The 121,896-nt window shown below is 37.8% G+C and overlaps 4 protein-coding genes across 8 annotated transcripts; 2 read left to right on the top strand and 2 right to left on the bottom strand.

The window, feature by feature from the left end:
* Positions 1–443: 443 nt before the first annotated feature.
* MAPK14 (mitogen-activated protein kinase 14) lies at positions 444–32,637 on the bottom strand. 5 transcript variants are annotated; one of them, XM_070941457.1, is made up of 12 exons: positions 32,221–32,637; positions 25,470–25,599; positions 23,475–23,533; positions 20,626–20,737; positions 18,980–19,009; positions 18,523–18,570; positions 18,016–18,130; positions 16,922–16,993; positions 11,656–11,735; positions 7,642–7,720; positions 4,700–4,873; positions 444–2,548 (listed from the first exon to the last, which is right to left on the bottom strand). In XM_070941457.1, exons 1-12 carry the CDS (start codon positions 32,334–32,336, stop codon positions 2,481–2,483), a joined length of 1,083 nt encoding a protein of 360 aa, XP_070797558.1. In that variant the 5' UTR covers positions 32,337–32,637; the 3' UTR covers positions 444–2,480. The 5 variants fall into 5 exon arrangements, with proteins under 5 accessions (XP_070797558.1, XP_070797557.1, XP_070797560.1 ...); XM_070941456.1 differs by lacking the exon at positions 11,656–11,735 and adding an exon at positions 8,736–8,815 and having other exon boundaries at positions 32,221–32,430; XM_070941459.1 differs by lacking the exons at positions 444–2,548; positions 4,700–4,873; positions 7,642–7,720 and adding an exon at positions 8,736–9,144 and having other exon boundaries at positions 32,221–32,430.
* A 1,521-nt stretch (positions 32,638–34,158) lies between these two features.
* On the top strand, positions 34,159–63,688 carry SRPK1 (SRSF protein kinase 1). The gene is made up of 16 exons (XM_070941455.1): positions 34,159–34,471; positions 34,928–34,988; positions 45,234–45,352; positions 47,020–47,128; positions 48,200–48,287; positions 48,882–48,969; positions 49,358–49,464; positions 51,118–51,283; positions 51,861–51,886; positions 53,018–53,231; positions 53,689–54,096; positions 54,834–54,934; positions 56,843–56,950; positions 57,443–57,512; positions 58,380–58,472; positions 61,146–63,688. Exons 1-16 carry the CDS (start codon positions 34,159–34,161, stop codon positions 61,328–61,330), a joined length of 2,256 nt encoding a protein of 751 aa, XP_070797556.1. The 3' UTR covers positions 61,331–63,688.
* LHFPL5 (LHFPL tetraspan subfamily member 5) lies at positions 63,517–73,225 on the bottom strand. Its single transcript, XM_070941098.1, has 3 exons — positions 72,814–73,225; positions 68,467–68,703; positions 63,517–63,659 (listed from the first exon to the last, which is right to left on the bottom strand). The coding sequence occupies exons 1-3, from the start codon at positions 73,223–73,225 to the stop codon at positions 63,517–63,519; spliced, it is 792 nt and encodes a 263-aa protein (XP_070797199.1).
* A 4,725-nt stretch (positions 73,226–77,950) lies between these two features.
* On the top strand, positions 77,951–79,183 carry CLPS (colipase). Its single transcript, XM_070939691.1, has 3 exons — positions 77,951–78,034; positions 78,465–78,587; positions 79,019–79,183. The coding sequence occupies exons 1-3, from the start codon at positions 77,951–77,953 to the stop codon at positions 79,181–79,183; spliced, it is 372 nt and encodes a 123-aa protein (XP_070795792.1).
* Positions 79,184–121,896: the final 42,713 nt, after the last annotated feature.

Below are 121,896 nucleotides of genomic sequence, written 5' to 3'. Positions count from 1 at the left end.
ATACACTTTCTTAAACTAAGTGGGTCATGGGTACAAATGTTAATATCTTCAGGTTTGTATAAAAAAACCCACTTGCAGAATTGACATTTAACTGGATACAGAAATCTTTTTAAAAAATCACTTATGTTTTGTGCTTACAGAGGTGTGACTACCAGTATCTATTTACAGTACCTTTATCACCATGCACCACATGGACCCATGGCATTTTTAAAAAATTCTAATCATTTTTACAATTAGATTAAACTTCAAATAGTCTTAGCTTGGATTTTTATTCCACAGCTTACTCTCAGGGATGAAGCAAAGCAAGTGCAGCATTTAAAAGCAAATTAAAATATATGTGGCTAGTTAGGAAAATTGTTATGTGTAATATTGGGATCCAACTGTATGCATCATTATGAAACTTTATCACAATTAAACAGCAATTTATAAACACCATCAGTCCGTTTAGTCTGAAAAATAACTTTATTTTAAAACCAGTTGCATTGAGCGATGTCCTATTTGGCAAAACCAGTTAGAGCAGAATTCCTCTTTAAAGTGTGTATTTTCTATCATTCTAACAAGGAGTGCACTCCACAGGGGCCCCTCCATCTAAAATCTCAGCTTTGAGAGTTTCACTCACATATAAACTTACATGTTTTTTTTAATTCCCTTTGTAGTATTTATGCATGAAAGTCACAGCTACAATAAAATGACAGATAAAAATAAACTTCCTGTATATTTGACAGAATATATCTACATTTCCATCTGAATTCCCAGACCGCAGGTTCAACAGACAGGTGATTTTGTTTAGTTTACAGAAGGCCTCTGGACAAGAAGCATGAAGGAGCATTGTTCTCTGGACCCCAAGCTAAGGTTTCTTTGCAGAGGGGTCTGAACTGAAGAGAAAGGAAGGATCTGATGGCTTCATTATCCACATACCCCTTTCTTTCTTTCTTTCTTCCTTCCCTCCTTCCTTTTCCTTTTAAAAAAACAGCTTCTCTGTACAAAAGGGATAAATACACAAAATCCCAAATCCATCAGAAAAAACAAAAATATTGCAGAGCTTTCAAATAGGCATACAATTCATGCATGATGCCTGCATTATATAAATCTCAAGAAATATTTTAAAAATAGGTTCTTGGATATTCAGAATACCTGATGAACACAAAATACTTGAACTGAGGCCTCCCACTCATCCTTGTGCAGAGAAATGTTTCTTGAATTCATGAATACAATGAACTGAGTTCTTCTTCAGGCACATACCAGTTGATAAATGAACTGATTTTTAAAGTCACAGATAAAAAGTTAAAGAAAGATGCATATTTATCAGTTCCTTTCCTGTTAAAAGTGCCCAAAATAAACCATAAATTGGACAAAGTTAGATGGATGCTAAATTGTATGGCTCTAACTCTGATAACTGAATACATTAATTTATTGGGCGAGTTGCCTCTTCCAAAATAATATAAGCAAGCCTACATGCTTATACAGCTACAACATGCAAAAACCCACATTTCATCTGAAGATGGTATAGAAAACAGTAGCATAGCAGAGGTGAGACATCTCAGAGTTGGGGAGAGAAATAAGAGAAATGACCAAATTGCTTCATGAGGAATGGCTGGAATATCTGTGTCTTGATTACAGTAGTCAGGCGGGGATACCTAGGTATATTGAAGCCTGCACTTCAAAAAGATGCAACCTCCAAATTCCATTGTTGAGACCATGAACTTAGACTTAGTTTTACTCTCAGTCATTTAAGGCAGTGCTTCTCAACCTCGGAAACTTTGAAATGTGTAGACTTCAACTCCCAGAATCCCTCAGCCAGAATGTAGATTGGAGAAATCTGAGAGTTGAAGGCATATTCCTTAAAGCTGCCAAAGTTGAGAAACACTGATTTAAGGCACGAACTTTTTTTAAAAAAAGCAACAACACTTGTTTCATATTAAAGACAGCCAGACATTCAGGAGTCAACTTTTCTGCTATTAGAAAATAGTGGGGAGACTTTGTGGGAATAAGTAACTGAAATAAATCTGCTACCCCCTCACCTTGGAAAGCAGGGAGCACAGTTCAAGTAATAGTTCAGTTTCCATTTTCTAAGTCTTTTCTTGGTAGAAGAGCCATTTAATGGCAACAATTTCTACTGAGCATCTGAAATCTCAGCTTCCCTGCATACTATCTGCCTAGACCTAGAGCAATGAAAGCTGATTATCAGCAGTAAAGGCGAAAAAGCAATCAAACAGGTCTGTAGAAACATGTCCCAAACTGTGTACAAAAATACAAGAGAACATGCAATTTTATACAGGTTCTGTATAAATATTCCCCTCTGAATCTTTCTTTTCCTTCCTTTTCATTCAGCACATTCACACGTACTCACACATACACACGTGCACACATCCTCCCCCAAGGAGAATCTTCATGGCAAGAGGCACTTGAACAATATGTGGAGAATTCCTATGAAAAAGATGTTCCCCTCACAGTGATATGGGACAAAGAGAAACAGGTTCTCAGGATTCCATTTCCTCCTGGTCAAGTGGTGGTGGCACAAAGCTAACCACTTCATCATAGGTCAGGCCTGGAGAAAGAAAGAAAGATGGGTAAAGGCTTTCAATAGCTCAGAGATAACTACTTCCCATCTTCTACCCCAGATGATGAAAAGAAATGACTCTAAAGTTATTTCAATCTGTCAAGATAGCCATAGTTTTCTTTAGAAAAGGATGCTGATAAAGGCCACATCCAACATTGCCTGAAAAGACTTTCCCTCCTTCTTGGCCTCTCCCTAATCTCTGGAACAGCTGTATTTCTAAAACACATTGGAAAATGGATTAAAGAGTCCTTTCTCCTGACAGAATGTTACTAGATTTTTAAAAACCTTGTAGACTTGTAGAATTATAAGTCAGACCCAAATGTTTTTTAGAGGAAAATGGCAAACTAGATAACAGCAAATACAGTCCAATTTTCATGATATTAGATGTCTCCCAAGTTCTAATTCAAATATTCAGTGTGGACATGTGAGTAGGGAAATACACACAGGGATCTGGATATACAGTATACTTCAGCCACATCCCAACTACCTTTGTGCAAACTATCTTAAACCTTTCTGAATTACAAGTATTGTATTTGTCCCAAAGGAAAATTAGAAATGAACAACTTAACCTCCCTATCTTCTCAACAACATTGTCAACTCCCACTGAAAACACTAACATGGGGGGAAAAAAATCTCCTAACAAATATGTGGCTCTAACCCATTTGTATAGATATACAAATTTTGTATACATTAAGTTCTTGACTTATGACTACAATTGAGCCCCACATTTCTGTTGCCAAGCAAGACAGTTATTGTGAGCTTTGCCCATTTTACAACCTTTCTTGTGACAATTGTTAAGTGAATCACTGCAGTTGTTACGTTAGTAACTGCCAAAAAAAGATGCCAGTTGCCAAGCATCTGAATTTTGATCACATATGACCATGGGGATGCTGCAGCAGTGCTAAGTGTGAAAAACAATCGTAAGTCACTTTTTTCAGTGCTGTTGTAACTTCGAATGGTCACTAAATAAATGGTTGTAAATTGAAGGCTACCTGTATATATAGTGGGCAATTATAAAATTGTAACTTTGTTTTACAAAATTGTAAACTAAAAATCTCTACTCAGCAAGTATAAAGCAAAATGCACACTTACTTTGCAGTAAGTCCTATTGAACAATAGCTCTTATTCCAGATAAATGTACATAGACTATTGTTTTGTGTGTGTGTGTGTGCGTGCGTACACGTGCAATTTAGCTTATTCCAGCAACCTAGATAGAAATTGGGGAAAAGTTTCTTGAGATACCCTTTTTCTCCCTTCTGTTTGCTAAAGAAAACTGGCTGACAGAAGCCCTTAAATTGGATTGCAAGCACACTTGTGCAAACACACACGAAGTATACTTGCTCTGTATTACATCCCATTGATTCAATGGCTCTTACTTTCAGTCAGTGTGCTCAGGATCCCACAAGTATGCAGCAAGTGTCTACAACAACTGAGGCTCCCTTTCTATCCATTTAAAACTCTCCATTCATGGAAGGTTCGGATTCTCCTGGATCCTGTTTGCATGGAGCCTCCATAATTAGTGAGACCCTCCACTACACTCACTCAGTCTCGACAGTGGAAGTTCCTAACTGATAGAAGCAACTCCTCCCTCTCTCCTGCCTCAGCTTCAGCTTCCTGCCCGTTTGCTTCCTTTCCACAGCTTGTTTCTCTCATCATATTCTCAGCCAGAGGAGAAAGACAAAGCTAGTGTGCTTGTTCCCATCTGCCTTGAACTATTTCCCTTTCTTCTGTCTCTGTTTCAGCCATTTCTTTTCTTTATTTACAACTGTCCCCCTCCCCCATAACTTTCCTTTACCTGCCTCTTCCCATTACAGAATTCTTAGTGAATGCAAAATAAAAAACCTATTTTTTTTTCGTTTAGGTAGAATGCAAAAACTATAGTGAAGAGAAGGATTTTGTGAAATGTTCTTTCGCTGAGCATCATCAAGAGTGTTTTAATATTGATGGTAAGTCATAGAAGCCTTGACTCATTTTATGCAACTATGTTAACTTTTCTGAGTTTCTCTATTCATAAGGTATGTTTCTGCACAACCTTCCTATTTTGCAAACCAGATTTCATTACTTCCTGAAATCTTTATCTTTTCACATGAACTACAACAATAATGTTGGTGAATGGCATCAGTCTACCAGAAAACTTACTTTTCCACTCCTCAATATCAAGTTCTCTGCTTTCAAAGGACTGATCATAAGGATCTGCCACTGGCTCATCATCTGGGTCATGATACTGAGAAAAATAGCCGTGGGCCAAAGCTTCAGCAGCAGTGATCCGTTTATCTGTGTCCAGCACCAGCATCTTCTCCAGCAAATCTACAGCTTCAGAAGCCAAGGGAAGAAAAGAAAAAGAGGGATTAATGTGCAATTCCTCGTAAAGTCCCAACTCAACTTAAAGAAAATCAGTATTTCCCAATGCCAATATGCTGCCATTCAGTTTATATGCAAGAAGAAGAATATGAGTTTAATATCTATAAAACAACATTCTAAGAAAAAGGTACTTCTAAGGAAAGTGTTGAAAATTTGAATTCAGCAGGAACCCTTGGTTGTCTTTCTGAGCATAAAGGTGAATGGTAAAAGTATTGAGGATTCTGTGTGTGTGTGTGTGGGGGGGCATACATGGCCAAGGAAATCTGCAATGCTTTTTACCGCAAAGTAGTTCTGGCAGTTTAAGACTACCGGGAGTTCATGGATGCAAACTATTCCACAGTGCACCAAGGGGGCAAACTAGCTTTGCACCAACTGGCAAGCAGAGTTTGGGGTATGTCGGGTCATCAGGCTTTCTTCTGCCGACTTTGCCTCACATCCAGAAAATATTGAGTAATTAGGAGGCAGAGCATCACATTTAAAAGGAAGAATGTTCATAATATTTATTTAAAAGATCTGTATGGCCACCTATCTTAGAACACAACTATGGGCTTAGTTATCTTGAATGCTTAACCTAACTATCAGTGAAAACTAAGTGACATTAATTATATATGAAACAAAACATAAGAAATAAATGAAGATAGGGAAAAAAAATCACTTTTATCTAAAACATTTCTTTGAGAGAAGGAAGTGTGCGGAGTTCTCTTTTGTCTCTTAAACAAAAATATTCATTTAATTAACAAAAGGCCAGATGAAAATCCTAGAGGGACAGCTGTTCCCCATATTTATCACTCACCTAGTAGTTAAAGCAGCTCATAGATGCAAAGAGATGAAGCAATCTCCAACAAAACATAAACATATATACATAGACAGACAGACATAACAAATGATTCTGGATGATATAAAAAATTAAAAACAAAACAATACCAGACAACAGAAAAGGAAACGGTCATCCTAGTAGAATAGATATAAAACTCTCTCCTGGATGGGGTCTACATCCCCTCCTAACCCAACGCCTAGGAAAAGACCTAAGTCTTCAGTGTTTGCATAAAGTACAGTAGAATACAGGATTACAGGATGTGCACATACAAAGGAAGACAGGTGGTTCCTCAAACAACTAGACCCTATGGTGTATAGAATTTTGAAGGATAGCTAGGACCTTGAATTGGAACCTAATGGTAACCAATAACCAGTACAGCTTGCAAAGCAGAGGTGTTACATGGGTATCCCATAGCATGTCTTTAATTGTTCATAATGGTGCATTCTGAACCAACCTAACCTTCTGAATTGCCTTCAAGGGCAACCTCATATAGAGTGCACTCTGGTAGTCCAAATATGATGTAATCATGGCTTAATAGCTATTAAAAAAGCCTTCCAGTTTCAGGAACATGTGCAATTGCTGCACAATATGAATCTGTACAAATTTCTTCCTGGTAACAGCTGCTGACAACTTTTTGATCAGGAACTATAGGAAGAATTCAAGAAGACCTTCAAATTGCGCCTAAGTTTCATCAGGGAAACTCCAGCCTCATTTAGAAGTACATATAAAAAATCCCCGGAACCAGACAATCTTTACGTAGCTAGCCTCTTGGTTTTGCTAGGGCAGCAACTCCAGGACCTGAGATCAAATGCTGACAGCATCACTGAGGTAGCCATGAAGTTCATGAACTACTAGGCTGCGCCAGACTCTACATCAGATGTGGGCAGAAAGGACTTTAAGTCTTTGAGACTCCACTATTAACTGGCAACAAAGCCAAGCAGGTTATGTAGGGATCTCATTGAGTAGCGGGTAAGCAACAATTCAACTACTCCCTAAAGCCTAACTTCAGACACAGGATCTTCCATCTGGTTATCTGTGGTTCAAAACCTTGAAACCCATTAGAACTTTGCAGATGAAAACTGCCCCCCTCCCCAGGCCATACCAAATTAAAAACTTAAGTGGGCTTATTACAGACAGAGCGACGCTGCCCTCTGGGTCCTTCAGATTGGTTGTCTCAGCCATAATAAAATTATCAACTTAGCATTTGTTTGTAAGAAAAATAAATATATCTGAGAAAGTATAGGTTGGGTTTAGGACTTTCAGTTAATATATTGGTCTCATTCTAATTTCCTCCAAATTATTTAGTGCTACAATTGGAATTGTCTCTATCTATGGATTCTATCCATAGAAGGTCCTAATACTCCTGAGTTCTCATTTGAACGGACAATTGTGTTTTGATGAATAAACAATTTGTTGCACGGTGCAGAATCTATTTTTAAATTATTAAAACAGGTCAATGACACTAGACAGCAAATTCAAAAATAAATGGAACAAAACGCACTAGCAATTTTCAAAATTCTATTCAGAAAGGAATTTTATCCAGAAATTCTCTGGTATCATCATTTGAAAGACAAGCATTTACATTAAAGTTCTGAGTATCAGTATGAAATGAATAAAATAAACCAAAAATTCTTGGTTCATATTTGATGCTAAAGGAACCACAAAATGAATATCTGGGTTGCTTATCCTTATCTTCTGGCAGAAGAAATGAAGTGGGAGAGATTTAGTGTTATGAATAAGCCTGAATGACTGCATACAAATGAAACCAAAGTCATCTTCACTATGTATGTGAAGAACTGCTTCAAGGCCTTTATCTTTATCACCATTATAAAACAGTGTTCACGAACTTGGTGTACATGCATTTTATATTCTCCACTGTGGTGGAACTACTGTTAAGTCTTACCTAGAGGATTTGCACCAATAAATACATTTTCAAAATTCATCTTCGGCATGTAAGACAAGGACTGTATGTAATTTCTTGCCTGGAGGAAAATAAAACATATTATTAAACTACCAGTATGCTTCTTAACCACTGCAAGTTTTTATGTAGGCCTGTTTTTTTTTACTTTGATTTCATCTGATTTTAGTTTTTTAATTACTATCTATCTTTATCTTCTCATTTATATACTCAGCATGATAGTGATGCTATTAAAAAAGGGTAGAATTTGGGTCCTATACACTGCATAAGCAATACCTGTGATATGATAGAGGATAGCAATGGCACTTGAATGATCTTAGATGGTTGGAACATTGATTCATTGCAACATATTACAGCAGAGTAACATCTGCATGGGACAAGTGTACCAATTAAATGAGAGATGTACAATTGTACTAAGAAGAATAGACAAAAATGTGTGATTTTCATCAATTTAGATTTGCTTCTGGTTACGTCTTCACTGAACTACAGTAACTTGCCTACATGTAAAGCTTCTTGTGTAGACAGTTTGAAAACCTCAGTTGGTATAAAATGCAGCTTTTGAAAGTTCTTGGGAAATACATGTTCACAGCACCTTTCTCTAATATTTTACAATTTGTATAGATTTGTTATTGGTTTTCTAGTACTAAACCTTTAATGAAGTGGGACAAGATTTCACCTGAAGCACTAGCTATACTAATATAAGCTTCCTCAAAACTGCCTTAATGATCCTCACACTAGTGGGTATCAAAAACATCTTTCCCATTATCCATACCTAATGAATTGTTTCCTTTAAAAATATACACAGTTCCGTATGTATTATCCTTTAAATACATTGTAAATATTTTTTTTTTCAATTGTACCTACTACTAGAACACGAAATGCTGGAATTACATGGAGAGAAGTGGAGGAACCAGATTCTCAGGCCAGTAAGTACTTTTAGATTGGAAGTAGATTGTTATAAATGCCTTTATGATTGTTTAAATTTGGGTGCCCTTGGAAAGTTAAAAAATATTAAAGTGAATAAAATAATCAAATGTTTTAAATTGCAGACCAATGTGCACATCCTCCTAAGATCTCACCTCATGGCTGGGCATCCTGTTAATGAGATATGCAGGGGGTGTCCCCGTCAGACGCATGATTTGCTGAAGCTGGTTAATATCTTAAAATGCCTTGTCAAGGGCTTTGTTACTATTTCAACAACAGTGTCAATGCTCAAATTAGCTTTCACTCTTTTGCTACATAATAGAATGCCTTGAGGGTACAGCATGTAAGAATAGTTCCTATAGATACAAACTTTCAAAGCAAACATGCAATATTAGAAAGCACAAAAATACTAGTTTGTCAGTGAATAAAAGAAAATAGATTTAGTATCAACTAAAGCCAAGTGTGCACAAGTGACTAGCAAAAAACAAACAAAAGAAAAACAACCACACACACATTAGTCTATTTAATTCCATGTATGACATTTCATTCTAAATCACAACTTGCCTGTATAGGAAAGGAAGAAAAGAGATTTTAACCAAGTCATGATATTGTAAATACCAAACTAAACTAAGGGATTTCAAATTTTTCAACTTCAAAATGGTACTACAATGTACAGTCCTTTTGAAAATCTATTATTACTTTCTCTAAGAAAATATGCGATTATCATATTTTTGTTTAAAGAACATCATTACTTTAGACAGCCAATAAATATTTTGCCTTTAGGTAGAAGCTCAATTCCTTAACTTTTATGGCAGATGTATATCTTTATCTGCAAGGAGAAATCAGATTAATTACTCTCTCATTGCTGAATTTTTGTTATCAAACTAAAAGTCACATGGGAAAAGATGGGCAACTTGTTTTCTCCCAGATAAGACAAGTAGAAACAAGAGGCTGTATATGATGAGATTAATTAGAAAGGGAATTGACACATATCTTGGAAAGTGTAGGGACTCTATTTTATCCTTCTTTGGACAACTAGTATAACTGAACAATTCTGGGGAAAAATTCAATCAAAGAATAAGGCCTTGGTATTGCCAATTTCCATACTAACAAATAATGCAAGTTAAGGCAACTGGTAATTAACAATCAAGATCTCATATTGTTAGCCATATAAAAAGTGAGCATGAAAAGAGGAAAATCTATCCTTTGTCCTAACCAGACTTAGGAAAATACCATATTATTGTAAGATATTACTAATACTGACAAGAGCAGCAAGACTTATCTATTCTCAAGGATCAGCTGAGCTACAGGGAAAAAAAACTGGCTTCCCTATCTCTGAAACACAGATTCCAGGTTAGAGAGCTAGAATTTTTAATTGTTCTGTGAACACCTTGATCTTCAATACTGTCTTTTATTTATTCTCAGAAAAATCAATCCCTAATAAGTCTTCTACTTTGTGTATGTTAATGTTATGTTTATCAGATCTGTATGTCACATTACTTATTCAAACCAATGACTAAGCTAACCAAAATCTTTATCTCAATTATTTGTTTGAAAGCTTTTTCAGATAACAAGATGCTGTTTATTGACGTGCTATACTCTTTAACAACATTTTGCACTATTCAGCATGCTCTTTCCTGAGATCTTGAGTTGGCAACTAGCAGCGCAAAACCCAGCATGCATAAAGGAGTTGATGTGACAGTTGCAATCAATGAAGCTGTAAGGGGAAAAAAACCCTGTTACCTGAAAAGTAGACCCTGATTTCCAAGCTGTCAAGCACAAAGACAAGTATTTTTTAATTACACAACATACAGGGAAAATTAGTTTTCATGCTTTTACCAAACTGAAGCACATGCTTTTCAGAGGACAGCTATTTTCCCTTTTCTCAATAAGCTGGTTCTTCTAAATCTCTCCAGAATTAGAATTTTGACTACATAGTTTTCTTCAAACTGTCATGTTTTCACCTGTTTAAATAGTAAGTTTATTTACTTACTTATATTTCATATTTCTTAACCGCTCATTTCCCTGGAAGTTCTTGAGCATTATTCTTTTTACAATCTGCAGTATTTCCTTTATGTTCATTCAGATTTTTTTTTAAAAAAAGAGTTTTATACATCCACTTTATATATACATTTCTCTTTTATCAAATCTTCCTGGACCACATGAATTAAGCATTTTTCAACCATTCCTACCATAGTTATATTGAAATTATATTAAAAATCTACTCATATAGAAAGGCAAAATGTGTTAGCTACTACGCTCAAATGTATTTTTAACTCTGCTTACCAAAAGGACTAAAATCATTAGACAGCAATTTTATGACACCATGCTTTGAACTCTTAAATGGATTATGCAATCTGAAGCATCGTTACATGAGGTAAAATTCAGATTTCTCAGAATTCCCTGGTAAGGAATTCTTGCATGCATGAAGAACACTCAAGTTTGGTGTGTGAAGGTTGGTCTGAAACAAGTAATAATTGCAATTCAAATACTTCATTTCATGGATTGTTAAGTCTGTGATAATAGAAATTCAAGTTACAAAGACCAACCTCTAAGAAATGCACAATCCATTTAATAGAGAGGACACACTGTGTTATCTATTCCATGGCTTATTGATACAAATTTTGGTTGATAGAACAAAAAATAGATTCTTCCTAGGTGGAGAGCTAGATTTTCCTGAACAAATGTAGGACATGCATGGAAATAGGAGAAATAAAGGAAAAGGAAACCCATTTCAGAGTTTGCACGTGCACTATTGCATGTAGTTTCTCAATAGCATGTGTGAAAATGTCTATACTAATGGCATTAGTATACTAATGGCATAATAAAGTATATTTAATGTTTAGCTAAGCCTAATATAGCCTACAGAGAAACAAAATAAATGAATAATATGAGGAACTAGTTAACTGAAAAACAATATAGAGGAAGAACAGTGAAACATCAAAATGCCTATAGAAATAAAGAAGAAAAAAAGCCAAACATAAAAAAATATAGAGACAATCTTCATGACAGCAGAGCAAATAAAATAAAAGAAATCCACATAAGGGAGTCATTACAATCAAATTTTAAACTCACAGACTCTGAAGAGATTTTCTTCAAAAGCTCAGGGCCTGGGGTTCCAACGAGTCTCAAAATGAGCTTCAACTGATCAATATCTAACAACGGACCATAAAGGAAAATTCTGGGACAAATAAAATGAAAAAGCAGCAGCCCAATAAAATAAAAGGGGAAAAATTCAACCAAATAATTATAAGCAAAATTAGCATACCTCTTATGTATAAATAAATATCCCAAATACCTCCTGGAAATTCTTTGGTCAAATATATCTAAGTAATATGGAACACTGGAAGTAATTAACTTCTGGAGGTGGCCACTCATCAGAGCAACACAATTTCATGAAATCATTCTCAATATTGTGACTTTTCTTCCGTAAGCTGTTATTTTCCTGTTCATGAAAGTAACACATAGTTCTAAATACAATAGCAGTAATGTAGAATACAGACCTTCTTCCAAATTTTGAGAATCATGTCTTATAGACAGTATAAAATTGTACAGCTGACATAATTAGGTTTTTGTCTAAAGGATTAAAAATATGACAAGATATAGTTGAAGTTCTAAGATCAACCTATCACTAACAGAGGTCTATAAAGCATTTTTATTAGCTATCAAAGTATTTCCAAGTTAATTTAGGTTTCCTCCACCTCATTCAAAGCATTTCCTAATGCAATGCACTTCTGCAATAGAATACCTAATTTATATACTGAAGACTGAAATGGTTTTAAGTTAAATGTACTTAGCTCAAAGTCATTAGCAAGATGAAGGTTCAGCATCAAATACAAAAACTGGCATGCACAGGTGCTACTCATTGTAATAATTACTATTATTTACTTCTAAAGCCTACGTTAAGTAGCGTTGAGACTAGTTTTAATACAGAACAAATTTTTTTGCTTATAGCCCACTAATTCAATTATCTCCCTCAGTTTATCCCAAACTAGTGAATTATTTGTATTACAAATATATTATCCAAAACTAATAAGAAAAATGTCAAAACAATACATAATTATTTGAAACAGGAAGAATTTCAGCTTCTTCAATTTGAAGCAACCTATCTTATAAAAGTTGTGATGTACATTACTAAATAAAAGTATTCTTATTTATTAAATCCATATAAATTTAATAAATAAAATTATTCTGACCATAGAGATACAAAGCTTTAATTTGTATCAGTAAAATGCTGTATGTGTAATACCAAACGAACAAAACTAATTGTTCTAAATATCTTGCTTCCTCTAGGATAAATCTAAATGGTTTACATTATTTGAAAAAGAATTTGAAAAATGAACTAAGTTAGGTATTATATGTTCTTGAAACTATTTTATTTACTGCATTCAAATTATTTTTCTCCATTACCTATACAGTATTTTCTAAGAGAATTGAAGATATGTTACAACTGATGAACATTTTGTATAAGCAGTAAAAAATACCGAAATTGTATTATTTGAAACCAATCCAAAGAATCATTTGCGATCAGCTACAGAAGAAAATTCTTATACAGAATTATAACTTTGACAGGATTAGATGATTTAATTACATTTTGGAAATGATGCCGCCATTCCTGATTGCAGTCAGATTAAAAGTGAAGCTAAGAATAATCTACAATTATTATGAGGACAACTTGGATTCTGAAGTATGGAAGAAGTTGACCACTTAGAAGAAGGCAATGACAAAACATTTCTGTACTGTTGACATAAAAACTACATGGATATAGATGAAAAATTTAGACAGACCAGGGTGCCAAATAATTGGTGAGCTACTCCACTTTTCCATTTCTTAGAAGGCATCCCTCTAAATTATTGGCAAAGAATGTCAAACTTTCATAAGGACGTAGTCAGATCAATGGTGGAAGAAAGCTAAATCACAGTTGGTACCAGAACTGAAAGAGAAGGTTTTTTTTTTAATTTTACAAGGGTGTATAGTAGTATTGAAGCTTGAAATATGAGAAGCATGAACTAGGCAAAAATTAGACTGTCAAAATAAACATAAAGTGCAATCAAAATGTTACTTCATTTTTTATAGTTATACATGGATAAAAATATCAAATGAATAATCAGATTTCACAAAAAGCAGAGAGATGAATGAACAGGCAGGTGTCATAAGATGGTCAACAAAAACAGTGGACAGATATTTATCTCTCTCTATTGATAACAGTAAAACTCTTTTTTACGCAGAATGTGGAATATAATATAGATAACCAGTTTCAAAATACCTGATTCTTCTTCTTTGGAGCAGCTACAATGAACAAGAATGTATTGTTAAAAATCAAGTTAGAAGAAACAGATTTGTTTGGGTAACAAATGGAGAGAGACAAAGTGTGTTTAATTTTTACTATCAATCTGTTTAATTTACACAATCAATCTTTTATAATAATGAACGACATGATAGATAGAATAAAATCTGAATCTTAAAACATGGACAATCTGAGATACGCAAATAGTATCATTTTGTTACTCAAAGTAAAGAATGCTCAGAAGAGGTGATTGCGAATTAAAAATGGAAAGCAAAAATCTGGGTTAAATATAACAAAAATTAGCATGCTTAGCAAACTACCAAATGATGTAAAGAAATAAGGGGACAGATATTTTTATTTTCTTAGAGTTGCTGAAGAAGGAAAGAGGATTAATTCTGGAGAAGGCAATGAGCATCTTAGACAAGGTAACAATAGATAAGGGAAAACTTATGACAAAGATTTTTCATTTAATTACTATACAGTTAATGACCAGAAAGTTAAAACAACAATAGCCAAAGAAAACAGAATAAGTGAATCAGTTTTATATGACTCAAAAAGTGTGACTTAATGGAACATAAAATATAAAATAGAACTGACAAAACTTCATAATGTCCGTTTCAGAATTAAGATATATCAAAGCAATGAGGAATAGTTAAAGCAATGATTTTATGCTGGTAAATACCACAACTGTGAAAATAGGATACTGGGGAAAGAGAAAGACAGACTGCAAGAAAAACAATCAATTAGTCCTGGAGAAAATAAAACTCCTTTCTTGAGACAATAACCAAGAAGCATAAACTCACTATGAATGGATAATGTACTAGGAAAGCTACTAGCCTAAGTAGGGTTGAGAAGAGTAGAAAACAATGGATAAAGTAGATGAAGGGATCTAAGTGGTCACTGAAATGTCATTGAAAGAGTTACCAATTACGGTCAGGCAGAGGTGGGTGGCATTTGTCCATATAATCATCAAAGTCCCAATTTAAGGACACCTAAGTAATTAGCAGAAGTAAAACTAAAATAAGAAGAATTTATCCAAAACAAATTTTATTAAAAGACATGCAAGTAGCAGTAAGACTCATCTTTAAGGACCGGGAAGTCCCAAAACTGAAGCTTGCCAAAATCATCAGCAATGAATTGTGTAAAAGCCAAATCTTATTCAGATAAAGTAAACTGTTGATCTATAATCAAAGTGAGTAATCTATAAGCAAATACCAAGACAACATAATATTTTGAAATTATCTTTTCAAAAGTTTTAATAACTTAAAGAGTATTTTCATAATATAAATTGTGTGCCAGTGTAGACAATTTACTTATAATACTTTATGCTGAGAGAAGAATTTAAATTCAGGTCTAGTTCACACATCACACTTAGACATGTTTGAGTGTACATAATTTGGGCTTAATGTGTGACATTTGAAACCACCGTAATAATTTGTAAATCCCAGTTTACGGTCACCTTAACTATGCTCAATAAAATATATGTTAGAACGGTTTACTACACTGTACAAACACAGCCTAAAAGTTCACCTCAACTAAATTAATCACACACTTCCCAGAACACAACTTCACAATTGAAATATTACATTGAACGGGGTCAGGGTAGAAGAAGGAATATTTAAAATTTATCCATCAGTTTTAGTCTTAGATTTTACTCAACACAAACTTGACTGAACATATTAATATGCTTAAATTTAAGTACCCAATTTTCTTCTAAATTTTTGAAACATGTAATCCAGATTTGTATAACAAATATTAACAAACTGCATCTACACAACTTAATTTCCTTTTATTAAAAAATTATAATAGTAAAATCTAATATAAATGAAATAGTAAAATCTAATATTAAAGAAAAAAAGCCATAGAGAACAGATTCGATGATCATAAAAATTTAAAACAGCCACATCTACTAAATAGACGTCAAAAGGCTGCAGAGGTTCAACTGTACCTGGAAATCAGGCTTTAAATGCTGGCAATAAAAGTTTCTTGAAAATTATTGATTCTCAATGCATTTATTTGTGGTGATAGCCATAGCATACGGTAAGAATGCTATGGCTATCACCACAAATAAATGCATTGAGATTCAATAATTTTCAAGAAACTTTTATTGCAAGGAGGCAAATTGCTGGGAGGCAGAGGCAGATTTTTTTTTGTTTTCCTCCCCAAAAGCTAGGTGTGTCTTATACTTCTATAGTCTGAAAAATATAGTATATAAAAAATATAACTTAGTTACTGTGATGTTTTTAGTGTAAGTCTTCAAAATAAAAATAAATGCTTTGTATTGTTTTATTGTTTTAATATTTTAAGGGCATTAACACAGAAGAAATGAAAGAGAGATTGACTACCAAGTAATAGATAAACCCATTTTATCACTAAACTAACGGGATAAACTTAACATTTGAGAAGCCTAGTATTCTCTTTAGGAAGACATTATTTTTGAAACATTAAGACTAAAGAGACTTTAAGACACTTTAATTTAGTTAGAAATAAAAATGTATTATTTTACTATTTGGAGAATAGTCAAAGAACAATATAAGCATTAAACTATAATTCTCATAAATATTCCCATGAAGGTAAAGGTTTCCCCTGTCCAGTCATGTCTGATTCTAGGGGATTGGTGCTCATCTCCATTTCTTAGCTGATGGAGCCAGTGTTGTTCAAAGATATTTCCGAAGGTCATGTAGCCAGCATGACTATACACCAAGGCACACGGAATGCTGTTACCTTCCCACTGAATATTCCCCATACATATGTATTTTTCTTAATAGAACATTACTGGATGTTCTTAATGATGTAATTTCTATGGCAACAATGCATTTTCTCTTCTCAACCACCGTTAAATACCAGGCCACGACAATTCATTTCGAATACATACCAAAAAAAGAGCTTTCTTTAAGAGAGGATGAATTAATTTTCCTAAACCAAGATTGACAAAATAGCCCTGCAATAATTTGCACAAGAAGGAGTTCAATATCATAGCTTCATATTAATTAATATATCCTTTCTAGTTCAACCTGTTGTTTTATTTTACTTTTAGATGCTTCTGAAGGATACGGTCTGTACCAGGGAACAGTGTTCTTCCAGTCAAAAGTTCAGCCATAATGCATCCAACTGACCAAATATCAACTGAGGATAATAAAATAAAAGTAAATTAATACTTACAAAGCTCAACTAAAATATTCTACTGGTAAAAAATTCTATACAATGTGCATGTAGTTATTAAGAATTAATGAAAAAAACAGATTATGTTGTAAAACTAAGGGAAAGAGGTAGGATTAATTAATTAATACACACACACTGGGGGGCGGGGGGAGAGGCGTGCACACAGAAACACAAGTATAGAGAGAAGTATCTGTGTAAGTTAAATTATGAATGAAACTGATGGTATCAGAAACCATGAACTGGTACCATTTAGATTATTTATTTTATTTTATTTTATTTTATTTTATTTTATTTTATTTTATTTTATTTTATTTTATTTTATTTTATTTTATTTTATTTTATTTTATTTTATTTTATTTTTATTTTATTTTATTTTATTATTTTATTTTATTTTATTTTATTTCTATACCGCCTTTCTCCCGTAGGACTCAAGGCGGTGTACAGTCAAGAAAAATATAGATACACAAACATCATAAAATTGCTAATTAAATTATTATTATAACATAGTTTGACCCAATTAAATAGAACCTAAAATTAGATAACATTTTAAAAACATTCACATGTTCATATGTTTAGCCCCGCCTGTTGGAACATCAGGGTTTTGAGGGCACGGCGGAAAGCACAGAGATCAGGGATATTTCGTATCTCAGATTATACTATGTGTGTACAAAAATATAATCAAAACGATTAATTATGCTTAATGTAACATTATGACTAGATTCCAGCACGCTGGCCAGCTGGTCTTCACGTGCACGGAAGCACCAGAAACTGGAAGAGCAGCCGTCGCGCCAGGAAGATGAGCTTTTGGTTTCCGGTGCATTGGAAGACCAGGTGGCTTTGTGCGCATGCGTGCACCAGAAACTGGAAGATCATCCTCCCGGGGCGAGGGCTGCCTTCTGGTTTCTGGCATGCATGTGCACTCCCGTTTCGGCACTCGGTGCTGAAAAGGTTTGCCAACACTGGTTTAGGCTAATGAAACATCATACCTGTTTGATTGTAATGCATCCAGTTCAGCATGATCTCAGGAGCTCTGTACCACCTGGTTGCTACATATCCTGTCATTTCATCATCTGTATGCCGTGCCAACCCAAAATCCAAAATCTGAAAAATAAGAAAAACAGACTTATATTGACACAATTAAAAAAGAATGTGAGCAAGAGAAGACAAAAAAAAAAGGAGGGTGAGACAGAAGGAGCACACTTTTCTAGCAAGCTACACTAGGAAGAAGTCTGAGATTAAGCAGGCAGACAGAAATGAAAATTTTAAAATACAACAATATCAAGGATTTATAATACATCTGAGACAGTGTATGCACAAGAACAGTAACACTATATCACATTAATGAATCACACACAAGAATGATTAAGTTATACCCAGAAGAACATTATGGACATATATACACAGGTACTTATACTTCACTATCAAGGTCTTGACCTATAAGATTAAAAATGCTTATTTTCCATAAACAATGTGGCATACTAATTCCAAGTTACCTTCAACTCACAGTCTTCATTCACAGCTAGGTTACTAGGTTTTAAATCCTAAAATAAAAAAGAGAAAAAGAGAATCAGCCCGCCATATTAAAATAGCTGTTCAAAACCAAGCTATTAAATACAGTCACATCTTATTCGTAATAATTTTTATAACCTGTACTGTAGGTTGCCTGTATAACAGCAACAAATGTTATACAAAAATGTATAAGATTATCCATAAAAATACAATATTGCATTTACTATAAAAATTTACCAAAGACATACTGCATTTTAACAGAGAAAATGAGCGAGAAAGGTAAGTGGAATCAACACTGTAACTAAGTTGGATGTATAATGTCTTCCTTTATATGGATATGTTTAATTATTTTCATTTATAAAATTTCAATATTTTGTCTTCCAGAAAAACTATAAAATATACTATAAATATTGTATGTTTTAATAATTCAATAATACTTACTCTGTGTATGATATCAGCAGAATGGATATACTGAAAGATAAAAATTTAAATATTAGATTTAGGGCAATATTTTCAATTTACTTATGAAAAAAAATATATTTTTCCTACCCCATTTAGTACAGCATTCATGATATAGTAATTGTACTTTTTTTTTTTGCCCTGCTCTCAGCTTTTTTCTATAGGAAAGCAAATATCTGCAACTAGAAATTTTTTAAAATGCCTATATGAAAAACAACAATGTAATGTAAGATTTTCATTCTTTAGATATAATCCTTTTTTGTTACATTTTGATTCAAAATATCTAAGTGCAAAGTGTCTTGGAATCTGAGCAATTAGATAATCTCATCACAAATTACACCATAAAATTTTAAGGGAATGTCTGGCAGTTTGGACAGATTTCAATAAAATGAAAGTTGATGGTAATTAAAACTGCCTGTATAGGAGAGTCAAATTCTTGTAATCCAATTCCACCTTAATGCAGTTGTTACTGTTTGTGTTTTGGAGTTATCATAACTAGTACTAAACCAAACTAGAAACTGGTAAGACTGTGAGTTCTGGTCCTATCTTAGACACAAAAGTGATTGGGCCTGTCACTCTCTTTAAGCCTAGAAATTCTTCTGAAAAGATGCCCAGAAACAAAACAAAACAAAAACCCTGCAGGAACTTGTCCAGGCAGTCACCAGGAATCAATCAAAAATAAAAAGTTGCTGAGATGAGCAAATTAGTTATGGTTTATTTGGCTGATTTCTTTTGTTGTCACTCCATATTTTTTCATTAGTTTATAGTTTCCAAAAAAATAAATGGGCAAATCAAGATTTATCCAGATACAAAGACATGTTTAAAATATGCCTCAATTTGTAAACCAAAATCAAAACATATTTTCAATTTCCCCCCCACTATGAAAACATATTTTCTTCTAGGACTGCCCATTTTGTTAACCAAAACAAAGAGCTGAATTTTGGCTTTGCATAATGTAGTTCAACTAGGCCACTTTTTATCTGCGCCAATATAGGACATTTCCCAACTCTGTGTTTCCTTCCTGGATTGAGTGCAGTCAAACAGGAATCACATGATGGGCAGTGTCAATAAAAAAAATGTAGAATATTTCCTGAACTCATTTTATGGGATGTTAGGGGGGAGGAAAACTATGTTTCTGAATTTAATAAAATGGTTGAGAAAATATTACTACTGGCTACATTATAAAATTATGTTTTTCATGCCTGTTGGAGATCTTTCCTGTCTTTGTCTAGATGACGGGGTGGGGGGGTGGGGGGGTGCGACAGTCTCCTCTTCATCATATCTAATAAAAATACAGCATATGCAGTACAAGCAAATGAAAAAATGCCATGCGCTAAGAACATTAATGCCTCTGAATATAATGTAGAGCCAAAGCTGGGCCATTTCAAATTCAATTGTGCAAGAAGCAGAGCCAATTCAATAGTTGTGCAACCGCATTTTTGCTTCCATCCCAAATTTCAGAAAGGACAAATGTTCAAATCTATTTAAAGGAAATTACTTTACATAATTCAGAAGAGCAAAAATGCAATAACTGCCTTTGCCTGAATACATTATTTGCCTCTATAGTTCTCTTTAAAAGAGAAAGTAAGTGTACAGAGGAGTTACTATGCTTATAAAACTGGAAATACCTTCAAACCCCTAAGAATTTGATAGATGAGAAACTGTACATGGTCATCTGTGAGTTTCTGACATTTTACAATATTGTTCAAATCTGCTCCCATAAGATGGGTTACAAGGTATCTGGAAAACAGAAGTCAAACCAAAATGTTACTTCTTTGTAAGACACCTGAACGAATATGAAAACTCTCTGCAAAAATATCCAGAAGTATGCGCCATAGAAATCAATGACTTGAGTGAACTATCTTTCTTTGAAGTATTAAAACAGTCATGTCTTTCTTGAAAGACTGTCTCCAGTTCTTTGCATTTACATGCGCAAGCAATACTTTCCATGGAACTGTACGCAAAGAAAAGCAGTTGCATGTGCACACGTAAGCACAGACAACCAAAAACAACCTTCAAAGCAGACTTGAAGCCTTCCAGAAAACATGGTTGCTTTAATATTTGAGAAGGAAAGTTTTGCCTATGTAACTTTCTTTGCAAAACATCCCTTTCTAATGCTTTGCAGAACTCAATCCAGCATTTCTGAGATTAAAGAAACGTAAGCAGAGCCACTTAAAATCATTAATTATAAACAGTATGTGTGGTGTAATCCAAGATATGTATGTAACTATGTTTTACATATCTACTAATCCCCATCTTACAGTAAAGTGTACCCTTCATTAGTTGAACTACAAATCCTCTGACATCAATGGCAAAAGTTGATGTACACAAAATTAGTTTTGTCAAACTCCAACTCAGTATACTCAGAAAATGGCTATGGAGATTTTCAGTCATCAAAATCATGGTTATCCCAAATATGCTTTTTCAAGAGGCAACTGGACTTTCTGGTTTTTCTTTGAAGATGTTTCACTTCTCATCCAAGAAGCTTCTTTAGCTCTGAAAAGTTAACTTTATCTCAATTTTTTCACAGAGAGAACTTTATTTTACAGAAATATAACTTTTGATGTATTTTGTAAGTACATAATCAGCACCATTATCCACTTAATCCAAAAATATGAGATTTGTGCATCTATAAAATTGTATTTATAAAATTTTGTGTATTTTTATTATTTGGGAGATATATCTAAAATATTCTAGATTGTTCCTTTCAAATGGAAACAGGATAATAAAAACAAAGGCTGTTTCATATAGGTTCTGGCTTGTATGTTATAAATGTGAGAAGACATCTCATGACATTCTCCGTGTTCACATAACTTTTATTATTAACCAACCCATCCACTCACTGCAGCCATAATAAACCACTGCCCAGAGAAATTATAATAAGAGAATAAGATTTTTCAGAAGTTAGTTGTTCTTCCTAACAATGAATTAAGGAGATCTTTACAATGATTCAGTTTCTCGATTTCTCTGAAGAAATGTAAAAAGGTTGTATGAAACATTTAGTCATACTAGTATCTATTAACAAAATCCATCTAAATGAACTTATTAAAACAGGAAGCTTGTCTCAACATGCTTATGAAAACTGTTACATACAAGTTTTACAAGTTTAAAACACAGCTCTTTAAAATGTTTGCCACTTCAATCTACTATCTCTCATCATACAGCTACAAGTACATGAGTTCTTTAATGCAAAATAATGATGGAACAGACAAGCCTGAAAATTCAACAATAAAACCAAGGAACTTTATTCCTCCCTGTTATCAGACATTCAAAATATTTTGCTCAGCTTTTCTTTTTCTAAATCCTCCCCGCCCCCACCTTTTCCCAGAAAGAAAAGTAGTCAGTTCTGCCTCAGAAAGTAAATATTTTTGCCAACACCTGTTATTCGAATGATAAAACCTCAACTTCAAAATGGTATACAACATAAACAAGGAGATACAAAGCTCAATAAGTTGACGAGTTGGGGGTGGGGAGAGGGAGGGAGGGAGGGAGGGAGGGAGGGAGGGAGAGAGAGAGAGAGAGAGAGAGAGAGAGAGAGAGAGAGAGAGAGAGAGAAGATGGCTTAGAAACTATTGTTAACACATGTACAGCAGTTTCTAGTATTTTATCTTCCCTTTGACATGAATATATTTAGCAAATTATATATTCTATGATCCTGATAAATACTGACTGGGTGCGACACATCATATTAAGTTATGACTTTGGAAAAAGAAGCCACAAATTCTAGGGAGTTTGAACATGTAGGCTAAAGTTGCTGCCTGAACCTCTCTTCCTCTGCTTGGTCAAAGACAGGTGCTTGTCCAGTAGAGTAGGAATGTTGTCTATCAGGGCATTAGCATTGTCCTGCAGGACTCCAGCCAAGGTAAACACACTGTGGGCATGTGGGGTTGGACCATTTTTTACAACTTGGTTAAAGAACCTGGAGTGTGATCTTGCAGGCTTCAATTCTGGGCCTCATGCTCCAGGATATATCTCTGTGTAAGGTAGGCATGTAGGTAGGTTTGGAAGAGCCAGCATGAGCTTATTTATCTTTTGGGGGGGAGGGGGGAGGACACAATACCATCAGGTTTGAGAACATCTGCACGAAATTATAAACTATAATTCACAAACTACAATAGCTGAGTTTGAACAACACATAAAACAAAATCAAACAAAGTATATCAGTGACTCAGGCCACTTAATCTATGATTTTACTGTTATAGTGTGAAGCAGTCCTTGTGTTATTTTTCATTCCAAATGCAAGAATTTTCAATGCTCACAAACTTCTACAGTAACAAAACTAAAGCAGGTATAGAACTTAAACTATTCATGTCCTTAGATGCATACTCTCACTCACATTTGCCCCATTAATCCTCCTCACGTGCAAGGAAGTTTTCACCAAGACTACAAATTTAATTCAATATAAAGGCTATACATTTTGGATTAGTGTTTTTAAAAATATAAAGTATATGTTGCAAAGTTTTGAATTGTTGCTTACACATCATTGAACTCTTCGAATGACTTCGCAGGTGAGAATACATCTAGAAGTCCAATAACCTGTAAATGGGGAAAAGATATTCCTAAGTAAGCATATACATTAAACCATTTTTTTCCAATCCATTTTCCCAACTGAAGTATATTTATTATCCTTTATTATTATGCCTGCTACGTAAATACATGATTTAAAGCATCAAATCCTGTTTTATTTTCACTGTTCTATTGTTGCCATGTTTTTAATACACCAATTTGTACTTTAAAAAATGGCTACTCTGTAGTAAAACAACTAAAGAGGAATTTTATATTTGGGTAGAACTTCTACTGGCATCCAACGTGCATTTCAAAATGATGATGATGATGATGATGATGATGTACGGAGATGTATTGACAAACTCCGGTGAAGGACAGTTCACTACATCTTACACAATATGGTGACTTTGCGGTGATCTATCCAACTTGCATTAGATATGTCTGCATTAGCCCTAAGGGACCAAAATCAGTGCATTGGGATGTTCCTAAATATTCAATGTCAGCAATAGGTAGGCCTGTCCTTAATGAGCAATCAAAAATAAATATATGGGCAAATATAGCTTTTTAAGCTTAATGTTTTGCCAGTCACAACAATATATTTCAGTAATAATTTCTTCACACACAATTGCAGTTACAAACTACCAGTCTTTACTACATTCAGTGCTCTGACATTATCTGCAGAAGAATGAAACCTGATAGTCTTTGAATAATAGCAATAGCATTTAAGACTTTACAGCACTCTCTAAGTGGGTTACAGTCAGCATATTGACCCCAACAATCTGGGTTCTCATACTGACCTTGGAAGGAGGGAAGTCTGAGTCAACTTTGAGCCTAGCAATGGGCAAAGTCAGCCTGCAATACTGCATACTAACCACTGGGCCACTATGGCTCAGTATAAAAAATGTATTATTTTAGAAACAAGGCACAATGCAACAGGAACTATAGTTTGAACTGTTATGCTCAAAGAGTTGACAATGTGATCATACAGGCTCATCTGCATAATTTTGTTGTAAATGCTCTTCCTAGCATTTAAAGGGAAATTAGGAGGTGCTTTTATAGAACAACTTTTCAACACTTTCATTATTTACTAATATAACTGAAGAAGTATTTTGATTAAAAGCAGATTAGCTGTAGTGTATTTCAAAAATCTCCATTAGTTTAATCCTCAATACTGCAGGCTTTACTCGAATTAAATTTGTGTACGATAGATCTATTTATTAAATATTGTGAACTTTGCATAAAATGACAGGCATAATCATTTGATTTATGCAGCTGCTTATTTTATATCAGTGGCTCTAGAAATGAACAAGGAATTAAAACCAAAAAAAATTTGCAAAAAAACAAAAAATAAATACCTCCAAACAATACAATGAAATGTGCCTAGAGGTTTTTTAAAAAAATCAACCAAATTCTAATCAAACAAGATAAGAACTAACAACTCATCTGACAGGGTTGCTTAAGCTGGAAAACAACTGCACTAGAGGAAGAAATGTTTTTGCAATATTGCGTTCCAGAAATACAGAGAAGCTATGAGGCATTTCACAACAGGCTCCAGAGTTGCAGATTGCAGAATTAACAGTTATATTATTTCCTCAAATTTGACTATGCTCCTAGTTAAAAGGAGAATAAATACTGCACTACTATATCCCTCCATTGTCATACTTTGCTTGAAGACTGACGTCATTTTCATTTCATTATGGCTGACATGTAAACTGCCAAATGCAAACTCATGGATTGCAGTGTTCAGTTCCAATGTGTGAAAGGTGCTTTGGATTCAGCACGATCATATTCACTGTACCTGTGAGTGGCTCTGTAAAGAAATCTTTCAGACAGTAGTTCTGCATGAGCACGACCAACCCCTTTCCTGCTCAGAGACTTCACTCGTAAAGTGAACCAGAGTTAAGAAACAGTTCATACCCAACTTCGCTCTGAAACCAAATACAATTATGATTTGTGTCAAACTCACGTTTTCATGTTTCATATGTTTAAGCAGTCGCAGTTCGCGGTAGGTCCTTTTGGCATGTATGATAGACTGAAATGGTCTGGACAATTTCTTCACTGCCACACGGAGGCCAGTTTTAGCATCAAAGGCAGAGCTATAAAATCATTTTTAAAAAGCATTAATGGTGTAATCAGTGTTAGCATTTTATTATGAAAAGATTATCATTTATCTTATTCTTTTGAGAGAATGTAACTAACTTTTGTAACTTAAAATATGAGCTCCAAAAGAAGTTGAAATTTTTTCTCGGAGTAAACTTGGAAAAAGATTATATGATATTCATTTTAATATACTATATTAAATGAATAAGTTTGGGAATTATTTTGGCTTTATAAAGAAAGAATGAAAAATCTTGCAATCATATGACTAATAACACAGAGATATGACAACGACTTCCTGTAAACTCCTTGAAAGTTTCAACCTCAAAATTCACATATTGTGACATTTCCTAAACAAAAGCTCCTTATATCTTGAAGCACGGTGTATGCCTCACAGCAAGCCAGTTGTGGAAAAGAAATCCAAACTAATCCTCAGATCTTTAGATTGAATAACTTAACTCAGAAATATCTAGACACTGTTTTTTTCAGACACTTGGAAGCGGTAAAATGTTGAAATTTTATTGCCATGGTTTCTGATCTAATCAGATTGACAGACAACACTAAAGAGATACTGTATTCTCATTTCCACATATTAAAAAAATCCAAAGCAATTGTAATTGTTATTAACTAGCAAACAAGTGCAAAATGTACAAAGAACCACCCATCAGATCTGAAAATGAAATAGATATTGTATATCTGACTACACCAACAGTTCAGTAAGAAACAATTTTACTGTATTTGAATAGAAAAAGCATTTGTCAGAATAAAATTATTTCAGTACATAATTTCATTATAGCAAGCCAATGTAGGCAACAAGTAGCTCGAATTTCTGTCTGTTTTCTGTAAAAATGTATCCTAAAACTAATGTACCCATATTATTTTAGCTTGAAATTGAATGGAAAATCTTTTTTCACCCTTCCCCAGAGTCAGCCATGCCTGCGCTAAATTTTAAAATAATTGCTTATGTGTTATTAACTGCAACATAAAAAGAGACATTCCCACAATGGATATCCAATTATTTAAAGCTGGCAGGTGTTCTTGCAAAATGTCTGCAATGTCTGTATTGGCACAGGAAGAACTGATGTCATGCACCACTAATTGACCTGATTCCTCATCATGCCAAACTAGTCCCAAGGAAAGGTCCATATCTAATCATCTTCTCTTCCCTTATATAAGCAGGTGGGCAGTTCCAGTAAGCAGGCAGTCTAGTGGGCATCAAAGTGCAATATTCACACAGAAGTATGTGTGTGGGTGTCCTTTATGCAATATCCAGAAGATCTATGCAAGGTATTTTTATTTATTAAATTTGTTTACCATCCATCTCGCTGCAAAGTGACTTGCAGGTATATGGACTGCATTTATATGACCTGGTTATAGTGAAATTGGATTTACTGCAAATAAATCCAATAATTTCTTCCTCTGGCTATTGTTTCAGATTCTTACAACAATCTTACATGAAGAGAGACCTTGGATGCTTACTTGGATGCTAGCCTGGATTCTTCAACCTATCCCATAGTGTTTAATTATCCTTAACTGATCAAATCATATACTGAATGTAGTGGATAAATCCTTAATCTTGATGCTAAAATATTTGCAAAGCCACTGTTTTACATCAGGCAAAAGGAAATATAGTACACCAGATGCCTCTGAATGCTTAGCACCCTTATAGTATTTGTTCAAGTATAATACTGGCAAACTAAAACAAAGAGGAATTTAGTCTACAATCAGGAATTCTCTTAACTTGTGCAACAAATCACTGTAAAATATTTTAGATGACTTAGAAGCAGTGGTGGGTTCCTCCCGGTTCTCCCGAGCCGGTAGCAGTGACTATATGACGTCACCGAACCGGTTCTGCCCCCCCATCCCCCGTCCCCCCGCGTTATTCTTACCTTTTATTTGGCCCCACCCCCAATCTATTGCTGCCTCCTGAGTCCCAGCTGATGGCTAGAGGGAAAAAAAACTGTTTAAACTCTTGCCGTGGGGCTTCAAAGGGCCGCCCTACAGCTGATCAGTGTTAAAAGAAAACAAATGAGTAGACTGGTGCCTGTAAAAATACATGAGTAGACCATGTAGGCCTGCAAAAAATAAATGGGTACATCGGTTCAGCTCTGCATGCAGTTAAAAGCCTGGTAGACCAGTACCTCTGCTAAAGCCTAAATAATTGTCACATGCCCATCAAGCCACTCCCACAAAATAAGCCACGCCCACAGAACCGGTAGTAAAAAATTTTAGAACCAACTCCTGCTTAGAAGTGCTCATCACCATATGCTCCAAAATTACCAACTGCAAGAATCCTTGGGTGCTCTGCACTATAAAGACAATGGGGTGACCCCATGGATATATCCATGCAACTTTCATGGCACTAGAAAAATAGTGTTTTTAAAATTCCAGATATGTTCATCAGTCCACTAAGACTGAAAGTCTGAATTATGGCTACTAGAAAAGTACCCATAGGACTCGACTCCAAACTTTAGTTTGAATTATTTCAAGATATGAAGATAAAAGCCCTTTGAAGAATGAAAAGAATCAGAGAAAGAAAGTATTTCCTTTAACAGTAATGCCCCACCCTCTTGTCAAGAATCATACGTTGGATAGGTGAGGAATTGATTAAGTTAATACCATCTCACAAGGTCCCTTTTTGCTGCCTTGAAACACAAACCACCAAATTGTTAGAAGAATCCACAAAAATATTCTGTTTTATCCTGAGCCTGAATGTCTATGAAGATTCTCAGTCACCCATGTCTTGGTTGTCCCAAAAGTGCTTTTTCAAGAAGCAACTGGGCTTTGTTTTTCTTTGAAGATGTTTCGCTTCTCATCCAAGAAGTTTCTTCAGCTCTGACTGGATTCCCCACCATCCAGTCAGAGCTGAAGAAGCTTCTTGGATTAGAAGTGAAACGTTTTCAAAGAAAAACAAGAAAGTCCAGTTGCCTCTTGAAAAAGCAACTTTGAGTTAATCCTGAGCCCTTAAAATGAATGTTCTTGTCAGCTTAAAGCAGGAACTTGTAGAACAATTTATATCTGGAGGTATATAGAGAATGAGACTTTTTCTTTCTAATTCAATTGAGACCACATAACACACCGCAATGTCTAATGCTAGAAGCATTAGCTGAAATAGTTGTTATCCTGAAATATGATTCTCAAGACAGAACAAGCACAGGTAGTTCTCAACTTACAATCATTCATTTAGTGACTGAAGTTATAACAGCATTGAAAAAAGTGACTTAGAACCATTTTTCACACTTATGACCATCACAGGATCTCCAAGATCATGTGATGAAAATTAGGGCTCTTGGCAACTGCATTTATCTACCATGGTTGTAAGATCCTGAGGCCATGTGATCATCATTTGTGACCTTCCCAGCCAGTCAATCAAAGTCAATGGGGGAAGCCAGATTTGCTTAATAACCATATGATTCACTTAACAATCATGGCAAAAAGGTTGTCAAATTAGCCATGACTCACTTAAAGCAGCCCTGCTTAATTTCTGGTCTCAATTACAGTCATAAGTCTAGGACAACCTTAAATGTATAGTAAAAGAATAATGAGAATCTTTAGATTAAGTGAATATCCAGTCATAGTTAATTATTTCCCTGTCTTAAGCTGTTTGGAGGAAAGGGAAAGAATATAACTATTTAAAACTTTGGAGCTCACCACACTATAACAAAACTACATTGGTTTCTCAAGGAACTCACACTATATCCTATTCATATTTATTTACTAACTGAAACGGAATCCCATTGAATGCCTTCTTTTTGAATAAGGAGTAGGAACTAAAATCTAAGTCTAATTTAAATCTTTGAGGCTACACCATAAAATACAATGCTAAATTAGGACATTTAATAATCATTTGTATGAATTTAAAATATACTGTTTTTCTCATGTGATGAAATTTTGGTATATAACAATGTCTCAGATTCTCAAAACTAGGAGTATATTTTCTAGAGGTATAAACATTAGAAAGAAAACTTGGGTGCTAAACCTTTAAAAACTGAATTACATTTTTACAGATATAAAAGTAAGCTGACTCTCTGTACATCTTTCCATGACTATAACATACGTAGTGCTTTTAGATTGGCTGAAATAAATCATTAAAAACTTACATAAACAAACTCTTAAAAATGTACTAAACAAAAAAACATGTCCAAACTGAATTTGAAATGGCTATATAAACATTTGTATCAAGAAACTAATAACTTTATGTGCCTTTATTTGAGATATTTGAAACAATGGATATTCATAGACCCAAGTAGAGTCAGTAGGCATGTACATTTATTTTTAAAAACTTAATGAAATGCATTTTAATATTATTCCAATGTCCTTTCTGTAGAATAAAGGTAATCCTCGACTTGCAACAGTTGACCGTTAGAATTTACAACAGCATTGAAAAAAAAAATGATTTATAAACATTTCTCACACTTAAGACTATTGCAGCATCTCCATGGTCATGTAATCAAAATTCAGACCCTTGGCAACTGATTCGTATTTATGACAGTTGCAGTGTTCAGGGTCATGTGATCACCTTTTGCAACCTTCTGAGAAGCAGAGTCAATGGGGAAGCCATTTCACTTAACAAATGTGTTACTTGCTTAACAACTGTAGTGAGTCACTTAACAACTGTAGTAAAATAGGTCATAAAATGGGGCAAAATTCACTTAACTGTCTCTCACTTAGCAACAGAAATTTTGGGCTCAATTGTGGTCGCAAGTCAAGGACTACCTGTATATGATGCATTTTGAATAATGGTATACTATTTCAATGTTTGACTCCTGGCACAATGTTATCTGGGAGGTTCAGTGCTGAATTTCAGTAACCTATAGCATTTAGAGAAGCCATAAGAGACCAATAGAGTATGAACTAAAAGCACTGATATGTCTATTGACTAATCCTACTGCATTTGTTAAGCAATGTATTTGTCAAGAGTACTTTACTTCCTTCTGATTTTTTTTATCAGAAAAAAAGGAAAGATTTACCAGCATAACTGACTTTTAATGTATTTTTTAGATTCTAACATAAGAATATTCAGGCATGCTGTACAAAGCAATACCTACAATATTTACTTAAGCTCTACAAACATTCATGGAAAATAAAAATACTGTCTCATTTGGAATGTATCCTCCTACTCATTACAAAAAGTTGGAGTGGCAGAGTGAATCTATAGAATCTATAAGCTATTGCAATAAAATGTTATGACTAGAGAAAGTAATCATTATAACCATTTTTCAGATGCCTACAATGTTAGCAAAATCTACGTTATTTCCACAAAAGCAAAAATGTAGGCTGCCTCTGCTTTATTTACTGTCTAATTTAACATAACATAGGTGTTTATAGTGATTTGTCATTGAATCTGGCTTCCTTGAACCTTCTTTCTCCATGAGGCATAACTACTGTATATTTTTGTTATAATAATGCACATCAGAAAATACAGTGCAAAACGTCCTTAGGAGAAACATTGCAACTTCCTCTTCTAATTTACATTACTCCTTTTCAACTATTTTATAATGTCTTTATGCTCAGCCTATACAACCCACAGCTTCTTCTATTTGCAAAAGTATGCTGAAATATGCTAACTTTATTTTAAAAAGTGCATACTCTCAGAAAATTCAGTTTGGTAATGTTGAAATTCAAATCCAGGTCAGTCCTGATCTGCCTAACATACCCAGAAAAACAATGGGAGAACAGAAAGGATATATGCTGCCCCAAGCTTCTTTCAGGATAGAGGAGATGAAAGCAATATATTTGGCTGGCTAACATCATGCAGGGCTGAAGTCACTGCTTTATTGATGTAGGCCCAACAGAAAGCAACATCACCCTAACAAGAAACATTTTTTGCCTGGAAAGATCCTGAAGTCATCAAGGCACTCATGCTTTTTCCTCAAAGCCAGATCTCTGTCTAAGACAACCTGCCCAGCAATTCCAAACTGAAACTGGGACAAGAATAATTAAGGAATTCCTCTCTCCCAAAGCCTATCATTTAGGCACCAGAAAAGCAAGATAGCTGATGCATATTTGTTAAATTTTTATCTGGCCTTTTCTCCAGCTCAAGGCAGAGTACAAAACGCTCAATTTGTCATCCCCCCCCCTTACCCACGGGAGGTATACTGGGCCAAAAGAGCAACCTGAGGAAGGAAAAGTCCAAAACTGGCTAGTGGGTGAGTTCGGCTTGCACTTGGTTTCCCTGGGTCCTAGCCCAAGAGGGTAACCCACCTACCAGATGATTGCTCAGAACAAAATAAGTGGAAAGCGTCCACAAGGGAAAACGAGACTGACAGCACAATGTGATTGTAGAATAAAGCAATAGGAAGACAGCATAAATCTACACGCCCGGACTTTAGAGAGCATAACAGAACAGCCCAAACCAGTTCCTTCTGATACCGCAACTTGAAGAAACCTTCTTTTTGGGGTGTGGGGGGTGAAAGCATGCTAAGACCAACCATCCCGAGAGGCTCCCCCCCCCTTTTTTTTTATAAAGAACACACTGCCAAGGTATAGGATCCCCACCGGGGTGACAGGCCTCGCTGAGAATGCGGACAACTGCATGCAAAAAGATGCGCGTTCCGCCCTTTGGATGCAGCGCAGACGGCGACGTTTCCTCCTTTTCCCTTGCAACGATTGCAACTCACCAGACGGAGCCGTAAGCTCCAGAACCCACCGGCGAGAGGTTCTGGTAACGCTCGGGCACCTCCCAGATCGTCTTGTTCAGCTCTTGCCGGTAGAACTTGGGCCGCTCCTGGGTCATCTCGACCCCCAAGTCCGCCCCACCCAGTGGGGCCGGGAGGGACGAGACCCTCGAACCGGGGACCTCGGCTCCTCCCCCTGCAGCGAAAGGGAGTTTCCCGCGCGGTGGGAAGGAGGTGGGAAAGTCGCCCGCGTCTAGCTGCAACTTCGGTCGCTTGGCCGCGGCTCGCCCCGAGCGCCTTGCACCGCTGCAGCCCTTCCTCGGGAGGAAAAGAGAAGGACCGCTGCAGGAACAGTGGCCGGAGCGGTGGGGGGGGGGACACCGCAAACGCTCACTTCTCCAGGCTGCCCAATCCCTGACGGGAAAGGCCACCTAGGGAGCACGCAAGGTCTCTAAGGAGACCGGAGCTGGGTTTAAGAGTCGAGCGGAGACCCGAGCAATGACGAAGTCACGCCAGTCTGACTTCTCCGAACCTCTTCCTAGATCCTCGACCAATCGATCGCAGAGGTATCGCGAGATCTACGGCTCGGAATCGCTAGAGGCAATGCCCCAATATGGAACCCGATTCTTGCGGCCTATACGAGCGCAGCCCTCTAGGATGGTCTCGCGAGATCTAGAAGGAGAGAGAGAGGGACGGAGAGAAACGGAGGAAGGCGGAGTTTGAGGCAATCGTAGGTGTTGCCTTCCTTGGGCGGGGGTTAGTTTGACAGCGCGAGCCCGCTTTTGTATCTTCTTGCTTTTCCTCCCCGTTGCTATGGGAAAGGCTGCGGCTCGGAGCTTTAGGCGAAGAAGCGCCGTAATCTTCATGGCGGCATTTCTAAGGCAGCCTCTTTGATTTAGCAGCGATTAACGTGAATTCCTGTAATGAAAAGTGCTTTTTTTTCCCCCAGCTCGTTTTTGCTTAACCACCAGCCTAAATGTCTATCCAGGTCAGGGTTGTCCCAAAGGTGCTTTTTCAAGAGGCAACTGGTTTTCTTTGAAGACATTTCGCTTCTCATCCAAGAAGCTTCCTCAGTTTACCCAGCCTAAGTTACTGAAACTGCTGGATTTCCGTTTATTTTAAATCCAATTTGCTTTACTCCACAACAGTGTTGTCCAGCCTTACTCAAGAAATCAAAAGCGCCCACTGTGCTTCTTTTCCTAGTACTGACCCGGTCTTGATGCCATATATTCACCCGTATGCAGAATCGAGTTGGTGTTTTGCCCATTTCCTCCTATTCTTGGCAAATGGGCAACTTACTAACAGGCAATGATCGTTTCCGTCTCCCCCACCCCTAGGAACAGGATCTGTAAGGGGAAATCACGCTTTATACATTATATCACCTTCAACTTATTTGTTAAATTTACATAGCCACCCATCTCACACTGACTGAGGGCGACCTACAAGAAAAAAAAAAGTACCAAAAATCCTTTTGCAATGTAGAGCGCCACATATCAGATATGAGACGCCGCTCTGCGGAAAGATACTTCTTGAAGAATGCTAAAATAACACAGCCCTAAATCTCACGTTAAAAGTCGATCCCCAAACACATCAGGAACGCATCTTAACAACCGTCTCAAAACGGCTCGCAATTCTGCAGGACGCTGCGACCTGCCACGCCACCTGCTGATGGATGGGGACCCATCAGAAACCAGTTGGGACCCCGAAAGGCGTTCTTGCCCTTTTGAATCTCATGTCGGCTGTGCCTAGGATTTGAAACTTCGCCCGCAAGCAGAATTGACGGCGGATACGTCACAATTCTCTATCTAGCGACGGCACCTCGCTACCGCACGCCAGGCGGAGTTTTTAACCCTTGCCCCGCTCTCTGACCCCGCCAAATCCGGCGAAAACCGAAAGGGAAAACAGCGGGCTGCGGAGGGGGGAAGCGCATGCGCTCCGCACATGGGACAGGGGGAGGCGGCCGAGGAGCCTAACGCGCGGCTTCGCCCTCCCATGCAGAGGAGGAGGGGGCGGTGCCGTACGCGCTTGGAAGAGCCGGGGGGCGTGGCTTTCCTTAGTAGTCCCAGCTCGGAAGGAAGTGACAGCAGCGGCGCCGAAGAAATTTGGTGGCGCGCACAACGGCGCGCGAAGATACCGGCCGTACGCACGCGCCGGCCGGCCCGCCCACGCCAGGCGCAGGCGCAAGGAACATCTTTAGAGCGCACGCGCGGGAGCTCAGCGGGGCTGCCGTCGCTGGCCGCCATGGAACGGAAAGGTGAGCGCGTTGGGCTTTTTTTTTGCTCCGGTTTTTCCCTCCCCCCCTCCCCCCCTTGCTTAATTCGCCTCAGGAAGAGGTTGCTCTTCTTGGTCCTCCTTTAATTTGAATTCAACCTGCTGCTCTGATCTAAATGGTCTGGCTTCTGGGTTCTTTTCAGTATACTTAATAATAGATGCCTGTTGCATTTTTCAGGTATGTTGACAGTGATGTACTTAAGCGTCTGCTTAGCTCTCCCCTTTGTGCGTATGAGGTGGAGAGTATGATGCTTTGTCTCCACTTAGGTTACGTTCTTAAGGAAGAAAAAATAATCTGAAGGGGGCATATTATATCATTGAAATCGAACATAAATGGTGCCTCTATTAAAGGATTTGTAAACCAGAGAGGATGCTAAAAATTAAACTTTTTGTACCCGATTTTGATTCAGCTTTCTTCTGCTCCCCCATCTCTTTTCAGTTTTAGCATTGCAAGCCCGAAAGAAACGGACCAAAGCCAAGAAAGAAAAGGCCCAGAGAAAGTAAGTGTTCCCCCATTGGGTTTCAAATGAAGGTAATTGTTGAAAGTTGTATATTCTGAACTGAAATAAAGGGAGAAAGGTCTAGTAAACATTTCTGTGTAACCCAGTATTACCCCTGTTCTTACCAGCCTGTCCTTATGGCACCATGTGTATTAAAAGTATGTGTTTAATCTCTATTAATACATTTATCAATTTTTCTAAAATTAATCATAGCAATAGGATATTTGAATCACATATAAAACATAGAGCCAGACTTACATTATATGTTCTCCCCAGCCCTAGGTATTCTGCTACTGTACTTTAATTTTCATGGTTATTATTTGGGTCATAATAGCCATTTAAGCGTTTTATGGGAAAACCCTACCTGCTGACTCTGAAAGATCTGAAATATCTAAAGTTCCTTCTGGATTTGCACCATTCCCCCCCACTTCTTTTTGCTTATTGTTTAGCTAAAGGCTTTACTTTATGCAACTTAAATACCGTAGTTCAGTTTAATTCTAAAACTTCATTTTATAGCCATGGGCAAAGCAGGAATTCCATTTTTTAACAGTGTTGATTTATACCTTGCCTTCAGTTCCCACCTTCTAAAACTTCCGATAGATTTCAGTTAGACTTACTATTGAATAGCAGAAAATTATTACTTGTATGCTGAGGAGCTCAATTAAATTTAAATAAATTCAATTATCTGTCTATGATTTAATACCCTGTAGAACATTTTTAAGGCTGTAATGTACACACTGGCAAATGTTGTAAGCCTATTGCACACTAATTTATTTACTTACTGGATTTTTATTTTTAAGGAAGTTACCATCGTGTGACTCTTGATGACCACAAAGAATAAAATTCAATGGTCCAAATAATACTGTAATAAATGCAACCATTAAAATGTGTCATCAATTGGCTATCAGAATGACATGTAAATAACCCTTGAAGCTCTGTCCTAACTACTTAAAAAACCATGCACAAGAGCTACTTTTTAATTTGCTTCCAGAAAACCACTAAGGTCAGTACAAGTCTAACCTCTGAATCTCACATCATGGGTTCGATAACAGAGAAAACTTCCTGGGTTGTTTTGATTTCATGATAATGGAAAACTACAGTTTTTCTTGGTTAGGCTAATACTGTTTGAAGTAGACAATCCTGAATGTGCTTCAGCCCTAAGCCATATAGAACAGTTATTAGAAGCTTATGAACAGAGTAAACCTTTAATTTACTGCACTAATAAGGTGAAAAGATATCCATCAAAGCAATATATCTATATCTGTACATGAAATTGGAATGAGTCATTAGGCATTTGAAATTATCATATATCAGGGATATGGGAAATGGTGATTAGATATGGACAGATTGTTGCATCTAAGTTCCATTAAGGTGTGTGTGTGTATACACACACTCTCATATAATGTTAATGTAGAATATAAAATACCCTGGACCTGTACCCTGCACATTTATCTTCTTAAATGAGCTCTGCAAAGAAGCAATAGCAATGAGGTCTCCTTACTGCAGTTCACAAACAACAAAAGCAAAGATGCACTTTTTCAGCTGTTGGTTTGAAGCTGTTTCCAATTGCATGTGTATGAAACATAATTCTGACATTTGACATTCTGAAACTACAGAATCATAACAGTATATAGTTTTGCATTTGACAGCCTGCATGAAAAGTAAGTGCATAGTGTACTGATCACACCATGATATAATCAATGAACTCTTCACAGAAAGAAATTCAATTGCAGAACTAAATGTGTCTGTTGGACATGCAGCAATGTTACTTTTTATCTTTGTTTTTATTTTTATTTTTCTTTACTGTCATACTCCTGTACGATTGCCTGGATTTAACTAATCCAGGCAATTGCTAGCAGGGATGAATTTGGTTAATGCTTTCTCCAAGTTTCTGTGATTTAGAGGAATTTAAATAGAAGAATGAATCATGCAACTTGGACATATTCAAAAGTTCTGGGGCAAAGCTATAGTAATTTGTTCTGTGGTTGGAACTTTAAAATAGTTTTTTTGGTTTACAACATTTAATCCACCTTTAGGATGCACATGGTAATTTGTAGAAATAGAAATTACAATCGGTCTTTGAGCATTAGTAAAATGTTGCTTGGTTTTGTGTGAAAAGCTATAAATCATTAATACGCATCAACAAAGTAGTTCCAGGTCATTTTTATTTGTTTATTCAGAAGAGTTTATCAAAAGGAATAAATATATCAGGGTTTTAGTTAAGCAGGCTTGGACCTGATTACTACTTGGATGGAAGACTATCAAGGAATACCAGAAGTCTATGCTAGAAAAGGAAAAAAAAGAAAACACAAGACGGTGACAAAACTGCTTTTATGTTTTAAAAACTTGGACATGAGGTTGTCAGCCTCCATGAAGTTGTCAGAAATCACTTGTTGGAATTTTTCTTTTTAAAATCTCTTAAAATATTGAATGTATTTTGACCCTAATGTATGCGTGGGGTTTTTTATTCATTTTGTGGCTTTTTTAAATATTCAGTTTTTAAAATGTGTTAATTCTTTAAAAGGATTGTTCTGTAAAGTTTACAGATAAGCTTCTCTGTAGCAGAAACAAGTTTACGCTATGAGAATTTGTTTTAAGCAATAATTGTGAAATTACTTTGTGCAGTGTTTTATTATGTAAAAATAGACAGGATCTCTGAAAGATACTTGAAACATAGTGATTAATTTGATAGAAATATTTAAAATATTTTAATATTTTCAAATAGCTAATAAACCACAGAATTGCTCTGCCTGCCCACACATATTTTTGCTATTTATGTCTTCTAAAAGAAAAAAGAACTAACTTTGGAAAATTTCCTTCTGTGGAATTAGGCCTTGCTCATATTTGAGCAAATGATCATCAGTAAATTATAGTATTGTGCGTGATATTTGATAAGGACAAATTCTTGTGGAGAGTTTATTTTCTGGAAAGAAGGTCACACATTTGATGCAAGTATGTACATGCATACATGTACAGGATTACATGGAATCCCTTATACATTTCCTTCTAATCTAATTATCAGTATTAAAGTACAAAATATACTTATCTCTCAAGTTCAAACTATCGCGGAGTGGACATTAAACAAGGCTCAGCTGTAAAATCTTGATCCAAGAAGCTTCTTCATCTCTGGCTGGATGGTGGGGAATGGAAGGATCAGAGAACTATCCAGTCATATATGAAGAAGCTTCTTGGATCAGAAGTGAAACCTTTTCAAAGAAAAACAAAGTCCAATTACCTCCTGAAAAAGCACCTATGGGACAACTATGACCTGGATGATTGAGAATCTCCATAGACAGTTGCTAGGAAGTCATTTTTCAGCCTCATCATGACTTTGAAAGATTGCCAAATGAATGGTTGTAAGTTGAGGACTAGAAAGGAGTAGAAAGATTGACAGAGTATTTGTGGTGTGTATTCAGACGTAGACATGATATACTTTGGCAAATTGATCAATGCCGTTACCATTCTTGGCTTTTAATTCTTGGGGAACAACTAAGTAGTTTGAGCAGATTCCAGTTCCATTCTATAGTATAGTTAGAGTGCGTTCAGCAGTATTGATTTGGTTTGGTTTACCAGGAATTAGTGGTAAATAGATACTTCAACACATAGTAGATCAGGGTGTCAAACTCAAGGCCCGCGGGCTGTATCTGGCCCGCGGGGTGCTTAAATCCTGCACACAGGGCCGGCCTGGAACTATCAAAGGACTGGCCCGCAGTGCCTCTGGCGGCTAAAATGGGCCGTCTGCAGCCCCCCGCACCTCATTTTCACCCTCCATGGCCTCCTACAGCACTCTGTTGGCCAAAAAATGGGCCCAAAACAGGCCCCAGATGGCTGAAAAATGGGCCCAAAACTGCGCCGAAAATGGCTTAAAAACGGGCCATGTGACCCACTTTCGGCTGGCAGAGTACTTCAGGAGGCCATGGAGGGCAAAAATGAGGCACGGGGGGTTGTCCAAATGATTGTCCAATCTTTCTTGAAAACATTCAGTGATGGAGCATACACATCTGAAGGCAAGCTGTTCCACTGCTTAATTGTAATTAATCTTAATCTTTAAATAATTAAGATATTGATTAGTATTTAGTTAATATTAAAAATTAATATTTAAGTTTGGGGCAATAAATTTTTTTGTTCAGGTCCCTTGCAAAGTATACTGTAATTCTTAGCAAGCAGATCTGTTTTGGGACTTGCATGTGATTTGGGATGTCACTGAAGTTATGTGCTATAAACATTTTATGTGGTCAGAACTGATTTTCACTTTCTATTAATCTTATTAATTTCTCAGTATAAGTTTCCAAGTTTACATAAATTATATTTAGTTTACATAAATTGAGTAACATTCCAGAAAAAAATCATCTATTCTAGGCAGAGCTAGAATAGTTGCAAGAAATAACAAAGCATTTACTAGGATTTTTAAAATGTCCCTCCTTTCTTGATATTGTAATCAGAACTCCCTTGTAATCAGATTATCTACTCTGGATTTTTTAAAAGTTTTGAAAGAAGTAAATTATTCAGCAAAAAACTAAAAGCTTTATTTTATTTTTTTAATAAAAGCTAGACAACAAAATCGTTATACAATAAATATTTTGTCATTCCAAAGTGTAGCTAAATTTTGCAGGAAGCAAATCTGAAATCAGTCCTCCCCAGTGATGTTGTAAGCCATTTACCTGCAATGCAGTGTTGTACATCTGCAGCTAGGTGGTGGAGGCATAGTCTGCTTTTTCTTCCTTCTGCACAAAGCTTTGCTGTATTCAGGGACGGCCAGCACCCTATTCACAATTTATGCATCCAGGACTAGTGTACTATTTGGATTTTATGGCTCTTTTGAAAATTGTTGATTCATCTTCAGAGATACCTTCATCAATGGGTGTACGTGCTTCATGCAGGTAAGCTCCCCCCACCTCCATTTTCTTACTCATGGGAGAATGTGATTTCAAGAATCAATTTTTCAGAAATATAGTACTTGAGATGAAATCTTTGGAATTATTGTAATATCTTTGTCTCCACTTGTAAATCAGCTTTTAATTTGATTTGTAATAGTTGCAAAATTATCTGCAGATTATTCTGTCTTTGATTTATACTCTGTTTAAAATAAATCTTTTAACAGTATTATTTGATTTTACAGAGTGTATGTAGATTTATATTCCTGGCCTATAGCAATAGTAAATTTTGATGCATTTTTAAAGATAGTGGCAGGAAGAGTTACAAAGATCACAGTGAACATTGTTAAGAATTAATTGTAAAAGTATACATTCTTTGTGAATAACAAATAAGATAGGTCTCTGAATATGTTCAGACTTATGTTATATTCTCTGACAATAATTGTCATTTTAAAAGTGTAACATGTTTAAAGGCAAAGATGATATGATTCTTTAGTTTCCTTTAGATGAAGAACAAAGGCAGCCAAATGCTTTATGGAGACTTTCTAGTAACTTCCTTGCTACAGGAAAGTTGTGCATGTTGAAGAAATAAATGATTGTAGAATATCAGACAGCATTCTGACTGAAACATCATTACTGAGATTTAGCAAAAGCCACAGCAGCTAAATAATCATTAATTGATTGAAGTATTGTTCAATGTGCCTTAACGATTCAATTTTACAGTATTTATCGCATAATTAATAGAAAAGCTTTGCTAATGGGTGTAGCTTTTAGTTGGATACAAATCTTATTTAGTTGTTTGATCTCTGGATTCCAGAATTACTAATTATCCTTTTCTATATATTGCTCTTAGCTGTCAAATTTCCTATTAAACTACATAGTTTATTATTTGATTTTGTGTTTATATCTGTGGGTTCAATTTCTGTTACTTCTACTATGTAGATTTATTATTTTTCCTTATATAGGAGATTTGAATAAATCTGGAACCACTGGAGGTAACAGAGAGGAATGTTCATAAAAGAAAGCTTATTCATTGTTCTAATAATGTATCTAGATATTACTTATAGGGAAAGAATATTTTTTTTACCAAATCATAAATGGATATAGAATTGGATATTCCAGAGGGTTTTTTTACAAAAATAGCTATGTACAGTAGGTATAAATTTATAGTTCTAAATATTTCATTATTTTAAGCTTTTATATTTCTAGATATTTTTCTATGCAAGAAATGAGTGTATTTTATTGATCTTTATTACCATTTGGTCACAATAAATGCTGCTGTTGGAGGGGCTTCCAAATAAGTAGTTCCATATCTGGAATTCCATTCAGTTTCTTCAAGGCTGTGATTCATAAAGGTACCTGCAGTAGGGATGTAAGAAGCTTCATTTCTTTCCAATAAAGATTTGAATGAAGCTTCCCAGTGAAGTTTTGAACAAAGCAACAATGGTTCCCTCACAAGAAAGTTCATTCAACAGGCAGGGCTGTAATTTGTGAGGCAAGCTCACAAGAAACCATGAGATCTTTATAAATAATTCTGTACTGAAGTAAGGTTAAATCATATTCTAAGAATTCTAATGACAGCTTTAAGACTAAACTTTATATAGAGAAACAGTATTTAACTTGTGTAATCATATTTTGTTCTGTTCTTATATAATGGACTATCTGGTCCCCTCTTCGTATGGGAGGCCTGATTTTCATCCATTTTGGCAATGTTAGTTTTGCTATTATGCTGTTTTTCATTGTCTATATAAGAAGTAACTCTAATATTTCACTTTCAAGATGAAACTGACTATACTAACTCCAGAGCACCTCCCATCTTTTAGAGATTGTACTCTGGAAAAAGGTTGAGAGGATCCTTTTCCTACAGCACCACCTAAGGGGCCTCCTCGGATACGCAGTTGTACTGTGAGTTCTGGGGAATTCAAAGATTATATGCTGAGCAACTGAATCACTACAGCATGTGCTGAGTCCCCTTTGGCTGGAATCTCCTTGACTTACTTGCTAGAGCTATTTGGCCATGTTGAGATTGGCCAATGGTACCATAAAAGTTTTTCTCCTAATAAGCTATCAAGGGAGTCTAATGATGTGCATCCTTTTATTTATATAATTATTTATTAATCAAATTTATACAGCTACCCATCATGAGATGTCTTCTCTTTTGCATCCCTTGCCTTCTAATCACTGCCAGTGAATGAGAGAGGGAAGAATATGGAAGAGTTTATTGTATGTTCCTGGGCTTTCCCAACTATTTGATAGCTGATATATGTTTAAGACAGTCCATCAGCATACATCTTTTTGCATTGTTGGCATTTTTCTGATCTTTGTCAGCAGATGAGAATACTCCAGAATTGTGTTCATGGATTCTCCCAGCTACTCATCAGTTGCAAGCTCAATGGTATGAAAGGATGCATCCCTTCATGCCTCTGGCCTTTTCCATTGGAAGATGACCAATAATGAAATGGGGCCAAAAGCCTTTGGGGAGTCCTGTTGAGAAAAGCCTTATGAGAAGAGCCTTTTTCATGCCCATCCAGGAAGCCCTTCAGGCAATGCATTTGAGAAGATAATTCTGCCACACTGGCCAAAGTATTCAGTGTGCATCACTGAAGATATGTGCTGGAGATCTTCTAGGTAGGGTAATGTTAGGAAGACTGCAGGCAATCCCAAAGTTGCTTGGTTTGAAAAAGTCTCACCCAGCCCTGTAGAAAAAGGCTTACAGGAGATTTCTACTTCAGCATAAGCCTATAATGATAGCAGGTCACACAAATTGTACTGTTTGTTTTGGAGCAGCAAATTGGGTTGCCTTTGTGACTTGAATTACTTCAGATCAGTGTTTGAATTTGCAGGCCTAATCTGCAGTAAGGTAACTGAAATGAACCAAAGCCACTACAGGTAGTTCTTGTTTAGTGACTTTTCGAAGTTTCAGTCGCACTGAAAAAAGTGACTTATGATTGTTTTTCACAGTTATGACCTTGACGCCATCCCCATGTCATGAGATCAAAATCCGGGCACGTGATAACTGGCATGTATTTATGACTGTTACACTATGCTGGGGTCACGTGATTACCACCTGTAACCTTCTCACCTGGCTTCTGACAAGCAAAGTCAATGGGGGAAGCCAGATTCACTTAATAACCACATAATTCACTTTAATAACTGCAGTGATTTGCTTAACAACTGTGGCAGAAAGGTCATTAAATGGGGCACAATTCACTTAACAGCTCTTTTGCTTAGCAGTGGAAATGTTGGGCTCCATTGCAGTCATAAGTCGAGGACTACTAGTATAAGGAGATTTTATAGAAAATAATTCAGAGTCTCAGAATTTTTCATTTATATTGATTCCACCAGCAAGTGGCTTTCTCGGCAAGCATTTGGAGCCAGCATTCCTAGTCTAGGAATTATTAATTATTAATTCTAGTAATTCTGAGAAGCATAAAAATTAATGATGTAATTCATAAATACTATAACTTAGAGAATTGCATGAAAAAGAGACACAGGATGGATGGCAAAATCACATTCTGAAACCATACTTCACTGTCTGATTTCTGTAGTTGACACTCCCTCTTGAATGCTATTTTTCTTCTGAATTGGTACTTGCAAGCATAGGAATTTGCTCCCCAAAGTAGAATTTCCCTCAGTGTCCTTTAGATAGAACCTTGTAAATATAAGAACTATATAAAGTACAGTTGTATTTGTTGATAATGTAACATTGATGTAATTTGCAGCTCTTTAAGTATCACTAATTTAAATATTGATGCTGAGATTGATACTGAGAGCCAGTTTGGTGTGGAGTTAAGGTACTTACCAGGAGACTTAGTTGCAGACCTCCCTTAGGCATGAAAGCTGGCTGGGTGAGACTCTCTTAGCTCAACCTACCTTATTAGTTGTTGCCATGAGGGAAAATAGAAGCTGGGAATATTAGGTATGTTCACCATCTCAAGTTTAACAATAAGCCAAAATAGATTAAAAAGTCAGAATAAATAAAATAATAATTCAGTGATGATAGATTTAAGTTATTTGACAGCATATTTATATTTAGTCCTAACTATATTTTCAGCAAGATGCTTCAGGCAGTTTCTTAACTTGTATTTGTTAACTATTGTGTTCATCAATTTACTTTCCTTGTTTCTATTCTTTAATTAGGTAATACTATTTAATGTCTGAAACTACTCTAAATTCTCTTTTTTATGGGCTGAGAGTATATAAAATGAAATTAAGAAATATCATTTTTGAAAATCAATTGATTAAAAACATTGTGGTAAAACTGTGGCTAAATAAATAGTTTATAATGTAGATGATTTAAATGGCAAATCAGATACGCACTCTTTTTTTTTATATGTCGTCTTAATTTATTTAAGAATAATATTCATATATTCATTAGATATTGCCAGTCTTCCTTTCTGATGCATTCTCAAAGTGGTAGACATCGTAGAACTTTATATGTAATGGCTTTATGGCAATTTTGAAAGTCATTAGGGCTTCTACACACTGTCTTTTTACAGCTATGCCCAGCCAAGAGCATGTTCTAGAATTGATGCCAATCTATGGTAAAATTAGGTTTTCATTCTGGTTGAAGCCATCCATTTCTCGTAAAAATACCAGTGAGCACCTATGTTAATGGTAGTGACCCTTGATACAAAACTGGAAAAAAGCTTAGAACAGATTCATTTATGAATCTCTGAGTCATTCCCCCCCCCTCCCAAGATCTGGACAGCTCTCATTCTGGAGGTGTTCAGGAAGGCCTTAAAGACCTAGTTGTTCTCTCAGACCTTGAGGTGGGGATGCATGTGACACTCCTTTGTTAGGAGTGATTGAATTTTTGTTGATTGTTTCATTGTTGATGTTTTTGTCTGGACTATTGTGGTATTTCTCTCACTATGTGTGTGTTTTTTAAAATTTATGTTATTGTATCTAAATTCTGTTTTAAATTGTGAACCGCTCAAGGTCATTCTGGAATTAGGTGTGAAAAAATAATTTAAAACAACAAACAAACCTCTATTTGCCTATCACTAGATAAGTGATATCTAGTGTATATCTGCACTATGCCTTCAATTAAAATCTTTTCTAGTACACAGAGAATCTTTAAAGTAAGCCCAATTTTAGGGAAACCAACTGGGAATGATACCAAAAGGCTTGTTTTCAGAAATGGGTGGGTCTGAAAAGGTTTGCATTCTCTGCAAAATTACTGCACAATATTTTGAATCATAAATGTAGTTTACTATAGACAATAACATGAGATCTGACTTTTTTTTTAAAAAAAATGAGGACTCTATTTATATATCTAGCCTTATCTTTAAACAGCATTTTAGTCCTTACTTATTCTTTATTCCTCTCCTTATAAACTTACAACTTAAACATTTATGCTGTATCTTAGGCCTGAAACTCAACATCGTGGCCCTACTGCCCATGCAGAGAATGACCTTCCTGAACAAGAAGAAGAAATACTGGGGTCAGATGATGATGAGCAAGAAGATCCCAATGATTATTGCAAAGGTCTGAAATTACAATTCTACATTTTCTACATTTTCAGCATATTTGTTTTAGGCCAATAACACTAGGCTAATATTATGACTTGATGAAACCTTTGCATAAACCACATTATGAATTTACTTTTAAAGGAAAACACGGATCCATTTATTGAGATGAAATCATGGCTTAAAATATTTAGAACTGTTTAGAATAAGAGCAGTTATATTCTAAGATATGTCTTTGTTAAACTAAATAATTTAATATAATAACTTCAAGATGAAGGAATATGGTTGTTTCAGGTATATTTTATGTACCTAATATACCTTAGGCATGAAAGTCAGCTAGGTAATTTTGAGTTAGTCACTCACTCTTAGCCCAACTCACCTCACAGGGTTGTTGTTATGTAGAAAATAAGAGCAGGAAGGAGTTAGGTATGCTCACTGCCTTAAGTGATTTATAAAAATAAAGGTGGAATAGAAATAAATTAAATTTAAATAAATAAATATTTAGATGGTTCACAAATTGCAGAAGGAGCTGCTATTGCCCTTTGATGGGCAACAAGACCCAGACTTTACTCTCTGCTTGGTCAGGGTGAAAACTAGTTTGTTTGACACACTTTGAAGGAATGCTTGAGTGCAGTCTGACTCAGTGCACAGTGCTTTGTGTATGCAAAGCTGGCTTGCAGTGAGAATTTATTCCAGGTCTACCTGGTGAAAACAACAGGCCTAGGAAATTGCACTATCAAATTTCTCCAGGCAAAAAGGGCTCCAGCTTCTTGCACATTTAAAATTCAGTTACTGTCAGAAGATATCCCAATGAATAATTACTTTTATTCACAGAAGGGTTACAGAAATTAATATTAGAAGTAATTTAGGAAATCATATTGCCACTAAAGTCTAAAGTTTAAGAGCCATGTCATAAAGCTTTCATTAAAACTAAGGTACTAGAAAAGGGAAAAAATAATTTTAAAATAGTTTAATAAACATGAACATTTTAGAAGTAAAACACAGTTAAAGAAATGGTTCAGTAGCCCAGAAAATGAAAAAAAAAAGTCAATAGCCTTTAAATGTTTGATATAAGTAAATGCCTACGTGCCTAGTGTTTTCTGATTTGCCTTCTAGTTAGTGGGAAAGGCAGAAGGATTCATGGGAATCTTAGTCACCTCATAGAAAAAAGGCCTACAGTTAGAAAAAAATATTGTAAAAATGGTAGAATTCTTTGTGTTCAAATTACGATGTAAATATATTTAATACTACTAATATAAAAAACACTTGTGTGATATATAGCAAAGATTAAAAATTTCTTCCACTGAAATGCATTTCTTCCTCTTCAGTGAAAAAGAATTTCTAAAATCTATTAATTATGGAACACCTGTTAATGGTAATTCTGGTTACATGAATGCAAAACTTTGCAGTGAATGCAAAACTACTATGGCACTGAAGGCCAGGCCTGCCACCCACTTCATCATACCCAGGAGTGCTTTCAGATATATATGATGATTTACTAAAATGCAGTATTGCATATTGTATTAATTTAGCTTGATTTATTGGTTTTTATATTGTAAAATTTTCTGAGTTGTCTGCATTTGAGTCTGTATAAAGTTATGCAAATAAATTTAACTTTTTTATGTTAAAGTTACAACATAACCTCAATTTAACTGTTGATTTAATAATTCATTATACATTTTGTAGGTGGCTATCATCTAGTAAAAATAGGAGATCTGTTCAATGGAAGATACCATGTAATCCGAAAACTGGGATGGGGACATTTTTCAACAGTGTGGTTATCGTGGGACATCCAGTAAGTCTTTGTTCTTTGGTTGGAGTTTCTGTTAATTGTTCAACAACTATTATAGATAAACAGCATTTTTTTCTTTATCCTATTATTTTGAAATCCAGAGGATTCCTACTGTTTTTTATAAACAGAATCCTGTATTTTGTCAGGATTCATGTTTCATCCCATTTTTTTTATCATTTGTTCATGGTTGTGTTTCATAGTCCTTGGGGATGATACTTAGCTCAAGAATGATCTAGAGCAGGGGTCCCCAACACCCGATCCGTGGATTGGCACCAATCCATGGCACGCCAGAAACTGGGCTGCACAAAGAAATGAAGCCCTGTTCTGCCCCAGCTCCGGATTTCCGAGGATATTGACACACACCAACGGTCCTTATCAAATTTATTAAGTAGCAAGAATAAACAAGACTGGCGAAGGTTGGCAACCAGCCCAGAAAACAAGATATGATAAACCAAAAGTATACGAGTTGTTTCCAGCAAGAAAGCACTAGCTGTGTGTGACTTAAATAGGCTAAGGGAATGGCCAATTATCCTCAAGCCCTACTCTCGAGTAGACCTCCTCCTCCTGAGTAGCCACTCCTGCCTTTTGGCAGCCCTGCGTGCTCGAGCATTGAGGAGAGGCTCCTCCACTTCGCTCTCCACTTGAAGGAACCTCTAGAGGTTCTGAAGGTCCTGGCTGAGTCTCTGCCTCTGGCACCACAACCACTTCAGCCTCTTTGCTGTCCGACACGAATGCTGGCTGTGCAGGCTGCTTGCGCGACACCACATCAGCCTCCTCTTCGCCGGGATCAGCCACAATCCGCGCAGGCCGCTGGCGGGCCACAACAAGCCCCATTCACGGATGCAGGAAGCATACAAAACCAAACCCCCTCCAGTCTGCAGAAAAACCTCTCTCCACAGAACCAGTCCCTGATGCCCAAAAGGTTGGGAGTCGTTGATCTAGAGTAAGGTCTCTCCAACCACCCTCTGCACATATTCATCACCCATAGGACATAGTTCTGAGCTCTCATATTTTTATCTATCAGCATTATGTGGTTCCTAAGAACAATTTGAAATTAAACTTTGTGTCCATTAGGGGGAAGAGGTTTGTGGCAATGAAAGTTGTAAAGAGTGCTGAACATTACACAGAAACAGCTTTGGATGAAATTAAATTGCTGAAATCTGTGAGTATACAGAAGTAAATTATTACAATATAGCTTAAAATTATAATTTTTAAAACAGGAGGTGGTTGGTAGTTCTTTCAGATCTATTTTTCAAAAAGCACTGTTTGTCACAGGTTGCTAACCTTGCATGTCCTGTTTCCTTTCAGATGTAGGAAATAAGAGAAATTTTAGTTTTTGTGTGCTTAAAATATGGTTGGATTTAGTTAAAATGATCCTAGAGAGTGGGGAATTTTGATATACTGCTCATGTCATCATCTGCAGATGTCATTAACATTCTCTAATAGTATGTTTTTAGGAGAATTTTATAAAGGGATTAAAAATGGGAAATGCAATTTCATGAGATGGAATATAAATTATTGTCTAAGACCAGATAATTTGGCTATATGCTTTTTTTTAAAAAAAAAGCTGGCATGTTAAGAAAAAGAAGTGCTAAGTGAGAATGTAGCTATCTTAAGACAATCAGAAATGATGATGCATTTGAGTACTAACTCTTAAAGCAATAAGAGGAACTGGAAAAATTCTTAGAAGGTTTGGAGGGATCTTCCTGTACTCATTTTCTTCTGTCATTTGATTTTTTTTCTCTCCTTTATACAGGTCCGCAACACTGACCCAGATGATCCAAATCGAGACAGAGTAGTTCAGCTTTTAGATGACTTCAAAATCTCAGGAATTAATGGTTCCCGTATCCTTTTAATAGAACAGATCACAAAGCATGGGTTCAAACAATAAATTTACATAGCTTTTAATGTATCGTAACACTCATTTCTGTCCATTGTTCAGCCATTACAATTTATGGGGCTTTGACTTTCCTGTGGTATATAACAGCAGAATTATTAGTACTTACATCCGAAGCTTATCCAACTATGCCGACATGCTTGTTAGAAGCCAGGGTACATTTTTTAAAAAAGAAAATGTATAGCTTTTTTAAACTGGGGAAAAAGTCAAATTCCTTTCAGATTATAGTGGAAAGAGGTTTATTTTTGAATTGGAAGCTTAAAAAACTAATAATTTCATCCCACGTGGTTCTAATCTGCTGTATAGTCTAGAAATTCACCCTTGACTCATCTCAGATATTTGTATGGTATTTGAAGTTTTAGGGCATCATCTTCTGAAATGGATCATCAAATCAAATTATCAGGGGCTTCCACTACTTTGTGTAAAACAAATCATCCTTCAGGTAAGTTTCATATCTCTCTGATATATTTCAGTACTAATTTTGCTTTTAAAATTTATTAAAAATACTTTCATCTTCAGGGTTTATTAGCAAAACATGCTCTTGAATGGGTGAGATATAGATAGTCCTCTAGTTACAATGGCATTTGGGATTGGCATTGCCATTGCTAAGCAATGCGGTTGTAAAGCATGACATCACATGGCCTCATCAATTAGTGATGGCAACCCAGGCATTTTCGGTTGTTATTGTAATCCCAAAACAAGTCCAATTGTTAAGCAGGAAGCACAGGGAGTCCTGGTTAAATAGTGTGGGGATGTCATGGGGTATTGGGGGAGGCCCAACAAGGCTATACAGAGTTGGGGTTCCTGTAGTATAGCATGAGTTCAGGGAGTCCAGAGAAAGCAGCCACAAAGTGTATGGGGGGGATCCCAGAAACAGTGACTGGATTAGTTAAGGGTATCTCTCAATTTACTGAAGTACTCACTACTGCTAAAGCTGCACTGGTTGGCATTTGGCTTCTAAATGCACAATTTAGGATGCTAGTTTTCAGCTTTAGAGCCTTATGTTGCTTGGAATCTGAATATACCTGCAGGATTGTTTTCTTTCAAAGATACCTTCCCATCCAATAAAATCTAGTAAGGAGGGCACCATTCAGATTCCATTTCTGATGGATTGTTATTATTAGGGACAACAGGATTGTGTCTCTTCTGTCTCTACCTCTCACCTTTGGACTGAGGTCAGCATTAACCGTTGTTGTCACTGAGAAAAGCTGCTCAAACTTGGCTATTATGGAAAGCCTCGGGAGGCTTTGTAAGACTGATCATCTGCTTAGAGTAGGCAATTATTGTTCTTATCCCAGTTTTGGGCGGAGGGTTGGTGTTAGTTGTTTGGGTTGTTATGTTTTTCTTGTTTTATCTTTGAAAGCTGCCCGGAATTACTGAGAGTGAATTGGGCAGCCATATGCATTTTGTTAAATAAATAAATTTAATTCCTGCATTTTTTGTAAGCTGCTTTCAGACTTCTTCAAATTGAGCTACATATAAATTGCAATTAAAAAATATAGAAGTAAAATGGACAGGAAACTTAATGAGACCCAACCAAAGTGTCAAAGGGTACTTCTAAGCTATAATTTTATTTCACTGTGAAATTGTTGTTCCTTTTTTGCAAAGCAGAAGCAAAGCAGGGCTGCAGGACCATTGCTACTGTAAGTAGCTTTGTGTAGAAAAAATCAGGGGGAAATGGAATATCTCACTAGGACAGACCACAGACACCACTGCAATATTCTGACATGCAGCATTGAGATCTGAGCTATCTGTTAGCATGCCATCTCTTCTGTAAGGAGGAATCATGTGAGTTAATAGGAAGTGAAAAGCAAAGAGTGTTGAGAAAATGTTGCAAAAAGGAGGTCAGATACAGTATAAGTGTGTGCTTTTGGAACAGATGTGTTTAAAAGTATATAGGAGGAAGGCAAGGGGGAAATTATTTCTGTACTGTTGTCCTCAAATTGAATAGCTATGTACATGAAATCAACTAGAAATTAAGCTTGATTCAAAGGAGATTATCTCGATTAAATTCTGTCTCTTTAGTATTCCATTAAATGTACTATGTTGTACGCAACCTGAGTACTTGATTTCTTTTATCTTTTGTGTTTTACAGGTCTTGCAAGGTCTGGATTATTTGCATTCTAAATGTCGGATTATCCATACTGATATTAAACCAGAAAACATTTTGCTGTGTGTTAATGACCAGTATGTCCGTAAACTAGCTGCAGAAGCTACAGAGTGGCAAAGATCTGGAGCCCCTCCGCCTTCTGGCTCTGCAGGTTTGTGCTTTCCGATTGTTTTCACTTCAACTTTGGTTCATTTTCATGACAATCTCAACTATTCTCATTAATCTTCTCAATTCTTTTTTGGCTTGGTTTTTCCAATGGGAAGATGGAGGGCAAGTGTTAACTTCTTTTTGGTGATCTAATTTGTTCTATTAATAACCCAAACTGAAGAATGAGATATAAATTCTTGAAATAAATAATATTGAATATTTCAGTTTGTTTATAAAATGAATATGTTTTATAAAAAAAGCTCAGGAAGAAAATTGTTGTAAGTGTAAAATATTAGATTTTTAAACTTCATTAATAATTTTAGGTAGTTAAATGCAAATATGACACTGGTTTCATTTAAAACTTTTTTTTTAATGGCACTATAGCTAGTCTTTGAAGTATGACCCTAATGGAGCCTAAAAGTTACATTTTAATGTGAATACATAAACGCACATTCTATGCTGCTGGCATCTTAACAGAAATAATATTTTGCTTAATAAAGATTTGTGTATTGTACAACTTGCACTGCATCATTGCTCCTAGGATCGAAACATGCTAATGGTGCTTTTGCTTTACTTCACAGTGAGTACTGCACCGCAGCCCAAACCAGTAAGTTTGATTATTTCTGCTTTTTATATTTAGATGATACATTAGATAGTGGGAAATAATTTGGTTATCATTAGCTGTGGCTGGGATTTTAGATTTTAAGAGTTAAAAGATTTGGGCCATGCATCTTTCTAAAAGCAAAGAGGTAATGGATTTCATTTTAATGAAACACTTTCTCTTGTCACAAAGCTCTTTTTGTGCTGTCACTTATTAAAGCCAGAGTTCTTTAAAGCAATGAGGCCACATTGCTTCTTTTAGAGCATTTCACTTAAATCCTCATGGAAAGGAAATGTTCCTTCAAAAATTTGCACAGCCTTATAACATTTTTACTTCATGAACAAATGATGGTTCTTTATGTAATAATTGGCATATAGAAGATGGTAAAGCATTAGGGAGAATTGGCACAAACAAAGAAATAGTGATACAATTTAACAGTTTTGTAATTTTCAACTTTTATTGAAAACTGTTAATACTTGAAATGGTGGCATTAAACCAGAGATCCCCAACTACCGAGCCTTGAGCCTTTCAGAATTGGGCTACGGAGGGAGCAGGTGAGTGCACGTACGTGCGCACTCACTCATGCAAGCAGAGAGTGAGCATTTGTGTACACATCCTCACTTGTCCAAGCAGTGAGCAAGCATGTGTGTGCATGCTCCATTTGCATGAGTAGTGGGTGCGCATGTCTGCTGCTCGCACCAAATCATCCCCTCTTCCTTCCTGCCACTCCATAAAGCCAAAATGTTTGGAGATCTCTGCATTAAATCACCTATAAGTAAACCAGCTGTCGCCATAGAGACTTTCCATGTAGCATCTTTGCTGTAGTATACTTAATAGCCAATGAAATTATGAGAACAGGAGAGAGACTGAAATAAAGCTGAACTTTACAATCCAAATGATGGCTGTTTAGATGGAAGTGAATATCAACTTCCATCTGTTGAACTTCCATCACTGTTGAACCCAGTGATATTTCTTACTAGCCATTACTAGTTTTCAGTATATGTAGTATCTCTCTTTAATGATTGGTAAGGAATTTCACTTTTGTTATTTATATGAGTTTGGAAAAATGCCTACTAAATTATTATTGCAGTAAACAGTAGACCCATAAAAGTTAGCTGATTTGCATTTATCTCTTAGGCTGACAAAATGTCCAAAAATAAGAAAAAGAAATTGAAAAAAAAGCAGAAACGACAAGCTGAACTGTTGGAAAAGCGAATACAAGAAATTGAAGAGATGGAGAAGGAAACGAATCCTCTGCAAACTGAGTCTGAAGAACAACAAGAAGGGGATAGGCCAGTTGAGCTAATTTTAAAAGAGAGCTCCCCAGATGAGGGGCTGTCAGCAAAGACAGGTATTGATCTCTAGAAAAAAATGTTTTGGATCAACTTGTTACTCTAATCCTGCATTCTTTGGTGTAATTATGCATTCTTTTGAAGCTGAGCAGGTCTTAAAAATAGAGATTTGAATTGATAAAAGTTTCAAGACATTTGGACTGATACAAATTTTAATTGGCTAAAATAAATTTTCCTAACATGTATAATAGATGTTTAAACCTAAGTACCATCGTTATCTATGGGCCCAAACTATCTCAGAGGATGGTGATGGAGAAAAATGATGAGAGGAAGTGTTATTTACACCATTTTTGGGGAAAAAATGGGATATCAGCAGCAGTGATAATTATTTTTTAAAAAAATGGTTGACTGGCCTGTATTTCCAGTTGCCCCTTATCAGGGTACATTGTGATTCCTTTTGTGTTTGTTCTTCCCTAGACCCATAAACATAGTTTCTCCTTTTTCTCTTTTTTTCAGAGCAAAGTAGCTTAATGGAGGGAATTGAAAAATGTGTAACAGAAATCAATTGCAATGGATTGGTGCAAATGTCTACCTTCTCGAAATCCATCAATCAAGTGTCTGTGAAACTTGAGGATGACGTTCATAATGCCAATGATTTCACTGGCCCGTCTCAAGAGCAGGAAGAAGAGAGCAGTGCTTATAACCAAAGCAATGGTGGTTCAGAGAACCTAATACAGGAAGCAATATCACAGCTTCCTGTACCCTTAATTTCAGAGGTTCTGGATTCAATGGTTTGTCAGGAATCCACATGTGAGGAACAGTATTTAAATGCACAGCAGATCATCCAATTACAAGAAAGCATCAGGTCAGAAATTCCTTCAGAAGATGAGAATGAAAATAATGGGTCTTCTGAAAACAGTAAAGGTACAGCACATTGATTCTTTGTCAGAAATAAATTGTTTATTTTCAAGGAGATTATTCTTTTTTAAAAAAATATGTAACAATAAGCTGCTCAGAATTGCCTCAAAGTATGAGATGGGTGGCATATACATTTAATACAAAAAAATCCTAATATTTCATAGTTATATAGATTTTTCTAAGCACTTGCCATATGAGTTTAATCTTATAAGGATCTTATACAACATTAATATTTTTAAAATTAGACTATTTATAATCCATAATTTCAGTTTGACATGTTTTGAATAAATCATCTTTAAGTTTAATTACACTTTATTGAATTTAACAAAATCTATAGTTAATCAAAAATGGAAAGGGATTCTATGTCTTAAGGAGATCACCTAAGCAAGCTTGATTCCCACTATGGTTTATAGCTAAACCACTGATTATTATAATTTCTAAACCATCTCATTGGCATGGATTTTATGAAAGATGTTCCAAAGTTCTTTTGACAAAAGAATCTCCAAACTGCATTTTTTATTGTAAACTGCCCAGAGTCACTTAAATAAGATGGGCAATGTAGAAATTGGATGGATGGGTGGGTGGGTGGGTGGGTGGGTGGATGGATGGATGGATGGATGGATGGATGGATGGATGGATAGATAGATAGATAGATAGATAGATAGATAGATAGATAGATAGATAGATAGATAGATAGATAGATACATGATGGTTGAGCTAACTAATGTTTATGCTGAGTCTAGAAAAAGCTGCTGCTGGAAGTTTCCTCCTTAATCCACTTGAACCTGGGAATGCAGATAAACTCAAAGTGAAGATAGCTGATCTAGGAAATGCTTGCTGGGTGGTAAGTTTACTTTCCTTTCCCTACTGAATGCCAACATTGCTAATTTTGCAGTTTGCTGGAATGAACATAGTTATCATTTAAAATATATTAACATATTTCTACAAATGCAAACTTAAATTATTCATAGCTCTTAAATTGTTCTTTGTTCCCTTGGAAAGAACAGTTTTTTCTCATTCAAATGTTCAAAAGACTTGATTTTATTGGGCAGGATGTAAGCAGAACTGTTAGAATTTCACCCTAAATTTGTACTTTAAAATGACTCCAAATTTCAATCCAGAAATGCGAATTCCAGCATCAGTGCCCTCAATTTGGAAAAAGTATCTGATCTCTGTTAGCAACCAGCTTATTCTGGCTGCTATAAAGCAAAGAGGTATTAGTTCCATGGATAGCATAGGTGGAAGATCATTTCCCCCCTTTTTATTTTGGTCTATATTTAGACCGAAGAATATTAACTTTTTACTCAGAACTGAAAATAAATAAAGGTATGGCTTTTCTGAAGGCAGTTGTTGTATAGCTATCCTGCATCATTTCTGGATTTGTATGAGGCAATATTCTGCTTATTATCTGTGTGAAACTATTCAGTTTTCCTACACAGATGAAGGAAGAAAAGATGTAGTATCTTCCATTTTCCCTTTCACGGATAATGCTGAAAGCCATTCATATGAAAGCATCCTAAGATTTTTTTTAAGCCAGTTAATTAATATGTTAAATGTTTGCATGATGTATGCCCTTACAAGAAAAGGCAAATTGGACTTGATTCTGTTACTTGTTTTTCGTTATACTTCACATGTAAAACATACAAAAAATGTTATATCCAATCATTTAATTTAGGAAAGATATGTAATGTTATAGCATCTGTAAGATTACATGTGTAAAATATATAAAAAACTAATAATTAAATGTCTGAATATTTATATAAGATAGCCTTCCCCAACCTTGCCCCACAGTTCCCATGGTCTTGATCCATGCAGCCCACCTTCATCAAGGTACACGAGAAAGCTGCTCTTGACTGTTAATGAACAGAGCACGCATCCCAAGATTCATGGTTTATGCCATCTCAGCACATTTTCTGCATTGAATCATTTTTTAATAATCTAATTTAGTCATAGAAATTCCACTGATCTTTGAGAAGACTATGTTTTAATAGAATGAGGATGGGGAATTTCGATCCCATTGTTTGTATTGCTTTTCTAACTTCCTTTTATTCTGCAGATTCGGATTCTAGGGATGGTTACTCAGATTCAGTGTTCATGAAAGGATTTCAAGACATCAGAAAGCAATAATAGCATATTTCGTTTTGAAAAAAATACTAGTTTAAGACATAGCAGTGGGATGGCCTGCTTTAGCATCTCTAGCTGTGCTTCTAGTCCTTGAAAAATGATGGAAGAGGACACTGGTTGCTTGCTGTCTCTAGTGCGTGGCTTTTTTAAAAAAACAAATAACTTCAAACTGTTCTGCTTTTAAAATTGTAATGTTAAGTAGTTGCAATTTATTTTAAAAGAGAAGGACACAATTTGGGTAAATGATTAAAACAGCATCTTAATGGAAGCTATAGTAGATAGAATGAAATACATTTATGAGAGAAAACAAACAGAATAAAAAACGGGTAATTCTTTATCATCTTTCTCCCTGGCTACATTGCTAGTAATACTATGATGTCATCAGTGAACTTTTGTGGGATTTAGTTTTGTTAAAAAGGTATAAAACTAGTCTATACAGAACAAGGCTTTCCCAGATGTGTATCAGAATCAGAATCTTAGTGCTCCCTCTAGGGTTTACATTACAAGTGAGTCAGATCATCCTAACTTCCTTCTTAAATTTTAAAAACTAGAAATTAGAGATACGCTTCTTACCAATCATAGAAAAACTTCCTTTGCTTCAAGTTGTAACACATTTCTTCTTCTACAGCATAAGCATTTTACGGAGGACATTCAGACAAGGCAATATAGAGCTTTGGAAGTACTGATTGGAGCAGGATATAGCACTCCAGCTGATGTTTGGAGCACTGCCTGCATGGTAAGCTTGGTTGTACTACCTAAACTGTTGTACAATGTTCATTCACAATTTGGTAGGAGTCTGTAAGTCCACTCATAAAAAACTGAATTTCTATAGTGTTGGATCATTTTATGTTGTATATCACCGTGAAATCTGATGTGTTGAAAAGCAATATTTGGATTACTTTAAATGCTTTTTTTAACAGACCACTTCATTTAATGAAAATGATTTTAAAAATTTTAACTTTAAAACTGAGAAGTACTCAGATCTAACATTCAAAACCACTAATAAGTCTGAAATCCAGTTAGTAATTTTCCTAGTTAACAAAAGAGTAAGCAAGAGATACTGCCTTAAATCAAATTTGTGAGAATCTGAAGTATGTTGCAAAGCACGTCTAAGACACATCTAAATTACAGAGTCATTATGCATTACAGAATAATTAGAATTATGCTTTAGCACTTAGAACAGTTACAAAAAGGTTTTCTGAAAATTATCTGTCATTTTCATCTTCAGGCCTTTGAACTGGCTACAGGTGACTATTTGTTTGAGCCTCACTCTGGTGAAGATTACTCTCGGGATGAAGGTGAGAGCTATGCCAGAACTGTGTTAAGTAGCAGAACCTGGATTGTAAGAAAATCAGCAGAGAAATATGTTGGGATTTTTTTAAAAAAAGAAAGTCAATCTTAGATTCTCCTATATTTTTTTCATGGAGAATATTAAAGTTTCTAACATTAAATTAGAAGCATGGATAGCAGAATCAATTTCTGTTTTTGCAATAATGATCTCAGCTATATTTGTATCTATATTAAGGACACAAATTTGACACATATATTTCCATAAGCATTTTGCGAAGTTTGTTTTACATTGCAGAGTAATTGGGACAAAATTATAAAATAGAGCCATGCAAAATGACATGAGCCACAAAGAGACAAATTCAGAGGTTCATAGACATCAAGTTTACAAAAATGCCTTAAACTACATTTCAGGACACAATTAAATGGGTTCAGACCCAGGATTTCAATTGATTTAAATTTATTGATCATTGTATATTGCTTAAAAGTTTTTGCTGTTAAATTTGAAGGCCATGCAGTAGAAATTTCATCAGTCAAAGTCAAACCACACAAGGACATTGAATTATTCTAGCAGAAGGATATTTAACTGGGAATCATAATTTATGTTTTACTTATTAAAATGACTCACAACTACTAAAAAAAAGCAAACTGTTAAGCAATCCAGAGCAATATCTCTCTCAGTCCTCAGGAAAGCCATGTTTATGAGATTTCTGCACATTAGGATATCCCAGAAAAATGGAGGTAGATCTTTTTGCTACATTCTTTCATCCATAGAATTTCTAAAAACTATACATCTAGTCCCAAGGTTCACAATAAAGTCAGTATGAGTTGATTCTAATTCTTATAGTCTCTTCCTTATTTTCTCCCTGGAAGCACAGATCATATTGCATTGATTATAGAACTTCTGGGAAAAATACCTCGTAAGCTCATTGTAGCTGGAAAATATTCCAAGGAGTTTTTCACCAAAAAAGGCAAGTGGGAAAATAATTTCATTACTTTTTGTAAAGTTTGTTGTAAAGTTGTACTGTGTTTCTGAGACAGTTCAAGAACATTGAACTTCAAAGTGCAATGAAAATTGTTTCTAGCCTGCTTCTGTCTGTCTGTCTAGTTTTATTTATGGCCAGAGGCCCCAAATAACAAAGTACTAAATATAGTATAAAATTTGGTATTAGATGATTTTTTATTATTATTATATTGCTAAATAAAATTATTGATAAAAGAATATTCTGTATTTACTTAATGTAAACAACTAAGATACATAGGGAGCTGAGAAGTGTAATAAATTTGTAATTTATTCCAAACGTCACAGATGAACATGGAACTTTGGCTTTTCTATTAATTCCTGTACTTAATAACTCCATAATGTTTGCTTAACACAATAAAATCCTGAGATCTAAACCTGGAATACAAATAATCAGGATCAATGCCAATCTGAACATCTCTTTGGTCAACTGTTTAAACCATGAATTTGCAAAAGAATCATTTGGGATTTTATGTAGTTTAAAAACATGTATTTAGAACTTAATAGCATTTAGCAAGGTTTTTGTTTTAAAAGTGCATTGTCTGTTTCCAGGAGAATAACAGTTTCAAACACAATTTGGAACATTTAAAAAAAAAATCTTAAAAATCACCTGCAGTTGGGCTGTTGTTACAGGTAGTCCTCGAGTTACGAATGTAATGGAGCCTGTCAATTACATTCATAACCCGAGGATTCATAGGAGTGAATCACGTAACTTGACCGTGATCCCTCCCTCCTTTCGCCCACGCATTCGCTAACCAAATGCGCGGGTCAATTGCACATGACGTATCTCATGGTGGAGAAGGCCATAGGGGGGTCTAGTGGAGAAGGCCATGGGGGGGGGCTAGTGGAGAAGGCCATGGGGGGGGGGGAGGCTAATGATGGAACAGGTTCAGAGCATCCAAGGCCGCCTCCGATCCACAGATACCTCATGTAATTGCTCCCCCTCCCATCCTGCCACACCAGCCTACTTGTGGGAAGTCATTTACTTTTTGAAAATCTAGCAAGTTGTCTCCTCTCCAGGAGCAGAGGGAGAGCAGAACAAGCACGTCCTGCTCTGCTTCTCTGACTTACCGAAGCTGCCTGCCACTTCTGGAGCGGGAGGCAGCCTTGGTGAATCTCCTCCAAAGGCTTCCGGTCTTGGCATAGAAAAGTGTTTGCATGCCAAAGTGAGACTTCGGGGCAGCGAACTTGCGTTGCTTCAAGCCTTTTGTTGTCATGCAAACACTTTTCTTCCGGAGACTGGAACCTTCTGGGTGCCCTGATCTCACATGAATCACTCTGTTTCCAAGCATCCCATTTGCACGCAGACAAAGTTTCCAGGCTCTGTCAGGTCTCCATCCCGTTGAAAAGTGTTTGAGCACCTATGGAGCACTTGGAAACTGAGTGATTTGCGCGAGATCAGGGCACCCAGAAGGTTCCAGTCTCCAGGGGGAAAGTGTTTGCACGCTTACAAGAGCCTTGAAGCAATGAGAGTTCGCTGCCCCAAAGGCTCACTTTGGCGTGCAAACGCTTTTTCGCACCACTAGGAAAAGCCAATACAAAGAAAAGTAATTTGTACTATTGAGTTTTCCCAAGATAGATAGCAAACTAAACTTCCTATAATTGTCAGGGTCTTTTATTTCTCTCCTCTTACTCAGGTAGTCATCTTACAACCACAACTGACCCCCAGATTTCTGTTGTTAAGTAGTTAAGTGAATTTTGCCCATTTTACAACCTTTCTTGTCACAGTTGTTAAGTGAATCACTGCAGTTGTTAAATTAGTAACACAGTTGTTAAGGGAATCTGGCTTCCTCATTGATTTTGCTTATCAAAAGGTTGCAAAAGATGATCACATGATTCTGGGACACTGTAACTGTCATAAGCTGTCATAAATATGAGTCAGTTGCCAAGTGTCCAAATTTTGATCACGTGACCATGGGGATGCTGCAGTGGTTATAAGTGTGAAAAACAGTCACTGGAAATTACTTTTTCAGTGCCATTGTAACTTTTGAACAGTCACTAAATGAACTATTTTAAGACAAGGACAACCTGTATATGAAACAGATAGCCCTATTCCACCCTGAAGGGTTTAAACCAGCATTTTTTATTCCTGGAAATAGGGCTGCTAATAGAATTTGATAGATATATTTTTCCTGGCCAGAAACCTTACCAGAGTTTATTATTGAAATAAGAAAATTTGAGATGAAGAGAAAAGTGTTCTTAACTTATGCTGGCAATTATGCCAAATGAACCTGAAAACTAAATGTTCCAAAAGTGTATAATATCACTAATGTAATGACATCCTGTATAACAGCAAGTCCAATTTCATATGTTTCTGCATGTGTTTCTTCTATATTGAAAAGAATCAGCTTTTATTTTGGGTGATATTTTTATTTGGTCTCTTTGAAGATAAGGAAGAAAACTTAGAATACCAAATTTCTTAGCCATGCTTTGGAATCTAGATTGCTTAAAACATATTCTGTTATGCAGTGCTGCTCTGCCTGCCTCCATAATGCAAATTATGAATTTTGAAGCAGAAAAAAATGTTTTTCTTTTTTTAAATGCATCTTTTAACTGAGTTCCGTGAACTGTTCGGTTGGCCTTCCTGCACATATTGTATTAATCTTTCTATTATTGTTCACAGGTGATCTGAAGCACATTACTAAATTAAAGCCATGGGGTCTCTTTGAAGTATTGGTGGAAAAATATGAATGGTCCCAAGATGATGCAGCTGCATTCACAGACTTCTTACTACCTATGCTGGAGCTGAATCCTGAAAAAAGAGCTACAGCAGCACAGTGTCTCAGGCATCCCTGGCTCAACCCCTAAACACTCCAATCTGATACTGTGGCCCTCATTGGGTTACGGCATAAAATATATAAACACACACAAACACACACACACCTAGATGTCCCAGCTGTCCCTTTTCCTTCTTCCAGGTCAACTTTTTCCTTGTTGATTTTCAGAGTGAAACTTCTCCTTGAAGGCTTTTTAGATTTTAGATAAATCTAACTGTTCATGTGAGATTGTGTATTTGACTTGGTGGGGACTATTATTAGCCAGTGGACATCCAATATGATTTACAGTGATTGGAGTTTGCCAAAGAATTTTTATGGGAATGTGAAATTATTGCATAGTCTCTTCCTTACACAGATACCTTACCTTGAAGGAAACCTTCATGGGGATATACTCCCTTAAGTATATTGCAGTCATCCCAAGGGGGATGTGAAGAGCTTGTGAATCCCTCCTTAGCTCACTGACTCTGGGAGTCATTTCTTAGTGCATATTCAGTTGCTGGCAGTAAGAGGAAAAGTAGCAGATGGCACCAAGGAGGTAGCTCCATGAGGAGCACTAGACTCAACTAAATCCTTAGGTGTCTGCTCTGCTGCTTGGATAACTTTTTTTCTTATTTTTTTGGACATACTTTTCTTTAGCCATTGAATCTTTTGAAATTATTTACATATATATATATATATATATAAAACATACACACACATGCATTTTTGATCTTTGGTGCTCAGGGTAGTTCTGAGTCCAATGAACTTTGCTCTCCAAAGGTGGGCCATATAAACCTGAATAAGTTTCACAAGGGAAATAAAATGAAAGGATGTGGTAAAAGTAACAATTTCTGCAGTATGGATCTATGCATTTATTGCCTGCAGAGGGGAGTCAGAGTACCCAAATTCTACGCCAGGTCTGTCCAATACATAGCCTTGGGCAATATGTCATTGCCAGCCTGATAATGTGGCACAAGAGTGCTTGATAAAACATTTCTGCAACCCAACCTGGAGTTCAAAAGTAGGAATATACCAAGTTTGTGGCAGTCCACTTGTTACGTAGGTCTGCTTTATGCCATTGGTGTCATATTGGCCATGTGTGAAATTGTATTTTTTTTAGAGAGCAGTTCTCAGAAAGATAGATTATATCCTTACTGTAAAATAAGGAAAGGTGGTATTAGTGCTATCTTTTCAGCCTTGCTATATGCCCAGATCTAGAACCAACAAATGTTAATGAATGTAATGTTATCAACTGTGTTAACTAGTCTAAAATGCTAGACTTTAGAAAGTACCTTTTTAAATAGAATGCTGTTTTTACTTATATATTAACTTCAGGACAAATAGTCTTAATTTTCTTCCAGTAGAGATAAAGTGACAATTCTGTTTTCAAAATCATTACAAATATACTGTTCAACAGAATATATTGTAATTTTTAAACTCTAAAAAGAACTGGTTATGACTAAACCTTATCAGTTTTTTTAAAAATTAGAAGAATATAAAACACTTGTTAGTTTTACAATAAGCATCTCCTAGACTATCCCTGGTTACTTTCTTTTAAACATCTTCTGTATTCAGATGTAATGATAGATTTGGGTCAGCTGGGACTTCAGTTGCCTTCCTAACAATGGACCAAATAGACTTTTGAGATTAGAAAATTCTCCAAGGCTGGATAGTGCTAGAGAACTGATATGTTTCAGGCACTGTTTGGGACGGTTCAGTTCATATGCCAGTAGCAAGACCATTCTTTTCATTGTGTGGCAAATTCCGATCTAGAGTCCTTTTAAGATGCATCCCTTTGCTTGGAAAAAAAAAATCTGGTTAGCATGTGTTATCAAAGCACCATATCTCCTTTTTAATTTAGTCATGTAACAAGACTGGGGTTTTAGCAACATGTTTGTTTCCATTTAGAAAAGCTTAAATAAAGTTATCTGTGCATAATCTTAAAAGGAAAAAGAGAAATGTTTCAAAAGTTTTAATTTTATTCACATTATTTGGGGTATCTTGCCTCCCAAAAGCACTTCTGTGCCTGTCTGTAAAAAGATTTAGGATAGAATTTAGATTGTATGTTAGTACTTCCTCTCTGAATACTGTGAAGACATTCTGGCAAGAAGAATTGAACTTTGGTGACAATGTAGCCTCATTTGCATACCCTGACTATCTGACTAGAACAAGAGGCATCTTTTGGTTGAAATACAGGCTTACTCTCCAATGAAGGAGGCTACTCACAGCTCTTTTGCACTAAAAGAGAAGTTCTGAGATAGTACGAGTGTTAGCTTGTCTGGATTGTCTGCGTACTTTGTAGTTCACATCAGGTTCACTCAACTCCCAAATTGCCATAAAGTGCTCACTAACCAATTTGTACTTGTTTTCTTGACCTAAAACTAGAAGGAAAATACATTTTTATTCTTTCTATTGGGTGTATTGTCTTTTTTTCTTTGTAAATACCGCACAATAAACAGATTATCCAATAATCCACAGATACTTTGGATATCCTGTCTATGTTCACCTGAAGTGTTTATTGTAGAGCTCTTATACATGGTTTACACATGCTAAGCATAAGCATAATATGATTTGTTGAATAAGATCAAACCGGTCACAAAGTTAAGGATGATATTTGAAACTAGTCAATGAAAAAATTAAATATGAGCACTACTGATGCAATCCTATGAGTGCTAAATGTTTTGTAAGTTATGGTAATGGGAGGAAGGAGAATATTTCATTTCCATATCCTATAACATTGTTTACTTTTTCTGCTCTTTATTTTTAGCCAAATTCATCATCAGAGCAGTACTTAGACCAGAGTGAGTTGAAGAGAAAAAAAAGCAGGGAAGTTGAATGCGACTAATCAACTACATTTAAGGAAAACAGTTCATTGCCAGAGGCTAATTTTCTTTATTTATTTTTTTTAATGAACTGTGTCCGCATGCACTTTCTTGAGCTCTTGCTGGGCTTCTCCACATACACACTTTAGGAACAGGAGAAACAGTAGAGTTTGTGTCCAGAGAGGGCAAACAGAAATTAAGGCAAATGGAGGAAAGAAAACTTTATCCTTCCATTTCCAGAGATCATCAAGTGAATTGTGTGAGAAAGCCAGGATTCTGAACTCTATAGAAGTATAAGTTAGGAGTTTCTTTTATTGTTTTTAAAATTGCTAATCACTATCACTAAGGAATATGATGATAGAAAATCAGCTGACTTATGGTATAAGTTTATTAAAGTGTCATATGTATGACTGTCAGCTGGGCATAAACTGAGTTTATGTTTAATGCAGTGAGCCTTTCATTCTTGCAACAAATCTCTCCCTTGAAACCAAGGTAGCTGAGCTGAAGATCCTTAAAAAGGTACAAATTAAATATAGCATCTCATTTCTAGGTTAATAGATTCTTTGCTGTCAGTGAATGAGTTTACTGAGAAAGGACTTTTCAAGAGTAAAGAGAAGTGTACTCCTTGGAAGAATTCAATCCTTGGATGATGAACTTGTGGTCTACTGAGGAGCAGCTTGCTGTGGGTTGTAGATAGAAGGGATAGGTATAGTGCTTGTGGACTTTGCATACAGGTAGTCCTCAATTTATGACCGCAATTGAGCCCAAAATTTCTGTTGCTAAGCGAAACATTTGTTATCTGCATTTTGATTCATTTTACAACCTTTCTTGCCACAGTTAAGTAAATCAGTTGTTAAATTAATGACTGACCATTGACTTTGCTTGTCAGAAGGTCACAAAAGGGGATGACATGATCCTGGGACACTGCACATGTCAAAAATATGAGTCAGTGTCAAGCGTCTGAATTTTGATCACATGACCATGGGGATGCCGCAGTGGTCATAAGCGTGAAAAATGGTCATAAATTGCTTTTTTCAGTGCCATTGTAACTTTGAATGGTCACTAAATGAATTGTTAAGTCGAGGATGTTGGATATACCAAAAACAGTAGTCCACATTGGAATTAATATTTCATTAGTCGGCCAATTCTGAAAACCAAATGTAGGCAGCTAAATAGCATATTAAGGTCCAGGACTGATTAAGTATCCTTAAAAACATCTGTTCCATGGATCAGCTAAAATGACAGAGGTTGGAAGTTAACAGTACATAGATGAAACTCTGCCATGGGAATAATTTACATTAGGTCCTAAGACATTAAGAAGTTAAACCTGCATAAGAGAGACTCCACTTGAACCAGAATTGCTGATTATATCATCAAGAAGATAGAACAGTTCTTAAAACATTCCCAGTTTCCTGTGAAAATTTGCCAGCATGAGGTTTAGAAAAGTAGATGTGGATGTTTCAAAAAAAATCCCGTGTTAGTCACATGGTTGAAGGTGGGTTAATAGAGTGAACAAGCGTCATGAAAGATGCACATCAACATTTGAAAAAAGACACGGTGTAAAGGTGTTTCTATGCCAAAGGCAGAGTATCAGAGCCATTTAATTAAATCTCTGTGTTCCAAATAATAACATGGAAGATGTTAACAGAAATCCAGTGGAATGATGTCAGGGATACGGTCATCCCTTAAAGTGACCTTTATAAAAGGATAGAACAGCATGCACTGAGGTGGGGGGGGGTGCTCTCTATATCTTAGAGGGTATATAATGTGTTCAAAAGCTTTGAAAGATCCATCTTTCAGAATTGCTTTGTGGCAAATGTAGATTGGATATACAAATAAACTATTACCTCTTGATTGAAATGCAAAGAGTAATCCTGAATAATATCTTGGTCCAAAAGTTCCAAGTTGTAACTCCTACGTATAACCTAACTTTTTTCGATTCATACTAGCTGGACAAATGAATTAGCGGGGATTGTACTCCATTGGTTTAAGGAAAGCATAACCTCATGACTTATAACAATGCATGTACCTTAACAAGCCTGAAAAAGAAATACAATTCTGATGAGAAGGCTTGGGCAGTTGCCTATGTGCTATATCAACATTTGAACAGGACTCACAAGACCTAAAGGGTTACATTTTCCTGAAGTAAGAGTTTGCAGGGCAGCCGTATGCCTGTAATATTAAACTAGGTGAATGGATGCAATATTTAATACAGCAACATGTTTTGAGGTCTATTATTAATTATCCAGATCTGTTGGGCCCCAAAGTTATAGAACATCATACAAAACTTGATTGCAAACAGGATGTGGAGATCAAAACCAATGAATGTCACATTGAACATAATTTATTTTGTCATAGTCTTTTCTGGAAAAGAGCACACTGTTTTTTGCAGAATCGCTCTTCTATAACACAGACTGATGGTCTAGATAACTGGCAGAATCCACATTAGCATTCATGTGTATCAAGCAGCTTTTCTGAGTCCAAGGTCAAGTTGGAGTGCTCAGTATTCAAGGGCAGAAGTAAGTACACTTGTGATTCCTTCAGTATTCATCTTCATTTATTTGCTTCCTCTGCAGGACAAAAGAACACACCATAATAATCCAGAAAGCGCCATTTCCCCTCCCCATTTTTCCAAAAGCAGCTAATGGAATAAAAAACAACTCTTTCATGGTCTGAAGTGTTTTTCGAATTTGGCCACTTTAAAATGATTTCAACTCTTATCATTCTGGCTGAGGAATTCTGGGAGTTGAAGTCCCTACATCTTAAAATAATCAAATTTGGTCTAAATCAGTAGTGGGTTTCAAATCCCATCACTACCGGCTTGCTTATGGATGCGCTCGCGCAATGCTTCTGCACATGTGCGGAGATGTCCGGGCGGGTGGGCGGAGCCTCCTGCTGCCGCCGCTACCGGTTCGCCTGATCCAGGGCGAACCGGTAGCAGCCCACCACTGATCTAAATAGAAGCTGTGATGTCACATGCTACACATAGGATAGAATCTGCCATTAGCGCTTGATGAAGAGCCTTGAATTTGTTGACCATGCTTGAATATGATTATAAACCCAGGGAAGAAAAGGGCTCTGCTTTGGAGTAACTTACTTCAATTGAATTAGCATGGCAATGACAGTGATAACCAGAACCAGTTTATATGTGAGTAACATCTCCCAGCTTGGGAGCTCTAGCAAGTTTTTTACAGCATCCTGAAGACTGCTCTCTGAAAGTTGTAGGGACTATTTTTAGTTTGTTATATTGTTTTGAAGTTTTGGTAATAACATCCCCAATAATCTTTTCCTTCTTCAACAGAGGGCACTGTGAAACCAGTTTTTCCCGTGTTTTCTGATATTGAGAGAGAAAAAACACTGCAATCTTTTGTTGTTAACAATCAGACACGTTGGTTGAACAGACAAGTTGAATGTACATTTGGAGAAAGGTGAAAAGGCAGAAGTTGTAATCACCCATTTTGTTGCTTGAAACGTCTCCAAATGGGAAAGATTGGCCTGACATTTGGGAAAACATAAATCCTAATAACCCTCTATATAAAATGCAGAAATAATGTCCAAATTGTAGACTTTTTCATTCTAGAATCCAAGCCTGCTGAATTGCACTAACGGCCAATTTCATTTTTATCAAAACAGTGGATTTTGCATTTTACAGATGTCTCAAATGTAAAATGGTGATGGGACACAAAGTAACAGTCTCATGCATATGCTATTTTAATTATTTTTAACAACTAGGGAAAGAAATAATTTAGAAGACAGTTTATACAGTAGCTACAAATACCAGAAGTGTACTTGGTTTTTTTTTTGTTTTTGTTTTTGTTTTAAACTTTGTTTGGAAGGCTAAGGGCTTCCAAACAAAAGTTTGCAGAAACGTTGCATATTTTTCTCCAATGATTTATAATGCATTCATGACCCTGCTCTGCTCCTCACCTGCCTAATCCCTCACTTGTGATAAATTAGAATATTCTATTATTTTTTTTAATTAATCCCTGCACCAGCAGAGTCAAAGATACAATCACTGAACTCAGCCAGTAATACAGGGGAACATTATGGATTTTTGCATATAGCCATTTTTTTTTACAGTAGACACCTTGTAGCCTTACTGCCTTTGGTTGAAGCATGGAAGAAAAATAGCATACCATGAGAACGATTTAAATTAACTAAGGGAAAGAAAGGTTCTGACAATTCTAATGTGGCATGAATTCTAATATTAATAACCTGCACACAAGACAAGCTTATGCACTTTTTGTCCTTATCAAATTTATGGAAGTAAATCTCCAAATCTCATCACCTATAGTTCCACTGTCCTTGCTACTTTGACTATGGGAAGGGTAGATTCTTCTGGGATGGTGGTGGGGAATTGGCTTACCTTTGTTTTCCACTTGGAAATCAGAGGGTAGAAGGTTGTCTTGCCGGTTGCCAAGCACAAATGCTAAAAAAGATAGGATGAAGGCATCAAGAATGCCGATGATGCAAAGGATGTACGCCCAGCGCACAGTGCAGACTCCCAGGGTGTATTTGTCAGTCTTCTCTCCACACATGCGTTTCACCTCGGGGGAGTCCCAGCCATCAGGGTAGAGCAGGCAGCCAATGGACAAGCCTGCACCTGGAAATGGAACGCATTCAGTGATGATATTGAAAGACACAGTTGCAACCTCAAGGTAGTAACTCCTCTCATGGGTTTTTTCATATGAAGTGTTCTGCTCAAGCTTCTGATTATGCAAGCTGGGCAAGCTCTATAAATCTAATCAATAAATAAATAAATCGGGACAGATTCAAAAGGAAGTTCAAGTGCAAATGGCATGACAGTACAATATAAAGTCAGTTCACCACCTTTTACCACTTTCGAGAAATGGAGACGGCTTCTGGAGAAGCTCCTTATTTTTCAAAACTGATTAGAAAGCTTGATATTGTTGTTCATCTTGCAGTCTTTGCTACAACCACAGTTTAGCCAAGTTTAGTCAAAGCTTGAATTAATGCAAATACAGGCTTAATTTGGGAACTAAAGAAAAGTTGCAGTCCTAGAAACTATTATTAGCATCAGGCCTTTTCTTCCGCGATTGAATAACCACAGGTCAGCCCCGTATCCATGACATAGATGATCACAATATGTGACTGGTTTTTGGAAATAAAATATCTATGATTAATACTTTACAAACTGTTGTCAGCGTTCCAAGGAACACCCTCAACAAAATAAAGCTCTGAGGCCTGAGGTTCCTCAAAATTCCAATTTATTAGAAATGTCATGTTGGCACATCTGGGAAAACCCAAATCAGAAAGCTTCCAGGTTTTCCACACCCAGCTGACAGTTCACAGCCCTGCCCCAAACCTACAAGTTCATCACATTGTCCAATCAACTCTTCACACTCAACTGGATACAATCTTCAGGCAGTCTCCATGAGGCACAGGCAAAAGTCCTTGAATACAGAATGTTGTTATGACTAACTTTCTACCACTCCAACAACAACCCCCTCTCAACTTCCCCAGCTAAAATATGTGGCAGTTAAGAAGCAAAAAAGAAAATTGTCTTCCAAAACTGACAGCTGTTCTTAGATGAGTATAGTACTGTAACCTGTACAAAACACTTCATGGTATTAGAGTTTAACATGAAAAGTAGAAAGAGGAGCACAAAATTTCTGTCCTTGGAAAAAAGTGGACAAGCACAGGACATTGAAAAAATTGCTTTTCTTACCACTTAGTTTATGATTACGTGATATTCCTGCAAGAGTTCAAGAGCTGTGAAACTATTTTTACTTTTGTTGTCCAGAGAAGCATTAGTCGAGCCTTTCCTTTACTAAAAGGCTAGTTATTTGCTATGGCATTGAAAGAAGAGTCTGCCCTACATTAAGAAGAAAAGATTTTAAAATATCTACTCATTCCCTTTCTTTGCATCCTGAGTTTTAATCTATGACAAGACAGTCCTCACTTAAGAACTGCCCTATTTAGCAACCATTTGAAGTTACAACTGTGCAGAAAAAAAAGTAACTTTAGGATGGGTCCTCCCACTTACAACTGGAGCAGCATCCTGGGTTACGTGATTGCCATTTGCACACTTTACAGGCAGCTTCTGACACGCGGAGTCAATGCAGAAGTGGACAGTTAAAATTGCAAGTTGCAGTCACATGATGGCTTGCATAACAAATACATTGTTTAGTGATAGAATTGCCTGGCTCAGTTATGGTCATTATGAGGACCGCCTGTACAGTACTTTAAGATGTAAATTTAAACAGGCTGGAATTTTTATGGAAGTATGTTGAGATTTCCAAGGTACCGGATTCTACAGTCAGTATAACACATTATTATTATTGTTATTATTGTGAGGAAGGTAAATTTTCAGCTGAATGAGAGTGTGTTACTTGGATAGAAACATGTCACAAAGTTGCCATAGCAATTTACTGATTTATTTTTTTAAGAAAAGCTTTTATACTCCCCTGTCACTTAGGATCTTTACAATCCTCCAGCATTGTGCTCTTCAGCCAATGTGGGTTAATCAGAAGCCTTTTCAAGCCTCTTAAGTTATTTATGTTTGAGGCCAGGAAGAATTACAGCTTTCTTTAATGCCTGTGCCTGTCCTTACAGTTTATTCAAAATGCTACTGCTAAACCTGTTGCTGCGCTTACAGACTTACTTTAGCCTCTCTTTCACGCAATGCATTTCTATTTGCTGAAGAAGCCTCTGCAGATCATGTAACCAGGTTTTGTTCACCGGCATGAATATTTGAAAAAGGTTCAAATATCATTACTGGCTTTCAGCATCTTCTTGCTTTCAGATCAGATGGCCTTCTGCAGGTCTCTCTCACTATGGAAAAACTGCAGAGAATTGTGCTCATCTTTGGCATCCCCATTACAGGCAGGGCTTAATTAGCTTAAGGATATTTAAGCAGGATATTCTAGGCGGAATAGAAAGTCATTACCTAATCCTGGCCCTAATTTGAATTTGTGGTAATTTTTAGAAGATGGAAAGCCAAAGTGCATTTCATCAAGCAAAGAATGCTTGTGTTCTGCATACCATTAAATAAAGCAACTCATTTATTTCTCTTGGAATGAGGTGGAAGAAGCAAATAATTTTTTTTAAAAAAAGAACTTTGCCACTAATAGCAAAAACTTATAAATGAACAAATAGAAGGCAGGATGTATTTCATTTTGAATTTCTGTCTACATACCGTGTCTCCCTGAAAATAAGACTCTGTCTTCTATTTTTTGGAACCCTGAAATAAGTGCTTGGGCTTATTGCCATGCGCTCAAAAGCCCAATTGGACTTATTATCAGGGGATGTCTTATTTTGGGGGAAACAGGGTACTATTTCCCAAACAGCATTATTTAATTTTGCCTCTATGATCTTGTATGCATGCTGTGTGTGTGTTCTGACTTGCAATGCTTGCTAGGCTCAGGTGTCCTTAAATATTATTTTTTTCTCTATAACATCGCTGACAAATATGGGAATACTATACATAATTTTATATATAAAGTATCCCGATTAAAACTGGATCTTAAGTCCAAATATTTTTGGTCAACCTATTATAATTATGGCTATGTTTGACTCCAACCCACTATTTATTTTGAATTAGTAAAACCTGTACCCTTTTGCTATTAAATATTGCAGTAATATACCTTACTTTCATCATAACCTTCCCATGGCCACACTGGCACAGAATTATAGGAAGTATAGCTTAACATATCTGAAAGGTTTCAGTTGGTAATGACTATTGTATTGCCCGTTTTCTCTTATGAATCACGATTTGACCCTGTTTTTCTTCTTCAGGCTGCAACTATGTTGATGGTTTTCTGACTTCTCTCATACATAAAAGGAAATACAAACAGAAGCTCATTTTCCCTTTGGCCGCGGAAATTTCTAGCTGCTAATACCCTGTATAAAACATCTCCTTTTCATCAGAAAGAAGCAGTTTTCTAAAAACACACATCTCCTCTCTAGGCAATGCTAACTGCTAAATCTGCCTGTCAAAAGCCCTGAAGATGGAGCCTTGATCATATTCAGCAAGATTCCTCCTGTGTTCTCCTTGCTCATTCCTGCTTTGTTTTAGTGATGTTTTAAATTAATACCCCTTCTATATAGTCACTTCATGATTACATCTACACCTTCACCAGAGACAGTGATTATGGCAGCCACAAAGAAAGCAAATTAAGAAAAAAAACACCATTAAAAATAACTTCATTTTATAAAAAAACCAAACGATCAGAAAAAGTACATCAATTGTTTGTCCTTCAAATAGATTATAGAATTAAGTGTCATTGCATATCACTTAACAGACTACAATATACTTCAAGAACAGGTCATCTCACTAAAATATACACATTACTGGCTGACATGGGAACTAAAGAAATGGAATATGTTGGTTTCAGTGACAGTTAGTACATTCAGGAAAAGGCTGCCAATGGAACTTGAATCCAAATAGCAGATTTATATTCACACACTGAAAAGATTTGCATCATCAAGGAACTAATATTTACTTTGCAGTACCACAAATCCATTTTGCTTTCTCCTTATTAGGAGTGATGCCAATGGAACTTCAATCCAAATGGAAGATTTATATATTCATTTTAAATAGATGCCCCTTGCACTGCAAATTTGGGAGATAAGACAAAGAGGTTATGATATTCCCACGCATAATATACTTGAGCAGGAATCCCTTAGCACATTGAAGCTATGTTTAATGAATGTCTTAATCTATCCCCTGGGTTCTCTATGTCCAACTCACATGCTGCCAGTTGCATCCAAGCACACACTTTGTAGACAGTGGCTGCATTGCAGAAGAAGAAGAGGCTAAAGCAGAGGATGCAGCCAATTATAAGAAAGGTAGAAATGCCCACAAAAAACATAGCTGTTTTGAAAGCACTTGAGGGGATGGTGCCAAAGTCCAGCGGGCTGCCCTTGCAAATGAGTTCACCGGTCAGGGCATTTCCAATACAATAGGAGTAGAGGCCAAAATAACCAGCTTGTGGAGTGTCAATGCTGTCCCCAATCCAATAGGGCTGGATGAAAGTTACCACCATGATCACAGCAAAGCAGAGGGTGAACAGTGCCCACAGCACTCCCATGGCTCGAGCATTCCTCACGTAGTTGGTATGATAGATCTTTGCCGCTTCCTGTGCTGGCAGCATCTTTGCCATGGCTCCACGGAGAGATGGCTATGTCTTGTAAGACATGTCTTGAAGTTCAGGGTCAAACAGAAAAAGGATTGTCTTCTCACTCCAGGAACTTTAATGAGGAGCAGCACATAGGGAAGCTGAATCCAAGGAAGAGGGGCTGCACGGTTGGCTTTCCGCCTCACTGATAGATCAGGATTCTGTGAAGCAGCTCTTGCCTTTCCCGTGACTCTTTGCCCCAGCCACAGATGCTCAGATGACCATTTGCAAGAAGGGCTATTTGTTTCCATACTGAACAGCTCGGTGGGAGGTGCTGGAGCCTGAAGAGTGCTTAGCCTTAGTTGCTGCTGCTGCTGCTCCTCCTCCTCCTCCTTTTCCTCCTCTCCCAGCATCCTACATATCTGCTGCTTTCCAAGAAATTGGCGTTCCCTCCCTGTGTAAAGGAAATATCCCTCCTGCTTCCATACAGCAGAGAAGAGGAATTTCTGCAGCTTTATTTGTGAGCTCTGTTTCAGCACCACAGACAGCGATTGGCAGAGAAAGCCAGGAAGCCCAAGACTGATGAACCGAAGGGTAGACACTGTTTCCCATTAATTGGGGGCAGACATCAGAGGACAGGCACCAATTCCCTTGACTAGGATAAATAGAGATTAATCCACCATCCCCATTTCGAATTAAGTATTAACAATTATACCTTGGAAAATAGTATGTTCCTGGACAGGATGTATAAATCTTGTTAACATAAAAGCACGTTATGTTCATCCTGCAAAAGAGAGCAAGGTGCCAGTTTGTACAACATCAAGGATGAGCTGGTTGTTCCAGATATTGGCTTTAAGGCTGGATTCATAAATCTCACTAAGCTATTATATGATTTGTGTAGTTTTGACTATAAACATTTCCAAACAGTACAGTCAGTCCAATAAATTTTATCACTTAGAATATTATGCAACCTTGCAAATGGTGTCGTATTCAACAAATAATAGGCATGAAAATCATGGTTAGTGTAATGTATGAACATTCACAAAGTTAACATTTCTATAATATATTAACTCTGTATTATTCTATCTTAATCAGATCCCCTACCAATGTGATGAATTATGCTCCCAAAATACCAGGAAGCGGACAAATCAATTAAATATTATTATGGTCATAGATCAGCATAAGAAGGGAGGAATACATACAATCATTTTAAAAGCTAAAAAAACCCCACAAAATTAAAAATAATTATAATGCTGATTCATACATACATATATTAGTATATATTAGATTTTCTAAGATGGTATTTTCTAAGATGGCCTCTTGTTGCTGCAGGACCTCTGGTCATTTCTGAGAAGTTAAGTGTTCCTCTCCATCATTACTGGAAGCCCATTGAAAGGGAATGTACAGAACTTGCTTGGCTGATTGAAGGCATAAAAGGACAACCACTTCATGGTGGATATTCACCAAATGTATTGGAACAATTGGCTAAAAATGGAAAATGTGACAAAAGCATTACATGTAGATAAAAGCATGAGGAATATTTAGACACTCTTGGAAAAACCTTTTGCCATAAATTCTGGCTAAGCTGATGAGTTGGCATGACTTCCTCATGATCTCATATGGTGAAAAATAATTCTTATCTGTTGTCAGTGTAAAATACTTTAAGCTATTGCAGTGTAATGAATCTTCTTAAAAAGAAATGTGTGCCTATTTATGATATAATCTGGTTTATATATTCATAATTCCTAATTAATTACATGAAAAATATTTACTGGTAAATGAATATGCAGAAATCGTACAAGTCTGTCCATATGTTCTCAAATCCTTGCAAAGAAATGTCATACACATTGTTAAACTAAAACCAGCATAGACCTTACCAGAGTGTTTGGTTTTTCTCTGTAAATACTACTTATTTCCTGACCTACGTAACTCCCATAGTTCTCAGTCAGGATCAGGTTAGAGTAGGCAATGTTACATATCTAGATTGAGAATTCTGCTAGGCATTATCAACATGTATTTTACTGGCTGATTAGTCCAGGATTGCATAACAAACATTTGGATCCTGAGAAAGTTCCAATAGGCCACATCTGTTGTTGGTTCCAGGTAGCTTCTTGTTCCATACACCTTTGAGAAATAAGATGTCTTTCACACATGTTGTTATAGCAGGATTTTTCCACTAAACTCTGCTAAACTCTTCTGTATCAGCTTTGTTTGATACAGTCCCTAATTTTAGACTGGAAAAATTCTTATCGCTCTCAGCCAGCATAGTTATGCTACCAATCTATACAGGTGTTCAATTGGTCTAGATGGCTCTAGACTGGGGAAAGTTATGCTATATGAAAGTATTCTAACATAAAGGATGGGGGGAGGGGATTTTAGGATTCTCTGTTCCTTTTTTAAATAAGCTAACTAGAAAGCTAAGGAAAGAGGTTTATATTTGCTCTTATTAATTTTGCTTCATCAAAATAAAGTATATCAGTTCATCAAAGCTATTGATGAAAGGATCAAAACATTATTAATGAACTGACCTAGACCATACATCACACTAAATCAACAAGGCAAAAGCCAGACAACATTACACAAAGCCAGAAACCATGATTTTCCATTCCAGTGCCTGGGTTCACAAACACATTCAGACAGATCCTAAAAAAAGATTGAGCAAAGTTTGTTTTTTTTGAGTTTCACAGAAAGTGACAAGCTGGGCGGAGATGAAAAATTCAGGAAAGGCACGAATTGCACATCATACATCATGGTTTGTTGAACATATCAAGTTGTTAGATTAACATGTAACACTAAACTTTGAATCCTGGTTTCCAACAACTGGCTGACCTCTTAGAATATTCTGACCCAAATCCAAACTGATCACAAAAAGGACTTCCAGAATGTATGAACCTATCGGTGTGATGATTGCCTTGCTGATATTGAGGGTCCTGATCTCTGCAGGTTTCAAAATCAAAAAAGACCTATTCTTAACTTAGTATCCCAAGGTTTGTAGACTGCAGCTCTTATATTTTGCTTGCTTTTTTACTGTTGAATTTATTTTACTATTTATATTTATTTTACTATTTTTCAAAAGAGCACAACAAAGAATATTCTCTCTGCGCCAACTCAGAAAGCTCAAACTGCCCAAGGACCTATTGATCCAGTTCTACAGAGGAATTATTGAGTCTGTCATCTGCACCTCTATAACTGTCTGGTTTGGTTCTGCAACCCAACAAGACAGACACAGACTTCAGAGGATAATTAGAACTGCAGAAAAAACAATTGTTACCAACCTGCCTTCCATTGAAGACCTGTATACTGCACGAGTCAAAAAGAAGGCTGTGAAAATTTTTACAGACTCCTCACATATTGGACATAAACTGTTTCAACTCCTACCCTCAAAACGATGCTATAGAGCACTGCACACAGTGCACACAAGAACAACTAGACACAAGAACAGTTTTTTCCCGAATGCTATCACTTTGCTAAACAAATAATTCCCTCAACACTGTCAAACTATTTACTAAGTCTGCACTACTATTAATTTTCCCATCTCCTCCCATTTATGACTGTATGACTTGTTGCTGATATCCTTATGATTTATATTGATATTGTTTCCTGATTACTTATTTGTATCTGAGAGAAAAAGAATTATTCCTGTAAAGAATATAGCCTAAGTCAGTGGTCCCCAACCCCCGGTCCGCGGACCGGTGCCGGGCCGTGGAGTACCTGGCACTGGGCCGCGCAGCGGCCGGGGGACATGAACGCTGCAGCGCAAAGGCTCCTGGGCCGTGCGCAAAGGCTCCAGGGAAGAGAGCCCCACGCAGGTACGCACGTGTGGCCCAAAGCCCCCACCCCTGCGCGTGCTCAGCGGGCCACGGTAAAATTATCAAAGGCTGATTGGTCCGCGGCGATAAAAAGGTTGGGGACCACTGGCCTAAGTGACTCCATATTTACCCTTTACATAACCTGAGCTAACCCTCAGCTATTAAGCTGAGTAAGATATGTAAAAAAGGGACATGTGTATGATGCCTGTTTTGAGGAAACAGATATTTTGGTACATTCGAAGTTGTACCAAAGCTCCATTGAAAAAGGAGAAAGAGACTAAGTGTCCAATTAATAAGAACAATAACAAACAATTATGAATACATATTTAGAGGGTATTTTTAGAGGGCAATTTTGGAAGGGAACTCCAGGGCAGAACATGTGAAGAAAGCCAAAACATTATATAACAACTGAAAACAATATCTGGTGGAGGAGTTCTAATTGTTTTGCTGATTGTCTGAAACTATATTTAAACCATGAAACCGGAGTGATATGACGTTCACTCTCTTTCATGGGAGAACCCTTTTGCAAAAGTTTATGGGATACATATATCCTTACAATAAATCTGCTTTTTCCTCGTTCATGGTCTGTGTTTCACTTTTTATGAGGTTTGCTGTTTTTTTTAAATCTCACAGTACCCTATGGCTATCATTGGGTGTTGTACCTTATGATTCTTGATGGACGTATCTTTTATTTTATGTACACTGAGAGCATATGCACCAAGGCAAATTCCTTGTGTGTTCAATCACACTTGGCCAATAAAAATTCTATTCTATTCTATTTAGTCTTGTGTTTCTTTCCAAATCAAGTTTGCTATCACTATCACATGTTTCCATGAGATACATTCATTGGAAGGAAGGATTCATGTGACTTTGACAAAGGGTTTTATTAACTGCAACTTCCCGGTTGGTCTGGACTCTCATCCCCAGAGCCTTCAATTAACTCATTGGCTGCCCGGAAACAATGGACAGACTTTGGATTTTGTTACTGCTGACACTTGCCTTGGCAGAGTCTTCTATTCATCCAAGAGGACTATTTATTAACTTAGTAAGTGAATGTGAGATATTCTTATTTGAATCCTTCCAGAAATATCTTCTTTTAGGTTTGGACATGTATAAGGCTAGGAATAATTTGCTCTGGTCCTATTCTTTTATTTAAAAAACCTGCAGCATTATTATTCAATCGATAATTGAACAATATGCTGCACCTAATCACACATGTAATCAATCTAGAGTACTATGTAAATCAGAACATAATCATAGATCAATGTCAACATATGACATTCCATCAAAATTCCTGTGAAAGGATTATGCAGCTGGTGTAGGCCTGGTTATTACTCAGTGCTCTAACATATTTTTATGGAGAAGACCTTTCACAAAAGGGCAGATGTAGAAAAATGAAAAGAATGGACAAATTGCTGAATTAACCATCTTCTTTCACACATTTACCTCCTGGTTTCACATTTATTTTCCACTAGCACAATGGGGAGCTGTGTCTTAATAGCTTACAGTGCAAAAGCCGCTGCTGTCACCGAACCAAAGGATTAGATCTCGCTCGCTGTGCAGACAAGGCAGCTGAAAACCAAGAATGTTCCCTAAAGGTGAGTGTCATTTTTTTTTAAAAAAAAGTATATGCCCATCATGAGAGAATAAGAGAGACATATTCTGTTCAGCATGACGGCAATTAAGTGTTCAGCTAATAGCACAGAAGACAATTTTAAAGTAACCGTGATATGACTTGCGCAAAACAAACACTATGAAATAAAATAATAAATTAAGCCATTGGCGCCATTATTGTAGGAAAATGAATAGTTTAAAAGTGAGAAACATTTGTATGGATGAACATATGTCAGGGGATTCATAGCTTAATGTTGGTCTATATCCCAGACTAATATCTCTGTTTTCTGCATCTTAGGAAATGTATCCAAGACTAGGGAGCGGTTGTTATGAATGATGGAAAAACTTATATTCATTGCCTGAATGGGTCCTATAAGCCAGGGAATAATGATCTGTATCTTTCTGTTTCCTGCAGAGTCTATATGGAGTTTACTACAAGTGCCCTTGTGAGAGAGGCTTAATCTGTGATGCTGACCGGACCATTGTGGGAAGTATTGTCAATTCTGACTTTGGCATTTGCAAGGATCCATCAAATAAAATCAGCAATGAAAAAGAAGAAAGAAAGAAGCATGGTGACTAGATTTACCCTGGATCCTTTAAGTAGCCACATAGTTTTTATTACTTTCCTTGCAAAACAAATTCCTATGCTTTTACGTACTGCTCCAATAAGCATGCCCTTTGTTCATCTAGATTTCAGTTAGATTCAAACATTTTTCTGATCCACTCTACTGAAAATAAGGCCTTGCTATATATTTTTGGTATGATATCAGCAAGTAGTAATATCCGGCTCACCTTACTTAGACTTGGAACCAAATACAGAATGGAGCAACCAGTGATTGGAGGACAAATCATTAGGTCAAAATGCCATGGCTGTAGCCTAGACTGGGAAGCTGAAACAACATCCTGACAAAGTATTTGCATCAATAGGTGTGAAGATTCTGGCACATCTTCAAAATGTATGTAAAAACCTGTTACTCCTAGGAAGAAACTCGCATGAAATTACAGATCAGGAACTGAGCAGAAAATAGACAACAAGAGCAACCAATGAGCAGAGGAAGAAAATGTATGATAATCAGGAAAGGATTTATGATGATGATGATGATGATGATGATGATGATGATGGCAGTGATTTCCACTCTATTCTGGTGGTCTAGCAATGTAGTGAGTTCTAATAACTAACCTTCTCTCTAAGGAGCTTCCCTATTTGATTTGCCCAACAGCAATGTAAGGTGAGCTAGAATGAGGGATAAAAAGTGATTAGGTCAAAAACACACAAGAAACATCATAACTGGAATGTCCAGGTCCAAAGTAAAGTTCAAAAGTATCAGTAAAATCTCTTCCAACCAAACCGGCCTCTTGGTCATTTCATTGACAGCTCTATATAAGTTTCTTTGTAGCAATATGAATAGGGTTCCTATTGCCTTCTTTGGGCTATTTTTTTCCAACTACCCAGTCTAATTGGCAGTCTTAATATGATCTACTAGAGTAGCAACTGTGTTTAGCTTCCAAGACCAGACAGGTTCTCCAAGACACTGCCATGTCAAACATGCAGGACTAAATTAAATGATTATCACAAACCAGTATTTGCTGTCCGTCCTACTGGTATTTTACTGTTTATATTGGTATTATCTCTTTCCTATATTCTTTTAAAAATACATAACGAAAAATGAAAATAATAATATGGACCAGCAACTGTTTACTGCAAATTATCCCTTTGACCAAGCCTATCATTTTACTCTTTATAATGTTTCATGCCTTTACATTTCATTGTTTTAGCTGTTTGATCATGCTTCTCTCTGCTTTGCTACTGCTCTAATTTGTCTTCCAGCCAGGGTTTTTTTTCCCCCAGGAAAAATGTTACTAGATTTAGGAATATTCAAAGGTTGTGCATCAAAAAAGTAAGGAAGTGTTTAGAAGAAATTGGCAACCCATTTGGACAGTTAATAAAATGTATATAATACAATATTGACGGGGCCTGATTTTTGATAACCCTATGCGCCTATCTGCCTGCCTGCCTGCCTGCCTCTCTCCCTCTCTACCTACTGCAACATGTCCTAGTCTGAATCATTTGAAAGCTGCCATTCTGAGAAGTTCTGTCTTTTGGAAATGACTTCTGGATGAGAGTTAATAAAAATATGCAATCGACTGCTTTGTCATTTTTCATGATTTGTTACACATGTCTCTAACACATTGTACTATTTCTGGCAACAATTTCATTTTAAATTACCTGCCGCTCTGGGTAATGTTTAATTGTGATGACGTAAAAGCCAGAATGAAACACCCTAGGAGTCATTTTGGACTGCTTAATTTTGGCTTTTACATTATCCCAATTAACCATTAAAGAGAACAGTAAGTGGTGCTTAGAAGTAACTTAATTAAAAAGAGTTATATTATATAGATAAACAGTAGCTCGGTTGAAATACCACGCTAAATCGTAGTTGTCAAATAAGCTACAATGACTTGGTTAACACATAAAGCAGAGATCTAAATCATATTTTTCAAACCACAGTGTCTGAATTTATACTATGCACTGAGCAAAAGTCAAGCAAGCAACTTCCCAGTCAGAGGGAAGAGAAAGAATGCCAAGAGAGGAGTGTGGCTGTGCAGCAATTGTGGAATTGACTTCCAAAAAATGAATTGAAGCATGCAATATGATGCATGAATGTATCACCTGCATGTAGCATCTTAAAATAGACATGCTTTCCCCTGAATCATGATTGAATAGGAAGCTCTCTACAACCTAAAGGTACACAGCTCTTCTATTGGGTGAGTCGTCTGGGGATTTGTGAAACAGAAGCAAGTTATTCAGGAGGACACAAAGATCAGCTCCAGATCAGAAGACAAGCAAGCCTACAAATCCCTTAACTCAGAAACCAAACAGTAGAGAAAGAACAGGTAGAAGCCCTACTATACCTTAGTCTGTTCTGGAGAATTTTGAGCTGGAGTAGAAGCAAGGCCTCCTAGTTTCGGGAATGTTGGTAGCAGTTGATGACATCCACAGTGCATCATAATAATCCCAAATGATGACACAGGCAGAATGGCATTATCATACTGTACACATCACATGATACAAGTATGTAAGTCACAGCATGTGCATGATTATATCATATACCAGCTTCATCATTATCTCTCCTCTAGACATCCATGGGAGTAGTGGGGGGAAAAAAGGTGAAGAAGTGGCTGCTTGTAGGGAAGGGCATCCAAGGAAGGCTGAAGCTTTGGAAGGCTGAAAGCATATATCAGGGAAAATCAGCTTCAACCGTCCCTGGCTAGAGAATAAAGGAACCCTGGTTGTCAAAGTCCACTCAGATGGAAGGTCATTCACTGAAGCAATGTGTTGTTTGTTTTGTCTGAATTCCTGAGAACATTTACAGCTGGAACCAATTATCTTTGGGAATGTGACTTGTGGAGTTTTATCTCTTGGACTGATTCAGACACAAGTACTGCCTGACTCCTTGCATCCCTGGTGAAAAGTTACGGCTTTGTAAATAGGTTCGGCAGCAACTGAATTACTAGATTAGGCTGTGAAAATACATATGAGAGAAGACGTGGGAAATGTAGTCATATTTTTTTTGAAAGAAAGGTTTGTGTGAGTTGGATAACATTGTGTGAATGTGTATTCCAAAAGGATGCCAATAGTTTAACTTTTAAGCAATTTTTTTAAATTAAAAATTTATAAATTTTATTAAAACACAAATTAGACATTTACACAACATACAACATATAAATAAATAGCTTATCCTTTTTAAGCATTGTTTCATAGTGGTTTTCCATCTGGTACTTTATATTTCTTCCCCTTTTTCTTAGTCTAACACTCTTTTTTTCCCCTTCCTTTTCTTCTCTTCTTTTTTCCCCTCGTCTTTCCCCCTATAAAGATCTATATATTTTGACTATATCTTTACTGTTTTACGTTTCTACATTCATATTATATACCTATAAAAAATTATTTATATACATCTTGCATTTATTTTTCTTTATTGATGGTGTTAAGCCAGTTATACCATTTGTTCCATATTCTGTAGTAGTCTGTCTCTTCTTTTTCTTTAATTTCTTTTGTTAATCTGTCCATTTTAGCGCATTCTAAGATTTTATCTATTAGTTCTTCTTCAGTTGGGGTTTTTTCCTGTTTCCAACTCTTAAGCAATTTTAAACAGTTTGAAAGGGGGGGGGGGGCATTTGCTCAATTAACTTTGCTACCATATGCTAAGCCAACCAAATTTTAGCAAGGTGTAATATATAAATGTAGTTTTGGAGGGAAATCACTGAAGGGCTGTTTACAATGCTCCAATACATGATAGAAAGGATGTGGTTATTATTTGTGGTGGAATCTCCAGCTCGACTGGAGGGAAATGTTAAGAAGGGTATAAGTTCAGAGTCTTTGCATTGCAGAAAGCAGCATAGGCCTGACCTGCCCCAGAATCCCTAATGCCTCATTTGTCTGTTCTCAAGGAAATGCAGTCAGTCTAGTGAGTTTCTTGTAACATATGTAGGTGACTAAAAATAAAGTTTCTGTTTGAGACTATTTATGAGTGGTTTAAGTTGCTTGCATCTGTCAGTACTCACCATCTCAGTGACAGAAAAGGGATTGATTTTTTTAAACTGTTCAGACAAGGGCTGATTTGGGAGAGACAGGAATATCAGCCTCTTTTGTATTTTTCTTCTTTTTGCAGAGAAACAGAAAGGCATTCTCCTCTGTTTGCCAACCCATTTTATTAGTCTCTTTTTTCCTCTGTACAACTGCCCCCTTCAAATGCTGTTGTCACTTTCTTCTGACCCAGCAACTGGGGGAGAGTGAAAAGTATCCATGGGTTCCTCCAGGACATGCTCACTACTGCTCTCCACAGTGGCATTCGGAAGGGGGTGGAAACTATGATCAGCTCTCTCAAGGGGATGAAAGCTTTGGCCAGTCTCATTGGTGCCCGGGAGAGGGTGAAAGTTGCCAACACTAGTCTCATTGATGCCTGGGGGAGGGTGAAAACTGCCACTACTAATCTCATTGGTGTCTGGAAGAGAGTGAAAGCTGGCAACACTAGTCTCATTGGTGCCTGGGGAAGGGTGAAAGCTGCCACGACTAGTCTCATTGGTGTCCAGGAGAGGGTGAAAGCTGCCACGACTAATCTCATTTGTGTCCGGGAGAGAGTGAAAGCTGGCAACACTAGTCTCATTGGTGCCCGGGGGAGGGTGAAAGCTTCCACGACTAGTCTCATTGGTGCTCAGGAGAGGGTGAAAGCTGCTATGACTAATCTCATTGGTGTCCGGGAGAGAGTGAAAGCTGGCAACACTAGTCTCATTGGTACCCTGGGAAGGGTGAAAGCTTCCACGACTAGTCTCATTGGTGCCCAGGGGAGGGTGAAAGCTGCCACGACTAGTCTCATTGGTGCCCGAGAGAGGGTGAAAGCTGACACCACTTTCACTGTGAGGAGCATCAGATGAAGGCTCAGTAGTTGAGATTAAAGGCTGGCTAATAAGGGAGGCATTGGCAATCTGGCTTTCTCTGGTGGATTCAAGAGGGTAAACATTAAGCTCAGACCCGAGAATATGTCCACTACTGATCCTGCTTTCTTCCTTGTTAATCTTCAGGCTGAGGATCACTTTGCAAGCCTGAGTCTGCACATCTTCTTCAGGATGGACAATAAGAGCCAGCAAGCGCTCAGAAAGGCGGGAATTGTCACCAAAGATGATTTCATGGAGGGAGTTTTTGTTATAGTCCCAGTGCATTGACTGGTACTGCGGAGACTGGCGCCCTTCACTAAGTCGTTCCACAAATACTAACATCTCATAAAGCAGATTCCCAGGTTGAGATGTCTGGAAGAGGTTCAGGAAGTCAGCAGGCACCTTGGAAGAAGAGATGAAAAACACTTCATTCACAATACTTCAGTTCAGAGCCTTCCTCCTCATTCTTTCCTCTCTCCTCATCAGCTCAAGAGATGAAAGGTAATACTAACCCTGGCTCCCCCATTCTCAAGCTAGACACCACATGTTATCACAAAAAAAGGGGAGGGAAAATAAAATACCAGCGTGTATAAATTGTGACTATATATAACTTCAACACCATAATTTAATTAAAAGTGCCCTGAATGTCATTAAATGGAAGAAGACTGTGACTAAGTTCTCTGCACACTAGTTCAGCCTGTTATCCAAGAGAAGTGGATGGGCAGCTTCTCCACTGTTAAGTGTCATCATGCATACCACTCCATCCTTTGATGTAGGCCAGATCAGGATACTACATGACAAGGATTTCAAGAACACAACTGTACTATTGTAGGGTTTAATAACATTAACTCAAAAGCCTGCCAGAGCTTTCTTCTGCCCATCTTATACCAAACATAATCAACATAGCATTGTTTTGAATTTCCCCCTCACGCTTTTTCCTTTCCTAGAACTGAGTTGTCAGTTACTTTCTCTTAATGTCTCTCCTAACAACTCTTTGCTGCTTTGTCAAGGTTATCTCTATATTCATCTACATTATCTCAGAGAAAGTTGAGGATCGGGGCTAGAAGGAGCTTGCATATTCATGATGAATAACAGGGGCAAGGCTGGATAAAGCCCAGTGCCAAGAATATGACAGCTAAGTGCTCGACAATGCCATATCATCCTGCATTAGAACCCAGAGAATGTCGACAGTCAGATTCAGATTTTAGGAACAGCTGAGACAGATTCTGCAGGATCTGGAAGTTCTCCATAAGCAATATCTAGGTCTCTAAAAACATAGCTTTATATTGGTGTTTGAATCTGCTCCCTAAAATCTCATTAAAATCTTATTAACTGCAGTCTCTGAGTCAGTTGCTTGTGATTTTAACCAATGCTGTTTATGACTGACCAAATGCAATAAAACTGGGCTAAAGCAACTGATACAAGCCTTGAACCTGATGCCCAATCCATCACACACCCCAAAATAGGGAAAAGTGGAAACTATGAGTTATGCAAGCTTGATTCTAGAAGTATTTCTAGGAATTACCACACCCACAAAGATACCACTGACCAAGCTCAAGAGACTAGGAAAACAGATTATCAGTGCTTAACTATATAGTGTGACAAATGGACATTCTTATTTCTTCTGCTTTTGATCCGACTTTTATTTGGCAACTATTTTGATTTGCCACAGATTAGAAGGCTTTCTGACTGATTTCAGCCATAAAACAGGGCTTTAAACTCTATTTCATAGATTTCTAGAACTTAGGAAGTCAAGCTTCCATAAGTTGCTGCTATGTACTCAGATCCTAAGAAGCAGCTAGAGATGCTGTGGCTCAGTGGCTCAATGATGCTGGGGATGGTCTCTGCTCCAGGGGTTAGAGTCCTAGCACTGCATGGCAGGGTAAATTCCCATTACTTGCTTCAGCTTCTACCCATCTTGCAGTTTGAAAGCATGTTCTATGTGGGTACATATATAGGTGCCACTTCAGTGGGAGATAAGCTGATGCTTCATGCAGGCAGTCAGATTCCTGCTGGCTCTGAACCTTCCCCGTAGCAATGCCTATTTACGAGATGGCTCTGGTAGAGGACAGGGGTCCTGGATGCTGCTGCAGGAAGAGCCACCTCTCTTTCTCTCTGGTGCAAAGCTAGCTTGCCCTGCTTTGGTGCACCTTGGGAAGCACACAAGAGTGTACCTAATAGAGCTAATAAACAGGCAATCAAACTACTACTCTGCATTAATATTGTAGTTTCCTGGCTAATGTAACAATGCCATAATCTAAATAAATAAAAGATTATGAAGACATGAAACCCAACCGCCAAACCTCTCTGGTGAGCCCGGCAATTCCCGCTATGTCCTACTGCTTCCTCCCATCCCAACACAAACTTCTTACCTGACAATTCAGGATGTCATATAGCAAGTCTTCCTTTTCAATGAGTGTACCAAGAAATTTGAGGACTTGTATCTGATCAAACAGGTGATAAGATCCATTTTAGAAACTGCCGTGTAGAAACAAGACCATTCTATCTTCCTTTACAACCAAAGCTCTCTAGCAAATAAAGAAGCACTGCTGGCAATTTTTGTTGCTGTTGTTGCTGTTCCTGGTCATTTCCCCACAAGGGCTTTATTGCATCAATCTAGCGTCATCCAACTATTATAAGTCAAAATAACAGTAAAGAGTATGGACTTCATATCCTTTTAGTGATGGCTTGAGGGGAAATAGTCTGGCATCCAGGAGCACTGAGTTCTTGAAAAGCCAATCTGCAATGCTCAGTGCATCAACTCTTCCCTATACCAGCAAATTGATTGACATCCTCTATTCATTTGCATGTGGGAGAAGGGGAAATTAAAGTTGGAAGTTTATTTATAGTCCAAGACCACTCAGATAAAAAAATATCAAACACAGCAGAAGGAGAAATCTATTCTGCTGAAAAACAGCTTTTTCCCCTTTCAGTTTTTACTCTTCCTCTCCTGCCTGTCTGTATTAGAGAGAAAAGGCATGAGGAGAAGAACACTTCTATCCATAGAAGCTGATTAGACAGGCCTCCAGAGCGTCTATGACAGATTACCAGTTGCAAAATGAAGTCATGAATCAAACTGGTTAAGGATTCCATGTAAAGCTTTCCAGTCTTGGCAGCAGTTACTCAAAGCTGGTTTGATAAGTGAAGTGAGAGGCAGCATGAGTTCTAATAATTATTCTCTGCATTTCTGATGTTGAGGTTGTCAATGAAACCAAACTGACACCACTTACCCAACACAGAGAGATCTTAGCAGGCTTCAGGATTCTTATTTTTGCAGAAGTTAAAATACACACAGATATACACCTACACCTACAAAAGCATACTCCAATGGTGGCTAAGTATAATTAGTGCTCATGAGCAGCTAACAGCAATTGGGGCACAGAATAGTGTGCTCTGGAAAAGCCTGAATAAAGACGATCAACATTTTACTCTGAGCCCAACTTTTTTGTTCTATTTCTAATATGATCATTTTCATTCAGTCAAGAGGGCAACATTATTGAATAGGAGCAAGCCAACAGCAAAGCATAGGATATCTCAAGGTAAACAAAGAATACTAATAATTTTTAAAAGATCGGGGGGGGGGAATGTTATTTAGTGTGGACTGAATATACTTAATGACCCACATAAGGTGGCTTATAAGGCAGGAAGGTGGTTCAAAAACCAGATTCAGAACTGAGTCAGAAAACTAGAATAAATCAGAATCTGAATGACTGCAATTAATGATGCATTTCGAGGAAAGATGCTGAATATTATTAGATCTCTTTATGGACATTAAGCTGTATTTTTGCTCTGCTCTAAGTTTAGCCAGTCTCAAACTCCTGGGCTTATTGAAAGAGAAAAAAGTGTCTGTGTGTTGTGTACCTTGGTCGAGGTGTTTGCTGTGAGCAGAATGTCCATAAAGTTTGTAAGCCGCGTTGTCAATAATGTGTGTGTGTAATCTGGTAAGTGCAACTCATTCAGCAGCTGCAAACCAGCAAGTTGCAGCTTGTTGTCCCAGTTGCTTGTCACAATCTCGATAATTTGGGGGACGTATTCCTGCAAAGAAAGATACATAAGAAGAATTGACAATCTGTGTATCTTTGAGATGCAGTGCCAATAGTTGACTTTTTATTTTTTAAGGCTACATCTCTAAAGTTAACTGCAGTGCTTCTCCACTTTAGCAAATTCCCTAGCCAGCACATTGGCTTTCATTTAAAAGTTGTGAATTTATTTTTTTAAAAAAACAATCAATACCCCTTGATCATAGTGCCTTCTACTGGCAGCTGGAAGAATGTCTTTTCATTGAAATTTTAACTGTAAATTCAGTGGAAGGAGATTTTTGTTTTAGCTTTTAAAAATTTCATGTCCGCTTCCCAAAAACAATTTATTTCATCTTTATTTTAGTTTTTTGAAATATAAGTGAATGTGTGTGTATATATTTACTTTTTTCTTTCCATTTTTAGTTTCAGCCTAATATGGCTTCTCTATTAGTTATGTGAAAGGCAAATATTGTAAATATACCTCCAAGAAGAGGCAGACACTTACAAAATTGAGACAGAAAAGCACAGAAAACTGGTGCCAGAAAAATAACTAATGGTCCTTCAAGTCTGCCCTTTAAATTTTTTATTTTTTTATTTTTTTGCCAGGTGATGGGGCATGTGTTTATCCCAAACATGCTTAAACTTAGTTACAAATGATTGACCCATTGCCTCCGCTGGAAGTTGATTCCAAGCTTCCACTACTCTGCCTGAGAAGTAATACTTTGGAACATTACTTTTGAACTTCCCTTCTTATACATGAAAAGCATGTCCTTCCTCAAAGGAACAGTATTTTATCCATCAAATCAGTTGATCTAGTCTACATAAGTGGAAATTTAAAATTGAATAACTATATAGTAGTTCTGATTCACAATTACTCTACATTTGTAAGAGAACAAGAAATAAGCAATCCAGAAGGGGTTTTTTTTTCATTGATTATTTATGAATGTATTGCATTTCCATGTGGATCTCTTATTTTTTTCTAGATTATATTTAAATATAACTTCATTAAAATATTCACAAGTTTTTAAATTTTTTGTTATAAATGGGCTGTAAATTTTTTGGCTGTTTGGAATTCCTTTAAGGTGTGTTTGTGTGTGTCAGGGATGGGTTCTAAAATTTTTTACTACCGGTTCTGTGGGTGTGGCTTATTTTGTGGGCATGGCTTGATGGTCATGTGACAATTATTTAGGCTTTAGCAGAGGTACTGGTCTACCGGGCTTTTAACTGCCTGCAGAACTGTACCGATCTACTCATGTATTTTTGCAGGCTCTGGTCTACTCATTTGTTTTCTTTTAACACTGATCAGCTGTAGGGTCGCCCTTTGAAGCCCCTCAGCAAGAGTTTAAACAGTTTTTTTCCCTCTAGCCATCAGCTGGGACTTAGGAGGCAGCAATAGATTGGGGGTGGGGCCAAATAAAAGGTACGAATAATGCGGGGGGGGTGCGGGGGGCACGGGGGGGCAGAACCGGTTCAGTGACATCATATCGTCACCGCTACCGGCTCGGGAGAACTGGGCCGAACTGGGAGGAACCCACCACTGGTGTATATGTGTGTATGTGTGGTCATGTTTACTCATTATGCTCTGTAAAAAGAAAAATTGGCAAATGGAAACAGGAAAATATGCTTTTGAGCGTATATGCAGATAATTCAAAATCCCAATTACACGTAGTATTTATTCTTGCTGCATAGGAACACAATTCCCTCTATGTTTTGAAGCAAAATCATGATATAAAATAAAAGTATTGGGAGCAAACTAAAAGTAAAGGTAATTACTAATCTTTCATCTGAAATAGTTGCAACTATGTACTCTTTATTATATAGACCACAGAGAATGCCCAGGAAATAGAGAGATGGATCATTTATGAGTCAATAAATCATTTTTTACAAAAATGTTACTCTCAATTACATAAAACTGAATTAAACACAACAAAGGAACAAAGTGATCAATTTTTATATAACATAACACTTCCTAAGATTATGTAAGACCAAGCAGGTTATTAGGCTGCACTTCCATCTTGCCAAAGATTAATAGGTACTGCTTTGGAAACAGGAAAAACTCCTGATTATCCTCTTATGTATTATGAGACCTATTTTGACGTTTCTGCTCCAATACATTTCAAAATCCAAACTGATGCTTTTTAAAAGTTTTTCCAAGTTTCTTTAGTGAGGTTTATAAAACTGGGACTTTAAAGACAGGTAAAGATCATGCTCACTGTGCACAATATTTTAATGAAGATTCCCAGTCATCCACGCAGAGTTGCCTGGAAGTTGACTCGTGGCAACTGGTGTCTTTTTGATTTGAGACCCAACAGAATAACAGACTAGCAGTCTTCATTCTGAAGAAGATACTTGGATAAGCAGCAAAACGTTTCAAGCCAAAAAGAAAAGAAGTCCAGTTGCCATGAACACTCAACTTCCAGACTATGCACATTATTCTCCAATTTGCTTGCTAAATGTTGATGCAAAATTATTGACCACAGCCTAGTTATATACTCTGTTGGCAATATTGGTTTTCATCATCCATCCAGCACCATCTCATTTTATTAAAAAAAAATGTCAAGCATCTGATAATTGAGAAAAAAATGTAATTAATGGTGGAGCTTTTATTGAGTGGAAGAAAAAGCCATTAGAAATGGTACAACAGACCAGCACTTAGATTATAAGGCAGAAATATTTTTGTTAGGCATAATACCAGAAAAGTTTGACAAAGGGAATATATATTTAATATTACATGTATTGACAGCAGCAAGAATTGTATTTGCACAGCACTGGAAAAATGAAGAAATGCCTACAGAAGATGATGTAATTAATTTTTTTTAAAGATTGTGCAGAAATGGACAGATTGACATTAAAAATGAAAGAAAAAGAAGATAAGACTATTTTTGAACATGGAATTTTTTTTACAAATGGTTGGATAATAGAGGTAGAAATTAGGAGGGGAAAATATTATTATATAAGCAAAACATACATACGTGCTTCGCAAACAGCATATTGTCTGGATCAAATATGCTGTTTGCGAAGCACGTATGTATGTAATGTGAAAATGTATAAATAAACTGTTTAACAAAAAAGAAGGAAATGATAACAACAGATTTTTTTTTGAAACATATATTCCCTGAATGCAAATTTTCTCCTTCTTTATCAATTGGATCAAATTGTAGTATTCAATTTCCTTTGCTGAGTTATTACAAATGGAATTACCTCTTTGACTGTTATGATATCATGTGGAACTAATCAAGGACACCTTTTATCTCCTCTAATTTTTAAATTGGTTAGTTCCATCAATCTGCTTGAAGTAACTTTAAGGTATAAACTTAGGGATATCACTACTGTGTGTCCCTATATCAGTCTTGAAGTAATATTCATTTATACAGCATTTATCTTTCATAAATTTGATATTTTACTATCAATAATATATCACTAGTGTATAATAACACATTTGCACTGCTACTATTATGTACAAAATGTTTAATAGACCAATTGGGAAGATTCTGGCAAGGAAGTATAACTCTGACCCTTTTTTGCATACTTATACTTAGATAGGTAATCCTAGTTTAAAAGGGCTTTTTTGGTAATCAAAAACAAGCAATTACATTAATAGGTTAGATCATATTATTGTCAATGAAATTGAACAATCTGAGTTTTTGCAAGAAGAATCTGGAATGCATAAAATTGTTAAATGGCAGAATATTCAGTTAAAACATCTCTTATTTTCACAATTTGTTCAAATGCATTAGGAGTCTATAAACTATTTTTAGTGTTGGAATGTTTTTTCAGATGCTTTGATATCTACAGTATTTTAAAATAAACAATTAAAAGTTTTTTTTTTAAAAAAGGTAAAATTAAAAGGTATAACTTATTGGAATCTATGTACTACTAAAACTGTTCTATCTGTTTGTCTGTTTGTAACCTTCCTTTGGGAAAACAGTGTATCGCAGGGCAACAATTTTTGAATCAAGGTATTTCAAATGACTAACTTAAAGAATACATCCAAAATCCAGGACCCATTCTATGAGATTGAGATTTCAAAGATTTTAAGACTACTTACATTGGCAAAATTGTGGCTGCTTCAGTATGGCTGTGCCACCCTGTAGCATTGTGATCAGCTGAGGACATGTGTTCATAATTTCTGGTCCTTCTTGCCAGCTTCCCACAGGCTAAGTCAATAGGGAAGCTGCAGAAAGTTGGAAGTCACTCCTGTTCCATTTTTTTTTCTTTTTGCCTGCCCAAATATGTCTAAAACCATGACCCATAGATCATGGGCTATACTGTATTAGTTCTTTGCAAGAAATATGGAATCTCTCAGTAGATTGTTAGACAAGGGTATGTTTCCCCTCCCCTCCGTGTCACTTTCTATATTGAATTACTTTATAGATCATATTTCCCCACAAGGGAAAATATACAAAGTAGAGCATTAAATAGTTGTATTCGTTTTATTCATTAAAAATTATTTTTATCCTATCCTTTCTAATAATGTCCTAGAGTGACTGCCGAAAATAATTAAAATACAATTTGGGAAGTAAAATACAAAACATACTTTGAAAAAAACCTAAAAACATCCAAAAAGGAAGTAAAGCATAAGTCAAATGCAGGATAAAAGGACCACATCTGTAGAAAGTGTGCTGAAGTCAGAATCCTTATGAATGTTTAGGCAGCTGCTAACATCCTTAACGCCAGTTGCATATAAGAGTCTTATATGATTATATGTGATTTATATGCTGCCCAGAGTCACCTTTATTAGTGAGATAGATAATACATAAATTTAATAAATAAATAAAAACTATAAGATCATTACTACAAGAAATCAGTCCTAGAGATATATTTGGGATCCATACACCATTTCCAAAAATGTTTACCTGGATTTTGATTTTAAACTTCCAGATGGTAGCGAAGGCTTTGAAGACATTCAGGGTCTCAGTTTTAGTTTCTTTATCCCTATCATCCAGGAAAGAGGCCACTAATTTTATGTCATCATTGGTGCAACCACTTGCCTAGGAAGTAAGAAAGAAGCAATTACGTGGCTAGGCACATCAGCCTTATCAATCACCATACTTGAAATGCGACAAATACAGTATGTCATATTCTGGCTCCCAGTGGTCTTCCGGGTGCGATTCAAGGTGTTGGTTACCACCTTTAAAGCGCTCCATGGCATAGGACCCGGGTACCTTCGAGACCGTCTTCTGCCACCAATAGCCTCCCACCGACCAGTCCGTTCCCATAGAGAGGGTCTCCTCAGGGTGCCATCAGCCAAGTTATGTCGGCTGGCGACACCCAGGGGGAGGGCCTTCTCTGTGGGAGCCCCAGCCCTGTGGAATGAACTGCCCCCGGAAATACGTAAGATCTCCGACCTCCGGGTGTTTCGCTGCGCACTGAAGACCCTGTTGTTCCGCCAGGCAGGGCTATCAACATAATAATTTTAAATTGGGGTATTTTAATTTTTGGGGTTTTAAATCGGCCAAATCTATTTAATTATTTTAATTTTTAATCATTGTTGTGTCCTGTGTTTTTAAATTGGCTGTACACTGCCCTGAGTCCTTCGGGAGAAGGGCGGTATAGAAATAAAATTATTACTATTATTATTATTATTAAATCACGGACCAAATATAGACATTAAAGTGGTAACTGTCAAGAGGGATGCAATACATTTCTATTGACGGTGACTCTGAAGATCAATTCAGTTTCACGACGGGACTGCAGATCCTGGGTGCAGGGATAGCATAATCTGCATTTTATGGGAATAAATGCCAAATGTATTTCATGTCTTTATCAATTCCACCCAGCAAAATGCATGGTTGCAGTCTTGACTTTTTTGATATCCCCTATGAGTACTCCTGTGTAGGACAGCCTGCCTCCTCTCACTCGCCAAATGTGTTTAATTACAAGCCTCATCAACTCTGTACTGTATTGAGGGGAATTGTAGTAAAACATACTCTGAGAGCTTTAGTTTTGGCGAGACTCACATAGGATCAAGGATCACTGGGCAAGGCAACTGGAAGGAAGGTAAAAAAAAAAAAAACACCTTACCACTAGAGTCGCTTTGGGGTTTTTGATTTTTATTTTTAAATGGGATTTGATCTCTAAACAAGGGGACAAGTGCTTAATTTACACTTAATGTCCCCAAGTTCAAAAAAGAACAAAGGAAATCAATTGATCTCCAAAAGACCTCTGTATTGAATTCTGAGTACACACAGATCCCAGGTTTATCCTGGGATGGAATATATCCTAATTACTTGCATTTAAGTATACATTAGGACAAAAGTAGTCTCCCCTTCACATTCAAGGACTTCATGAATGATGCACATTGCAGAAACAGAACAGTAATTCCAATATCTGTTCCAGGTCCAGCCAGAGTCTGATTTTCCCAGAAGCTAATGTACAGATAGGAATTGCTGATTTTATCAGTTGTGATCTATTACCTTTCAGTTTCTGCTGAAAAATCTAGCTTAATATCTCCCAGTGAAAACACTTAAATATCTCCCAGTAGAATATTAATCTGATCTCTGCAGAATCCCTCATCCCCTTTTTTCCAGAAAAAGTATACAATCTTGGAAACTGATCTCTAATGGAATGAGGGATGGTAATAATGGGACTTTTAAGGCTGAAGATATTGGGCTATAGACCTCTGCAGCTGCATAAGACTCAACCTTTCTCATCACATTCTACAGTATGTCCTGTAATGTAGGACTTTCACCTCAGGTTCCTTCAAGTAGATACACTGAGCAATATTACGAAGTGTCATCCTCTTGGTGTCATCATCTAGGCTGGGACTGAGGGACATCAGAAGCCGACTGAGCTCTCCTGGAACGCTTGCTTTTACAGATGGAGTATAGAAAGAGTCTGTAGATAACCCTGGGAGCAACAATTCAAAAATGAAATTCCAATTCCATGGAAATCAAAGTTTAAAATTTCAGTGAAAACATTTTTGCACTGGAACATCCTGCATATACAGGTAGTCCTCAATTTACAACAATTCATTTAGTGACCATCTGAAGTTATAACAGCACTGAAAAAATGACCTTTGACCATTTTTCACATTTATAACCATTGCAGCAGCCCCATGGTCACATGATCAAAATTCAGACAGTTGGCAACTGCCTCATGTTTATGACTGTTGTGGTGTCCTGGGAACTTGTGATTATCTTTTGTGACCTTCTGATAAGCAAAGTCAATGAGGAAGCAAGATTCACTTAACAACCGTGTTAGTAACCTAACAACTGCAGTGATTCACTTAATAACTGGGGCAAGAAAGGTTGTGAAATGAAGAGAAGAGAAGAGAAGAGAAGAGAAGAGAAGAGAAGAGAAGAGAAGAGAAGAGAAGAGAAGAGAAGAGAAGAGAAGAGAAGAGAAGAGAAGAGAAGAGAAGAATTGTTTATTGGCCAAGTGTGATTAGACATACAGGAATTTATCTCCAGTGCATAGGCTCTCAGTGTACATACAAGCAACAAGTGATAAATCATGATCATAATATAATCATCACAAACCATAAGATACAACACTCAGTGATAGTCATAAGATATTAAATAAAAGCAATCAACATAAATCATAAGACACAAATAACAAAGTGACATTATAAGATGCTAAAAGAATAGGTAATAGGAAAGATGAAAAGGATTAAAAACTCTGCCAATATTGTTATAAATATATGCCAATCTACAGTGCTACTACACTGGTGTATTACCAAACTTTGCATTTCAAAAGGAATATTATAAAGACAAAACGGTTTAAAAGGACATCTAAAATAATCAAACTCTCTAAGAAAATGTTGCAAATTTTTGGAGCTTTTTACTTATGTAATAAGCAGATGAATGCATTGCTTCATAGGAGAAGAGTATAAAATTAAAGAAAAGAGAAAAGTGGAAGATTGACATTTTATAGTATTAGAACCTGAGATCATAGTATTAGAAGTATTATATTACAGCTAAATTTCTCTTTAGCTCCAGATCGGATCTCTCTGTAACTAGCTTCCCACCATTGCTTGTTGTCCTGCCCTCAGGTGCTTTGGAGAATAAGCTGACCCCCTCCTCCCTGTGACTGCCCCCCAAGTACCAGAAGACAACTATCATGTCACCCCTAATCCTTTTTTGTTAGACTACTAGACATACCGAATTCTCTTAACTGTTCGTCATACAGTTTAGTCTCCAGTCCCCTTATCATTTCTATGTCCTTCACATTCTTTCTAGGGTCTCAGCATCGTTTGTGTCGTTGATGTCAAATCTCCCTTCTGCCCTGCCCTCCTCTACTTGCAACTGTGCCTCTTTCTAATACAGTGTCTTTGTTTGGTTTATACTGGGTTGTTCTTGGGACAAAATGCTTGACTAGACGGGTCATTACGGTAGTTATACACCTCAGTAGGTGATACCTTCTAGCCAATCTTGGCTGAATTTGAAAATCAAGCAAAGTCGGTTTTGGTTAGTATTTGGATCCAAGACCACGTTGGAATTCAGAACAATTGGTTAAAGTGAGAAGTCGAAAAAACATTATGGAAGAAAGAAATGTTTGGATGGATATCATAATCAGCAGCCCAGCTGGACTCAAGGGGTCTTTACAAAGCATATACTGATACTATTTTCCTAGCAGGGATAAACTAATGTAGCATTTGTTTTAAAACGCGGCTACAATAAAATGTCAATTCTTTGATAGCAAACAATTGCTTTAAATTTTTTGACATTCCTGCTCAGGTCAACATGTCTTGTACCCCAGGGGTGGGTTCTAAAATTTTTTACTACTGGTTCTGTGGGCATGGCTTATTTTGTGGGCGTGGCTTGTGGGAGTAATGTGACTAGGTGGGCGTGGCCAACTTTTTTTTTTACTTTTAAAAGCATTTTTTTCTACAACCTTAAGAGGTTGCAGAAAAAAATGCAAAAAACCATCCATAGATACCCTCAGAAGACATTTAATCACCCGCCCTTCTTTCTCCCCCCTCTACGTACCCAGTGCCCTATTACAGCCACCGCCTCTGGGTCCCGGCCAGGCAGCCAGCAAAGCCTCCTCTGCCACTTCCTCCTCCTCCTCCTGCTGCTGCTCCGACAGGGAAGCCCCGCTGAGGGGAAAGCGAGCTACTCTAGCCTGCCCATCAGTTCCTTCTCCTTCCTCCCCTCGGTTTACCCGGCTCCATCAAAGCAGCGCCAGAGCTGCCAGCCCGCCTTTTATCTGGTGCCCCGAGTTTGTGCACTGAAAGGAGGCTCACTCAGCCCCTGGTGAGCATCGAGGGTTGCACGTTCATTCCAGCAAAGGTTTGTGCAACCCTCTCCAGCCAGGGAGCATAACCGCTCCTGGCTCACGCATTTCTTACCGCGCTTACTTCCCCACCGATAGATCTCCATGAGTGAGAAGCTGCGCTCTCCTCCAGTCCTCCTGGGGCAGCTCGCCTCTCCGCTGGCAGCTTCTCCTTCTCCTGGCTGCTCCAGGAGCAGCCTGCCTGTTACCCGGCAAGAACGGCCTGCCATCACAGCCTGCCTCGCCCTCTCTGCCCCGGCAGTTGCTCCTGGTGCTGCCGGAGAAGCGGCAGCATGAGAACCGCTCTTGCTGGGGGCAAGTGGGTGGCGGTGGCAGGAGCAGCAGGCCAGGGCTTCCCTTCCCCCCTCCCTCCCTCCCTCCAGAGGCCTGGGGCTATGCCAGAAGTCTGCTCGGGCAGGGAGACAAGAAAGCCCCGGCGGCCCATCCTTGCCACCACCGCCCCCCTCGCCCTTGGTGGCAGCGGTTCTCTCACAGGAGCAGCTGGCTGGGGAGAGGGGATGGCGGCAGGCTTCGGCAGCCGACAGTTTGAGCCGGCTAAGAGGCAACGTTCCTCCTCCTGCCAGCCTTGAGCTTAGCTCCGGGCAGTGTCCCCCCAACCATACCTGGCTTCTCCCTGCAGCGTGGATCCCAGGCAGCGCAACTTCGGGGCCTTTCCTCATGGTGGCAGTGATGAGGCAGGCAGGCAGGCAGGCAGGCAGAAAGGTGCATGGGAGCAACTGACGGCAGCGCTCCTGGCTGGCAAAGGGTGGAGTCCCGGGGCTGCATGCACACAATGACGGTGGGCGGGGTAAGCAAGCGGCGACCAGGCCGGGAACTGGTTCAGGGGCATGGCCAGCCAATCTTTTTTTTTTATTGAAAAAGTTTTACAAATACAAATTTTTCCCCCTTTCCCCCCCCCCCTTTCCCTCCCTAGCCCTCCCTTACCCTAACCTCTCCCCATGGCTTCCCCAGGATGAAATCCAAATCCAAATCATGTTATATAATTCTTTACTGCCCATCTACTCTACCCCCTGTGTGTTATACATTTCTTCCTGACATTCTAGTATACTATCCCCTGTAAATTATACATTTCTACCCAACATTCATCTAAGAATTATCTAGTACTTCCTAGTTTAGTATTTATTCTACACATAATCTATCCATATCCTCCACTCCCTTACATAAATCTCTTGTGTCCGGTCTTTTATATATGCTGATAACTTCACCATTTCTGCAAGACTGGCCACCTTCAGAGTCCATTCTCCTTGATACGTCAATCTTATGCCAACTGGGACATCCCATCTGTATGGAATCTGTTGTTTCTTTAGTTCAGTCACCAAAAATCCAAAGTCTTTTCTGTCTTTTAGCATCTTAGGCGGCAACTCTTTGTAAATCCCAATCTGCCTTCCATCCACTTGTAGGGTAGAAACAAAAGACTTTTGCAAGATGTCATTTCTTATTCTTTTATCTGTAAAGTATATCACTACATCTCTGGGCAATTGCCTTTGCCTTGCCACCCAAGAATTCACTCTATAAATCTTGTCAATTTTAGACAAAACCTCTTCAGAGCTAACCTTTAACATCACAGCCAAAGCATCAGCACAAATCCTTCTCAAACCTCTGTTATTTTCCTTTATCCCCCTCAGTCTTACAGCAGATTCCATAAATTTGAATTGCAACATTGTTACTTCATTTTCAATCCTTTGCATTCTATTGTCCACATTATAGATCTTATAATCAATTTCCTTCATTTTAGACTCTACTTCTAAACTAAATTCTTCCATTTTTTTATCAATCTGGACAATTACTTCTGAGAAGCCAGTCAGGACTGTCAAAATATCTCGTTTCATCTTATCATACTTTTCTTGAACCAACTCCTTGGTTTCCTGTTGAAATTTCTCAAACTTCTGATCCATAAGCACATCTTGTCTCATCAGAGCCGCAATAATAAATTCGTTCAAGTCAGGTTCGCCTGATTCGCCAGTTGCGTCCCTTTCTGGATCGGGACTCATTACGCATGGTCACTCACGCCCTTGTCACCTCACGCCTGGATTATTGCAATGCTCTCTACATGGGGCTCCCCTTGAGGAGCACCCGGAGGCTCCAATTGCTCCAGAATGCGGCCGCGCGGGTGGTGACGGGAGCGATGTGGCGCTCCCATGTGACCCCCCTTCTGTGCGAGCTGCACTGGCTCCCAGTGGTCTTCCGGGTGCACTTCAAGGTTTTGGTTACCACCTTTAGAGCGCTCCATGGCTCAGGACCAGGGTACTTACGAGACCGCCTTCTGCCACCAGTAGCCTCTCACCGACCAGTTCGCTCCCATAGAGAGGGGCTCCTCAGGGTGCCGTCGGCCAAACAATGTCGACTGGTGGCCCCCAGGGGGAGAGCCTTCTCTGTGAGGGCACCTGCCATCTGGAACGAGCTCCCCCCGGAGATACGGAGGATCCAAGACTTACGCATCTTCCGCCGCGCCCTAAAAACGTTTTTATTCCAACAGGCTGGTCTGGCCTAACTCTCCCTTTTAAATTGGCTTTTAAATTGGGTTTTAAATGTTTTTTAGATAAATTGGATGTTTTAATTTGTTTTCTGAGCCTAAATTATTTAATCTGTTTTTAATAGTTTTTTAACTTTTGTATTTCTTTGTATTTTATCTTGGCTGTTCACCGCCCTGAGTCCTTCGGGAGTAGGACGGTATACAAATATGATAAATAAATAAATAAATAAAAATAAATAAAATTCTGGCTCTGAGTCTGCAAGCTTAGAAACTGCTCTTGTGACTTATAAATAGGGGAACCGCCCCATTCAGCTTTATTATCTGGCTTTAAAGCCATTCTGCCATGCAGACAAATTCTTTTTAAGAAGGAAGTCTTCCCCCCCCCCCTTTTTGCCAGCATAAAATCCTCTCAGAGTTAATCAAGTCTCTAAGGGAGATAGAACATAAAAACAGTTTAAGAAAAAAAAAACTTTTCCCTTCTCTTCTAACCAGCGCTGTTATTTTAGATACTTTGTAGCATACTGAGACAATCAGGCAAGTCCACTTTCGCTTTCAGCTTTTTTTCTTTTCAAGCAGCTAAAGCTGGACGCCATTTTAAACTTTCACTCTTTCTTCATTCTTCATTCTTAAATCCAATCACAGGGCTAATATATATACTTGCAGTTTTGGATTCTAGATCCGGATTTCACCCTGTTTATTTTGATAAATAACTTTCACTAGTTACGTTGGTCGCGTCGTCTGGCTCTGCAACAAGCAGAGTTCCCCCGGCGTCTGGAGCCTCGGTGAGATGGATAGGGAGCCTCATCCTGCTTCCTCCCCAGAGGCAAAAAAAAAAACACTCTGGGGACTTCACAGGGGCTCTACCTGCTCTCACCGGCTCTCCTCATGCTTCTTCAAAGAAACGGAGTTTTTTCGAGCCGCCTCTCAGCTGTGGAAGCGGCTCTTTACGGGCGGCGGGGCTGGCGGTCATAAAAGACCGTCTGGCGACGACGGCGGCACCAACCGGAAGCCCCAGCCAATCTTATTACCGGTTCTCTGAACTACTAATTTTTTTTACTACTGGTTCTTGCAAACCGGTGCGAACCGGGAGCAACCCACCTCTGTTGTACCCCCATTTCTCCACCTTACATGGCCCTACAGCTGCCACATGCTTCTTTTCCGCAGACCCTTGGCCAAATAAAATACAGTTAGCAAGAGCTTCGTGTGCATTTCCCAGTTCTCTCTTTCTTTCCCCTTATTTTATTTTAGTTCAACAATCAAGATGACTCATCAGTGGTAAAACAAACATATCAGCCACAGTGTTCCAGGAAGAATCAGAAGAGGTAAGTGGGAAGGGGAAGGTTATCAATTCAGAAGCACAGAGCCTAAAAACAGGATGGTCTTTTGCAAATAATAGTTAACACTGGAAAGGTGACCCAGAAACAGAGAAAACATGAGAAGTGGTTGAGAACATCTACAGCAGATGGGAATATTAACCTTTTAAGATGTTTCCCATTTCCACTACCTGCATAAACCCAAACTGCTAGACTGGCCTTATAATTTGGCACTGGTACCTAATAATTCTTCATACTCAGATGATGATAACTGGTTGAAGATTGGGGGAGGTGGCTGGATTGCTACTGAGAGACTAAGAAACTAAGACCCTATCCCATCCCACCTGAAACTAAAGGGAGACTTCCAGACTGAGGAGAGGAGAAAGGCATATCAGAGATAGAAGTTCTCCCCTACCTATTTCCTGTTGTCATAATGAGATTGACATTCCTATTCTCAAATCTCCACTGCCTGAAGTCGAGTAGAAGACTTTTGGACTGGGGGAAACCCTACCCATTTCCTGCTGTTAGGAAGAGAAACATTCCCCTTCTTCACCAGGAAATCAGGAAGGAAAGAGACTTTGTCATTCCCAGCCAAAATACAGCTGAAGGCTGGGGAGAGACATTGGCCCTTGCAGTTCCTCATGCCTAGATGAAAGAGGGGAGATATTTTAGGATTCAAGGGAGGTGGAGAATTCTAGGGAAGAAGAAACTAGAGAGCTGATGTGAAGGTAAGAACTGGCAAGATTAAAATCAAAGAGCTTGAGATGAATTGGTCCAACTAAATAGCGATACTCAGGGGTCAAGTGTTTGTCACTGTGAGAAAAGATTGGCTGTCAGTCCATTACAGAATAAAGGTAGGAGAATGAGACGTAGGATTTAAATATACAGGACTTTGGTCCTAGAGTTTCCACCAGGGCTTCTGTATCCATGTATCTCCGGAGGATTGTGAGACTTCTCATTTGGATATCAGTCTCCATGAAGCTTGGCAGGAAGGAAGAGAAAGAGAACGAGAGCAACAGCAACAACATACATTGTGAGCATGTTCAACCCTTATTTCATTTAACTCACTGGCAAAGTTCAGTGAATCACGGCTGTAGGGGGGGCTTCTTAGAATTGCTAGGAGGGCCTTCGACACCAAATAGATGGCTGTAGCTCCGGTAGCTGCAGTTACCATGTTGTTAGTAGTTATCAGCTCATTGTACTTCATATTGCTTTAAACTTCCAGGAAATCTGGTGGAACCCTGCCCTGACTTCAGACCAACCCATCCTTCACCTGTGACAATACTACACCTCATATGGTTTGTGATGTCACCTGTGCCCTTCATGACAACTCTGGCACATCATCATCATCAGAAGGGTTAGGCCTCTGAATCTTCTCTCCTCCTTCTCCTGATATCATGAAAATACCGTCAGATCTTGAGAGACAAACTCTTAGCATCGTATTTGGAATGAAAAGATGTTAAGGAGAAAAATTAGTCAGTAGAAGAAGGCTTTGCACATGGCAGTTTCGCTAGCTCAATCTCTAGCATTTTTCTACCTCTAGAGAAGAGTGGAGAGCAAGCAAGATAAAAAAGAGCCCTCTGCATGTTACTTTGGAAAAGCACTGTCAACCAGAGAAAATCAGCGCTCTCCAAATTGATGTGCTGCAGCTACTTGAAAATTCAGCTAGATGTAAAATGTATATATTTTGAATCCATATTTTAGCTTTTAGCTTTGTTTTCTTCTCCCTGCTACTCAATTGTTTGTCTTATAAATGTTTAGCTAGAGTGTTATTATTTTGGAGAAGATTATTATTCCTTTAATTGTTTTGCTATTCATAAACCAGATGAAGTTGTTTTTGTAGAAGTATAACTACCACCAGTAAATAAGTAATAAATTGTCCATTCTGGTGGATTTTGTATATGAGATGTATCTCAAGGGTAAAAATCTTCTTATTGTCTCAGGCAGCAAAATATTTTGACTACCCTTAGAATTTACATGTTTCCATAACAAAGAACAAAATATAGCTACTGGATATAACCACATTTACTTTTTCAGAAATGAATTTAATGTGGCATTTAAACATGCATACACAAATCTGTTTACTCAGAAGTAAGTCCCACTATGACACATTGCCTAGTAGATGAGGGTATGATGGCACCTCATACTGTTGTAATGATGCTTCATTTTTCAGGCAGGGATACATTTGCTGTGTTTTTAGGTCTTTGAGGAACATTTGAGAGTCCAGAAGAGGGCAGCAAAACTCTTGAGTTGAGTGGCAGCCCCTCTACTCCCAGGAAGCAGTGTTTCTTTAGGTTGTATCCCAATGAATCAGAAAGCGAAAGCTGCAGATGAAGGAAGCCAATTCCTTGGAACTTGGCCTTTATCTCCTTTGAGGGTTTTTTTCCCCCAGCCTCATATCCAACTTTCGTGATCTCAGATGGAGATCATGACACAAGGCGACAACTCTATCTCTCTAGTCTGAGAATTCTAATAAGAAAAGCATAAGACCACTCACAAAATTCAAAAGATTGCAATAGTTATTCACACCGGCTGGCTGGGATTGCAATCTAATTCCTTAGGGTACCAAGAAGCACTTCCAGATGATCAGGTTTTCCCCATGTCTGAATTCTTCTGAATGCAGTTCAAAGCACACCTGAGAATGATCCAGACTGTCTTGACAATTTCCAGAACCATTTGGACAACAGAATGCTATAACCACAGGATTGTTTCTATGTTTGAAAGTCTGCAGAGATCTTTCAACATACCAGCTAATCAGACCTTGCTATTTCTTGCCAGTACTTGAGAACAGGCCAATGTCAGGTAGTTGGTACTCACTGCTGGCCAGCTATTGAGTGCCTTATCCTCTCCCTTCAGGTCTCTGTTAAACACCCATCTTTCCTTCATCCACAAAAATAAAGGATTTGTTTTTATTATACATTTCCCACTCAACAAGATTTACCTAATCATGCAATGGTAAACTCATGTAAAGAAATAAAATATAGTATGTTTCAAGAATCCTTTGAATAAGAACAGAGACTGTCCCTGTAAGCACAAGGCAGTGGCATTTACTGTTTCTGAAGCCTTTTCACACATAGCTATGTCACTGACCAAGGCTATAACAAAACTGTTCATGATTGTAAGTCCCAATGACAGCATCAGGTGATTAGCCGGGGTCTTACCTTGCATGTGTTCTAGAGTGGTGCTTCAGTCTGGCAGACCTCTTAGAAATGTGGATTAATACAGAACGTAAAAATTTGGCAAACAGAAGAATCAGCTCTGATATAAGGTCCTATTCCTGAAATGATCCCCTTGTTCGTATGCCTATTGCACGCTGAAGTAGATTTCAGCAAAGATATGAAGCAATTAACATATGAGAGGGAGCTGAATAGCAATTCTGGTGGAACTTCAGCATTTACAAAAAGTACATAATAGCTTCAGAAGAGTGTCCTAAGGCAGGAATCCTAAGCAATTTCTACTAAGGATGTGTTTGTTTCCAGGAAATGTGGTGAAACACAAGGAGAAAATTAAGGGACTGGATAAGACCACCATCAATGTTGTGATGTAGCACCTAACATGTTGGGTTAAAACAAGGGGGGGGGAATACAGGTTCGGGTTCACTTTCAGCCATGAAAGCTCCCTAGGTGATGTTGGGTCAGTCATTCTCACTTAGCCTATCTTATTACAAGGTTGCTGTGGGGAGGAAAAAATGGAGAAGGGAGTACATTGTATAATAAGCAAGCTAGAGCCCCTGGAGACAGGGAGGGATGTAAGTCTAACAATTAATACATAAGATAATAAAATTTTCCTGCAAGTGCCACTTGTGAGACGCTGATTTCATTAGCAGACGCGCACATGTAGTTTTTCAACATCTAATGATTTACAAATGGTATTTGCTGACAAGACTCTATTGTAGCAGTCCCTAGGATCTCACCAGCAGCGTAAGAAAAACAAGTCGAGGCTTTTACAAGACAAGTCGTCAAATGATTCCAGAGACACCCATTTGTAAATGTGTCACTGCCATCGCACACACAAAAAAGGACACACAGGCACACATGTATATATAAGGAAAAGATATTGTAGGAATGTTACAGTCAACACATTGGTCTTTCACTTTCTCCATAACTTAAAAGAAAAACAAATTTGCCCATGGGAACAACTGCATCTATGTACTGGCCCTGAGTGTGGATGCAAATAGCTTTATGCTGGAATCGAAGAACTGATGTGAGGGTTAAGGCCATGCAAAACAACTCTATAACCCATGCAAACAACTCTGTGACCTACTGTATGCAACTTGACCCTTCCTAACCCAGAACATCTTATTCGACATAAAAATAACTCCTGCCATAAAATTCTGCTTGCACATACTTTTAGCTCCCCAAATCACACATCAGCTCCTATTCATTGTTCATTGTCCACTGTCACATTATCACTGCAAGCGCCTTCTTAAACAGTCCTCTGCTTGGTAACACCTCTGTATAATTTTTCTTAATGTTCTCAGAGACACTTTTTTTTTGGACAAGGGTTGTTTATTTCGTGGCATTATTGGAGTCACTCTTTAATCACCATCATTTCTTAGTGATGCTGTTGCTAAGGTTCTCGTTGCCCCGTGTTATGTTTATTCTTGACTTAATGAGCACATTTGGCAGAATGCACCTCCCCACCCTCTGCTTATATTATGAAAAATCCCTACTGGATTTCACAGGCCTCACACAGCTGGCTCTATAAGAGATATCCCATAACTGATAACAGCCACAACCAATATCCCTATGACTTTGTGGTAATGGCTCTAGAGAAAGAGAGAGATGATAAGCCAAGGTTCAATAATTGAAGCCTCTAGATGTTGAGAAAGGGAGGATGCACTTAAATGGGCAACATAGATGATTTCACTGGGAAGCTATGTTGGTGACCTTGCTCACTGGGTTGACTGGGGGCCCAGGATTTCTCTCTGAAGTCTGGTCCAGATGCAAACATTTAAGGATGACTTTACTATTTTTTGCTATATGATAATCATGAATAAAAGGGCTTTATTCAACCTTTAACAGATGACCAAAGGAAGCTTCTCAATAATCTCTCCATGGAAGTTCTCCGTTTTTACTTTCAGGACTGCCTCAAACCTGCCACTGGTGAGCACCATCTTAGAGAAGGAATCCTGCTTTCTCCTCAGCTGAGGCAGGAGCCTTCTTTTAGTCCTTGCAGTAACACTTACAGGCAGCCTCTGCAAACGAAGGGTGTCTGCCTTTCTGTGCCCCTTTCAAGAAATTCCTGTTCCAGTCACAGGTCAATTCTGCCGATTTCACTGATGCAGAATCATTTGATTAACTGATTAAGGTTCTTTTTAAATGCAACACAGGAGCTCGTCTTCTGACAAAGTTATTTCCCCCCCTCCCCAATCTCCATACTCTCTGTCTATTCACATGTACTCAACCTTCTCAAGCCCACACAAATGCACTCACACACCTCTTACACGCCTTCAGTACAGCTGCTCCCCCCACAGCAGCGCCTGCCTGCCTGCCTCCATTCCCCCACCCCCACTCTGCCCTTACAGGACCGTTTTTTTTTTTTCATACTCAAGGGTACAGGATGTTCTGTTCTTTCTCTCTCACTCACACGCGTACGCGCACACCCTCTCCTCCCCCCCCCCCGCCTGTTTCTGTTCCTCAATATCAGGCTTGGGGCCTTCACCTTTTTAACCCCTTCAGCGCTGGTTTGCACTAGGCGAGGCACGGATGACAATGCAAACCCTGCTGCACCACCACCCCTCCCTCTGACAGGCTAGGCATTGCTCATTGCGGAGTCGACAGGCAAATGTGTTGGCTTCTCAATTAGCAACTCAGCCTGTGTTTACCAAGGGGGTTCCTTAAGGGTTGGGGGCCAGCTGGCAGGGGAGGCCTTGGGCAGGAAGAAGCATTTTTCAGTGCTGTTGATGGTGGGGCCAAAGAAAGGCGAGCCTCCTTCTTTCTTGACCTGACCCAGGAGATCGAATTATCTTGTCTCCTTGGGGCCCTCCTTCTGACCTTGCTTTTTCTCACAGGTTAGCTGTCCCTGACTAACAAGGTTAGGAAGAGGATGACGTAGATTCAACCGATAACACCAGGAGATGAGCAGAGACATCTGGCAATCGCTGTCTGGCTTTGTGTTGAGGGAAATACCAGCATTTTTGCTGAAGAAGCATCTGGCTAGTCATTGACTCAGTTTCTCTGCAGCAAATGACCCTCCTGTGGGAAATGATCAGAATACCTAAATAAATTTGGGCATCCAAAACTAGAACACTCGTCCCTTCCAAAAAACTTCTATTTGATTTTAGGCGGGTTACAATGAAACAAATAAAAATGCAAAATATTCATAATGTAAAACAAAAATAGAAATACATAGTGGCTAGGAATGATCCGACCTATATTATTCATACAACCAGGAGATAGGCTAGGGTCTCAAGCTTGATCACAAGCCGCAGGCCAACACGGATGGAGCCAGGGGTGAAATGCACTTACCTTTGCTACTGGTTCAGAAATGTGAGCACGCACGCCTCTTCTGTGCATGCGCAGAGGGTCAAAAATGGGACGAAATGACATCCTGGCAGGTGGGCAGAGCCTCCCACCACCGGGACTACCGGTTTGCGCGAGCCAGATAGATCCGGTTGGATTTCACCACTGGATGGGGCAATTCTAATGGGGGGGAATGATTTCCAAAGGGTGGGTGCCACAGGAGAAAAGTCTCTGCTTCTCTGCCTCTTCAGCTGCCTCTTCTCCCTATCTGACCTAGAGCATGCTGTCCCCCCAATTGTTTCTATCCCTCCTATCCAATCTGGCAAGAAACAATTGGGGGGACAAATTTATATGTTTGACACAAACACTTTCATCATATGCACACTTTTTGTGATACAGCCCTTGGGTTTTGTTGGTATTCTTCACACAACAGCAGGAATTGGACTGGGACTGGTAGCAGGAATACTGCCTATGAAGGAGGTATCACAGGAAGTACAGTTGAAAATGCATTCGGTGTGCACCATAGAACAATCACAATCCCCTCTTCTACTTAATCTTCCTCATCTGACACATTCTGGATGAGCCTGTTATTTCCATTTGTTAGGCCTAGCCCTCTTTTCTCAAGGACTTTACTCGCAGGGATACAAAACAGAGCTCAAATAGAATAACTAGGGAATCAGCTCCGCTGGATTTTTGACTCAAGTGGGAAAACAACAGATTCAATACCCAACTCTTCTTTCTTTCAAGGGCACTCCTGTTTCTGCACACAACCCAGACAGAAGGATCTTTTACCAGAACCTGCCCATACTTAATTATCATTATTGGAGACCTTATTTTATGTGCCATCACTTGAAAGATACACATTTAATGATATTTGAGACAAGGCCCTTTGATAAATTTACTCTTTCAGAGGATGGTGATGAGATTCGCTTCTTTATTGTTTTGTATTATATTGGTGGTGTAGTCAGTTTTGTTGAGTGTTTTATGTCACCCTTTTGTTTTAATATTAATACTGTTCTCATAGTTAAAGGTTTTTAATACTTTATTAAATTGCACACTACTCTGCGTAACTGATGTAGAGCATGATTTATCAAAACAGTGTTGCCATCTCCCACAATATTTAAAGCCTTTTTCAATCTCATAAAGAAGAGGAAAAGACTAGATTATATACACCTGAAATTCTTCAGGCTATTTCTGCAGTGTTTAAAATAGAAATATTTTGGAAGGGTATAAGTGGGTACTTAGTGTTAGTATAGCATTCACTAAATAGGCATGGGGATTCCTCATATCCTTATTTACACCATCTGTACACGTTTCTCAACTTTCACTGCAATCCGGAAACTGTTAGAAGAACTAGACCATGATATTAAAAGTAATTAGAGGGTTTGTAAAAAAGGAAACCAATGTGACCTGGGATAAACTATAAACAAACAAAGCCCAAGAATTCCTTTCAGGTGCCTGATTCTGCTTGCCAAAGTCAATTAAATTCTTACCATTGACATAAACAGGAACAAACTTCCTATATGTCCCAGATGACTCCATGACCAAACTTTGTAAGGAATTCGCATCTTTGCAAAAAGCATCTTACTAAGATTAAATCTTCAACCAACAGCTCTCCTGTACCTTGAACTTTGGAAGTTCCTCTAGAAATGAAACTGCCAGCCATTCTCATAACTCTGTAGGGAACAGTCCTTTCTCATCCACAGGTCATTCCTGTGAAAATAGAGATTGCTAGCAAAAGTCAGGATGCACTGATGCATCTTGATATATGTCTGAAATGAACTTTTCTGTTAAATGGAATGCCACAGCCTCCAAACCAGAGGTAGGGTTCAGCAGGTTCTGACCAGTTCTGCAGAACTGGTAGCGGAGATTTTGAGTAGTTCGGAGAATAGATGGGGGCAGGGCCAGTCAGAATTTTTACTACCGGTTCTCCGAACTACTCAAAATTTCTGCTATCAGTTCTCCAGAACTGGTCAGAACTTGCTGAAACCCATCTCTGGCCCTGCCCCCATCTATTCTCTGCCTCCCAAGTCCCAGCTGATCTGGAGGAAATTGGGATTTTGCAGTAACCTTCCCCTAGATTGGGGACGGAATGGAGATTTTACAGTATCCTTTCCCTGGAGTGGGGTGAGAATGGAGATTTTACAGTATCCTTCCCCTGCCATGCCCACCAAGCCACGCCCACCAAGCCACACCACGCCCACCAAGCCACGCCCACAGAACCGGTAGTAAAAAATTGAAATCCACCATTGCTTCAAACAATACATTTTGAAAACAATCCTCCGGAAATATATCTGGTCCCATCCAGCACGTTAATGAAACTCAGCTTCAGGACCAGAGATACTTATTTTGACATTCATAGAAGCATCATGTTCATATAGCAAATATTATTAGCTAGTGGACTGTGATACAATCAGATTTAGATTCACACTTCAAGGTGTGGTTTTATAGCAGGCTTTTACTCTCTTCTTGCCCCCAGAGTTTTGGACTATATGCATATTTTTCATAATGCCAGCATGGCCAGATTTCAGCAGTAACAGGAAATGTAATTAAAAACTCCTGGAAGGCACCAACTTGTCTCATCTCACTAAGACAAGCCTTCCTTATATGTGTTGGCAGAGGAGCAGTGGTGGTATTCAGCCAGTTTGCACCACTTCAGGAGAACCGGTTGTTTACTTTCTGAGCAGTTTGCTGAACTGGTTGGAAGAAATCATTAAGGCAGAGAACCGGTTGTTAAATTATTTCAATCCCACCACTGCAGAGGAGGGCTGCTGCAGATCCCATATGTTAAGAAACTCTGGCTGGCAAGAGTTTCCAGGAGAAGAATCTTCCCTGCCGTAGCGTTAGCCTTCTGAAACATCCTTCCCCACCCCCACCCCGGGTGAGGTCTGCCCCCACTGTCCTATCCTATCCTTCAGGGCCTAAAGATCTATCTCTGCCAATTGGCTTGGGGAACCAATAGGGGAGTACCACACTGGTGGTGGCTACTAAACAAATTAGCTAACCCCACCTTCTCTCTGCCCTTCCCGTTCCCCCTCTGCTTTCCTTGTTTATTTTTATTGTTTCATTGCTCTGCTATTATGTTTAAATTTTTTATTATCTTTTCCCCCGTTTTACTGTTATAAGCCACTCAGAGTAGCCCCACACAGCGAGAAGGGTGGCAAATAAATAAACAAACAAACAAACAAACAAACAAAAAAACAAACAAACTTTGGGAAAGTTGTACATCCTCCTGAGCAAAATTTCAACAAACCTTCCCTCCCCCATTTCTATAACTATATAATGTGCTTAATTGTACTGTACTGGCATTATCTGCTAAGAGCCTTCCTTAATAACTATGATTGGCAGGAATAAGTTGTGGTTAGCAAGTTCAGTCCTGAATTTTTCTATTCTCCATTTCCATCAAAACTCTCCAAAGCCCTTGCAATGCTTATTTACTGCAGGGAAAATCTGCACAAGATTGCCAAATGCTCAATTTATATTTGCATGGCTTTTCTGGTTTTATTCTTTCAATGAAGTGCATTGGCTCCTATTTCTTTCTTCTTTGTTTACCTATTTCTGCATTACATGTAATACTAAATGATGGGCAGAAATATCCAAAAGATAACAAATATATTCCACCAAAGTACTTGCACACTGAGGAAAGTGTCTACTTCTGAATGTCTACTTCTCTTGCCCCTATTTAAAAAAAAAATCCAATTGATGCCATTTTTCCAGCAAAAACTTGCAAATGTTGGCAAGGGATAATTTAAGTCTAATATGCTTCTGGAAGGGAGCGGATTAGAAATCCCTGGCCAAACAAGTGAGAATTACCTTTCCGTTCTAACATTTTATTTATTTTAATCCATAATCAGCAAATTAGAAGAGAAAAAAACGCAAAATAAAAGGAAAAATAACAATGTTCAGTCTTGCCCATCTGTGCCTTTTTTCCATTGCAGCAATGTAAAATTTAGCTATTGCACCAATGATAGATAACTGAGAGAAGAGTCATATAATTATCATCCATTCTTCTTGGGTATTGATGCAGCAAGCATATGACATATCTATTCTGAAGAACCCTGTAGAAATTACAATAGAGTAGGATATGATACGTGTAAAGTGTTTCTATTTCCACTGAATGTTCCACCTTCTTTTCTGTTAGGATGTCAAGCTTTTTCTTTTTCCTCATATAATTTTGATGAGTGTTTCCACCTCTTGGCAGTCCCTTTGTTCCTCTTCTTTCATAGCAACATTCTGTTCTTCATCAACTTTATTTTATCTATCTTATCCTACATCTTTTTGTTCCTCCCTTTTTCATTGCTATTTAAATGCTTGGTTTTTCTGTCTACGTTCTCTCTTTTCACGGAGGTGTTCTAGAATATGCCATGAAACTTTCTTCTCAGGACATTGAAAATCTGTCACCCTTTTGTTTGATGGAGGTCTGGGTAATGACATTCCCTATGTGTGCCACTCATCTGCAATCCTTGCCAGATAATGTTTAATTTAGACGAGTTCATATTTTGGGCTTACACACTGAATTTGTGGCAGGTTTTTTTTTTTAAAAAGGCTTAAATCACTTCCAGACTTAGCAATGGGTAGTTTGATGGCTAAAGCCATACAGTATATGGCAGAAAACCATATATAACCACTGGTAAATGTTTTGTATATTTTAAGGAGTTCTTAACCACAGACTAAAGTGAGCATCTTTGTTACAACACTACTTAGGAAATGTAATCTTCCTGTAAAACAAAAACTTCCAAACTGTGGTCTACCAGCTGTCTGAAGAATAGTTGGAGTTAACTAGTCCTTCACTTGATTATAAACAATTTTCTGATGATGGAAATCGAGGCTGTTTCAACCAGGCTAGATTATCAAATAAGCTAGTCAACAAAGTTCTAGTCCATGATTGTTCAGCACTGGTCTCCATGATGCTGCAGGAATGAAAATTAGTATAATGAGTTATGTACATTTTTCAAGTGGTTCATTTAAAAAAAAAAAAGTTGAGGCTTTGCAGTGTAAAAGTAAGGTGATTTTGGGGAAGAGGATCAGAAATAGAAAAAAGGGAAGCACGATTCCACAGTTTGAAATAGAAATGATGGAGACTGCACCATCATTTCAACTGCTCGCTGTTTCTGCATTCTTAGTTTGCCTCCTGGGAGATATATAACCAAGGCTCCCAGGTATTATCTGCCCCGGGGGAGGGGGGGGCAGTCAAAAAAGTCAAGATGCTGCTCACAATTGTGCAATTGAAACCTTCCCCTCTTCCCAATGTGTGTAAAAAAAGCCAAAGGCTTTGATCATAGGGCTGTGGCCTCGTCTTGACTTTTTGGGTCATCTGCACAGACACTTCTGCCAGGGACAACGGTGAGCAATTTATGCTGAAGGGGATCTCATCCAAAGCCTCGAAATACTTATGTTGAAATTCCTATGCATGAATCTGCAAGCAGTTTGCCACAAAGATTTTTTTTTTTTAAAAGCTCCTCAGATACCACAAATTTGTGAGGTCATATTTATCCACATCCAGTCAGGGGCAAGCGCCTCTTTCCTAGGAGTCATTGGAAAGTCTGTAAGTAAAGAAGATCCATTTTAAAGTCCAAGTGAAATTCATGCACAGGAATTTCAGCAGCCCCAAGTAATTTGAGATGGGTTGAGGTTGGCCAATACCTTGTTCCTGTAGTTCTGACCTGATTTAAACTCGTGTGTTCACATTGAGCTCCCATATAAGTCAGAAAAGGTAATCTCTAGCCTGAAGCATTGCTAAGGCCAACTGTGTTTTGCTTCCACTTATGCTGGTGGGGGATGATGGATATGGCTCAAGACACCAAAAGCCTCTGAGAAAAGCTTCCAGAGGGCAAGAATGTCCTCAGCTATTCTTTGGGAAATGAGAGTGCCATATTTTTATATCTTCTGAAAAAATGGCAGGCAGAAAGTACAGGTAGTCCTCGACTTATAACAGCTCGTTTAGTGACCGTTCAAAGTTACAACAGCGCTGAAAAAAAGTGACTTATGACCATTTTTCCACACTTATGACCATTGCAGCATCCCCATGATCACGTGATGCTTGACAACTGGTTCATCTTTATGACGGTTTCAGTCTTCCAGGGTCAGGTGATCACCTTTTGTGACCTTCTGGCAAGCAAAGTCAACAGGGAAGCCAGATTCATTTTACAACCGTGTTACTAATTTAACATTTCTAGTGATTCACTTAACAACTGTGGCAAGAATGGTCATAAAAGGAAGCCAAGTTCACTTAATAACTGTCTTGCTTAGCAACATAAAATTTGGAGTGAATTGTGGTCGTAAGTCGAGGACTATCTGTCATTCAACTTCTTGTTATGGATCAGAGAGCGCTTGTAAGTAGATCAGCGGTTTTTGACTTGCACAGAGGTTTCTTTTCTTTTTTCTTTTCTTTTCTACACAGGTTACTGGCTCCCTGGGCAAAGTAAGGTATCATCAGGCAGTTTCACTAGTGGTTTTGACTGTGGCTCTTTGTAGGATTTATTTTACTTTTTGTAGTTACAAAAATAACCCATCCTATTAAATCTATTTGCTCCTGGTCTAGAGTGCCTAAGGGGGCAGTTGTCAGGACAAAGATTTGCTTCTACAGGTTTTAAACTAGATTTGAAAAGCAGACATAAATTCAGGAATACCACACGTAAGAAATTAGCCCATCTCTAACTGTAAGGTGAATTGTTAATCAAAAGTATACATCGTGAAGACATTGCTGTTGTTCTTGGATTAGTACAGGCTGTGGAAATAAAAGAGATTTAAAAAGCAGTGCTGAGCATTCAGAATGTAATCTGCAATAGTGAATCTCAAACAGCCTCCTCTCTGAGGCAAGACTGATGGTGTCCTTTTAAACACAATCATTCTGTTTCCCGTTTTAGAGATGGATAAAGTGAGATCTGTGCTGCCTATGGCTTCAGAACCTAAAGCAGAGTAAGAAAAATAAAAAGAGCAGGAACACTCCTTCCTGAATCTCTGATCTTGAAATGGGAGGCAGGCAAGAATGTGAAGATAGACAGACAGCTGGAATCCATGAATGTCTCTCTTTATGCCGTGCAGTCTCCGTGGTCTGGTTGCTGTGTTTCAGGAGGACTGATGCTGCTGACCACAAGCCCGCAGGAGTGGTTTATCTAGCGACACAGCACACCCACTTCCCTGGTTGCTGAGTCAGGCTGTTCCCTTTGCTGCCTCGTGCTCTGTACATTGTGTTCCAGCTCTCCTCATTGGCACGTAGCCCAGCTCACATCAGCTTCTCGCTCTTGTTTGTGTTCTCAGTTTGCACTGAGGGCTGGTTTGCAGCTCCGCAATCCTCCCCTCCCATCTGTGATTCCTTTTCCTCATCCTTGCAGAAGCTGGGGCTCCCCAGTCTGGAGAGAAAGGGAGACTTCGTCCAAGGCTGGGATAGTATCAGGTATCCAAAGGGACACAGTTCTTTCATAATAGATGGGTTCTGATCAGCCACACATTGCTGCCTGGGTGTTATTCTGGAAGCAAAACATCACCCTTGCCCTGCAGGTCTAATGAGGCAAAGAAAAGAGATCACGGTTACAGCAAACTGACATGCATGATTACATAGAACCTTCCTGGGAAACACAGCATTCTTTCAGCACCAGTTGATTCTAGTTTCTAAAAGCCCAAGTAAAATGCTGTCTCTACACCATCCTATTAACCGTCTTACTGCATGAAGGCAAACACACAGGTTTTTGGCACCTTGACATTAATTAGGTTTGTGTCTCATGCTGTATTCTAATTTCTTCCTTCCATTGTTTGGTTTAACTTTTTATAGTTACCCAAGGGGAGGCAATGCTACAGCTATTGCCCCTGATGTACAGAGTAAATCCATGCAATTGAAAGCAGGAGCTATATATTCTGACACATTGACTAAATCAGTATATCACTTCCACAATCCATGCAGAGACTTTCTGTTACATGAGAGCCTGATTATAACACTAAAAAGCTAACTTTGCTCTCAGAGAACTGGTATGCTCAAACACAACTATTCCCAAACTTTTTGGGTTGAGTGATACAAACAATCAAACAGTGCCCTTCTTGGGGAAAGGATGACCTCAACTTATAAATACAGAGATGTTTCAGAGATTCACAAGGCCATCTGAACACCAACAAAGTCTTCAGAGATTAATGAGACCATTTTAGCTATTACCAAATGCTCAGGAGATTAATGACACTCTCTGAAATACTCATAATGTTCTGGGGCCTGGCAATGACCTCAAGGTCGCATAAGGCCTGGAATATCTGAAAAGAAATATGAGTGTATTGGGAGTTGGGTGGATGCAAGGAATAGCAGCATGAATTATAGGGGAATAAGTATTGAGAAAAGGACATACAGGATCAGAGGCTGGGATTGTAGCTATGGAAAGGGGTATACATACATACATACATACATACATACATACATACATACATACATACATACATACACTGTATATCTTATACATATATAAGATCCAGAGATTTTTGTGAGCTGAATTAGGAGCATGAATGCTAGAGATTCGCTAGATCTGATGTAATAAACAAAATATATAAAACTATAAGCATGTTATTAAGGTCCATTTGCCTTTAAAGTGCCTTTTATTAAAGTTAAGTCATCAGGAAACTCAATCATAGGAAACTCAGACAATCGTCATTTCCAATTAAAATAAAAACTCCTTGTTTTACTTGAATTGTTCTTTGGGGCCAACAGAACAGATTTGATGCCCTTTAGTCATTCTGTTAGCTAACATTAGGCTAACATTATTTATTCATATTTATATGAGTCACTCAATGTCGAGGGAAGAAATCAGAGAATCTTCTCTTCACTGAATAAACCACCTAAAAATACAACTGAGAGTATTTTATAAACCAAAGAGTCCTGTGTAATTGAATCTTAACAGCTTGGTGATATCATTTAAAGCTTACCAAAGCTGAAGAGAAAATCTTAATGGATAAGTAGTCTTCTCAAGACCAATCCCTGGGCTGGTATAGCTGGTCAAGTCATTCAGCCTATGATGCCAATGAGAATGTGAAAATGAGACTCCAAGCAGCAAAAGCACCTGTGAGACAATGACATTGGGTAAAGGAGCTGTTGAGGACAGATTTCAGAAGCTGGCATCATTCTACTGGTTAAATGTTCAATGGATTTGAGATCCACTGAATAAAGAAGAACAAGCATGTTTCCTGGAGAACTCCCCCCTCCCAAAAAAAACCAGGTCCAGGACCATCAATAGAAAAGCAGTTTGTTCTTTTACATGATGATGATTTCCCTGCACAGTTAAGGGCATCCTCTCACTCTCCATCCTATAACCTCCTCTAAAGAATCCCTTCTCCTGCAAATCCCTACCCTGAAATACCTAAGTCACTGCTTGGGAGGAGATTGGTATGATTTGTTACACTCAGGCCGGAATGTACTTTGTGTTACAAATGGCTTTTGTCCAAAGCTCAGAAGCTGGACTTTATTTATACTTCCCAGCTCCAGACTCAGTTACATCCTGCTGTCAGTTATGTATGTCTCCCTGCCTTGCTCTATCTGGGAGAAGGATGACTTGGCCTTTAAAAAGCCATTCATATCATTTAAGGAGGAGTAAGCAAAATGAACCATGTCTGCCTGCTTTCCTTTCCAATGAACAAATCATCAAATTAGTTCTATGAAGAGAGGGAGGAGAACATCCTTGAATATTAATATTTGGGTTGCCCAAATAAGAAAGCAATAAGCTCAGGGAGAGTAATCCTAAAGTGATAGCTGGTTTAGCATGACCTTGGCCAACCCTAAAGGGTTTTTATGCTTCCTTTCCACATTAAAAGGTTTTTGATTACTTTTGATTAAACAATTTCCAGGTGGACCTTTTAGTGTAATGTGTGTTTGCCAATTAATTACAGTAATTTCACAATGTTTTTAACACAACTCATCAAATGCATGACTGTTCCATAACACTTGCTCTGATATATCTGGAGGTATATCATGTACATCCCATCGTATCCCAGTATCTGGAGACTATGAGGGTCTGGATCAGTGGTGGGTTGCTCCCGGTTCAGACTGATTCTATACAGCCAGTAGTAAAACCGGCGGGAGGCTCCACCCACCGACCCCAACGTCATCAGAATGCTTCTGTGCATGTACAGAAGAGCGCGTGCATAGAAAAGCACATGTGCAGAGGAGCGCAAGCACGTGCGAGTAAAGGAAAAGTCCACGCACGGACCCGTTACGAACCTAAATCAAAGGTAGGTAGAACCCACCCCTGGTCTAGATGGTCCACAGCAAGCTTCAGATGAAACCTGGCAAGACTGAATTGCTTTGCCTTTTAAGGCCAGACAATTTTAGAACTATGCCAACTTTCATGCTGGACAGGAGAGTATAGATCCAGCAAGAGAGGTATGCTGTGGGTTCCATCTTTCAGGGAACTATACTTGGCAGGTCCATGGAGGCAAGCCTTCTCTGCTGTGGTGCCCACCTTATGGAACATTCTCTCCCCCCAACCACCAAAAATAACATTAGTTCCATCCCTTCTTATTTTCCAGAAGGTCCTCAAGACCTGGTTTTGTCATCAGGCCTGGAAGAAGACCAGTGAAAGCTTAAGGTGTCTCCATTGCATTGTGTGTGTGTGTGTGTGTGTGTGTGTGTGTGTGTATTATATGACTATGTTTAACATGCTTATTGTTTTCATACTTGTTTTTTTCTCTATCACTTCTTATGATATGGGTGGCTATATAAATTTGATTAAATAAATAAATCAGCCCCCATCTGCTACCCAAAACCTATTCACTCCCTATTGAACACACGGGGAGGCTATGTTCTTTTTTTGCTCAGTACTAGCGTTAACATCTCATGTCCAAAAAGTTTTTGCCTGCTGTGGGTTGTTGGAAGAAATATCCTTCTGGGTTCAGCTCCAAATGGGGAAAAAGACACTGGAAACATGGAGACTGCTTGGAAATATGGTTTAATGGTGGACAGGATCACATGGTTTGAGTTCCTGAACAGAAAAAAGGGGCAGAGATGCTGCGAGTCCCTGGGTTTTATGCTGTCTCGGGGCTCTGAACTTCCTGGGGCACAGGAAGAATATCCTGATTGGTTGTCAGACTCCCAGGGGGTGGGGGTTTTAGCTAGCCTTGCTGGCTGATGTAATTTTCCCAGGTGCCATGTGGTGAGTTTTTGTTGCTAGATGGGTCCTATTGTGTTGCAGATGATGGTCCATTGACAAAGGGGGGAGGGAATTGGGTTTCTGCTTCTCTGAGTTTCTACTTCTCTTTTAGGGAAAATATTCTGCCTTTTTAGTATATCCTAAAATATTTCATTTTTCTAGGAGAGGGGTGAGTGCTAACATCCTACAGGGTTTAATCAATTGGTGAACTATTCTTATTGTGATTACAGTGGATATGTACATTTCCAGAGGTAACTGTCAATCATCAATCAATAACCTTAACCCTACCCCCATTTGGCAGGAAAAAAAGTGTGGGACATGAATGGACATAATCGATTAGTACACAAAATTCACTGCAGGACAAAACCTTTTTGGCAGATCAAAAAAGGAACAACAAGAGCCACTGGTATTTTTAATTGTGTGAATTAGTGTTTTCTATTTTGCATTGCACTTTCCTTTTTATAGCTTTGTTTTTAAACAAACTCTTACAAGTTTCCCACTTTTAAATATGTTTATTGTACCAAACTTTCCATCTTTTCTGATCATAGCTAAAGAAAAATACACTTTATTTGAAAATTTGCATACTTTATTTTTTTAAAAAAAATCTATAATCATATGGAAATACTGATTATGAAGACAATAACCACAATAACACAGTGAAAATCAAGCCACATCAGCCTTCTAGTCAATAATGTTGAAATGTTTTATCTCTAGAGACAGTTCATTTATACATTAAACTGCCTTAGTTAACCATTTGAAAACTTGATTTGCAGGTTTTCATTCTAAATCATAGCTTCTTTCCTATCTCTACACATCCCATAACAACAAAATATTTCATAATGTCATTCGCAAAACAACAGTTATGGGGTTAACATGTTCCAGAAAACACATTTGAAGTGTGAAGACATAAAATCTAGTATTGTTTTTGTCATGGGCAAATGATATATGGCTTCAAAGTAAACCACTGCCGTTCCTCTTTACTTCTCCATAATAAATGAGCCATATTATCTTGCAATGTTGTAAAGTAAACAGAAAAAAAAAGGCATGATATGACTTTGCAAAATAAAAGGGCAATTTAAAAAAGATAATAGCTACAAATAATGCCTCGGGAAATGACTTGGTTTTTAAAATACATTGTATTGAAAGTTTTACAAAGGACGTGAAAGCTAACACAAACTCATACAGATTAAAAGCAGTAAAGGGAGAAAAGAAAGAACAAGCACTGTTCTCAGTATGTTAGTCTTCTTCAACCAGACATTCCCTCTTTTTTAAATTCAGCTCCTATAGTCCTCGAGCAACGTGGCCAACTTCCCATTACACAGAGTAACACTGTTCAGAGTTTCCTAGGTTGACAACAGTGATTGAATGTTAGCCTGTGGCTGAATTCTAATACAAGTGTGTGTGGAATAAAATATACCTTAAGCCTCTTCAAATTATTATGGAAGAATAAAAAGGCAATGTCACTATGTCCCACTTCTGTTTATACTTTCTGCACCATTTCTATTCTAAGGATACAATTGAATATTTGGGATTTGGAGATGATGTACTTTGAGCACAATATAAGAAAGTACAAATAGACTTTACAAATAGCTTTAATATGTGGAAATTGCAGGGACTACCTGTCCAGGAAGTCCCCAGGAGTTAACGCTGATTCAAAGGCACAAAACCAAACCACCTATGGGAAAATGGAGAGAGGCAAAAATCTAGAATAGAATAGAATAGAATAGAATAGAATAGAATAGAATAGAATAGAATAGAATAGAATAGAATAGAATAGAATAGAATAGAATAGAATTTTATTGGCCAAGTGTGATTGGACACACAAGGAATTTGTCTTGGTGCATATGCTCTCAGTGTACATAAAAGAAAAGATACGTTCGTCAAGAATCATCTACTTATCTGTGCCTAATTTTTAAGTGAAATAAATCATTAAGAGAATCCTAAGGGATATGGGAAAATTTGGGGAATTTTAATTTAAATCAGGGCAATTGACTAAGTTTCATAACTTCCAGGCATAATGAGATTACAGCACCATCAGCCTTGATTATTCCCAACATACGTTAAAACTAATCTGCAGTTTGTGCACATTGTACTTACCATCTGCTGATCTCAAACACTTTCAGTGTGGTTCAATTTCTATGCTCATAAGGTAGGAGTTCACAAGTGGTCCTGCTGCCAATCACTACTTAATCCTGAGTGGAGAGCAAATCATAACTGGCTTTTTCTTCCAAATTGGCTAATCGCTGAAAATCCTGTTCCCAGAGCTTCCACCATTCCATGAATTAACAAAGAGCCCTGCCCTCTTCGTCCACTTTTAGTTTCTAGCACCGCATGCTGTGCATGTGTGTGTGTGTGTTTGTTTTTACAAAAATGTGGTTGGAGAGACACTTCTTTAGATGGATTGCTATGGAGGCAATTGCAAAGGAAGTCTCAAAGTTCATCCTCCTCCAGATCAAAGTGGCAGAACAAACTGGTGAAAGTGGCATTCTAGTAAACCTGGGATTATCTTGGCATATCCTGAGTGTGGCATGGACAGCAGAATGTCTGGGAAAAGACATGCCTCCAAAACTGCAAATAAAGATTCCCCCCTTATCTGGGCCAAATGAAAGAAGCAAGAAGATGCAGAACATGACAAGCAGTCCCTTCGTGATAAACGCTTGCCCACCACTGTTGGAATTCGTTTCTGAAGTGAGGGCGTGAAAATGCAAATGGCTTTTCTAAGGAAGAGGTTGAGTTGAAGATTTCAAAAAAAAATGTATTCCATCAGAGTCAGTGTGCTAGCAACGCATGCAATACGAATGGTAAAAAGCCAGATTCAGCACATCTCAGGACCCTGGATTAGGAGAAAGTAGCTTAAACTTTCAAAAGTATCCTGCTAGGATTCATATAAATCGTTGGATTATCATCAGCAATGCTGAGATCAGTGCACTAACTTCTATAGCAGTGTTGGCGAAGCTTTTCGGCACTGAGTGCTGAAACGGGAGCATGCGTGAGCGCGCATGTACCAGAAACCGGAAGAGCAGCCTCTCGGTGCGCATGCGCTCGACGGGCAACTGCTCTTCTGGTTTCCGGCATGTGCATGCGCACCGGCCAAATTTGGATTTCTTCCAGTTTCTGGTGCACATGCACACATGAAGATCAACTGGCTGGTGCACATGCATGTGCCGGAAACCAGAAGAGCAGCCACCCGGTGCGCGCATACATGCACCGGGTAGCTGCTCTTCCAGTTTCCAGTGC

Source organism: Pituophis catenifer, unplaced genomic scaffold (genome assembly GCF_029215685.1).
Source record: "Pituophis catenifer annectens isolate HBS135680 unplaced genomic scaffold, rPitCat1.0.hap2 SCAF_3, whole genome shotgun sequence".
NCBI classification, from domain to species: domain Eukaryota; kingdom Metazoa; phylum Chordata; class Lepidosauria; order Squamata; family Colubridae; genus Pituophis; species Pituophis catenifer.
This window is presented reverse-complemented; position numbering and strand designations above follow the sequence as displayed.

What these genes read in the sequence shown, in the direction of transcription:
- MAPK14 (XM_070941457.1), bottom strand. Translation starts at nt 32,336, where the DNA reads ATGACCCAGGAGCGGCCCAAGTTCTACCGGCAAGAGCTGAACAAGACG. An exon ending in AACATATGAAACATGAAAAC is followed by an intron (nt 23,534 to 25,469) that starts GTGAGTTTGACA and finishes CCCCATTTACAG; the next exon opens with GTTATTGGACTTCTAGATGT. An exon ending in AAATTCTTAGGGGTTTGAAG is followed by an intron (nt 19,010 to 20,625) that starts GTATTTCCAGTT and finishes TTTATCTTTCAG; the next exon opens with TATATCCATTCTGCTGATAT.
- SRPK1 (XM_070941455.1), top strand. Translation starts at nt 34,159, where the DNA reads ATGGGACAGGGGGAGGCGGCCGAGGAGCCTAACGCGCGGCTTCGCCCT. An exon ending in GGCCGCCATGGAACGGAAAG is followed by an intron (nt 34,472 to 34,927) that starts GTGAGCGCGTTG and finishes ATCTCTTTTCAG; the next exon opens with TTTTAGCATTGCAAGCCCGA. An exon ending in TAAAACAAATCATCCTTCAG is followed by an intron (nt 49,465 to 51,117) that starts GTAAGTTTCATA and finishes TGTGTTTTACAG; the next exon opens with GTCTTGCAAGGTCTGGATTA.
- LHFPL5 (XM_070941098.1), bottom strand. Translation starts at nt 73,225, where the DNA reads ATGGCAAAGATGCTGCCAGCACAGGAAGCGGCAAAGATCTATCATACC. An exon ending in TTGGATGCAACTGGCAGCAT is followed by an intron (nt 68,704 to 72,813) that starts GTGAGTTGGACA and finishes TTCCATTTCCAG; the next exon opens with GTGCAGGCTTGTCCATTGGC. An exon ending in TTTCCAAGTGGAAAACAAAG is followed by an intron (nt 63,660 to 68,466) that starts GTAAGCCAATTC and finishes TTTTCCTTCTAG; the next exon opens with TTTTAGGTCAAGAAAACAAG.
- CLPS (XM_070939691.1), top strand. Translation starts at nt 77,951, where the DNA reads ATGGACAGACTTTGGATTTTGTTACTGCTGACACTTGCCTTGGCAGAG. An exon ending in GAGGACTATTTATTAACTTA is followed by an intron (nt 78,035 to 78,464) that starts GTAAGTGAATGT and finishes ATTTTCCACTAG; the next exon opens with CACAATGGGGAGCTGTGTCT. An exon ending in ACCAAGAATGTTCCCTAAAG is followed by an intron (nt 78,588 to 79,018) that starts GTGAGTGTCATT and finishes TGTTTCCTGCAG; the next exon opens with AGTCTATATGGAGTTTACTA.